At 32.7% G+C, this 122,882-nt stretch overlaps 12 protein-coding genes and 1 pseudogene across 13 annotated transcripts in view; 10 read left to right on the top strand and 3 right to left on the bottom strand.

Moving 5' to 3' along the window:
• Nucleotides 1-1,237: 1,237 nt before the first annotated feature.
• Nucleotides 1,238-9,686, bottom strand: LOC108223733 (phosphoglucan phosphatase DSP4, amyloplastic). Its single transcript, XM_017398126.2, has 14 exons — nt 9,484-9,686; nt 9,317-9,392; nt 9,169-9,213; nt 8,613-8,715; nt 8,216-8,292; nt 8,049-8,125; nt 7,841-7,921; nt 5,875-6,007; nt 5,219-5,278; nt 4,831-4,887; nt 4,229-4,324; nt 3,272-3,331; nt 2,338-2,445; nt 1,238-1,683 (listed from the first exon to the last, which is right to left on the bottom strand). Exons 1-14 carry the CDS (start codon nt 9,507-9,509, stop codon nt 1,552-1,554), a joined length of 1,131 nt encoding a protein of 376 aa, XP_017253615.1. The 5' UTR covers nt 9,510-9,686; the 3' UTR covers nt 1,238-1,551.
• Nucleotides 9,687-10,905: 1,219 nt separating this feature from the next.
• LOC108222991 (G-type lectin S-receptor-like serine/threonine-protein kinase At4g27290) lies at nt 10,906-19,748 on the top strand (annotated as a pseudogene).
• A 1,143-nt stretch (nt 19,749-20,891) lies between these two features.
• On the top strand, nt 20,892-24,141 carry LOC108222993 (probable phytol kinase 1, chloroplastic). The gene is made up of 6 exons (XM_017397018.2): nt 20,892-21,293; nt 22,589-22,656; nt 22,739-22,870; nt 22,959-23,074; nt 23,152-23,266; nt 23,471-24,141. Exons 1-6 carry the CDS (start codon nt 21,024-21,026, stop codon nt 23,652-23,654), a joined length of 885 nt encoding a protein of 294 aa, XP_017252507.1. The 5' UTR covers nt 20,892-21,023; the 3' UTR covers nt 23,655-24,141.
• Nucleotides 24,142-25,683: 1,542 nt separating this feature from the next.
• LOC108223694 (glucosamine inositolphosphorylceramide transferase 1) lies at nt 25,684-30,183 on the top strand. Its single transcript, XM_017398072.2, has 4 exons — nt 25,684-26,162; nt 27,108-27,230; nt 27,764-27,931; nt 28,295-30,183. Exons 1-4 carry the CDS (start codon nt 25,920-25,922, stop codon nt 29,972-29,974), a joined length of 2,214 nt encoding a protein of 737 aa, XP_017253561.1. The 5' UTR covers nt 25,684-25,919; the 3' UTR covers nt 29,975-30,183.
• A 650-nt stretch (nt 30,184-30,833) lies between these two features.
• Nucleotides 30,834-32,489, bottom strand: LOC108220985 (uncharacterized). The gene is made up of 4 exons (XM_017394888.2): nt 32,246-32,489; nt 32,041-32,160; nt 31,544-31,774; nt 30,834-31,289 (listed from the first exon to the last, which is right to left on the bottom strand). The coding sequence occupies exons 1-4, from the start codon at nt 32,426-32,428 to the stop codon at nt 30,906-30,908; spliced, it is 918 nt and encodes a 305-aa protein (XP_017250377.1). The 5' UTR covers nt 32,429-32,489; the 3' UTR covers nt 30,834-30,905.
• Nucleotides 32,490-33,033: 544 nt separating this feature from the next.
• LOC108220646 (uncharacterized) lies at nt 33,034-36,127 on the top strand. The gene is made up of 2 exons (XM_017394459.2): nt 33,034-33,403; nt 35,853-36,127. Exons 1-2 carry the CDS (start codon nt 33,131-33,133, stop codon nt 35,958-35,960), a joined length of 381 nt encoding a protein of 126 aa, XP_017249948.1. The 5' UTR covers nt 33,034-33,130; the 3' UTR covers nt 35,961-36,127.
• Nucleotides 36,128-37,036: 909 nt separating this feature from the next.
• On the bottom strand, nt 37,037-50,986 carry LOC108223796 (phosphatidylinositol-3-phosphatase myotubularin-1). The gene is made up of 19 exons (XM_017398215.2): nt 50,739-50,986; nt 50,564-50,632; nt 48,181-48,255; nt 47,355-47,426; nt 46,891-46,960; nt 45,988-46,037; nt 44,472-44,761; nt 44,285-44,358; nt 44,138-44,201; nt 43,911-43,976; nt 43,537-43,636; nt 43,319-43,432; nt 42,446-42,615; nt 41,175-41,259; nt 40,679-40,903; nt 39,881-39,940; nt 39,699-39,763; nt 38,125-38,404; nt 37,037-37,977 (listed from the first exon to the last, which is right to left on the bottom strand). Exons 1-19 carry the CDS (start codon nt 50,862-50,864, stop codon nt 37,459-37,461), a joined length of 2,574 nt encoding a protein of 857 aa, XP_017253704.1. The 5' UTR covers nt 50,865-50,986; the 3' UTR covers nt 37,037-37,458.
• Nucleotides 50,987-75,981: 24,995 nt separating this feature from the next.
• Nucleotides 75,982-79,554, top strand: LOC108222906 (glucomannan 4-beta-mannosyltransferase 1). Its single transcript, XM_017396874.2, has 9 exons — nt 75,982-76,419; nt 76,513-76,611; nt 76,993-77,245; nt 77,831-77,941; nt 78,046-78,182; nt 78,296-78,409; nt 78,502-78,701; nt 78,810-79,025; nt 79,132-79,554. Exons 1-9 carry the CDS (start codon nt 76,093-76,095, stop codon nt 79,292-79,294), a joined length of 1,620 nt encoding a protein of 539 aa, XP_017252363.1. The 5' UTR covers nt 75,982-76,092; the 3' UTR covers nt 79,295-79,554.
• A 5,078-nt stretch (nt 79,555-84,632) lies between these two features.
• On the top strand, nt 84,633-87,217 carry LOC108222909 (glucomannan 4-beta-mannosyltransferase 1). The gene is made up of 8 exons (XM_017396879.2): nt 84,633-84,984; nt 85,079-85,430; nt 85,515-85,625; nt 85,771-85,907; nt 85,987-86,100; nt 86,182-86,381; nt 86,473-86,688; nt 86,766-87,217. The coding sequence occupies exons 1-8, from the start codon at nt 84,661-84,663 to the stop codon at nt 86,923-86,925; spliced, it is 1,614 nt and encodes a 537-aa protein (XP_017252368.1). The 5' UTR covers nt 84,633-84,660; the 3' UTR covers nt 86,926-87,217.
• A 7,248-nt stretch (nt 87,218-94,465) lies between these two features.
• On the top strand, nt 94,466-97,814 carry LOC108222908 (glucomannan 4-beta-mannosyltransferase 1). The gene is made up of 9 exons (XM_017396878.2): nt 94,466-94,906; nt 95,015-95,113; nt 95,870-96,122; nt 96,226-96,336; nt 96,425-96,561; nt 96,678-96,791; nt 96,871-97,070; nt 97,165-97,380; nt 97,465-97,814. Exons 1-9 carry the CDS (start codon nt 94,580-94,582, stop codon nt 97,622-97,624), a joined length of 1,617 nt encoding a protein of 538 aa, XP_017252367.1. The 5' UTR covers nt 94,466-94,579; the 3' UTR covers nt 97,625-97,814.
• A 7,482-nt stretch (nt 97,815-105,296) lies between these two features.
• LOC108222907 (glucomannan 4-beta-mannosyltransferase 1) lies at nt 105,297-109,102 on the top strand. Its single transcript, XM_064092938.1, has 9 exons — nt 105,297-105,753; nt 105,854-105,952; nt 106,755-107,007; nt 107,108-107,218; nt 107,307-107,443; nt 107,539-107,652; nt 107,773-107,972; nt 108,089-108,304; nt 108,604-109,102. The coding sequence occupies exons 1-9, from the start codon at nt 105,427-105,429 to the stop codon at nt 108,761-108,763; spliced, it is 1,617 nt and encodes a 538-aa protein (XP_063949008.1). The 5' UTR covers nt 105,297-105,426; the 3' UTR covers nt 108,764-109,102.
• A 5,430-nt stretch (nt 109,103-114,532) lies between these two features.
• Nucleotides 114,533-117,422, top strand: LOC108221101 (glucomannan 4-beta-mannosyltransferase 9). Of its 2 annotated transcripts, none has more exons than XM_017395002.2 (9): nt 114,533-114,928; nt 115,086-115,184; nt 115,348-115,600; nt 115,787-115,897; nt 115,978-116,114; nt 116,201-116,314; nt 116,454-116,653; nt 116,779-116,994; nt 117,093-117,422. In XM_017395002.2, exons 1-9 carry the CDS (start codon nt 114,605-114,607, stop codon nt 117,250-117,252), a joined length of 1,614 nt encoding a protein of 537 aa, XP_017250491.1. In that variant the 5' UTR covers nt 114,533-114,604; the 3' UTR covers nt 117,253-117,422. The 2 variants fall into 2 exon arrangements, with proteins under 2 accessions (XP_017250491.1, XP_063950623.1); XM_064094553.1 differs by having other exon boundaries at nt 114,880-114,928; nt 115,086-115,176.
• A 1,981-nt stretch (nt 117,423-119,403) lies between these two features.
• The window catches only part of LOC108222254 (glucomannan 4-beta-mannosyltransferase 9), a 3,542-nt gene continuing 63 nt past the window's right edge, over nt 119,404-122,882 (top strand). Inside the window, exons 1-9 of the mRNA XM_017396181.2 lie at nt 119,404-120,105; nt 120,211-120,309; nt 120,417-120,669; nt 121,279-121,389; nt 121,488-121,624; nt 121,732-121,845; nt 121,935-122,134; nt 122,251-122,475; nt 122,593-122,882. The exon at nt 122,593-122,882 is cut by the window's right edge and continues 63 nt beyond it. Coding sequence (XP_017251670.1) covers nt 119,782-120,105; nt 120,211-120,309; nt 120,417-120,669; nt 121,279-121,389; nt 121,488-121,624; nt 121,732-121,845; nt 121,935-122,134; nt 122,251-122,475; nt 122,593-122,752 — 1,623 coding nt within the window. The 5' untranslated portion in view covers nt 119,404-119,781 and the 3' untranslated portion in view covers nt 122,753-122,882. The remainder of the gene's footprint in view (nt 120,106-120,210; nt 120,310-120,416; nt 120,670-121,278; nt 121,390-121,487; nt 121,625-121,731; nt 121,846-121,934; nt 122,135-122,250; nt 122,476-122,592) is intronic.

Genomic DNA, 122,882 nt, shown 5'->3' with positions numbered 1-122,882 from the left:
CTATTATTTGATCTTTAATTAATATAAAATATAATATAATATAAAACAAATTAATATATACTATACTATACTATAATAAGCCAACATGGGTATAATTTGTAGTCCAAGGTTTTAGTTATATTTTTTGGTTTGGTACTCTCCTTTTGGTACTACAAAAGTTTACAAACGTGGAGTCTATTAATTTTTGGTGGTACTCTCCTTTTGGTACTACAAGTCTATAAATGTGGAGTCTATTAATATTATATTGTTAAACAGTTTCAAATACTAAAAACACTCATAACAATTCATTATCATATAATATTTCATTAAAAAAATTATAATGATGTTATAAATAAAATTATAAATACACAATTTTGAATATCTTTCGTTTAACAAGAACCTTCATATAACTATTTCTAACCTTAACGTGTTCTATTTCAATACAAGCACGAATCATTACATAACATTTTCTAACTCTAATCTTAAAAGTTATTGTTATAAAAAAAGCCAAGATTACATGTTCGTAAGCAAGCTAATAGGGTAGCTCATTATTTAGCTCGAGTTCCCTGTCCGTTGAATAGCTTTATTATGTTTACATCTTCCCCTGCTCTTTTGGTGGAGATTATTTTGGATGATTCTAAGAAGTAATGATTATCTTTGTTTTAAAAAAAAAAAAAGAAAGCCAAGATTACAAAATTATGTTGAAATTCGATTGATTAGATTACTGAATCTTTTCAAAGGTATTATACGATCGGCTATGTTTGGAAAAGATTTGAATTTTCTGATTTTTTTATTTTTAAATCTATGTGTACTAAATTCAGATTAAATGTACTAAAATCCTGACACGCGCGCGCGCACACACACATATATATATTAGGGTTTGTCCATTTTCAAGTAATCGGGAGAAAATATAGTCAGTTGAATAATATAATTTAATTAAAATTCAATCTATTAATACTGAAATACTAAAATACTAATAAATAATGTTAAAATTTAAATTATAAATAATAAATTACGAACTATATACCCGCCCGTGCGAAGCACGGGTTAAAGGCTAGTATACACAAGACAGATAAGTGAGATCTCAAATAAGTTGGACTTGGATTCGCCTCGGAGGAAGTTAGGCAATTTTTTTTAATAAAACTAGCTTTTATTTTCTTGATATGTAAAGAGAGAGAAAATTAGACTTGAACTTTTACGCTGGAGATGTTCTTATAGTCAAGACCTGTTTTATCAGACATTTTCTACTGAAAAGTACTACAGCTCAGAAAAGTATTTTTATTACTTGTTACAACTTCCACTGTTAAAATTTTACAGCTCGTATTCATAACTCGAATACAAGTATACAGTTCGGATGTTTTACATCCCTTCGGAGCTTTGATACTTCATTCCCCCCTCATACAACCTTTAACATCTATCATACAACTTCCTCTATAATATTTTATCTGTTTTTCATGATGTTAGCCTACTACATAATATCTAAGTTTACACATTCTTTAAGTTGATACAATCATCATTTTAACAAGTAAATATACAGTTTCATATATAATTGACTAGTGTACACCTAGCAATTCATTCATCATCTGGACAAGCTTCAAGAAATTGGCGTATTACGAGTCGCTCATTCTTCGTGAGATCAGGTTCATCAGCCATCAACCTTTCCCGCAACTTGGCAGTAATGCTATCTGGATTATCATCTGACACCTGCACACGGAACACAATTAAAGTTTAACTCTCCTGTTTCGCAATTGGAGATGCATGTAAGAACTTACATATAATGCCTAAATTTGTTTTGTGTGACAAAAGTTGCTATAATAACTCAATACTTCGCCTATATTAGTAAAAATAGTTATGGATGATACAGAATTTTTGTGACTTTGTAATCTAGAATTTATATGTGTCGCCTACTTTTGGCCACAGAATATATCTATAAACTGATTAGCATCGTATGTCAGTAACTTGCATAATTTGTTGCAAACTCTCCAGGAGAGATGGACTGTTCTTGACAGTCAAGTTCTTAGGAGCATCACCAAACAAATGATGTTGGCTTATTAGACAGTCAATGGAGGAGAAGAAAACCCCCCTTTTTAGATCACTAATGAAATCAAGTACTTGACCATAAAAGTTGGAAAGATATTTAGAGTAAAAGAATATTAACTCTTTAATTTTTAAATCACAAACCAAATCATCAACTACTATCCGCTCTAAATTATTTTGTAGGTCCTAAAGCCCTTTATTTGAATCAAGTACTACATATGGAGCTGATAGATATATCATGTAAATAGTTATCAGTAACACTTGCATAAACACCTTGAGAAGTTCTCATTGCTAATATTTCTTAACAGGATTGAAACATACTTGGACATAGTTGTTGATGTGGCCATCCTTGTTGATTTCAGTGACAGGTTCATCTTTATTGTACAACCATTCGCCATCAATGACATATTTGTACTCATAGCGTCCTTCCTGTATTATCAAGACTCAATATCATTAGAATATACTGATTTTTGTTCCAACATGGATTTGGGACTATTCTTTTATTTTTTGTACTACAATACTACAATGTGTCATTTCATCTCTGCATAGACTGTTTTCATCTCTTGTTTGTTCACATGAGGACTCCATATTTACACACTCTCATGAATTAATCCTGCATCAACAGGTAACACATATCCGATTCGGAAAATCTAAAAACCTAGCCTAGGATTAATAGTCCGTTTAATGTAAAATTAGAGAAACTATTAGAGTCATATCCCAAACATATTTTTGCATATAAACCTACCTTAGACAGACCATTGTTACAGCATCTGGGTAGCTAAAAACACTTTCTTCATATATAAAGACAAAAGTGAACTATCCCAACCCTGCATCAGCTTTATTGACAGCTTAGGGGTAAGGGTTCATACTTCATACTATCTAGAAGGTAGAGATGCCTGCCTTTTTCAAGTTCAAGGGTCACTGCTCATGATAAACATTTACATTAACATCTAAATTTATTCTCAGTTCATAAAATGTCCTAAAATCCATTATTTAAAGTAACGGCTGGCTATTACTGAATTTTAAACATTTATATGGCAAAATGCCAAGAGGTGTAGAATTAAGTTTCAAGGGATGTAACTAAGCACAAAATTCCTTATTCCTGCTTACATTACCTCCCAAATACTGTGAGTAATATATTGATGCGAAAGGGAAAAATAAGTGATTCTCAGTAACAAATGACAGGACAATCTTTGCCAGGGATCAATTTTCAGTATATAAGCATATGCACTTTTAGACTACAGAAAAAACTTACAGGCAATTCCCTTTGAAGAACCCACAATCCTTGCTCCTGATCATAATTTAGAGGTATTTTCTGAAAAATATGGCAACAACCAGTGTTAATTATCTGGAATAATTTACCAACACTGATATGTAATCAAGTAATTCTCAAAATTTGAGCAATGCTCTTAATTTTTTTTTCAGAAGCATATATACCAGGTCAAAATACAAGCACACATTCCATTCTAATAATTCACTAACAATAATAGAGATGGAAGAGAAGTATGTAAACAGAAGAGTGTGCAAATTTGTATGATGAGGTTTGTAGAGGAAGTAGAGAGAAACAGAAATGAGCATTCATCCCTGGCTTGCTGAATTGAACTTTAGTTTAAATATATGAATGGTTCTTTTTATATATATTAATATATTAATATTCAACCATTAAATAGTACCAATTCTCATTACATTTTGCCCAAATTTCATCCATATCAGACCAAAGCAAACGTATCAAGTAAGTCCCACCAGGAAGTAGGGTTCAAGGAGAGTAACATGTACCATCCAATCAGATGGAGCCTGGAGGTAATATTCTAATCCTAAGAATAAGAGATGTATACACATTGTCCATACAAAAGATCATCTAAGAAACATTCTCTTGTACAAAGGATTACGATTATGCAACTAGCTCCAAGAAATTTGCTGTAGAGAAGACAAACCAACACCTCATAAATGCGAAATCATATCAGATATTTGGACTAAAATTGACCACATAATAATTATATTACCTAATAACTTCTACGAAAATTTCAAAATTTCACATGTATATTTAGGGCAGGTACTGTGCCATAAGTAAAAAGTAGTCAAAGTACAGCTTTCAATTCTTTGAAACTATAGAAACCTCCAGCAAGTAAAGCTAATTCCTTATTTAAAATGTAAAATAGGTACTTCAAGATTGAGTGCATGATAAGCTTGAAAGTTGAAAGTATCATTATACCGGACCCCATCCTATATCAAGCCCAGAGATTTCAACCGTCGAACAATTGGCACCATTCCATGTTAAGGTGACAGGCTTCTTTTTACGACCTGTAAGCTTTAGAAACACAAAAATCTAACTTAGCACTCCAAGAAAAACATTCAAGATATGGGGAAATTGTATTATTAGGAACTAAGTGATATACTAATCTGATTAAGATATTCGTATAACTAGACTGTATCTTCCATAAGATCCATAGGTAAATGTTTAAATTTGATTATGCATTTGAAAACCAAGAAAACAGCACCATGTTGCTTTTATGCCATAAAACAAAATGATTCGTTCTTTTCGACAATGTTTGTGAATCTTTCATAGGAGAAAAGGAAATACTTATGTTCTGCATCAATGTAACACAGACTTGAATACTGAAACAGTTGTCCAAAAGTGCTACGCTATTTATCTATGAATTTTTACTTCCAAGTTCGTAGGTCCACTACAGTCTCTGCTCAGTCAAGTCTTTTAGTAAAGCATTTCCAAACCAATACAGATAGCGTTCAAAAACATAATACAACATATCATATAGTTGGCTTATAAAAATTTCTTGTTTGAAAGAAAATACTCACTATGTCAGCAGTCGCACTCTTAATAGCTTCAAGTTTTGGGAAGCAAAAACGCTTGCCCTGCAAGACCACATAAAGAAATTAATAAGTGGCTACTTCACAAATAAATACATTTTAAATTACTATATATAGTCAGACATGACAGTTGAGCTGGGACTGCTATACTTCCAGCATAATCCCCTGTATCCATCTATTTACATACAAGACTCTCGGTCCACAGGTATAGGATTACGCTGAGAAACCAAAGTTCCAAACCCTTGAAAAACTGTTTATCGCTTCAACAGGTAAACTGTTTTTGATCAATTTCCATATGAAGTACAAATTTATACATACTATTTGCATTACAGACTTGCAACAAGAAAATCCATTAGTAGATAGTGACAGGAATTACCAGTAGTATGTCGAGGGCTTCCTTGAGATTATAGCCTTGAACCCAGAACATATATGCCAACTGCAAGTCATAGCAAGTATCAGGGTAAGAGTGACACAGGCTAAGACACGACTACTAAAACTTCCTCTCTTTTTTTAAGATACTACATCTGAATTGGAGAAGGCAGACAGTGCACTCTCTTTACATCATTCTTCACTTGCCTACACTAGAAGATTCTGGCACGTTTTCAACACACTGCACAATTTGATTATTATAATTCTGCAAGTCCTAACAGTTAACTTGCATCTTGTAAAAGTTCACAATATCAAAAATTGTACTGATAGCAGCATATATAACATCTTCTGATCATACAGCCTATTCTCAACCTTTTCAATGCGACAGAATTTCAGTCACAAGGCACAGGCAGAAGATTCATAGAGAATTAACGATTCTTCTGCCATTTGAAGTCTCCTGTGTGCCAACTAGCTTTGTTCTCTTATATCTTACCCTGTATGTCTGCATGTACATATGCTTAAATTGGGCGTGTGGACACTTCTCTGTGTTACCCTCGTAACCTCTCTAATCAGATACCAAGTTCCATCTAAGAGCTAGAGCCCATAGGCTCAGTGGTGAAATGAATTAAAATTCAAATATGACACTAATTTTAACATGCTTACTGCAGTGGCAGGCGCTCTTCCAAGTCCAGCTGTGCAATGTATATAAGTTACACCCCCGTTTTGATTAACTGCTTTATGTAGTTTGCTGACAACAGCTGGAAGCCGTAACCTCAAATCAAATGCATCAAAGTCCCTGTTCCATTAGATATTAGTTTGTAGTATTTTAAAGAGTGCATGGTTTAATCTACATATACAATTGCCAGTTCAGAAAGACTAAACAGGTGTATCAAAGCAACACCATTGCAATTACGGATTATATTAATACAGCTATACACGGTATTAGAAAGCCTACGAAAGTAGTGACTTTATATCATAGTTTAATAAAGAGTGATTGACACTTTGCACCCCTTATGTTTAGGCGCTTTTTCGATTTGGTCTCAAACAATTTTTTTTGGCAGTATGCACCCTAAAGTTTGAAAAGCGCTTCGCTTTGCACCCTTTTGACCACTCTCCGTTAATTGACCGTTAAAGTTAACAGATTTCAGGTTTTCACTTTGCACCCCGACAGTTTTAATTTTTTTTCATGAGTATTTTTGAAATATATTTTTTTCAAAAAAAAAATATTTTCCTGAAGACTCTTATATTTTATAAGTGGTGCTGGATCCAGTTGAGTACTCGAGGATAGAATTTCCAGACATCAATGTAGTTAGAGAGAATCAGCAGATGGTGACTCAGTATTTCAGTTTAGAAGGACATGGTTCTGTGTCGAGACATGATCTGGTTAATTCTGGTTCATTTCTTCGCCTTGGTGCACCGCATCAACCTGTAGATGACTACGAGATGACTGCTAACTCATTTGATGACAACGGGTATGTATCTCTATCTCCCAACGGCAGTGTTCAGAATTCAGGTTTCTTGAGTTCTACGATGACAAGCTTGAGTGATGACCGCAACTCTGGTGACTCCATGAAAAAGAAGAGTCATCCTCTTGTTGGTCTGCTGAATTCTCCAAATCAGTTGATCACTAAAGAGGCATTAAGGCCTACGGCTTGTCCAGACACTGCAACATCAAGAAAAGGACTTGAAATCCTATACGCGAATATACCTAGTTCCAAAGACAATGTTCAAGAAAGCAGCAATGCCAAATTTGTTACTCAGGCACTGTCAGCTCCGATTGGGAATATAAACCTGGAAGCTGAACAATCCGCTATGCAGCAACAAATTGTTGACATGTACATGAGGAGCATGCAGCAAATCTCCGAATCCCTGGAGAAAATGAAACTCCCAATGGATCTCAACAAGCCGCAAACTGACAACCAAGGTAATGTGATCCAAAACCTTAACAGCAGTGTAGAAGTTGAGAAGAAAAAAGACGCTGCAAGGGTATTTTACGGCAGCAGGGCATTTTTATGAATCATCCTTAATGCAGCAGCAGACATAAACTCTATGAACAAATTTGCTAATGGTGATTCCTATATGAAAGTTAATGTATCATGTATATGGTGCGATTAAAACGGTGGGGTGCAAAGTGAAAACCTGAAATCTGTTAACTTTAACGGTCAATTAACGGAGAGTGGTCAAAAGGGTGCAAAGCGAAGCACTTTTCAAACTTTTGGGTGCATATTGCCAAAAAAAATTGTTTGAGACCAAATCGAAAAAGCACCTAAATATAAGGGGTGCAAAGTGTCAATCACTCTTTTAAAATTACTCTCTTACACTCCCAGAACTTAAGCTCACATAAAAGACAAGCTATTAGAGATGTTCTACAAGATACAGATCATGTGTACTGAAAAATGACAGAGCTATGTGACATAGATGTTAACAAGATCTTCATCCTTAAGCTATTTGTATACCAAACCACCATGAAGACAAAATTAGTGTAGTTTTTTTGATATGACATAATGTCAAAACACAATACCAGTTCCTGAACCTAGCTTCTGATTTAGAGTAAGGAATTGAGTGTAAACTGTATAAGAACGCGGCTAAGAAAGAGAACAGTGGAAATCCATCTATTAATTTAACCAACCTTATTTCAGCACGCAAGTGCTGAATGTCATCGCATGTGCTTGCATATTCCCTAATGGCATTGATGTCAACATCAAAATATCTGGAGATTGAGTTAAAGGGTCATTGCATTATTACTATCACAAACTAATAATTTACTAGAGGCCTGTCTTCTATGTCACCCTTAAATAATCTCCTGTCAAATAAGATTCAACTGCTATAAAGGATACTCAAGATCAGAATCTTTCTGCAAGCAAAAAATGGTTCTCACACCAATGGCACGAAGCTTGTCTACATCCTTTGGAGTCTGCATTCAGGAGAAAAAGAGAAGTCATAAGATTCTGGAGTCGAAACAATAACATGTGCTCTCAACCTTAAGAATATAAGAGAGTATTACCTGAAGGCATGACCCAACAATTAAGTCTGGACGAATGAAGTTGTAGTTCATTCCCAATTCATGCCTATATGTCAACACTGTACAAATTACATCAGGAAAAATGTTATATAACGATACAGTCATTATATAGATGCCTGATAATACTTAGGAAAAAAGAGTCTTTATAAGAAAGCTTTAAAGTCTATGCAGACAAGTGTTTAGCATCTTTAGAATAAGACATAGGTAGAGACCCTCAGATAGCTAGCTCACTTATATAGTAGCCTTAAATTTTCAGTCTAAGAATATTATTAGCAAAGAATTTTGAACCTAGATAATAATCTGAATAATCCAGTATCAGACCAATGTATCATAAGATATACCCTCAAAATGCCAAACATATAGCGCAAGATATGCTTACCGGCACCCATAGCTTCAGTCATGTTATTACTGTATTCATCAGATTTCTCCTCCTCCACTTTGGCACCTTCCACATTGGTAACTGGTGCAGAACCATTCGTTGCCTAAATGAGAAATGCATTACTTAATTACTAAAAGTAACCCCTGGGTCCACCATCAGTACAGGCTGATAACAAATAAGCAAAGATTCTAACCATTTTATATATTCTCTTGTAAGGCCAAATAAATTCATGGAATTCAGTTCCCTTCTAAGCTAATGTCACATAGCCGATATTACAACTAAATAATGCAACAGCCTAAAAACTTCATTTACATTGTTCATATCTATAAAGAGCGGTCGGCAATAAGCAACCAGACAATTACCACATACATGTAGTCACTAAACATGTTCATGAAAACTCGACTAGAAAAAGGTATCCCCGAAACATCAAAATTTAAATAAATAAATAATCAACACAAACTTCACATAACAATATAAAATTAGACAGTGGATCACAAAAAACTTCAATTAAACAAGAAGTAACTAGTTCACACTAATTTAACAAAGATCAGATCACCTTCATCGAAATGTTTCGACGCCGATCAACAGCTTTAATAACTCCCTACATATAAACACAAATTCATACATGTAACTGATGTAAGTTCAAATAAACAATAATACTGTGAGAGTAAAATATACAAATTCACTTAAAATGAAAGCATTACCGTGCGATTGATAACGCAGGGAGATGTGTTAGCGCAACATTTAGTGTCTTGGAGTGGCAAAAAAGAGGATCTGAATCTGTAATATATCGAGAAATCTCAGTTTAATTTCAATTAAATGGAGTATATTGTATATGTAAAAGTTGACTGGATACTAATGAGTAGCAAACCTGGGGAGATTGTGTAGGCAGTTCATGAGAGAGAGAGAGAGAGAGAGAGAGAGAGGGAGAGGGAGAGGGAGAGAGAGATGCAGCAGTAGTAGTGAAGCAACAGTGTGTGATTTGTATGGAAGATTGTGTAAGAAATGAAAGGTACCAAAGTAGCTTTACACTGATTTTGCAAAATGCTACTTACCTTTTCTTGGTTGTTTCCTGATTAATAATCCCAGGCCTAGATTATTATATCAAGGGAAGTTTAAAATATCGCCGAGAAATTGACAAAATATGAACAAGACTGAATAGATATATTGTTCAAAAAAAAAACTGAATAGATATTACGTAATAAATTGTAATTATTATATTTGAATAGAAAATTATAATTATTTTGTATAAAACTATTCTAATATTTTATAAGAAAATTATAATTATTTTGTAAAGTATTTTATAATGCAGAGATGCGTGATCCTATTAAAAAGCTTCACATGTCAGACACTGTCGCATGCTCTGCTGACTGCTTTGTTCATGAAGCTCTCTTTTAACACAGTTCGTCCGGAACATGTTGTGGGTGTTTGGCGGGGCTTTTAAGCCCCGCTTCTGGACTTTTAAGTTGGAAGCACTTATTCGTACCGTTTGTGTAAAAAGTCGAGAAACACTTAAAAAAAGCTACGATTCCTAGCTTTTGTTTCATGACTTCTACTTTTTTGCCAAACACTTTAATCACTTATAAGTCTTAACTAACTTATAACTTCTACTTCACTTTTTTATTTTAAGCAAGAAGCACTTATTTTAAGCTCAGCCAAACGGCCCCAACTTATATCCTGCCGAGAAGATCGGAATGAAAAATTATACTCTCTCTGTTTTAATAAATTACATACGTTATTTTTCGACATAATTTTTAAAAAAATTTAAATATAATTTTATAATATTTTTTTAATTTTTTTTCTGAATAAGAACATTATAAAATTATATTTTATTAGAACCTCGAAATGCATGCAAACATATGCGGAGAGAGTAGAATGATATAAATTTTTATTGAAATATACTATAACATCTCTTATATCATATATAGTATATGGTGATGTTTCAGAGAGAATCATTAGGAACATCCTTAAAACCATTAGTTAGAAATTATTTTTGAACACACAGCGATAAAAAAAAATATGTATTTCGATTTAGATCATGATAATCTATGAAAAATATAGAGCTCTCAACGGTATTTTAGTGGTCATCTGTGGTTATATTTTAAATATTGGTTCTCTTAGAAGTTTCAAAAAATTACTATTAAATTGTTCTGCGCTTTTCTTCTCTGTGTACCGGACCCATCTTTTTATTTGATCATGTTGCACAGCCTCTTTTGAACTTTATGATATTTTTTTACCCAACACCCCTTTTTTAATCTAATAATCTTATTATTATAAGCGAAATAATTCATCAACTAATTCATCAACAGCCACCAACTTTGAATCATTGGCCACTTTAACTTACTCTGATCAGTGTGATGCTCATCTGCACTCTTAGATTCAAGATTGAAATCTATCATCTGTTGCTGTATACAAATACATATCCATCTGCTTAAGCCACTATATTCTTGGGCAAGCTCCCTATAAAACCAACCGAACACGAGAGTAAAATGTACGCAGACTTTATTTCATAAGCGAGATTGTTTTCGTAAAGTCTATTATATCAAGACCTGGGCAAGGAATTGTATAGCTCCTTCAGAAAGCAGTGAAGCAATTTGTATTGAGCAAACCAATGCAATGCATCACCATCATTCTGTATTGTTTTATGATTTTTTCATATGTAAACACATCTTTTGCAATAGATGCAATCAGAGCAAACCAGACCATTACAGATGGAAACACAATTGTATCAGCAGGTGGGAATTTCGAACTTGGTTTCTTTAGTCCAGGAAGTTCCAAGAACAGGTACCTTGGTATATGGTACATGATGTCGAAATCGACATTAGTATGGATTGCTAATAGAGAGACACCACTTACCAACACTTCAGGTGTTGTTAGGTTCAATAATAAAGGATCTATAGTGGTTACTAGTGATGGTGGTAATATAGTCTGGACATCAATTTCAAAAAAAGCTCCGATAAAGAATCCTGCGGTACAGCTATTGGACAATGGGAATCTTGTTTTAAGAGATGCAGCTGATAGTGATTTAGAGAATTATATGTGGGAGAGTTTTGATTATCCTGTAGATACTCAATTACCTGGGATGAAGTTTGGAGTAGACTTGGTACATGGTATTGATAGGTGCTTGACACCGTGGAGAGGCGTAGATGATCCAGCTCCAGGAAATTTTACTCACAGGATGGATACTAATGGTTTTCCGCAGTTGCTTCTGTGGAAAGGTTCCGTGTTGTGGGCTAGAGCTGGACCGTGGGTTGGTTTATGGTTTAGTGGTAATTCCAAGACTAAAATGTTTGGATTTTATGCAGATGAATTTGTTTTTAATGAGAAGGAAATTTATTTTAGGTATGAACTTGCTGATGATAATACTCCTATATCAAGGTATGTGTTGAATCCAGATGGTGAATCAAGTATTATGATATGGAGTCATAGGAATCAAGATTGGGTAGTTTATACTACTCTACATATGGGCAAATGTGATCGTTATGGATTTTGTGGTCCGTATGGAGGTTGTAATCCTAATAACTATCCTAGATGTGAATGTTTGAAAGGATTTGTTCCGAAACTTAGTGAGAAGTGGAAAGCAGGGAATTGGTCTGATGGGTGTGTCCGTGAAAGTCCAATGACTTGTGGGAGTGGAGAGTTTTATGAAGTATTCAGGTGTGAAATTGCCAGATACGCGAAGTTCATGGTACAACATGAGCTTAAACCTTGAGGATTGTGAGAGTTTGTGCTTGAAGAATTGCTCTTGTACAGCTTATACGAATGCTGATATCAGAAAAGGCGGAAGTGGATGCATCTTGTGGTTTGGTGAGCTGATGGATATCAAATACTACACAGATGGGGAAGATATGTATGTAAAGATGTCCTCTGACTTTGGTGAGATAACACACTTATATACACTCTGAACTAAGTACCAGATGTTTCACATTTCGCTACCTGAAATCCTTACCTCTCTGGACTAACTTCATTTGCTCCTAATTTTAGATTATAAACTGGGAAGTAAGAGGTCCAGATTTATGAATGCAATTGTGATAGTACTTCTCATATCAGCAACCGCTTTACTTTTCCTACTGTTGCATTTACTGAGGATGAGAATTCAGAAGAGAAGAGGTATATGTGTATAAATCTATTGGCTAGAAAACTGTACTGGCATTTCTGTTGTCGAACATGCTAACAAAGAACTTAAGTTGCAATTTTTTATTTGCAGGGAGAATGAAATTCACTTCAGAAATGGTGGCCTTGAACAAGATTGAGGGGGAAGACTTTGAAGTGCCATTATTTGACTTCACAGAAATTGCAAATGCTACAAACAACTTCTCCGACCATAATAAGCTGGGGGAAGGTGGATTTGGACCTGTTTACAAGGTGATTACTAGCCACTATTATGCATACTATGATCTCATTAAACCTGTTCAGATTGTCTGCTCCAGACCCCATATATCCAAGAGGTTCTGGCATATGTTATTATTAAATCATGACGATGCATAAATTAGAATCCACTACTGCAGAATCTGGAACCTCCACTAGATAATCTTTCATGTCACAGGGTTTGTTGACTAATGGACAAGAAGTAGCTGTAAAGAGGCTGGCAAAGGATTCAAGACAAGGAATAGATGAATTTATGAATGAAGTTTCATGTATTGCTAAGCTGCAACATAGAAATCTAGTGGCACTTCTTGGATGCTGCATTGACAAAGGAGAAAGGATGTTGATATATGAATACTTGCCCAACAAGTGTTTAAATTCCTGCATCTTCGGTATGGTCCTATATATCTACACATTAAAAAGTAACTTTATGATTAATCATCCTACCTCACAAGGGGCAGTATAGTATTTTTTCTGCAAGATCATCGTATCAGAAACATATATTTCTGGGGACAAGTACCAGGTTTCCATTACATGGCTAGTAGCTACTCTATTGCACATATGCAAAGAAGTTGAGTTGGTTTATCTCTACATGATTCATATGTAAAGATATATGAATTGACATGAAATCGATGAACAGATGAAGAAAATGGCAAAGCATTGGATTGGTCAAAGCGCTGCAACATAGTAAATGGCATTGCCAGAGGACTTCTCTATCTTCACCAAGACTCTAAACTGCGAATAATTCACAGAGATCTCAAAACAAGTAATGTCTTACTCGATCACGAGATGAATCCAAAAATTTCAGATTTTGGCATGGCAAGAAGTTTTGGAGGAAATCAAATGCAAGCAAATACGACAAGGGTCGTTGGGACATAGTATGAACCTATGAATTAATAAAAACTAGCACTACCATAATTCTATATCCCCTGTGCAAGACTGATATAAATTTCTGATTTTGTCTCTCGGCTCTTGCAGTGGTTACATGCCCCCGGAGTATGCTATAGACGGAATATTCTCAACCAAATCTGATGTCTATAGCTTCGGAGTTTTGGTGATAGAAATAATAAGCGGAAAGAAGAACAGATCATTCGTTCACCCTGATCATAGCCTAAACCTTCTCGGACATGTAAGTAGCTGTAACAAATATTTATCATACTTGTACCCAGGGGCACACTTTTTTAAAATAGTGAAAAATGTCAAAACTAATAATTTAGGGGGGACACATGTCCTCCGTGACTCTTACTAGATCCGCCTGTGCTTATACCTCGGTCATCAGTGACATGTAATCTCTTTCAGGCATGGACAAGTTACAAAGAAGACAAGCTTTCGGGACTTGTGGATGAGGCAATATCAGAGTCATGCAATCATGCTGAAGTGTTTCGAGTTATTCAGATTGGATTATTGTGCGTTCAACAACATCCAGCTGATAGGCCTAGTATGTCTCATGTGGTTCTGATGTTGAGCAGTAACATTGCTCTGCCTCATCCTAAACAACCTGGATTCTTTATGGAAAGAACATTTCATGATCCAGATTCTTCGTCTAACCAATTGACTATCACGGTCCTTGAACCTCGATAATGTATGTGTGTCGTGTACGTAAATTTGGAGGTGTAAGCAGGAACAGATGTACAGTGAAGAAATTTTGTGTGTAGTTTGTCCTCGACCGAAGTCTGAAATAGACGGATGATTACGTAGATTAGACTCACGTCATTACACAAAACTGTGTACAGGATCATACACAAAATGAGTATGCGTTGAGTATTGATTGATAGATTGTGTTTCATCTGTGGATTATAATGAATTGTACGAGATTTTGATTTTATGCAAATTTTTGATAAAATGTCGCAGAGTTGATAGGATTTAAGCACAATGCTCTAAATCTCGTGAATTTTGATAGGATTTCAAAAAATTTAAAATACACAAAATCCATCATTTTGTGAAATCCAAAAAAATCAATCAACATTTAAATACAATCAGGTTTTAATGGATTTTAAACAATCACAATTGAATACTATCAAATTTTAAAATATAATTTAAAATCCTAATTGAATACTATCAGATTTTGTAGCATAATTTATAATCTCAATTAAATACCCCAATATTTTAATAGATTTCAAGCAATCTCAATCGAATATCCTCGGATTTCATAATGAAAGGAAAAAAAATGTTTTAAAATTCCAATCCAATACACCCCTGTAAAACGTATATTAATAGTACCAATTAATAAATTACACATCAATTATCATGTTATTTTGTGCAAAATTTTGTATTTATTTTTGTGGATGTAGCACTACTCGGCCTCCTGTATATGTATTAATACCATTGATTAAAACATCTCGACTCAATCATCATGTTATTTTATGCAAAAATTTGTATCCAAATTTGTGGATGTAGCACTATTCTAGTCGTCCCCTTATGTATTAATAACACTAATTAAAACATCTCTCAATTATCATCTCAATTATCATGTCATTTTGTGTAAAATTTTGTATCTACTTTTGTGGATGTAACATTATTCTGTCGGCCTTTTATATATACATTAATAACTTAATAGCATGAATTAAAACATTTATATTACTGTCATTATATTATTTCGTACAAAATTTTGTACTCATTGATGAATGTAACACTTGCTTCAACTACTCCAAAATAAGTGATCAAACTACTCTAAAATAACTGAGACAAGATCGAAAATGAGCACTACTAGTACTCCAAAATAAACGAGACAGGATTGAAAATGAGTACTGTCCTTGAATATTAAGGTACTCCTATGTTGACGTACCCTGCGTGTTTCACTCCAGACGGTCATCTTTAACGATAAATAGACCACACAGTCTCTCCTGTTGTGCATCCGTATAACACAAAGCAGATAAGCAGCAGATGGCCATAATTACCATATTACCCCTGCCGTCTCCGCTCTCAAACACCAGCTTCTCAGTTCTCAACCGCCGCTTTTCTTCTACTTTTCTATCTCCCGCCGTGAATCTCCGCCGCATTACGAATGCGTACTTTAATGTCTACTGTGAACTTTATATTCTCTTTCTGTTTTATTCTGTGTTTCGAAAAATTAGCTAGTGATTTTTTTTAAAAATATAATGTGAGACTGTGAGTATGTGATATTTAATTACTTGGATGCACAAATGTGGGTGAGTGTGGCACACTTAAATGTTGTTGTAACTGTATTTGATTTGTTTTTTTGCGCAACGAATTTTATTTAGGAGCATGTTTATACATCTCGGTTGGCGACTATCGTTTTGATTGTAGAAAATAGATCTTGGTGTGGGAAATCAAGAGCTTAGAACAACTATTTTGTTTCAAATAGCATGTGTAGTTTCCGATTTTAATAAATTTGTTGCTGATAGAGTATTACGACATGTTTAATCTGATATGCCACATAAATTGGGGAGAGATGAAAGAACGAATAAGGCTGGTTTTTGGACAGTAGGTCACTGTTTGGATCTGCCAAAGTATAAAAAGACACTGATGAAACTGTGGCCAAAAAAGGCGCATAGTGAAACTTAAAACGATAATTTCAGATTTAGAAAAGAATATTGTACTTATATTAGTTTGTAACAGGATCATTTAACATACACTGTGTATGTGCTGAGATTATGTTGCACAATCTTCTTCTGATATTGCGCTGTTGCAGCGACCTCATATATGTGCTAAATTTTGCTGTTACATCATTAATTGTTTTATCTTTTAATGGCTCAAATTATTAAAAACATGTTCGCCGCTATAGTATTCATTGCAGATCTTGATTCTTTGTAGTTCCTATTAACAGTTAACCATATAGTTTGGGCAGAGAATTGATATTTGTCTCATATGGACTGGTATAATTGGGAGACTGTTTCTGAAAACTTGTTCAATGAGAAGTATGTCCTCACAACTGCTTAGTGCTTACGGTCTTTGTATAACCCTTCAAATCTTCTTTGGAGATTAGAGAGGTGGTTATATGATTGGAGTTGAAAATATTTTTAAGTAATATTCACCCGTTTCTGGTGTGTGAGTGATCAGTAGACATATATTTTACCGAGCTAACATGTAATGATATAGGAAAATTTATCAGATTAATTACTTTTAACCTGTTTAGTGGGCAAACTTATGCTAGCCATATAAGACTTTTTAAATGAAAGGCTCATAATGCGGGCGGGGTAGAGCTCGGCAGTATCTCTTAAGCTCCTACGTTATTTACCTTGATTTAGTGGTACAACATTGTTTTTCTTCTTCTTTTTTTTTTTTTCCATATGTATATAAAAGAGTTTGTGAATTGGAGTATGATTTTGTGGTCCGTATGGAGGTTGTAATCCTAATAACTATCCTAGATGTGAATGTTTGAAAGGATTTGTTCCGAAACTTAGTGAAAAGTGGAAAGCAGGAAATTGGTCTGATGGGTGTGTCCGTGGAAGTCCAATGAGTTGTGGGAGTGGAGAGAGTTTTATGAAGTATTCAGGTGTGAAATGGCCAGATACGCGAAGTTCATGGTACAACATGAGCTTAAACCTTGAGGATTGTGAGAGTTTGTGCTTGAAGAATTGCTCTTGTACAGCTTATATGGATGCTGATATCAGAAAAGGCGGAAGTGGATGCATCTTGTGGTTTGGTGAGCTGATGGATATCAAATACTACACAGATGGGGAAGATATGTATGTAAAGATGTCCTCTGACTTTGGTGAGATAACACACATATATACACTCTGAACTAAGTACAAGATTATTCACATTTCACTACACTACCTGAAATCCTTACCTTTCTGGACTAACTCCATTTCCTCCTAATTTTAGATTATAAACTGGGAAGTAAGAGGTCCAGATTTATGAAGGCAATTGTGATAGTACTTCTCACATCAGCAACCGCTCTACTTTTCCTACTGTTGCATTTACTGAGGATGAGAATTCAGAAGAGAAGAGGTATATGTGTATAAATCTATTGGCAAGAAAACTATACTGGCATTTCTGTTGTCGAACGTGCTAACAAAGAACTTAAGTTGCAATTTTTTATTTACAGGGAGAATGACATTCACTTCAGAAATGGTGGCCTTGAACAAAATTGAGGGGGAAGACTTTGAAGTGCCATTATTTGACTTCACAGAAATTGCAAATGCTACAAAGAACTTCTCCGACCATAATAAGCTGGGGGAAGGTGGATTTGGACCTGTGTACAAGGTGATTACTAGCCACAATTGTGCATACTATGATCTCATTAAACCTGTTCAGATTTTCTGCTCCAGACCCCAAATATCAAAGAGGTTCTAGCATATGTTATAATTATATAATGACGATGCATAAATTAGAATCCACTACTGCAGAATCTGGAACCTCCACTAGATAATCTTTCATGTCACAGGGTTTGTTGACTAATGGACAAGAAGTAGCTGTAAAGAGGCTGGCAAAGGATTCAAGACAAGGAATAGATGAATTTATGAATGAAGTTTCATGTATTGCTAAGCTGCAACATAGAAATCTAGTGGCACTTCTTGGATGCTGCATTGACAAAGGAGAAAGGATGTTGATATATGAATACTTGCCCAACAAGTGTTTAGATTCCTGCATCTTCGGTATGGTCCTATATATCTACACATTAAAAAGTAACTTTATGATTAATCATCCTACCTCACAAGGGGCAGTATAGTACTCTATTTTTTCTGCAAGATCATAGTATCAGAAACATATATTTCTGGGGACAAGTACCAGGTTTCCATTACATGGCTAGTAGCTACTCTATTGCATATATGCAAAGAAGTTGAGTTGGTTTATCTCTACATGATTCATATGTAAAGATGTATGAATTGACATGAAATCGATGAACAGATGATGAAAATGGCAAAGCATTGGATTGGTCAAAGCGCTGCAACATAGTAAATGGCATTGCCAGAGGACTTCTCTATCTTCACCAAGACTCTAAACTGCGAATAATTCACAGAGATCTCAAAACAAGTAATGTCTTACTTGATCACGAGATGAATCCAAAAATTTCAGATTTTGGCATGGCAAGAAGTTTTGGAGGTAATCAAATGCAAGCAAATACGACAAGGGTCGTTGGGACATAGTATGAACCTATGAATTAATAAAAACTAGCACTACCATAATTCTATATCCCCTGTGCAAGACTGATATAAATTTCTGATTTTGTCTCTCGGCTCTTGCAGTGGTTACATGCCCCCGGAGTATGCTATAGACGGAATATTCTCAACTAAATCTGATGTCTATAGCTTCGGAGTTTTGGTGATAGAAATAATAAGCGGAAAGAAGAACAGATCATACGTTCACCGTGATCATAGCCTAAACCTTCTCGGACATGTAAGCAGCTGTAACAAATATTTATCATACTTGTCCCCAGGGGCACACTTCTTTAAAATGGCGAAAAATGTCAAAAATAATAATTTAGGGGGACACGTGTCCTCCGTGCCTCTTACTAGATCCGTCTGTGCTTATACTTTGCCTTAGGCTCATCCTCGGTCATCAGTGACATGTTATCTCTTTCAGGCATGGACAAGTTACAAAGAAGACAAGCTTTTGGGACTTGTGGATGAGGCAATATCGGAGTCATGCAACCATGCTGAAGTGTTTCGAGTTATTCAGATTGGATTATTGTGCGTTCAACAACATCCAGCTGATAGACCTAGTATGTCTCATGTGGTTCTGATGTTGAGCAGTAGCATTGCTCTGCCTCATCCTAAACAACCTGGATTCTTTATGGAAAGAACATTTCATGATCCAGATTCTTCGTCTAACCAATTGACTATCACGGTCCTTGAACCTCGATAATGTATGTGTGTCGTGTACATAAATTTGTAGGTGCAAGCAGGAACAGATGTACAGTGAAGAAATTTTGTGTGTAGTTTGTCATCGACTAAGTCTGAAATAGACGGATGATTACATAGATTAGACTCACATCATTACACAAACTGTGTACATGATCATGGATTGTTTTTAATCTATAAATTTAATTGAATTGTACGTAATTTTGATTTTATGCGGATTTTTAATAAAATATCGTAGAGTTGATAAGATTTAAGCACAATGCTTCATAATTTCATTGGATATTGATAAGATTTCAAATAACTTAATATATACTCAAGAATGCCACAAAATTCATTATTTTGTGAAATCGAAAAAAAATCATCAACATTTGAATACCATCAGGTTTTAATAGATTTTAAACAATCACAATTAAATATCATCGAATTTTAAAGTATAATTTAAAATTTTGATTGAATACTATTAGATTTTGTAACATAATTTAAAATCCCAATTAAATACCCGAAGATTTTAATAGATTTCAAGCAATCCCAATCGAATACGCTCGGATTTTATGAATGAAAAAAAATGCTTTAAAATCCCAATCCAATACACCCTTGTATATATATTAATAGCACCAATTAATAAATTACATATCAATTATCATGTCATTTTGTGCAAATTTTTGTATTTATTTTTGTGGATGTACCACTACTCGCCCTGTATATGTATTAATAGCATTGATTATTAAAACATCTCAATTCAATTATTATGTTATTTTATGCAAAAAAATTGTATCCAAATTTGTGGATGTACCACTATTCTATTCGTCCTCTGTATGTATTAATAACACCAATTAAAACATCTACATCTCTACATCTCTCAATTATCATGTAATTTTGTGTAAAATTTTGTATCTAATTTTGTGGATATAACATTATTCTAGTCCGTCTTTTATATATACATTAATAATTTAATAGCATGAATTAAAACATTTATTTATATTAGTCATTATATTATTTCGTACAAAATTTTGTACTCATTCAACTACTCTAAAATAAGTGATCAAACTACTCTAAAATAACCGAGACAAGATCGAAAATGAGCACTACTAGAACTCCAAAATAAACGAGACAAGATTGAAAATAAGTAGTAGTACTACTAATAGGCTTACCCCGCTGTCCTTGAATATTAAGGTACGTACCCTGCGTGTTTCACTCCAGACGGTCATCTTTAACGATAAATAGACCACACAGTCTCTCCTGTTGTGCATCCGTATAACACAAAGCAGATAAGCAGCAGATGGCCATAATTACCATATTACCCCTGCCGTCTCCGCACTCAAACGCCAGCTTCTCACTTCTCAACCGCCGCTTTTCTTCTCCTTTTCTATCTCCCGCCGTGAATCTCCGCCGCATTACGCCGCTGCCTTGCGGCTTCCGAGTTGCGGCTGTTCCCGACGCCGGCGCGGCGGTTCTGCATGACGCCGGCGCGGCGGTGGCTGTGATGACCGGAGCGTATGCGCTTGTCGCAACTTTCGATACTCTCACTCAGCGCAATATTATTCAGCAGGTCAATACCGAATGCGTGCTTCAATCTCTACTGTGAACTTAATATTCTCTTTCTGTTTTATTCCGTGTTTCGAAATATTAGCTAGTGATTTTTAAAAAAGATATAATGTGTGTATGTGATACTTTAATTACTTGGATGCACAAATGTGGGTGAGTGTGGCACACTTAAATGTTGTTGTAATTGTATTTGATTTGTTTTTTGGGCAACGAATTTTATTTAGGAGCATGTTTATATATCTCGGTTGGCGATTATCTTTTTGATTGTAGAAAATAGATCTCGGTGTGGGAAATCAAGAGCATAGTACAACTATTTTGTTTCAAATAGCATTTCTTAATAAATTCATTGCTGATAGAGTATTACTACATGTTTAATCTATATCGCATAAATTGGGGAGAGATGAAAGAACGAATGAGGCTGGTTTTTGCACAGTAGGTCACTGTTTGGATCTGCCAAAGTATAAAAAGACACTGATGAAACTGTGGCCAAAAAAGGCGCATAGTGAAACTTAAAACGATAATTTCAGATTTAGAAAAGAATATTGTACTTATATTAGTTTGTAACAGGATCATTTAACATACACTGTGTATGTGCTGAGATTATGTTGCACAATCTTCTTCTGATATTGCGCTGTTGCAGCGACCTCATATATGTGCTAAATTTTGCTGTTACATCATTAATTGTTTTATCTTTTTATGGCTCAAATTATTAAAAACATGTTCGCCGCTATAGTATTCATTGCAGATCTTGATTCTTTGTAGTTCCTATTAACAGTTAACCATATAGTTTGGGCAGAGAATTGATATTTGTCTCATATGGACTGGTATAATTGGGAGACTGTATCTGAAAACTTGTTCAATGAGAAGTATGTCCTCACAACTGCTTAGTGCTTACGGTTTTTGTATAACCCTTCAAATCTTCTTTGGAGATTAGAGAGGTGGTTATATGATTGGAGTTGAAAATATTTTTAAGTAATATTCACCCGTTTCTGGTGTGTGAGTGATCAGTAGACATATATTTTACCGAGCTAACATGTAATGATATAGGAAAATTTATCAGATTAATTACTCTTAACCTGTTTAGTGGGCAAACTTATGCCAGCCATATAAGACTTTTTAAATGAAAGGCTCATAATGCGGGCGGGGTAGAGCTCGGCAGTATCTCTTAAGCTCCTACGTTATTTACCTTGATTTAGTGGTACAACATTGTTTTTCTTCTTCTTTTTTTTTTTTCCATATGTATATAAAAGAGTTTGTGAATTGGAGTATGATTATTTTTTATCTACAACTCTTTGTCAGAAATTCAGCAGAAAATTGGTACATATACTCTCTGGCTTTCTTTTCATGGCCTCGTGGCCAATTTTCAGGTATCCGATCAGCCTCATACTTTAGCTTGATTTATTTGAGTTTTTTTAATTACTTTGACTGATCCTTTATATCCTAGATTAGCACCTCAACAGAAGCACGATATTTTGCTTCTATAGTTCCTCTTGTAAATCTGTCAAGGCTTGTGGTTAACGGCCTCTCATATGCTAAGGATGAAGGACTTATAAAATCTGTTACTCGAGAAGGAAAGCCAGAGTAAATTCGTAACTTTATCTTTTTTCCAGCAACTTTCTTAAGCTATTTTAAGGCATCAGTTAAATTATTTACTGATTTCTCTTTGTAGGGAATTGTTGAAAGGCCCTCTATGTTATGTCTTGATTTTGATTATTTGTGCTGTTGTTTTCTGGCGTGAATCACCTGTTGGAGTGATTTCACTGGCAATGATGTGTGGTGGGGATGGTAAATATATTATCATCAATCCAACATTAATAGCTTTATCGTACTTTTGAATTCATTCTAACATGGTAATTTTATAGGTATTGCTGATATCATGGGTAGAAGATTTGGGAACTTGAAAATTCCTTACAATCAGCAAAAGAGTTGGGCTGGTAGCATATCCATGTTTGTTTTTGGTTTCTTGATGTCTATTGGGTGAGTTTCCCATTTTTTATTTTATTAAATGCTTGTCTTCCCAAAATGAGTATCCATTTGATATCCTACTCGGGTGTATAGTAAAAGTTCAGGTTTATGAAATAGTCAATTCATTCCTTGTCTGAAGGGTAGATTTGTCACTTGTGTTGAACCATTGTTCGTTTCATTACTTGTAATAAATGCATCTCTTTGGTTGAAATGCAGGATGCTGTACTACTTTTCTGCCCGAGGTTACTTCCAGTTGGATTGGATCTGGACTATCGAAAGAGTTGCTTTTATTTCATTGTTGGCAACTGCAGTTGAGTCCTTGCCTACTACTGGGATAGTGGATGACAACTTATCTGTTCCTTTAGTAAGCATGATTGCGGCATATTTAAGTTTTCAGTAGTCGCCTTCTTCAACAGAGAAACTGCGGAGTCATAGTAACATTTGTTTGTACTGCGAGATTACCTACACAACTAGATGTCTGTATCAAAGCCCAGATTTAGGCTATTCTATGTACTGATGTTCATTCTTGGGGGAACTTGTGTCGCTATATCATGCGTGGTGTCGGCTTTATCATTGCTTCCATAACAAGACAGGATGACAGAAAAGAGAACCATGAACTACAAAAATGAAATTCGAGGTAATGTTCTGTTTTTCTAAGTTAGAAGTGCAGCTGTAAAATGAGTGGAGGGAGAAAAAAAATGTGGCGGAGCATATGGAAGTGCAAGTCTGCAACTGCAAGTCATCTGTAATACTTCTAAACTACACACAGATGATGGATAGCTTAAATTTACATTTACATTTACATTTTAGGATTCTATGATTTTGGAGCAAACATTATTTGTGTTGCTTATTGCAAACATCTATATATAGCATTTGTTTATCGGAAATCGCTTTCGAATGCAGTAAGCTTTTAAGTAAATACGGGGATCCGGTGAGAGGCATGAGACAGATGCTCTCCTACTTTTTTTTTGTTGACATTTTCTGACTATTTTAAATTTTAGAAAATGAAAAAAAAAATCATAAAATTTGAAAGTATACAATTACTTTTCAAAAAATTGTTTGATGTTACAGAAAATTTGATATATTTCTCTGACATTTTTTGGCCGTCCTAAATTTTAGAAGATTATAGAAAATTTTAAAATATACAAATATTTTTTTAAAAAATTATTTGGTATACCCGGAAAATATCACCCTAGATCCGTGCTTGCACTATGTTAGATTTTGCAATATATTTTAAAGTGTTACGCAATTATTTTAATATGAGATAAGTTTTCTTTCTTTTTTTTTTACTTTGAACTTTGAATGTCGTTACATGAAATCTTGAAATTGATTATAATTCTTTAGTCGGAAATTATTGGATAGGTAAAAAGACTTGTATAGTGCCTGTGACCTGTGTGACGAGTGTGCACTTGTCATGTAAAAAAGAAGAAAACCCCATGAGATTTCGCGACAGTGGCGCAGCCGGACACGTATACTGGCTACTAGGGAGTCATCATGAGTTGGTGACCCTTATTTTAACAATATTTTCTCTAATTTAACGTTATCTTTGTTGAGATCATATCATATAAAAACTTAATAATATCTCTGAAATCGGTGACTTGAAAACTAATAATCTCATTAATGTTACAAGCTATTATACTGATATAATATTTTAAACTGACAGACTATAACATATTTTTTTTCAAGAAATAAGATGATAGATTTGATATTATATAGTACTCCTTTCGTCCCGTTGGATTAACGTTACTTTTTAACACACTTTTTAGGATTTTTTTAAAATATAATTCCCTAATATTTTTTAATTTTTTTATTCTGAATAAAAGTTTGATTTTTAAATTTTCATCAAGAAAATGAATATAAAAATATTATAGAACTATAAAATTATACTTTATATGAGTCTCAAAATGTACGCAAACAGTGAACGTTAAGACGGATGGAGTATAATTTTAAGATATCTGCTTAAAGACATTAATTTTCAATTATATGATTAATCATTAAACGGTAGCTCCACTGATTAATTTCGATTTTCATTTCCTACGACTCTGTTTGTAAATAATTAATATGATGATTTTTATTATTATAAAATGACTATTTAATATAAAGTATTATTGTACAAGGCCCCATGACCTACCCAATATTCACATTTCACGGTTCCTTTGAATAAAAATAAACAAATAAAAAGAATTCCACAAATTGAATACATGCACCTCAAGAATTTTCACAGTCTAGAAGAGTCGAACACACGGCGGCCAAGACACAAATCAAAACATGATAAACATATGTACTTGCATTTACACGCATATATACATGTACAAAACATAACATAGTTCTGCTGAGCTGTCATCACAATCTTAACACCCATTCTGCCACCTTTGTGTTCAATTTTTAGCATTGAGATAAACTCAAAACAATTTATTCGAGATTTCCCTACACACAAATATATTAAATATACAGACACATCATATTCTAGTTGGGGTAGTCTGTGTAATTCAAGGCTTAAGTCCCAAAAATCCAATATTTACTACTAATACAATTTCACCCAATATAGCGCCAGAGACTCGTATATAGTAACGCGATTTTTTCGGGGGTTCTTTTATGCCTTGTCTTTAATTCGAGTGAAAAAAATTAAATTAAAGAATCTTGATTTTCCGGTGGCCGGAGAAAAATGAGGAGGTGGGGTTGGTGGCAATTGTGTAAATATTATATGGTGAAGTCTTCAAGTTTTAGATTTTTGGTTGCCTGGGGAATTGTGCTGGTTACAGTGAGTAGTGTTTATGCATGGTTGAGTTTGAGTCCTGATGTGCACAAGGGTTTATCATCTAATGGCTGTCAAGTGGACAGTGAGGGTTCTTGGTCGATTGGTGTTTTTTATGGTGATTCTCCTTTTCATCTTAAGCCCATTGAATCTGTAAGTCCCCTTTAATCTTTACTCATATTGGTCATGATTTGTGTGTTTTCTTTATAAACATCAGAATTTTTTTTCCTGCTTCTTGATCTTGGTTGATATGGAATTTTGAAGTGGTTTCGATTTCGAAAGATGTTTGGTTTTTTGATTTTTGGTGTTGGGATGAGTTCTTTTGCATGCATATGGTTGTTTATGTTTTATTAAGGTATGTAGGTTTGATGCTGATTCTGATACTTGGGGCTGGTTGTACAACTATTGTCGGATAGGCCATAGGAGCTTATTAGCCTAATTCCTTCCAAGTTCCAACCCGATTTTACACCATTTATGAGTAGGGTGAATGTCTGAGATTAGAGAGGTGTAACTTATGTTAAAGCTAATTTTCTGGTGGAAGCACTTACCTTGTGTTACATTATGTAGCGGAAGGTGGTGTAAGAAATAGGGGTTCATTACACTATGATTTGTAGATATAGGTGAATATTTTTGCAACGTTTTCTAGCAAACTGCTACGTTTTTTAGCACAAGTCTGCTATATTTTCTGCACCGGAAAGCAAGATATGTCCTAGTTGTAACCCTTTCTCTAACTGTTCATCGGTTTAAAATGATCAACTTATAATTAGTCTCTGTCCTACTGTGGCCCGCGAGCAGTTTCCTAATTGTATATAGATTTTTTGATATTTTTTTATTGTGAATTTGTGTATGTTCTGATCAGTGGTCTATTGAAGATTTGATTTGGGAGTTCTTTTAATTTCTTCGATCCTAATAAACTATTTGTTGAATAAATGCGCAATTGTATTAATTGTATATCTTAGTTCGGGAGTTGGCTAGGATTCTGTCTTTGTTGCTTATTTAAAGAAACCGGGGTTGAGCATCAAGGACAAGGCCGGTATAATTGTGATGTAGTGTTTAGAGACTTATATCAATACAAGTGAACTGGGAATGTGGTTGCAGATGAATGTGTGGAACAATGAGAGTTCAGCGTGGCCAGTGGCTAACCCAGTTGTTACCTGTGCTTCTGTCTCGAATGCTGGTTTTCCGAGTAATTTTGTTGCCGACCCTTTTCTCTATGTTCAGGTAATAATGACCCTTCTCAGTTTGTGCTTCGTGTACGATGCATATTATGGTATTCTCTTTAGATAAATATGACGATGCTATATTTCTGTCTCTGCTGTCAATGTCAGACAATTGATCCCCGGAATTCTCGTTTTTTATTACTATGATTTGTTTTCAGTAAATCTGCCGGGCAACCTTTGCTTTGTGGTGGTCTTTTCAAGCTAAGTTCTAAATAATGCTTATGCAAATTAAATCCTTTGGAGAGCTTTTGCTTTGTATGGTAGCAATCCTAATTGTGTTTTAATGATCTGGCAATGAAATTATTAACTTTTTAGGCGGGAAGGAAAATTATAACTGCGCGAGTATTTCCTCTTCAGAAAAGGAGAGAGAGAATGAATTTGTTAGTGTTAGAAAACATTTATGCCCTTGTTTGGCATAAAGAAAGGACAGTAGTTACATTTTTAATATTCTGTACATGTATAATGTATTCTTTCCAACATACCTATATGCCAAGTAAGGAACAAAAGATACGATTGAAATTGCGTTTATTTCAGGAAAACACCCTGTTTCTGTTTTTCGAAACTAAGAATTCGATCACAATGCAAGGAGATATAGCTGTAGCGAGAAGTACGGACAAGGGAGCAACATGGCAACAATTGGGCATTGCATTAGATGAGGACTGGCACCTCTCTTATCCGTATGTATTCAACTACAACGGTCAAGTAAGAATGCCGCATCCCAAACATTAATTGATAATCTAATGTATTTTGTCAGTGTGCTAAATATTTAACTGCTCGTTATTATAAAACTGGATCCCAGCTCAGAGTTTTTCTGTCATTGTTATTGTTCAGTAAATTTATTGTCTTGGATGATACATAGGAGAATCCAGTATATTGTGAAGTAGCCATGGACATATTATTATTGCAGTATATTTCAGATGATCAAAGTCATTTCTAGTGGTAGCCTACTTAAATAAGAGTTTCAAAATATTACAACGTAGGCTTCACAACTCCTAACATATTGTAGACTACCTTTTTTGTGTCAGTTCTGTATGTGAATTTCCTTTATTATGTTGGGCCTTGCAGATCTACATGATGCCTGAGAGCAGTAAAAACGGAGAGCTTTGTCTTTATCGTGCAGAACATTTTCCTCTTGAATGGACACTGGAGAAGGTTATGTTGAGAAGACCCCTTGTTGATTCTGTCCTCTTTGTGCATGATGGGAAGTATTGGATTCTTGGTTCTGCCATTGGAGGAATTGGCTCAAAACATAATGGACGACTTGAAATCTGGTATAGTAGTTCACCTCTTGGTCCCTGGAAACAACATAGAAAGAACCCTTCCTATGACACCAAATTTCTCATGGGGGCTCGGAATGGAGGAAGACCTTTCATATACAATGGAAGTCTGTACCGCGTTGGTCAAGACAGTGGTGGGACATATGGGAAACGGCTACGTCTGTTCAGAATAGATAAACTCACGCCCACTGACTTTATAGAAGTAGAAGTCCCCCTAGGTTTTGAAGAGCAAAGTAAAGGCAGAAATGCTTGGAATGGTGCCCGTCACCATCACCTTGATGTCCAGCAGTTAAGTTCTGGAGAATGGGTTGGCATAATGGATGGAGACCGAGTTCCGTCAGGAGATTCAACGTATCGTTTTCTTCTTGGATTGACATCAGTTCTGGCTGTTATTGCACTTGTCACGCTAATTGGGACACTTATTGGTGCTTTGAAGTGCAAAATACCCATAAGCTGGTGTCCTCAAAATTTGGAAAAGAGAAATGATGCCTTCCCTCGGGTCAAGTCAACCTTGCATTCCTTTAAGCTGAGGCAACTATACTGCCGCTTTAACAGATTAAGCTTGTATCTCCATGGAAAGATGAAACCAAACACCTTACTCAGAAAAGTTGTTCTTGCTCTCATATCTGTGTTAGCAATTACACTAATGTGCACCGGGGTTCAGTATATATTTGGAGGAAATGGTGCACAAGAGCCTTATCCTGTAAATGGCCACTATTCTCAGTTCACATTATTAACGATGACCTATGAAGCTCGGTTGTGGAACTTAAAACTTTACATCTGGCATTACTCTAGATGTTCCTCTGTTCGTGAGATTGTGGTAGTTTGGAACAAAGGGACTCCTCCTGATCTTTCTGATTTCAACTCAGCCGTACCAGTAAGGATTAGAATCGAGGCAAACAACTCATTAAACAATCGGTTTAAAATGGACCCGCTGATAAAAACGCGAGCAGTTCTTGAACTTGATGATGATATACTTATGAAATGTAACGATTTGGAACGAGGCTTCCAGGTTTGGCGTGAACACCCCGACCGTATCGTGGGGTTCTACCCCCGACTTGTTGATGGTAAGGATTTTAAGTATCAAGGTGAAAAACATGCCAGAAGTCACAAAGGTTACAACATGATTCTTACAGGTGCAGCTTTCATTGACACTGAGTTGGCATTTAACATGTATTGGAGTGAAAAAGCCAAGGCTGGGAGGGAGATTGTAGACAAGTACTTGAATTGCGAAGACGTGCTGCTGAATTACTTGTATGCAAATGCAAGTGCTTTCGATACTGTGGAGTATGTTAGGCCGGCTATGACTCTTGATACATCAAAACTTTCCAGTGTTGCCATCAGCAAAGACACACAGGCTCATTACAAGGTGAGAAGCAATTGCCTTGAGAAATTTGAGGCAATGTATGGGAGTTTAAGAAACCGGAAATCGCATTTCAACCGACGGATCGATGGTTGGGACAAGTAACAAGAAAAGGCTTCCAACAGATTAGTTAAAATGTATGTAGCATGTGTTGTATGCTAAACTTGCAAATACAAGTGTGGCATCATCTCTGTAAGATTCGATATTCACCGTAACTGTTGTGAGTTTTTGTTTAGGGGATAAATTCTTGTGTTGTGAAGATTGTTTTATTTATGTAAAATTAGGCTTTGGCCTATGAATTTGTTTTCTTTGTATTCTTTGGTTGTAAGGTTCAGGAAATGTCCCAGTAAAAATAGCATCATATTTGGGAAACAAAATATAGCATCAGACCTAATTTGGTAGCAATGGTAGGTGAATTCACCAAGGGACTCTGGCATAATTGTCGAGATCAGAGAGAGCATCATCTATTGATGTACCGGACTACCGACTCCAGATTTATAAACTCGAAAATTTTTAATCAGTCGATAAATTGATGAATTTTTTTAAAATATAATCAGATATTTTAAGAATAATGAGTATTGGCCATTTTTTTTAACACACTTGTTTAATTTGATAGGACTTGCTTTTGCAAAAACTGATTTTAATATAAAAAAATATAGTTCATGTGTTTAAGAAAACATAATTTACGTGTCATCCATTTTTACTAGGGGTTTTGTTCTAAATTTTGCATCATTAACATATTTACAAGGAGCTGCAAATAAAATTTTAAAATTCACGTGATAGACCATTTTTCATTAATATTATTATCTGCTTATCTGAATTTTATACCTATATATATTTGGCCTAACGACCGGAAATTCAGTAAATACGATTATTTTTTATCTACATATATTTGACATGATGACTGGAAATTTAGGTGTAACTGGAGCTTCTAGATAAAGATTTATAGAGACTAATTGCAGTATGAAATTAAGAGAAACTTCTATAAAAGCTCACCAACTAGAGACCAGTAATCATAAGAACATCGTGCAATTTGTTATTCTATACTAACATCCTTAACGGCAAGGGGCTCATACCAATGAGGGCCAAAACCTGCAGCTTTCCTTGCTGCCTCGTTAAAAGGCGGCTTCAGCGGCCCTCTAAAATATGTCCTCACAGTCTCGTGGAATTTCTTAATCACTTCATTTTCTTCAATATTATTATCAGTCTCTTGCACGCCACTTTCTGCAGAGACTGTTAAGTCACCAACAGAATCTAAAATAGTTGACCTCATGCAGATATACTTGAACCATTTCACGCCGGCAGCACAATGCGAGATCTCTTCAGGGTAAACCACCTTCTCTAGTAAATCAGCAGTCTGGTCATCACCTCCTTTACGGAAACGAGAGATAGTTGTTGGTAGCACATCTAGACCTCTAGCCTGCACAATAACTCTATAAGTGAGTTAGCTAAATTCCTACATTTACAGAAGATATTAGATACAGGAGCCCAAGGATAAGTTGTTCTTGTCAAAACATGATCTGATGATAGTGTAGTTCTACTTGTTTGTTACCAACATAGGCCAGACATGAAACTCGTGAAAATTACACTTTTTATCTGAAACCTAAGCATAAGTCCAGTCAATTCATGGAGAGGTTATTCTATACTAAAATAATTATATATGACTGATTTCACCTCATGAACACAATGCTCAATGGCAAGACGCGCCAGCAAGTCTTTAGAAGTAGCCATTGCAGAGTCCCAGAGTCCATCATGTGCTGGCATTGCTCCATAGAAAGAACCTAGTTCTTCAAGACGCGCAGCAAGAAGAGTGAAGTGCCGACCTTCGTCCTGTGCCACCTTCACAAAGTCCGTAAAGAATTCTCTTGGCATGGATTCTTGCTTACCAAAGCGAGCAATTATATCCTAAAATAAACCACACATCAACATTATCCACCAATGACAAAGAAAATTACAGTTTTTACACATCCAAACTACCAACCATATAACAAAAATAAAAAATCAAGACCCTGACATCAATACAAATCGACAAGTAGATATATAAGCTCAACCGCATAATGTAGCTACTTCTAACATACAACTCTCAATTCCCTTCTCATATATATTTATTTCAAAATCACCAACTAGATAAATCAGCGTGCGTGACTGTGTGAGTGGGATTAAAAGAGTACCCAAGACAAATCAATAGCCCAGCTTTCAGTATGAACAAGACTATGCACAATAGCCTGTCTACTCTTCAAGTTACCAGCTTTCCCAAGCTTAGGTACAAGTCCAGAAGCTACTAGCTTCACCTAAAATATTTAAAACAACCAAATGTAAGTTTGAATTTCAGTGAGACATAACATCAAACAGGTAGTGTGTACAACTAAAACGCACTTTGTCCGGCCTCGCGGGACGATCTGGGATAGTTAAATCTTGTGAATGTGGATTATAAGTATGAATGATGAGACCCTCGAGCCATTTTGTAGCAACTTCGTCACCAAGCTTTGCCTTTTCAACTGGGTCTGCTGTGTTCAACACACGGAGAGCTGCTTCTACTAGCGTCTCTTTCTCGCTCATCTTTTCTCTGTCTAAATAAAATTTATTAAAGTCAGATATTATTACTTCTCATGACTAGTCATGAGATCTAATTGATATAATAAATTTATATTATTATTATTATTGAATTCTTATTTATGACTTATGAGCATGTAGTCATAATCGTTAGAAATCAGATCGTTGATTTATCAATAGAGGATTTTTAGAATTTTTTGACAAATGAAGATATAAGTGATAAATTGATGAATAAAGTAATTGAGAATTTTATAACACTAATTACAAATAAGTTATGGAATTTTGATTATTAAAGAAAAATAATTTTGCATAATATAAATATTTTTATTATTTTTTTATACTAAATAGTAAATACTAATCCTCGGACCCTGGTCAAAACTCATGATAATTATAAACAAAATTTGTTGAGCGTTTAATTTTTTTTTACATTATTTTACTACAGCAAACACAATTTATAATTTTATATGACTTACATCAAAAACAATCATCTCATAATGCTAATTTTCTAATAAAAAATAAATCATCCTAATTCTCATCAAAATGGTATACATCCAAAACCTAATTATTGTATTGTTATATAAAACAAAAACCAACCAAATATTATATACAAATAAAAATTGCACATATACATAGACACATGACACAGTCTAGAGTTTTATACACACAAACACTCTGAAGCACATCTTGTTGTTGTCTAGAAACACAATCATGGGAGATAGCAATGCCATCATCGTCAATAACAAAGAGAACCAAGAAACGCCCACGAATCCTAACCCCTTTGTATCTCTATTGACCAATTTTACCAAGTTTTTCAACTTCCCTCAGCCCAAATCAGCTGCTCCTAATCCCGAGGCTAAGCCTGAAAATCCCAAGTCCAAGGCGCCGGTTGTGGTTGCGTATCCTAGTAAGCAGACTGCTGCTCCTTTGAAGCTTGAAGCTGAGGATCTTGAGAAGAACACCAACCCTGTTGTTCTTTGGCAGGTAAAATTCTCTCTCTCTCCCCTCCCTCCCTCTCTCTCTCTCTCTCTCTCCCTACACATATTTTTTTATGTTAATATTGATTGTTGTAGTTTTGGATTAGTTGGAAATTAGCTATGTGATTAAGCTTTTCTTGGTATAGTTTTGTTTGTGTTTTAGTTCAAGGAGATGTATTATCTAGAAATTGTATATGATGGAAATGGACCAATTTTCTTTCTTTGGTGTTAGGAGATGTTGGTCCCAGTCCCTCAGTGTCTCTAAGTTTGGTCTTTAGGCTTTTGTGCACTTTATAATGGATTGAACCTTCTTTTCCAAATATACCCATGTGATACGGAGATGAGGAAAGTGAGAATATATAATAAGAGCAATTCTTGATTGAAAAGCATGGTTGTTTATTGTTTTTTTTTGATATATTTGCTTGCTTACTTGGCATCACAGAATCTACAGGTAGACAATAATACCAGGCTAATTAGATATTTGTGATTCATTGTACTAGCCTAAAACACAACAATTTGATCAGCAGTTTTATAAACTAATCAAATCTTGAAGTCCTTGTCATCATTGTCCACCATTGTAGCTTTAATCCTTGTTCAAATCTCTTCTTCCATCTTCTTTAGCACCACTTCATAATTCAGAGGCGCTTTTCCACTTTCTCATAGTGTTGTGGTATATAATACTTTTCAGTTGACTACTATCTACCACCGAAAGCACACCTATACTAATGTCACGCTAATGACCAAAGTCACGGCCCTTCTATACAATATACCCTGAAAATATATAATCATTATCTGAAATCTTAAGAAAGAAAGATAAAAAAGTATATGTTAATGATTATACTTCTTCGTGAATATTAAAGTCTAACAATACAATCTCACTTGTCATACATCTTAAAGTTCTCACCTATCTTTCCATCAACTTGTGTAAATATTTTTAATTTCTTGGCTACTTCCGTTTTACTAAACACATTACTAATCCGTTTTCACCTATCTGTACATAAATATACTTCTATAGAGATTTTGCTATTACTGACTACTCCTTTCTGTAGAGATTTTGTTTCTTATAAAACCGAGTGCATCTTGATTATCGCTAACTAAGCTTTTATGGGACACTTACTCCTGTACCGGAACATTATTGACCTTGTAAGAGCATCCCCAATCCAACACCAAAACTCTAAAATGGTGTAACTTTTGGTGTAAAAATACTCCAACCCAACTCCAAAATGGCGTAATAATGTACCAAATGAATAGTGTGACACAAATTCGGTGTCAAATGCTCATTTGGTGTAATTTTTACACCATTCTATAGTTTTTCGAAATACCAAAAATATCCTTATGTTTGTTAAACAAAACAAATTTGTTCCATCTATTTCCCATTTATATCCTACTATATCACAACAAAACAAAAACTTTTGAAAAGTGTTGAAGGAATATATATAGTTATAGACAAAAGATTCTTTTTGGTGTAATTTATAGTGCAATGTGAATGGTGTAATTTTTACACCAAAATGGTGTCATGGGTTGGAGATGGTCTAATATATCTATATAATATAGCTGTTGAAATAAATATATAGTTGTTAAAACAGATGTGTCAGTTGCGACTTCAACGGTAGTTTTTACTTGAGTAGGATGTTGGCTTACTCATAAAGGTTCAAATACAGATTTCAGTTTTACTGTGAGTTTTGATATTTGATGAGATTTTAAGTCACAGCAATCTTGTTCAAGAATGTAAACCAATGGCCTTGCGTCACCGATATTATCTTTGATTGTAATGGAATCATATATCAAGAGGTGAATATAAATAAAGAAAATGACCAAAGGGACAGTTCAGTAGTAGTTTGTACTGCAGAGATATCTCACGAATCTTATTTATGTCTGTCCAGATAGTTATGCTTTGCTATTTAATTTGTGAAAATCAGATGCCATGAATGTTAACAACTACTAGACTTCTTTGTGAAGAAATTGCTTTTTGTATCTTTTTGTTTTGATAATTGAAACATATAAATTGTTTATGCTTTAGTTTTTGAAATTGAAATAGCGCTGTTCACTAAAATGTTCTGACCTCTATGTATTCTCCATGATACTGTATGTTAGAATTTTCACCTGCTGGGGAATTATGGTAATGCTTTGCACAATTTCTGTCTGTATGTTTACTTGTCATTCACGAAAGTGGCCTGTGCGCCTGGGTTGTATGGATTGAAAGATTGATAGGTTAATGCTTCAGGGTCAGGGACATATGATCTTATATTTTCAGGGCCTCGTTCATTATTTGGTTTTGTCACTATATATAGCTTATGCCTCTTTGAATTTGATGTATCTTGCAGACTATTTGCTATTTAATTTCCATGTGCTTGTTGCATCAGTGTAGAAAAATAGGCATAAAACATTAAGAGGAATCAATTTAATGTTTTGTGATTTTACTGCAATGTTTGAAAGTGTTTTGCCTCTGCAATCAGGTGTATGCAATTGGAGGTTTCTTTGTTTTAAAGTGGGCTTGGGCAAGATATAACGAACGCAGGGCCAAGAAGAAAACCAATGATGATCCACCTCCAGCTGATGATTAGTCTTTACATTGAAACAAAGAAATCATAAAATTACTGGAAATAGTTTGCTTTCACTTTGCATATTCTGGTTCCTTGTATAAACCTGTTAAGTTATGGTAAACGAATCAGGAATATTTGCATTAAAGCATATTGTTAACTATTGTTATAAAATTCTATCATTACACTGGCCCAGGGTCTTCATGCAGACTGCATATCTAATCCTTGGAGTATGGATAAAGGTTGCCTGTTTTTTACTCCTGCCTGACCCTCAGTAGGAAATACTCATATTCCTATGCTCTACTTCCGAGTGGGACATGAGTGGCATGTTTAGTTTGTTGGTTTGTCATATGCATGCTCTGCCTGGTTCACAGTTTGTTTGTTTTTTTTTTCGAAGATGGGCGGAAGTTGGTTCTTGGTATGTTTGTAGTAAATATGGGCATAGTTTCTGGGAAAATTGTTTAAAAGACCTGCGGTTCAATCTAAATACTGTTGAATGAACACATGCCTGTTAGAAAATGCCTGTTAAAAAGTTTGGCAAATTCGTTTCACAACTAACAAGTCGTATGATTTTTAAGTAATCGTGATTTCACTACCTATTGATTTCATGTTCTGGGGACACTCACTGTATGACTACATCTGAAATTAACATCGACGAGATTATTTGAGATCATCGATGACAAACATTTGGCCCCAGTGTATTGTTTATATTGTGATCTGGTTGAGGTAGGGATATCTTGACCTTGCTTAAAAATATGATACAAAATTGTTTATATTGTGATCTGGTTGAGGTAGGGATATCTTGACCTTGCTTATAATTATGATACAAAATCCCAGAAAATAGTAATGACGAAACTTAATATATAGGACAACCTTCTCGCCAACAAAATAGCATTAATTTATTCCAACAGTCCTCAATCCAACTTTTTTTACTATCTTGCTAACAAGGGTTCAGACCTCCGCATATGTTTCTTGTCAAAATTAAATATCTGCAAGTGAATACTTTTCAAGTAAAACTACCAAAGAAATAGAACTTATTGCACCTGTCCAAAATTTCTTATTTCTGTTACTATATGGAAAAGTTCATTCAATAGCTGAAATACTCACAGGAATCTGACTTGAGATACAACAAATGACCACTTAAGAATCTGTACAAAACTTGACTTGTCACAATTAAATGGCAATCTGCATGTCACGAACACATTTGAAGAAAGAACCTAGGAGTATATGCAAATATAGACCATCTTACAGGCACCTTACAACAGATTGCAAAATCTGACTTCCGAAGTTAGTTTCCTCACTGAAAAAATCTCAAAGGTCCCACTGCTAAGTCTATTCCTTTATACATACTGTCCAGAAGTCCCTTATGTCAATTGTCTGAATCCAAATTAATCTCCCTTTCTACATTTTTACAGTATTCTAGTTCAACTCTTGTACCTGTACAAGTTAAAAAACCAAAGACCTACAAAAATTTGTATTTAAATTTTCCTGCGCAAATTAGCTACATGTTAGGGTTAAACTGTCATCCTGACTGAAAGTAACCATCATATATAGAAAGTCTATCAAATGCGTCAAAGTTGGCCTTTAGTCCAACAAACTGACTTCCATTTTGAGCGCATCCAGCATCAGGCCATCTGCAACCACCATCACGAGTGCGTAATGGGCAAAGAGATTCACAAACCCGATCAACTGGACTGCTGGTAGGATCATCATCGTCCATTAGTGTAATTGAAACTGACATGTCTGACTTTTCAACATGCTGGGCCATCCCATCTGATTCCCTCAAAGGCGTTTGAACTGATCTTTGACGAAATTCCGCTGGGTTGCTTTCGATGTCAACAATACACTCACCACTGTCTGAGAACTGAACTGTGCACCCTAGCGATTGTATTGCTCTCTTCATGGCAATATTTTCCTTCATCTCTCTCCTGGCCTTGTTCATAGCTGAGCTACTGATATGTTTTTCATTTTGCAACTCAGCAGTCAATGAATCCATTCTACTGCTGATTTCATCTGCTTTCCTTTCGGCAACTTCTTTTGCCTGTTAGATTTATAGAGGAGCAATATCTTATAACAATTTTGAAAAATAATAATTTTAACTATGCGGTCAAAGAACATAAAATTACGTGCTAAAAAGTCAAACGACCTATATTTCAAAACAGAGGGAGTAACAGTTACCAATATTTACCTTCTTTAGTTCAGAGAACGTGTTAATCAAATCCCTACAATGTGTTTCAACGTCTCCTAGTTGAGCTTCAGAAGGGCAAGCCCACCGCAGATGGAATTGGGGCCAAATTGTTGGTGCTAAAGCTGCTGCTGGTGGTAAGATTGGACCTCCATGTTTTGATGGATCATAAAAGAGGTTGTAGTGTACATGAGAACTTCCTTCTGATGCTCGCAGATCAGTCAAATACATCCATAAGCACCCACAAGAGTCAGATATGCCGCATTGCTGCCTTTCCCTCTCACTGAAAATTATCAAGCACAACATGTAGATAGTGAAACAAAAGGAATTCGAGATCTGTTAAATAAAGGTCTAAAAAGTAGAGCCTAAAGTTAACTATAAAACTTCCCTATAGAGAAGAAGAATCTTTTTTAGTCGCAACACCTTTTTCCAACATACCATAAAAGATTATTAAATGTGAACAGACAATAATAACATAAATAGGGACTAGGACAAAGAACTGGGGGGGAAAGGATTGACATACAGGGTCTGTGTCTAAGAAGACAACAGTCCATAATTACAATCATTTTATTTTATTATTTAAACATATTGATGATGCATTGATGCAAGACAAAATCTACAAACAAGGGCCTGGAGCAAAGATGATGAAAACAGGTAACATGATAGATATAGACAAAAAGAAAAAGAAAAAGAAAGAAATCTAGCATGAGTGGAAGTGCAACTATCACAACCTCAATGGATTCTCAACCATGGAAAAGAGGAACTAGTACTAGTGGCGGCCCAATATGAAAGAACAAAATGATAACCTAACCTATATTGGAACATAAGAGGCCGCTTGGCTAAATGAAGTAAGGAATTTTTCACTTTTAAGTTAAAAAGGTGTTTTGTGTAGCAAGTAAAAATTTACTTTAAAGTTGAGAAAAACAGCTTAAAGATATTTTTGTTTTAATAAAGGTTAAAATTATCATCCCAATATATTACTTATATATTTAATTTTTTTTCATTCTTTATGACTAATAAGTTACAAAATTACACGAAATTATCCAAATAAATAATAACTTAAAGTTTATATTTCAACCTTTTCTCTTAGATAACTTAAAAAGTAATTTTTATTTTTTTTAAGGTCTAGCCAAACGGGCTCTAAGACAACAAAATCTTCCTTATTACGTTCATAAATGATAATAAGAAGAAACTCTATATATGATACTTTTCTTAATTCCCAGATCGCGCAAAATCAAATCTTTCCTAATAAATAAAATAAAAAACTATTAATTAATATTAAAAACAACTTTCTTGATTTTTGTGCTACCCATCAAATAAAAACTGAAGTCTAAAATATAATCATACAGGAGCATAAAAATCTAATTTATTAGTTTCTTGGTCCCCTCCCCTGCAAAATTAAATAGCTTCTGTGAAATCAAGAAAAGGAGCAAGTGCAAATGGGACATGCAAATTTAAATGCATACTACTTACTACATATATTGAACTCATTCAGCAAAACAATTATATGACCAGAAAGGAGAGAAAGGAGAAATAAGAAAAACATTTATCTAAGAGAAGTCTGTGAAAATGCATACCTATTGCACAAGAAATTGCCAAAGCGACATGAGAGCACACAGTCCAAAAAATCTACCAAAAAAGACTGCAGTTTGAAAAGTGTCATAGATCTATTACATATAGCTTGATATTATCTAATTAAATCTTTCAAAAGAATTTTAATAATCTAAAAATTAAATATGTGAATCAAAAAAGAACCTACCGATGAGAATTCAAATGCGAAAGGGTACATCCGCAACAATTGTGACACACAATCGAGCCACTGGCAATGTATAAGACAAGTACAACTTAGATGACCACTAAACATCAGAAGAAAATTTGCAACACTAATAAATCCACAAGTTGAACAAGTAAGCAAGTGAAATATAATCAAATATTTGACACTTTGAGTAGATAACATTACTGTGTTGTTTACTGATGGGGTCACCAACTGTTAAAAATTAAAATGGATTGTGTTTACTGTTGGAGTTGCCTATATTTAATGTTAGCAACTAGAGATAAAGATGGGTAGTGGATAGATACAAGGCAAGTGTTGACAACGCAGAAAGCATACAAGGCCACAGCAAGAGACAATGATTTACAATTGGACAATGCTTTTTAATGTATATACTGAATATATCATTTAGCAAACAATGCTATGCTAATAAATGTATATGATCTCATTGCAGCCCATTAATGACATATTTAAAATGTGTTATTACTCTCATTTGTAATTACCTCACAATACCATTTAATATACAATGATATCGTTTAATGATGTTAATACTAATAAGTGAATTTAATTCTTCTTTGTGGTAAAAAATACAAATCTGATGAACAGTTTCACAGAATTGCTAGCTCAGAATGAAATTCATTAGTTATTCAGGATAAGAGCAGATTAAATTATTAATTTAATAGTATCAACATGGACAGTATTTGAACTAAGGAATACTGGGGATATTCAACCAGCAACTGAAATTAACATGACACACAGATACTTATTTCTCTGATGTACACGGACCTGAAGAAAAATCGGTGAACTGTGGTTTGAAGCTTGTGTATGCGCAGAGTTCGAAGCTTGAGATGGTAATGATCCAGGCGCTTGACGTATAGGAGATGATGAAAAGCTTCCAGTTGAAGATTGCCTAGTCAACTCAAAGGGCATGTTAACTCCTGTTAGTGTTGGCATCCCCAAGCGATCTGAAAAGGGATGACCAAATGAAAGCCAGTCCTTCTCCACAAGAGCCTGTACCATATAACACAGTCACAGGAACACATATTACAAGCTAAAACCAAAAAAGCAGTCATGGTCTCAAATTTGAGGCTTCACATTTATAATGTTATTTCAATGAGTTTTGAAAGAACATTAATTAAGCCAGCTCTAATTAAGAAACCTCGGGAGATATAACTCAAGCCATCTCACAAAAACCAAAGATGATTTATGCTTCGGCAAATAAAGATAAAATATGTAAAATGAAAAGGTAAACTAAAGCAGATCACCAGTGTTCTATCACTACCTGAAATCCTTTGAATGTTCTGTAATATGGATCAAGCAATAGACTAGCAAGGGAGACTAGTTGAGTAGTTCTGTCCCATCCATCACTGCACATAACAAAAGTAGAGTTGGCACACGAGAAAGAAATCTCTAGTTTATGAACATTACCGGTAAGACAAACAGACCTGTAAACATTAATCAATTTAATATTCTGTCTCAAACACTGTCCCCTTTCCTCATTTGCATTTTCTGATAACATCCAACCGATTGCTACTTTCTAGAGACTTTTCCTCCAGTAGTTTGTATTTATTATGTCATGTCATGTTAAGTTTAATTTTGAATTATCCCCAAATATGTAATTTCGTTCTCTCCCACCCTCTCCCAGTAACAGTTTTAACTGGTTATATTGTGGGGGGGGGGGGGGGGGGGGGGGGGGGGGTAATTAAGAGGTCATCAGTAGATGTAATGCTTTTGACTGATTATATGAGATTTGTTTTTGTTTTTTTTTTGGGAGGGGGGAGGTAATTATATTTTAACTGATGTAAATGCCACATGTTGAGTGTGGCATAAATGCATAATATATATACCTTGTCATTATTTAATGGTGACTGCCATTAACTTAGCATCTTCTTATGTGGGTGAGGATCTGATGGTGATGGAGCTTCAGCATATTCAGTTTTGCTTTGCTTATTACAAATTTTCATGCTACATCAAGCCCATTCCCAATTATTACCAGCATGTAAGAGGTTGTAGCCTTAAAATTTAAAGGGAAATCTCTAATTTATATGTAAAATATTTCACAAATCAGACAACAGAAAGGTAGAGTTTATTCATTAATAGATTCCCAAACTCTAATTCAACCAGTCAGCAATCAACCATAGAGTTTATGTACAACTTAAGTATATATTATGCATTTATACCACACTCACCATGTGATATTATTATTGTCTTTTGCCAACTACAATTAAATTCCATTGTATACTTCCAAACAGAATATATGAATTGTATGCATGGGCAAGTTGGCTTAGACCTCGGGTCCTCGACACATGTTTCACATATACTTTACCAAGTATATTAATGTTTTGATAAATTTCTCCTCACATGTGTGTGCAACTCTGGAAATCACGATTTGTCAATGCCATGCAATTATTGATTTTCAAAAACTACACACTATAGAAAAAATTTATTATCAACTCCAATAATATTCAAAAATTAATCCGGTTCTGATTTTATTTCCTCATGGCACCAATATATCACAGGTCAACATAATGAAGTTAAATCCAGAGTTTTGACCTGCAATGAACAAGCACTGATGCAGAGTCCAAAGCAACACGTGCAGCAATCCAAGCTGAGCCAGCCAAGACATTCTGAACATGTATTAACCAGCCACTGTCCCCAAGGGTTGCTACAGAAGCAGACATGCTACTGAGATTACCTCCTCCCCAAGTTGATCCCCCATGTCTCTGCAGTGCATCAACATGAGAAATAACACAGGCAAAAATTAGAAGCATAACTTTATAATTATGTGAGAGGAAAAGAGACATGAATTACAGGTGAGGAGAGTAATATTACTTTATAAAGTCAGATTCTGAACTTCAATTCACTAAATGACTCGACTAAAAAGTCAGTTTTAAGTTATGAGTAGAAATTTCACAGATGGACCAAACAATACTTTTCACTAATTTTTAATTTTAAATACTTGAAAGGTCAAATACACAGGGCCCATATCTCATAGGGGTGCTGGGGTTAACTGACACTAATCAGTATAAACCAGCAATAAGAGAAACACGAAAGCTGTGCTACCATAGTTATTCATAGTAACCAAATCAATCAATTTGTTGACATTTATACAAAAGCCCACAACTGATTTACAGTACATTGAGACTTAAGGTACTAGTTCAAACTTTGAAGGGATTGGCAACTTTTCACCAATATACTAATAGCACGTGTAGAGATTAAGCTAAGAGAAATTGCGTCAATGTTCTAAAGGTAGCTTCCTTACTATATAAAAAGACTTCTTTAAATTAAATATTCCGATACACTTAATCCACACATAATTTAGGCATAGCAGACCTATCATGTTCACGATCTGTGCATGTTTTGGTAAGTAAAGCACTGCAGAAGTAATTATCTTTTCTAAAAAACAGCAAGGTTTGCAGAAATTACCAAAAATGATAAAATTCCATCAGATGATGCTGTACCATGAGTATCTACGTAGTCTCTAAGGCGAGCCAGACTATCCCTCATAGCATGTATGTTGTCTATCCCAAGAAATACTATCTGAATATATAAAAAATACACACAAATATATAAATTAACACCTGGAAAATAAGAAACAACACTCTAACCAAAAGCAATTTGTTATTACATATTCAAAATCCAACCTCAGATTGAAAATAATTGGAAGATGATTCTGAACCACCACCCATTGCCCCATTTGCCAAAGCATTTTTTCTAGGCCGCGCATCAGTAATACACAGTTTCCTAGAGGAACAGGTCGTCAGTAATACAAAACTAGGAGAAAAATAATATGCGGCTACTTAAAATGGAACACACTGTCAGCTTTTTATGCGACTGGGAGTACTCGGACATATTAAGTAAAGAAGGAAACTGAACTACAAATACAAGGATAATTTGTAGGAATAAAAAGTAAGGAACATATATAAGAGGAAGCAGAAAAGTAAGACAATAAAAGGAATCAGAACCAATGTTTCGAATTAATTAGTAGGTAGATTATTCAAGAGGAGGGAAGCTATACCTCCTTGCACCCTTTGATCCACTATTTGGTGTGCAGATTGCCGCAACTAACTTCTCATCAGCATTGCTGCCAGAGAATAAAGAAGAGGATGCCGATTATTCACTACGGTTTATATTTTTACAGATACTACAGAGTGAACAGTACATATATTGCATATAATTATACATTCATTAAACAAACCATTTATCCAAAGAGCATCTGGTGACCTATGACAAAAACGAGATTACCTTCGCATATTCATCATGAGACCAACTAATGGTTGAGATGACCTTGCAAGCACAGCTCCAGTTTCTACAATCAATCAAACTAATCAAGTAACTGGCACGTGTGTTGGGTCAATTTAAAGCATGCAAAAATAGAATTAAAAAAAATACCTGGATTACACCACGAAATTACAGGCAATCGACATCGTGCACGAAAACTAGAAGCTTGCAGCACTTCTTCATCACTTCAGTACCCAGACAAAGTTGTTAGGGTGCACTGTGACATGCTATTTATTTTGCAATGACATATTAAAACCATTGGCAATTGAGAAAGAAGCACCGGTATCAAATTGCTTACCTAATTGATTTGGGAACGAGCAACGCAAATGGATAGGTTGGGCACATTGTGTAATTAAAATTTACATCACTTATCCTCCAAGAATCGTTAGACACCGTGAATGACCTCTCTTCAATTAAAGAAAGCGATGCATTGTATGGACCCACACCAAGAAGCCGAAAGTACTCATTGAGTAACCGCACCTTGGGGTTGGTGTTAGAGAATCTGGATGTACCAGATCCAAAAGCATAAAGATCCCATAGTCTAGCTGGTCTTGTCCACCTCACTAGTGCATCAAAGACAGCACGCCTCTGCAAGTTCATGTCTTTAATTAACAACACCAGTTGGTACGAGGAAAAGAAAATATTGAAGTTGCAACATAGAAAAACTACCAAAAAGGTGCAAATGCCATCATAAGTTCTATACTCAGATAGTGTCAGGCTGCGTTATGAAACATGTCAGTATGAATTATTATGTAATCTGCTTTATTAAACAGTTAATACATCCATTCTATTTAATATGCCAGCATTATAATTAATAATAGTTAGCCAATACTAACGGATTATTCACCACAAACTCTCAACAGCAGTACAAGTAGCATCGATATAACACTCTGGCATTTGCTTCCCCTCCCAAACTTGCCATGTCCTCATTTAGGCAATTAGAAGTCTACATTTGAAGCTTAATTAGGTCTTCATCCTCCTCATGTGTTTAATGCTACAGCTTAGTTACATCTCCTGTAGATCCTCTTTATTTCAAAGACCTCGTTGAATATACCAAAGTGATCGCGGAGGAACAATATCACTGTTTTTGTTCAATAAGATACCAAAGTATGGAAAATAAAATTCAATGAGGGTTTAGTTCATCCGACACGTACACGTCATGGACCTTTCGAAACCTAGCAAACCATATTATGGAAATGGTTATTCTCTTTCTGTATTAACTTTCACTATTCAATCAATAGAAACTCCTAAGCCTGGATTTTAAATTCAAGGAGGAGTTGTGTAGAAATTCTGATGAGGCTACTATGAAATATTTACTCATGGGTGTAGAATAGAATAACCCGGTTGAAGGGTAATGATCATAGTCTAATCTAAGAAGGGAGTTTGTGGCACTTGTCGGGGTAAATCGACAAAGCCCAGAGTGATGTCTCTTTCACACTTTCAGTGGGCAGCTAATTTTTACCCTTTAAAAGCTTATTTCTTATTTTAAATTATAGTTTTATTCAACCTTGCAGGAACCATCTGATATGAGCAAGAAGGGCTTTTGCAGAGCATTCTATTAGTAGTGTATATAGATCCTTGATTCTTCATAATAGTCTCCAGACTCTCCACAAATATAAAGAAAATTTTTCCAAAAGTAAAAAACTTTCTTTAGAATCAACTTCGAATCATTTTATATGTATTTTTCTAATTCATTTAGTTTTGATTAAATGCATAGGGTGGTCAATATTTGATAGGAGTTTAGGTGTGTGTACTTCAAACATCTTTCTGCCTTGTAAAAGTTGGCCCAACTTATTGCAACAAATTTAACAGACCTGTTTTGTTCGAGGACGAAAACCAAAGACGATAATTCTCATATCTTTCCCTGAAAAGTATTTAAAAAAAATTCATCAAAACAGTGTCGACTTCCAGACAATTCTATGCTAGTAACCCAAAAATAAAATGTTTATGAATAACTTCTGTAAAATGGCTTCAAAGTGTTTAAACTCCAGAAGCAACTATATCACACAAAAACCTCTGCCTCAAAGAAAAATAGATGCATCACCAAATAATTAAATCTTCATACAAATGAGAAATTAATTCTTTATGCAATTGAGAAGAACTATGCATCTTCCTGTTGCACTCTATTACAGACATGTTTGTACATTATGATACGTTGAGACAAGGTGGGAATTATATTATATCCTATATATAATTAGCTTAACGGACTTGAGGCAGTTGGTCGTCACTGGGTCCCACAAGGTAAAAAACAAGGATATATTAAATAGTAATATAAGCTACTTTTATTTAATAAAAATTTCAATAGAAATATTCTAGTATGTTGATAACATGCATGTATTTAAAATAATATTAGTGAACAAAGTATTCAAATATTTTTATAATACGTATGTATCTAAAATAAAAATACTAAGCAAGCATTAATAAAAGCAAATAAATGTTGGAAGACAATATGCACCTTTTTATCATTTAATACATCAAAAAGCTAGTTATAATTAGTTTCCAAATATGCAAATAGGGCCAGTAAGATGGCCAACCCCAATAACAATAAAGCGACTTTATACATATAATTTGCTTGACAGACAAAGTGAAGCAACTACCAATTTTTCTTTCTTCATCGTTGTCAACTTAAGCTAATAATTATATGTATGCGTGCACACACATAATCTATACCAAAAACATATCATATAAACTATAGAATGCTGTAGTTAGTAGGATACCAAAAACTTGAAGGAGACGTTGAGGGGGAGTTCTGTCCAACTGCCGAGGGTTTGATGGAAGCTTCAGGGCCTATATCCTCAAAAATACTAAATGTTATTAGCTTAAACACAGAGAATATAAAGCTAAAATGAGATATTGCGCTAAAAAAATTTAACAAAAGATATCGACATTATCAAATATTAACTCGAAGAAGTAAAATAGCTTGCTCAAAACATTATTTTCTGATAATTAAGAAGAAAAATCAATGAGAGGGGCGGTTTATCTATTAGATTCTCTTGTTACTTAAAATAAAAGTTTAAGAACAAAAGACATTCATCAAGATCGCATAATTTCCTCAAAATCCATCATTATCACTGAGATTTTCATAACCCAATACCACATTGTTTAGCAAAAGAACCAGGACAACATTAATCACTGGATTGAATCATGCACCAATTTAGACAAGCTGACAAGCAAAACTTACAATTTTATTGAACTTTTCAATTGTCGCCAGTGGTATAGTGCCGAGTGCAAGAATGTTCCTGGATGCTTCACTCTTTTAACCATAAATCAAAACCGAAAAAAATGAGATGGAAACAAAACTCACCAATACATGGGCTATAAATAGTTGCACGAATATATAATATATTAACAAAAAAGTAAACCATACACAGCTAAAATAGATAATATTTTAAGAATAAAGACAAAACATAGCTCGACTGATATAACAGATTCTCGAATCATATCATATGTCAACAAAATAATTAAAAACAAAAAAAAATTAACATCATGATCAGCCAAGACTCCGGCATGGTGGTTCAAGCTTTGTACTAAACTTATAATATTGTTTAACTGGATTGCGTCAACAGAATTCTAGCACCCATATTCATAGTTCTTGGGGGCTTAGAAATTCACCATTAGTACAATTTTGCTGATAATTGAGATTAACTTTTTTTTTGTGGGTGCAAGGTGCAAACAAAATAAATTCTACATCATTGTGTAACTAACATGCCCAGAGTATTAATCATCTTCTTGCAAAAAACACTTAGCATCCTGTATGGTCTGTGACATGATAGCATAAGAAATAGAAACATTGGGAAAATAAATTATGTTCACAACATCATAAAGAAAGTAGTGAATTGTAATTTTTGTATTAGCATGCAACTTCGTTTTGGTTCAAAGGCTCAAAGCCCTGCAAAACTATACACACTTAAATCTGAATAGTCTTAAAGGTATCCAGCCAGTAGTATACACAGGATGTGTACTACTGAATATATCAAGTACTTTACTGAATATATTTTATTGCTTACCAGAAAGAGAAGGCGAAAGTTTGTTACAAACAGTGTCCCTGCCTTGTTAGCATTTACAAGAAATACACCATACCCCTGGGAGCAAATAGCAACACAAAAAAAAATAAAAAATCAATAAACCTTATCATGACTTTGAATATAATTATAAGAATAAGTTAAAGCTTAGTGTCGACAAAACAAGAAAAGATCAGAATTGATATTAAATTGAAATATCAAAGTTCATAAGCTCTAAAGTCACTGAAGGATCAGATTGCAGCATAGCATTGAAGGTTCAGAGGTGCACAACGTCTGCTTAGATCAGAGTACTTGGTTTATATTCATACTGAAAATCAGCATCAAAACCCAACTCTTCTGTTCTTCACGTAATATCTGTGGGGTGTGTTCTTTAACCTCCACCAGCTACTTTGGAATGACAAATATGTTCTTAAGTTGACTAGAGTGAAGATTGTAGGGTTATGCTTGTCTGAAGGATTAGGTTAGGGAACAGTTCTGGAAATTATTCATGGTTCTTGGCATATGATAATCTCTACAATATTTAGCACATATCTGATCTCAACAAAACAAACTAATTTTATTTTTTGTAAGGAAAAACAGTCAAATATGAGACTATGGTCCATGAGAGTATAATATTGGTGGTTATATTAGACTTGTAAACTTTTGCTAAATTAGAAGCAACATTGTAATCTTTTAACAGAAATAACTCCCTTTATGACAATTATGCTGTGTTGCAGAGTTTCTTTTATGATAGAAAAGAAAAGAAAGAGAAAGATTTAATAGTGATATTTTGAGAAGTAAAGGAAAAGAAAACTAAAAATTTAGAGAGAAATCTCCTAATATTTGTCCAACAAATTTTATTCCCACTTTGGTAAGATTTGGAGAGAGAGAAAGTTAATCAAATTTCGGTTCTTTTCTTTTCTTTCTTAAACTCGAGAACACTGTGTTAGTCTATAAGCTTTTTAACAACCACAAATACTTTCAAATTATCAGCTCAAATAAATTAATATACAATCAAAATAACAAGTAGGAACACAATAATGAAGGCATATTTAAAAGTGGGTCATAGCTCATAAGAGTGTAGAAGAGCATTGTAAGAAATTCCTTTATCTATCGGCTTAGTGGCACAGACTCGCCCAATTAGGTTGTGGCCCGACTCAGTGATCGTATGGGTGTCCGATTAAACGCACTTGGCAACTCAGCACCAAATCAGCTTATTACGTCTCCAACTCGCCATGTGACATGTCAACACGCAAATGCATTGGACTTGCCACCGACAGGGAGGTGACACAAGCGACTTGACTCAACAACACGTGAACACGGCCCAACCCTTAATATTTTTATATTAATTTCAAAGCAAAACTTCTCTTTATATAGATACACACATCACTCATATAGATAAACAATATAAAAACCCTTTACATTGCACACACCGATTCACTACTTGTTATGATGTATGAATAAAATTGTTAAGTGTTTTGCATATAGAAATCTTGTCATAAAAAGAAATCCTCCTACCTGCCATCGAAGTTTCTATTTTAATAATTTATTATTTTTAAATTTTAAGCTATCCCACTCAAGAGAAGTCACACTCCAACACGAATCCTGCCAAATTTTGGAAAATTTTCTAAGTTTTGTCCTATATATAATAAGGCTATAGCACTTGATCTAGTTTGGCGTGGTCAGTCACGGGGTCCCATATAGCTAAAAACTAGAGTAGTTACCTTACACACTTACTTTTTACTTATAAATCATTCTGCAATACTGGATAGTTGATACAGTCCCAATCTATTGTATCTATACACATAAGTAGTTACATGTCTTCACTCTTTACTTAAAAATTAAATATGCACCAACACACATATTTACTTTGTACTTATAAATGAATCATTCTGCAATCATTGATAAAGTCTCAACCAATGGTATTGAAATATTCACGTCTCTTCAGTAAAGAACAAATTCTATATGCACCAAAAAAATCATTCAAATTACGCACACAAAATTCTACACCCTAGCCTTTTGGAAAAAGCACGCTGCTATCCAACTCATTGCCACTTAGCCCCAAAAAAAGTTATCACAAATTTCAAACATAAGTTACAAATTCAATTTCGAAACATATGTTGCAAATCCTACTTTACGATTACTAAAGTATTCTGCAAACCTAACCAATACTAGTTGACAAAACACAAATTTGTCGTCCCAGTCGATTGTATATATACAGGCACACGTATAATCATCTAAACCACACATACAAATTACAAACCCTAGCTGTACTCAAGTTTGCTAAGTTTTCTAATTCATCACCACATATTACTTTCAACAAAAACTATTCCAAATTACAACACATATACATATAAATTGCGACAATCGACATTAATTCGCAACTTACCTCGACAATTACTTGTTCATCTTCCAGCAAATATTCCAAAACTGCGTGCGGAACCGACCTCGAAACGGGCTGTCAAAACAACAAAATCACAATCAAAACAAAATTCAAAATCAATAAAAAGTGAAAAAATAATGAGAACCTAATGCTTATAGTGAATTGAATAGAGATAGATTACTTCAACTTTCGTCCATTCGAGGGCGTCCCAGCTTCCTGCACCGTCGATACGTTCGGACTCAGTGAGTCGAGTATCCGAGTCACGGAACGAAGCGGATCGGCCGGAGCGAGTTCGAGATGTGGCCATCGGCCACCGGCGGTTAACAACACGGTGAATAAACGAGAGGGGGAGGGCGAGAGAGAGCGAGCGAGAGAGAGATTAGTTTTGAATACTGCTCCGACAAGTAAGATTTTATACTCTTCGATTAAAAGAAAAAATTCAATTCGATTAATTAGAAAGAGTTATGCTACCTTCTAACGTAATTTATATCGGTCACCAATACCATATATAATCGGGTATTAATAGTACTAGCCTTTAACCCGTGCAAAGCACGGGCGCGTATATAATTCTTAAATTATTAATTATTAATTATAATTTAAATCGTAACGCCATTTTATCAGTATTTTAGTATTAATGAATTGAATTCTAGTTAAATTATATTAACCAACTGATTATATCCTCTAACGGAAATTTAGCTTTCACAATTTATTATCTATCTATAAATATTTTTCTGATATTGATATGTGACAGTTTATTATTCAATTAATTTTAAATCAAAATTTTCATATATCATATATCTTCATATGTTATGTAATGGTTCATATTTGTAATAAAATATAACATATTAGAGTTAAATTTCGAGTAGAATATGTTATAATTAAAAAGTAGCGTTTTCAATTATTTATATGTATTTTAGACAAAAGATATTCAAAATTGTATATTTATAATTAGTTATACATTTATTTATAAGTATTTTTTTAATATTAATATATGTTATTAACAATAGTTTCACTTTTTTTCAACTAATTATAAATTATATTTAAAAGATATTAATATACATCAGGAGTGTTTTTAGTATATGAAACTGTTTAATAGATATTTACATGTTGCAGAATTTTAGTTTTAGAGAAGTGTACCAAACCAAAATTTTGTACGACTACAAATTATACCCATGTTGGCTTTTTATAGTATAGTAAGTATAGATGTTGTGTAATTTAGTTCTTACTTAGTTTTTAACCCGGTATATAATTCATAATTTATTATTTATAATTTAAATCTTAACACCATTTTATTACTATTTTAGTATTAATGAATTGGATTGTATTTTAGACAAAAGATATTCAAAATTTTATAGAGTATCTCCAGCAGAGTCCTAACATGTTCCCTAAATATATAATAAAATATTCATTTTTTAGGGGATTACTACATTTTATTGAATCGGAACTCCAACAACATTCCCTATTTCTGTTCCCTATTACTATCATATATTATATTCAACTTGTAAACTTGTAAGTAAGAGAGAGAAAGGAGGGAAAGAGGGAGAAAAGAGAGAAGTGAATATTTTATTCTTCAATATAGTATATGAGGAACGGTTTCACAATCCTTATAAATGAGGAATGAAGTGGGTATCCTAACTTTTTAAGGGATGGCTAGGATTCTACTGGATATATGTTTTATGTCATATCCCTTATATTAATAGCTTAGGACACCATATAGGGAAGCTGCTGGAGATGCTCTTATACATTTATCTATAAGTATTTTTTAATATTAATATATGTTATTAACAGTAGTTTCACCTTTTTCCAACTAATTATAAATTATATTTAAAAAGATATTAATATACACAAGGAGTGTTTTTAGTATATGAAACTGTCTAATAGATATCTATAGGAGAGTACCAAATCAAGAGAGATACCAAACCAAAATTTTGTACGACTACAAATAATTATACCCATGTTGGCTTTTTATAGTATAGTATAGATATTATAGATTTCATTAATACTTCTTAAGAACTCGTGCTGATAGTTGTTTTTGTTATTCTAACATTTTTATTTATATATTTATTAGAAGAATATTTTTATTATAATATTATATATGAATCGATCTTGTATTGAAAATATAAGACATATGGATTATATGTTACAAAGACTACATGTCTTCAAATATTATTATTATTAAAACAACAAATAATGTATATGATGAAAGTAGAAAAACTTGCCAATTTTTTCCTAAGAATTCGCCGGGACAATTAGTTATGTATCTCACTTTCATTCAAATTTCAAATTATTTATTATAATGATGAGCGAACAATTGAAAATTTGCTAACTTGTGATTTAAATTGATAATTCCATTAACAATTATTTCATTAGTAATGTGTTAGTACATTTTAAATTTTACGATGATCTATAAGAAATACGTAGCGTCAGCTATATATTATACTAGCTTATAATCCGTGCAATGCACGGTCGGTTATAATATTTGCTATTTTATCGTATATATTATAACTTAAATTAATATTATTGTGTGTGAATAAAATTATTATAAAATTGGTTAAATAAATTTTTTATTTAACAGATGATAAATTTTTAATAGTTAGTTTCGTCAAACGGCTAATTAAAAATTAGGTCGAACATGTATATTTTACTGAAAATGTTAAAATATGTTTTTCTTCATGTTATAATTTTAGGAGATCTATAAAATTAGATATAAATCAATCAATCAATCTTTTAATATTTCGCTATTGATAACTAATAATATAGTATGTAACATATTAAGTTAAAGAAAACGTGTAAAATCAAATATCGACCCATCATACTAACTTAATGTTTTGGTTTAATTGATAATAAAGACTATATTATAACATGTTATAAATTAAGGAGATTTGTGGGTCGAATACCAACCGGATCACCGAACTCGACTGACTTACCGACTAAGTGAATTTTTCATGTTTTGGATTTAATAGTATATAATATTACTTTTAAAGTGAGTCCATTAGTGTATTTAAAAATAATGTTAATGTAATTTGGTTGAAAAATATCACAGATTATTTATTAAATTATATATAATAATATTACACTTTTATATATGTAGCTCCTATTAATTGTAGATGATCCGTTTTTTAGTTAGAAAATATAAAAAAAGATAGTGTCTTTTAGTTAAAAAGGTAAATACTATGTTTCTCGATGTTATTTTAAATGATGGAGTTTTTTTAGTTGGAAAATATTAAAAAAAATAACATATTTTAATTAAAAAGAATAATTGGTGTATAAATAGACCCGTATTTTGGTCCAAGTATCGACTAACCAAACTTTCAATGTTTCGGCGTTAATAGTATAAAATAAAATAATAATATAGATATATAATATCTTTGTTATATGAATGTTGCATGTGTTATTTTTGGAAAATCGATTTTTTGTTATGATTCTGGAAAAGATAATGTATTTTAGTTAAAAAAAGTAGTTGCTATGTTGTCCAATATTATTTTTGGTTAAATGAGTTTTGTTAGTTAGAATATATAAAAAAAGATAATAAATTTAGTTAAAAAGATAATTGATTATATAAGTAGGCCCATAATTTGACCTACTTATAGATGCGTATATATATTTTTTAAGGTTTAACTTTAGTTTTTAGTTTTTGGTATAGTCAAATAGGTCTTATATTTGTTTTATATTTTGATTTGTTTATATTTTGTTTGAAACCCACTAAATTTGTTTGAAGCCCGCTAATTATAAAAGTCCGTATAAAAGCCCGCATACTGATCGATCAAATTTTTAATGTTTCGGCTTTAATAGTATAGTATTTTTTAAGGTTTGACTTTAGTTTTGGTATAGTCAAATAGGTTTTATATTTGTTTTATGTTTTGATCTTATATTTGTTTTATATTTGATTTGTTTATATTTTGTTTAAAGCCCGCTAACTTTTTTTATAGACCGCTAACTATTAAAGTCAATAAAAAAGCCCGTGTACCGACCGATTAAACTTTTTGTTTGAAGCCCAATAATTTTGTTTGAAGCCCGCTAATTATAAAAGTTCATATAAAAACCCGTGTACCGACCGATCAAACTTTTTATTCGAAGCCTACTAATTTTGTTTGAAACCCGCTAATTATAAAAGTTCATATAAAAGCCCGTGTACCGACCGATCAAACTTTTTGTTTAGAGGCCACTAATTTTGTTTAAAGCCTGCTAATTATAAAAGTCCATATAAAAGCCCGCGTACCGACCGACCAAACTTTTAATCTTTCAGCTTTAATAGTACTAGCTTATAGCCCGTGCAAGGCACCGAGCTTTTTAATTATTTATAAATTTTTTAAATATATTTTAAATGGTGTGAAAAAATTTAATTTATAAATAATAAATTAAAATTTTCAATAAAATAAAATTCGAAATTATGATTTGTTTGTAAGTTAGAATTTTGGTAAATACATCATCACAGCCATTAATGGTTTCAAATAAATTATTTTAATCAAGCAATTCCTTTTCTCGTATGTATCATGCCAAAGTATTAAATTTTATCTATTAAATTATAATATATTTTGAGTGGAATACGTTATGCCAACTCCTATTAGATTATATTAATAAATGTATTTTATATTAAAATTATTATAATGTGATTTAAATATTTTTCAAAAAATTATTATCTGTTCCTCACATAAATCTGGCTTATTAATTTTAAAATTTATTATAAAAAAATTGTGACGGTGAGATTTATATGATTCTACGAATAAAACTGGTAGGAAATATTTATATAGGATTAAAAAAAATCATATACATGTGAAAGACAGAATTTGTTTTGGATTCAGAAAAGGAATTATAAACATGCAAGTGGATATCAGTTGCCTTCTAGAACAGAATTTAATTTTGTTCCAATCTAACGGTGCTTATTTGTTCAATATAAGATCCAACGGATGTTTTGGACCAGAGGATCATGCGACCAAATTATCTCCCTTACGCTTATTATATAATACTAGCTTATAACCCGTGCAAGGCACGGGAGCTTTTTAATTATTTATAAACTTTTTAAATATATTTTAAATGGTGTGAAAAAATTTAATTTATAGATAATAAATTAAAATTGTATGTATCATGCCAATGTATTAAATTCTTTCTATCAAATTTTAAATTATTTTAAGTAGAATATGTGACGCCAACTCCTATTAGATTATATTTATAAATTTATTTTATAATAGAATTATTATAATGTGATTTAAATAATTTTCTAAAATTTTTTATGGCTCGAGATTAAAATTGATAAACACAATTTGTTTTGAATTAAGAAGATGAATCATAAACATGCAATAAGATGGTAGAATTTGCTTTGGATTAAGAAATAGTTTTTGTATTCGTTCCTCACATAAATCGGGCTTATTAATTTTGAAATATATTAGATAAAAATAATTTTGTGACGGTGCGATTTATATGATTCTACAAATAAAATTGGTAGAAATTATTTATTTTGGAATTAAAAAAAATCATAAACACGTGAAATACAGAATTTGTTTTGGATTTAGAAAAGGAATTATAAACATGTAAGTAGATATCAGTTGTCTTATGGAACATAAGTTAATTTTGTTATAATCTAACGGTGCTTATTTGTTCAATATAGGATCCGATGGATAAAAATAATTTTTTGACGGTGTGATTTATACGATTCTATAATTAAAATTTGTAGGAAATATTTATTTTGGATTAAAAAAATCAAAAACACATCAGAATTTGTTTTGGATTCGGAAAAAGAATTATAAACATGCAAGTAGATGTCAGTTTCCTTATAGAACAGAATTTAATTTTATTCTAATCTAACGGTGTTTATTTGTTCAATATACGATCCAACGGATGATAAGCTTTTGGACCATAGGACCATGCGACCAAATTATCTCCCTTACGCTTATTATATATAAGTATATAATAAGTATATAATAGTATAGAAGTATAGATATCTTCTCTCTCTTTTTTTTTTTTAAACCTCTCTCATCTATACTGTTAAATACATGAATCACATACGCACCAATTAAGATAATTTTTTTTTAAAGGGTCTTTTCATTATTCTATACATCATTGAATAAACCATTCATACTTGCGAGTTGACCTGTTTTTCATTTGCTGCATAAATCATACAGGGTTTCACCTTTTGATTTATATCTGGTGATCTCTCCCGTGACCTGTGCAGGTCATCCAAATCCAAAATTATTGGACCTGTTTGAAAGTTAGAGGTTTAGAATAAAATTAAGGGCTTGGGGTGATTTAAAAGTTTGACCATTTCAATCCGCTAATGCTAGTACTTGGTAGTTACCGGATTGAAATAGAGGTTTTGGCTCAAAAAGCCATTTGAGGAGTTTTTTGGGTTAGAAATTTTGATATGTGTCACAAAAAACTAATCAAACAGCTATTTTCTAAATTGTTTTGCAATAAACCGCCATAGTCAAAACATCTATTTCTATTAGCTAGTCAAAACATTTAACTCAATCCACTAACAACTACTCCCTCCGTCCCAGTCAATAGTATACATTGGGGGACAGAGGCGCGGCACGGACTTTAATGCTTCAATATAGTATAGTTCTGTAAATTATTTTTAAGATTTTCCTTTTTTGTATAAAAGTATAACATTTATATTTTTATACAAAAAAATTTTTAAATATAAGTTGTAGAACTATGTTTTATAAAAGTTTTAAAAAGTGTGTCGAACAATGAAAAAGAATCGTATACAATTGATTGGGACAGAGGGAGTAATTTCCAAACATGGCTAATTTAGCCTTTTAGTGTAATGGAAAGCTTAAACCATAAGAGAAATGCAGTGAATCAAGTTATAAACAACTTTTTATAAGTTACGATTTGTTAAGATCGTCATACAAAGATTTTTCTTTTCAATAATTTATTTAGTATATTAAACTCGTCTGTAAAATAACTTCTTTTGTTATTGCATACAATAAATTAAATTAGTAATTCAAAATGTTAACTAATTAACAAGTACCGTGTGCTGAGCACGGACTATATTGCTTGTTTTAAAAAAAATGCGTAAATCAATCTTTAAAACAAAGAGATATATTCCAAAAAGATGTGCTGAGAGAAATATATACCAAGCTGGGCTGAGGAAAAGCAACTGACATGGGCCAACACAACACTTGCAAAAAGATAAAAACATAAACATTAGCCCAACTCAGCGAAATAGCCCACACTAAGAAACATCATCCTACACGGACGGCCAGTGTCAGGATATTATAATATGCTAGCTTTTTAACCCGTGCAAAGCCGGCTGTTTTAAATTATTTTTTTATATTTCATCTTTTTAAATTGAGATTATTTATATTGTACATTAATTTATATTTAAAATCATATTATATTGATATCTATATGTACACATATCCTCACTATGATATTTATTAAAATATAAACCCAAAAATATACACTATTTACAATTTTATTATATAATTAAATTACCACCCACCTAAAATTATTGAAAATTTGATATAAGAAATGAGATTTTTGCCGAATCAGAGTCATTGTCATATAGTTATATATTATATTTATAATTATTCTAATATGTACATATATAATTTTTTTTAAAATAACAATAATTAAATATTCTAAAAATCGGTTAGTTGACTAATTAATCGATAATCAGAAGGATTTTTAATCCGATTTGGTAAAATTCGGTTAAATCGATGATTATTTGGTCAAAACTTGATCAATTAGACGAAAATCAGGTTGAATATTAAATTTTACAAAATTTGTGGGGCAAATTTAAAATTTTAAAAATGATTAGATATATATTATTATATAAAATATTAAATTATTTTCAAATAATGATCATGTTGATATTTATACTGAGTAAGGGCAGATTGGACAAAAATTCGGTTAAAATCGATGGCTAATTGGACAAAAATTAGATTAATTGGTTGAAAATCAGGCCGAATATTAGAATTTACAAAATTTGTGGGGGATAATTTAAAATTTTAAGAATCATTATATATATATTTATTATTTTTACATATATAAAATAAAACTAATTCAGAATAATGATCCTATTATTTTGATTAATCATCGATTTCCGGATTCCCACCTTTTATAACACGGGATATTTATAACATATATGTATTGGAGTTTTAAATATGAAATAATTTAATGTATATTAATGATTAGATATTAGTGTCTAATTCCTTAAAAAAAACATTAATGTCTAATAATGACCTTTATATTAAAAAAAAAAAAATTTTGAGCAAAAGGTAGTATGGTCACTTTGAATTAAATTACTCGAGGTTGTTGTATTAGATAGATTACTTAATCAAGTCACTTTTTCTTATGCCCTGCCCTGATGCTTCACATAATTAACAAATAATTCAATTTTACAAGGATAAAACAATGAAATATTTATCATACTATAAAAATAAAAAAAGAATTATTCACACTAAAAGTTCCATACATCATATACAATATATTAATCATTAATTTTTGAGAAACTCTTGTTACACAAAATCTAATAACAAAAACTCTGTGTAGATTATCATATTATAAAAACAAAAATAAAATTATTCACTCTAGAAATTTTATACATCATGATCTATAGTCCAGCCCTTTATGTTTAATTGCGATGAGTTGCTTGTTTGATTCCTTGAATTGTGCGAGGAAGCAATCCGGCTACACATGAAGAGTCTCCCCCATTCATCACTACATTCATTGATGGCATGTCAACAGCTGCAGAGACTATTAATGATCCAAATGCATCACTGGATGTTTCTTGTAGTCTCAGCAACTCTGATTTGAATTATCACATGAAGCAATTTTATGAACCAAACATTTTATAAAGAGTAGACAATGAAGAGAAACCATCTATATTTTTTTTAAAACTGATCAAACATTATTCATATAATTAACTCTTTTTTAAAAAATAGCTAAGTATAAGAATTTGAATTAAAGATTCTAGAACGGTGCAAACATGTGAAATATACACTTGTTGAGGTTGGGCCTGTTGATGACCCACGAAATAATTGATGCAGGACCTTGACCATACAATGGTGGATTATAGGTCACTTGAGGCCCATGAAAGGAGAAACCTGGGTTTGGAATTTGGTACTCATGTGCCTGATATGGAGGGTTGATGTAACTGTAGTTAAAAAAGGCCTGAAGTTGCTGAAAGCATTCCTGGATACATTTTTCTTTCTCGGTCTTTCAAGCTTGATGTATATGTCTCGATCTTTTTCGAATTCTTGACTAATGTCCTACTTATAATAACAAGGATTCTGTTTAAGTAGTATATCACGTACAAACAAATTCTTGTTATATACACAACAATTTCAATCCAGCCAGACAATTTTGCATATTTACGATACATAATTCAATTATTACAAAATTTTAATAAGAATAGAAGATATATTACCTGTGGGTGATGTTGAAAGAGATCTGGAGCATTTTCTTCATCATTTACTACAATTATTGAAATAAAAAATATTAGAATAATAATACACGCTAATTAATTTTTAGAACAATTTTTTTACGAAACACAAAATAAATTTTCATAAATTGACATATGCAATATGAGAGAAAAATGAAATTGATTTTGGAAACTTACCTTATCAATTGGAATCGAGAGAAAAGTCACGACGATATTAAGACTTTCAAAACTTGTACAAATTTCGGAAAATATTACAAAAATTTGGTAAGTGGGTCGACAAATCATTTTAAAATCGCGATTTCATAAAAACATAACATGTGTTTTATCAAATCATTATACCTAGATGGTAGACTATAGACAGAAGAAACCGGAAAATTCTAGTTTTAGTCGGAAAAGGAAAATATTTTGAAGGGCGCGTTTATGAATTGGGAGAGAGTGATGAACTAATAAGTGGCGGAGTTGGGTATGAAAACCTAAGGTAAACATCGTGCATTATTTATAAGCAAGAGATCATATCTCATGGTCCATATCTTCTGAAGTTTATCATCCAACGGTTGTTAATCACCTAAAATTAGCAAGATTATTCTTTTAACCAAATGGGTCCAAGGGTTGAAATATGGGCTTGGATTATATCCAGGCCCGGTTCTGAGGGTAGTCTGGAGAGGCAACGGTCTAGGGCCCATAATAAGAAGGAGCCCAAAATTTTTAAATTATATAATTATAGTATATTTTTTTTATCAGGCCGGGTAGAAAATATTAAAATTGATCGATAGAAATTAAATTATTAATAATAAAAAAAAGCAATTGAGAGGTATAAGAAGTTTTAGATAGAATAGATTAAAAATGGATACATAAGAAATATTAGAAAAGTAAATCAATCCAACACACCCAATTTTATTTTATCACATTAACTTAGCACGCCTCTAGCTTCTCTTTTTGCCTCCATCGTTCTGGTTTCCACCCGCCATTAAGTGTGAATTACCTTCCAAAAACAAACCGCTGTAATCATTAAATTTCTTAAAACTCTGAAAACTCTGACTATGATAATTATTTCTTTCTATCATTTGTAAGCTTTAGCATCCACGAATTGATGTTATTCAAAGATTTTACACTTGATAATTCAACAGTTTTTTTTTCTCGAAAATCTAATTATTGGCGTCGCTTTATCAAAAGTGGTTGATTGATTGATTATTGTTCTATTGGACAATTTCAACTATTCAAACATCTTCAATCTTGCATCTTGCAATCTGTTGCTTCTTGTCTAAGGTTTTATCATTTCATTACTTAATTTTTGTGTTATTTTATTTAAATGTTTAATTTACTTTTTTATACTATATTTTCTAAAAGCATTTACATGGAAGTGCAAAAGGGAAAAGAGGTAACTTTAGGAAAATTAAATTGAGAAAACCTAGATGGGGCACACTGAGCGTGGGTGGGATTTAGTGGAACAGAGTGGAGTCAAGTATTGGTTCTATAACTTGTCTAGAGCACCTCTTTGGTCATTACGGAGTACGGAGTCTTGGTGAGACTTTAGAGGATCCGAAATGAATTGAGTGAGATCGAGAGTAAATTCCAGAAAAACGACGGTGGAAGATAACATTAGGGGGTGGGTGATGTCATATAAAACTCGGATCTCTTGTTTGTATTTGATCATATAATTTGTTAGCCGTATATATCATATATTTGGACACTATTTCTATCACTGATTCAAATATTTACAATATATTACAAATGATGGAATAGTAAAATAAATTATCATATAAAAAATTGATAATATCATGTCTTTTGATAAAAGGAAGACTTGAGATATCACATCAAACTAGAGTAAAGTCTATGCCCCAAAAGATAAAGGGAAAGGAAAGAGAAGGCCATGAGACCCGAGATACTCGATCACTGTTAACTAATAATGTGGTGACATAAATATAATTTAAGGTCGGACCAGATTTACATAACTTTCAGAAGATTATTATATGAAAATTATTTATGTGTCTTTTTTTAATACACTAGCCTTAAACCTGGGCAAAGCACGGGCGGCTATATAATTTTAAATTTATTATATATAATTTAAATTTTAAAATCATTTTATTAGTGTTTTAGTATTAATGAATTGAAATCTTATTAAGAGCATCCCTAAGAGGGATATGTATAATGGTTGGTTATATTGATTGACTAAATTGATTATATGCTCCAATGGAGTAGAAGACATTAGAACAAATGTATTTATAAGTTATGCATCTATTAATAATTATTATATAATATTAATATATATTAATGATAATTATAAATTATATTTAAAAGAATAATGGTGGGGTTTTTATCTTGTAGTATATCAAACTGTTTAGAGATGTAAGACTATGGGAACTGTAAGACTATGACTCTACGTGTAGCAGAATTTTAGTTATAAAGTGAATCACCAAACCAACATGACCAAACTAAAATTTTGTACGACTACGAATTATACTCATGTTGGGTTATTATACATTACTAGCCTTTAACCCGTGCAAAGCACGGGCGGGAATATAATTCGTAATTTATTAATTATAATTTAAATTTTAACACCATTTCATTAGTATTTTAGTATTAATGAATTGGATTTTAGTTAAATTATATTAACCAACTGATTATATCTTCTAACGGAAATTTAGCTTTCACAATTAATATTATTCAATTAATTTTAAATCAAATTTTTCATATTTCATATATCTTCATATGTTACGTAATGGTTCGTGTTTGTAACGAAATAGAACACGTTAGAGTTAAATTTCGAGTAAAATACGTTATAATTAAAAAGTAGCGTCTCTAATTATTTATATGTATTTTAGACAAAAGATATTAAAAATTATATATTTATAATTACTTATACATTTGTCTATAAGTATTTTTTAATATTAATATATGTTATTAACAGTAGTTTCACCTTTTTCAACTAATTATAAATTATATTTAATAAGATATTAATATACATAAGGAGTGTTTTTAGTATATAAAACTGTTTAATAGATATCTACATGTTGTAGAGTTTTAGTTTTAGAGGAGAGTACCAAACCAAAATTTTGTACGACTACAAATTATACCCATGTTGGCTTTTTATAGTACTAGCCTTTAACCCGTGCGAAGCACGGGCGGGTATAGAATTCATAATTTTTTAATTATAATTTAAATTTTAACATCATTTTATTAGTATTTTAGTATTAATGAATTAGATTTTAACCAGATTATATTTACTAACTGATTGCATTTTTTGGACGACTACGAATTATATCAATATCGGTTTATTATTATATAGTATATAAATAATATATAAATTATATTTAAAAGAATAATGATGGAGTTTTTTATCTTGTATTACATCACAAGTGTTTGTAATTTGAACGGTATAAAACTCTTTAATATAGTAAGAGTAAGAGAAGTTTACATGTGACCCACTTGTAGTTATAAGAGTAAGAGAAGTCTACATGTGACCCACTAGTTATAAAGGAGGTGACCAAACCAAAATTTTGTACGACTACAAATTAAACCTATGTTGGCTTATTATATTATAGTATAGATATTATATCTATAATATTTAATAATAATAAAAATATATTATTTTTAAAATATAATCATTAACATAAATTAAAATATCCTACGGATTTGGCGAATTTTACTCTTGCATCATCAGTTGAGAAACAAAAGCATACAAAAAGACCAAACATGAACAGTTGGCCCAACTAAGCAAGCTCAAATAAAATGAACAGCCGGGCCAAATTAAATAAACAAAAATAGGCTTGTTAGAACTTGATAATTATTTTTCTAGAACTAAACTAAACAAACCAGAGTTTACATGACTAGTTTTCATGGTTTATTGATGTTTAACGTTTTCATAAATTTTTGTCACAAAAAAAATGTTATCATAAATTCCAATATGAACTCATTACTTAATTCTTGAAAATGAAGAGAAAATCAAATTTAATCTCACCGACATTTTTTTTTGTGGATAAGCTTAAGACGATAATTTAATGTGACCAAACTTATTATACAACTACACAACCTACCGAGCACAATTAGCATAATTTGGGTAAAGAGAAGCCTACCCATGTTTATGCTAAAGGAAGAAAATATGGAGGCTCATTAGTCTGATCCTTAGATGGTGCCAAAAGTTAAATAGATTGCGAGCCGAGAGATACGGGCCTTGTTGCCTTAGATGTACCATTTCTTTATACAGTACTAAAGCGAAAGCCCACCAGTTTATAAATGGGACCATTATGATTGTTCTTTCACCATAACAGTAATACTACATATGTGATTACATTTACATCAACTGTCTAATTTTGTAACGAATTGAATTTGATTGTTATTTTATCATGGAAATTTATCCGGTTAGCGGAATTCAAAATTTCGATTTATTTATGCATTAGTGTTCATTTAAATCTTCCGACGAATAACTCGACCATCGACAATCCAAACGTCCCCCGGAAGTGGCACCAATTCTTAGTTGTCCTTGAACAAGTCTACTTGGAACAATGTGGTTGCTGTTATTAATCCAAAATGTAAGAGAGAATATAAATTTCTGTTTGTGGCCAGTAAAGGAGGCTATTCCTTGATCACATAAACTCACAAACATGAACTGTCAGCCTGGAAATTGATGTCAGGCTTCTATTAGTTGGTCCTGCAAGTGAAAGGTGAGTGTGAGTGTGAGGGCATGGTCAGGGGCGGAACCAGGGGGTGGCGAAGGGGGGCTGGAGCCCCGGCTAGAAAAAAAAAAATACCAGTAGAATTTTTTTTTTCCAGCCCTGAATGTTCTCTAAAAATGATATAAAGAAATTTTTTGAGCCCCGGGTAAGTTTCAAAAATCTTTGTATTAATTGATATTTTTTCTTCAATCAAATGTTGTTAAATATTTGAGTCGCGAATATTTTTTGAGCCCCGGGTGATTTGATCTCCTAGTTCCGCCACTGGGCATGGTCATGGAATTTCATGCGTTTCATACTCAAAAACTACTATAGTCTACTATAAGTCAAATAGTGCGTAAATTCTTAGATGTTGTATTAACAAGGGCATATTAGACAAACATGATGGGCCGGACCATTTTCTAGCCATGTCGCTTGTATCGTAGCAATAATTGGTTGTAATAATTGACATGATACGTTGAAAGCAGGCTGGGAAAGGTGAGCTTTTAAAAGTAGCCTGTAAATGTGAACACTTCTGCTCTGCAATTTACAGTTACATATATACACTCACTCAACTCAAGTGCCACTGTGCCAGTAACAAATTCTGTTTTGTTCGTGAAGTATTATAGTGCGTGTTTGGCTGTGTGACTTCTGGGCTTAAAAGCCTCAGAAGCTCACTTCAGCTTTTACACGGACCGTTTGGCAACAAAAGAAGCTGGTGGATTAAGCGGAAATAAGCCCAGCAAAATAAGCTTTGAAACCTAGCTTATTTTTCACCCCCGACTTCTGCTTCTTTCTAGATGGTGTTTAGGTGTTGGGAATTTAGGAGTTGGTCTGATTGTTGCTAAGTGTAAGGAGATGCAGAGTTTGTATCTGTCTTGCTTGCCGGTAATAAATTATTTATGTTCCTAGCTGATAATATTGCTCTTGATCTAGAATTTAGTGGATTAAATTTAGTCCAATTTTTTTTAATTTTAATGCGGTTATTAATTTTTTAATTTTAATGCAACGTTTAAAATTTGGTACTTGTAAAATATTTCATGTATTAACAATAAAAGATATTTTGTAATTATAATTGATTTTTTAGAAGAAACAAATTATTTATATTACAAAATTACCAAACTAATACCAACTTATAAGTTAAGTTATCCAAACACTTAAAAAACTTCTGGTAGCTTATAAATCACGGTATCCAAACACTTCTGGTAGCTTATAAGTCCAAACCAACTTATCACTTTTAATCTACTTCTTTATTTTAAGTAATAAGTCACTTTTTTTAAACTCAGCCAAACGGTCCCGTATATCCGACTGAGAACTTGTCATGATATCCATAGTCCATAGAGTTGGATAGATAGTAGAGTCCAATTAAAATTTTAATATTATAGACCAGTTTCCGGTGAGAGAAAGCATGACGATTTTATCTGATTCACTTCATTGTTGAGTAGCTAACTCGACTAGAATTTTAAATTATTTGAAGGCTTCTCCGATTATTGAGTTCTAACAGCTTTTATAGCAACTCAAGGCATAATCATATATATTAAACCAGATCCGATTCAATAACCCATCATATTTTAGTACAAAAATGCATTCAATTTGGTATGCGTTATTTATTTATTTATATTTATAAAGGATTCAGATGTTCTTTGTCTAACCAGATGTTATAAACAGTGCATACTGGATCAGATTAAAGAACCCACCACATGTGAGTTCAAAAATGCTACTAACAAATTGATGTACATTAATTATTAAGGACACATATATTTTTTAAATGGGATGTTACACATCCCTCTTTATATGGTCGACGTCTTCATCACACCTATAATCAAGCTTACGAAATTCGAGCAATGTTTTTACACTTCCCGTCGAACGGAGTTTTTATATTATTTATAGCAATCCAAGGTCACGACTATATGCAGACAATACCAAATATCCATTATATATTCGTCCGAATATACTAGCAAATTGATACTTACTGGGGTGTATTCGATTGGGATTTTAATGCATTGTTTTTAGTTTATAGATTTTAATGGATTGTATGGGATTTTGATTTTGTGCGGATTCTTGACGAAATGTCGCAGAGTTGATAAGATTTAGGTACAATGCTTCAAAATCCCATTGAATTTGGTGGGATTTCAAAAAAATTAAAATACACTGAAGAATGCCACAAAATCCATCATTTTATGAAATGAAAAAAAATCCGTCAGCATTTGAATACCATCAGATTTTAATGGATTTCAAACAATCCCAATCGAATACCCTCGGATTTTAAAGCATAATTTAAAATCCCAATTGAAGATTTTGTAGCATAATTTAAAATCCCAATTGAATACCTCAAGATTTTAATGGATTTCAAACAATCCCAATCGAATACACTCGGATTTCATGAATGCAAAAAAATGCTTTAAAATCTCAATCCAATACACCCCTCTTAATATATTAATTATTTGTTTGTAGGCGGAACTACTCTTTCTCTAACCACACAGGATGTTACCCCAAAAATTATTTTTGAATAAATCTTATTTTCGTCATTTGGTACCCTTAGTAGAATTTTGCAAACAGAGCAAGTAAATTCCGAGGAAAGTCTATGCGTGCAAACCGTGCAACTGCTGTAACAATCACAACAACTACCGATATAATAATAGCTTTGTAAGAAGTTAACTACCAATTATAACATACTTCCAAGTAATAAAATATAACCACGAGATTGGTTTATTAGTACTTCAAGTTGGAACACGAAAATTGTTAAGACGTCCGGTTTCATACGAAACATAAATAAACTCCAACCATATTTTAAAGGTGTCGTGAGGATGTACTAACAGTACCAACTCGAAACATGAGTAGTTCTATTAGTGACAAAGATCTTTCCAAATAGAGAATCTCCACTACGATGAGTCGACGACAATCAAATTTGTAAAATTTAGCACGTTAATCGTGAAACACGATGGCTTTGGCCATGAGCTGCAGTGAAGACATAAAAACTTTTCTAGAAAGAAAATTAAAGTAATAAAAAATATAAAACCTGACGGCTTACACAATAGCCTCGTAGCACCGAGATAAGTTCACACAGAGACTTTGATAAGACATAAGCCTGAACTACTTTAAATAATTATTCCATCAAAATTATATTAATATTTTATTTGGCCTCAGAAAGTATTTTGTGAGTGTGTCGATCGCTTCTTTGTTCTTAATTTTTCTAAAGAAAAATATTGATTGATATGCCGCCACTACTAAAAAAATTAGAGTTAGCAAAGTCACCGTGTTTAATTTTATTCACATTATTTTATAATTTATTCACACTGTTTATTTGAGAAACTAAAATATGTCAGTTAAATTAATTTAAATTCTATTTAGTAGCCCCAATTATATATGTCAAGACAAGATGCCGTATCTTTGTTATGTACCATGCATGTACATAAATATTTACAACAAACCTGGGATATATAGGTGCAACTATAAATGCACAGATAAGAATGTACAAAATTTATTACGAAAACAACCTATAATGAATTTCTCTGGCTTGTTAGAATGAATCTTCCTTGAGGTACTTTACTTTGACATGGCTCGAATCTCCTTGAAAGAGAGGCTGCAGAAAGCTGCAACACATCTGAGTGAACCTACCATGAAATAAATAACATAATCTTCATTATTCATATTAATTCCCAGCTACTTCCTCATCGAAAATAAATATAACTCATGTTAGTTAATTAATATGAATAAAAGATTATATTTACATTCTTATTTAGTGCTAATTATCTAGTATGTGAATAGCTGCCCTAGTATAGCAGTGCATTATACCCATAACAAATAGTACTCCTGGTAATAATTTTAAGAGATCTTATTTTTTAATTTGAATTTATTTTTATAAGTTATATAAATAATTAATATATTATATAAATAAACATATGCACATATAGGGGCCGTTTGGATAAGGTTAAAATAAGCCCTTCTTGCTTAAAGTAAAAAAAATGAAGTAGAAGTTAGATACTATTAGTTAAGACTCATAAGTGATTAAAGTGTTTCACAAAAAAGTGCAGGTTACGAAACAAAAGTTAGGATTCGTAGATTTTACAAGTGCTTCTCGACTTTTTATACACACAGTATGAACATGTACTTCTAACTTATAACTCCAGAGTGGGACTTAAAAACTCCACCCAAACATCCATGTCATAACACATATTCGAAAACTTATTATCGAAGATCTGATGAACTTAGTTGATTGAGAATCGAAGGGAACACAAAATAAAATAATGATGGGGGATCACATGCTTTTATATACATGGGGAATATCACATGGCATAATGCTAAACAACGGCATGGCCGGATGATAAAAGTATGAAGTTTCATCGCCAACTGTGGGAAATCAAGTCCTGTACTGGAATATCATACAAAATGTCAAAAATACTCAATTATTTTATAAGTCTTGTGGGGATTATTTCTATCGCTAAGTAAATAATTTCGATCTGGAATTATGATCGGCTTTTGGAATTTAATGAGCACAAGTAGTACTAGTAATTATTTAACATTCCATTGGTAGCTTTATCCAAGTACATCCTTGACTAATTTAATATTTAAGTTTACCTTTGAAGAAATTCAGAAAATAATCAGCTTATAATTTTAGTTAAACTTTTAGAGTGAACTAAAATTATATTCAAGTATACACTCAACACAAAATTTATATATCACCGACAATAGAGTAGTTTCCGGTACGTTGCTGTACAATTTTCCCGTACTTACCTGTAAATTAGACCGAGTCTACTTTCACGACCGGACTGACATGTCTAGTCTCCAGCCTTTCCTCTAATGTTGTGTTTGGTTGAGGTGAATGGAATGGAATGAGTAAAATTATTTGGAACTAATAGAGATAGGAGGGAAGTTTTGGAATAAATGTAAGTGAGGCAAAATTATTAGATTTGAGAAGAAATTGGGGGTAGAAGAGAATGGAGCATTCCATCTCAAATTGAAGGTATGATCTCTAGCACATAATGTAAGGAATGGAATGGAGGAAGGAATGAAATTTGTTAACAACTGTCCATTATATAGTTCATTTTTCATTTCATTCCTTCCGGAATCATTCACCCCAACCAAACACAACATAAAAGAATATATGATCAAGGTTCTCCTCATTATTTAAAATTTTTGTGTCATTTTCCATGGTTAAATTCAAAATAAAAAAAATATTAATTTTTTGTGTCATTTTTCATCTATAAAATTGTTGGTCCTTTTCATTAGCCAATGGAGTCCTTTATTTTCACCTCCAAAATGACTTTTATTTAGAAAGTTAAAAAAAATGTACATAATTGAAGATGTTTTTAGTATCCTGTTATTATTTTATACATATTGAAATTGCTAATAACTTAGCTTTTAAAAATTAATTACTACGTAAAGTTGAACATGAGAATCGACAAAATTATTTTAAATAATAGTTAATAATTGTATAAGTTAAAATAAAATGGCCCAAAACACAGGTTCCAAACTTCCAATGCATTAGATCGCTCCCAAATCTGTGGAACAGCTAAAGCAACTTAAAAGATATTTTTTACATGACACTTCCTTACAGAATTGACATGTAACAAAGTAAAAAAAAATCTTTCTGATAGTTCAAGATTTCACTTTAATATTTTCTGGAAGATACTAATTCGTGTGGTGATAAGCCGTGTCTATATTTAGGCATATACTCTCTCCGTCCAAATAATTTGTTTATGTATGGTTTGGACACAGGAATAATGAAATATGTACTCCCTTCGTTTCATTACATTTTTCTTTTAGTTTTCAAGAGGTTAAATTGACCAATTTTTAGTCATACATCATACTTATTTATTATTTTAGGAAGAGCGATTGACACTTTGCACCCTTTATGTGTAGACATTTTTTTGATTTGATCTCAAACAATTTTTTTGACAGTATGCAACCTAAAGTTCGAAAAGCGCTTCACTTTATATCCTTTTGACCACTCTCCATTTAATTGACCGTTAACGTTAACAAATGCGGGGTTTATACTTTGCACCCCATAATTTTAATTTTTTTTCATGAGTATTTTGAAATATTTCTAGTAAGTTTTGAAATCCAAAAAATTAGTCAAAACGTTAAAAAGAGAAATTGTGAGAAATGATTGGGACGAGCGAGTATTATTTATTCGGTTTTTTTATAGTGTGTCTATGAGCACACAATAAGCACCAAATTTGATAGTTTTTTCATATTTTGATTGGCTTACCCCTTCTAATAATGAAGGCTCCTGCATTCACATCAAATTTATGAGTTTCTGTGCTTAGCATGTGCACATAGACTCACTATGCAAATCCATGTGCACATAGACTCACTATGCAAATCTTTATTCATTTATTTATAATTTTACACATGTAAGTGAAATGACAGGTAATCTGTGTTCCAGAAAACACATGTTTGCAGGAGCCTAGTAGGAAAAAGTTTTTGGTTTTTGGTTGGTGTGGAAAAGGGGTCCCAGAGACTGTCAGAGTAATAATGTAAACCTTGTCTTTGTCTACTCCAATTTCGTACTCTCAATCGAACTAATTGAAGAGAGAAGAGGAGGAGAAGGACAATGATGCGTAGGTCTTTCTCAATACATGCATCATTTTCCATTCTTCCCCACATATTTTAGTATTTTGCAGCATCTACAATAAAAGGGTCAAAAAGTTGGGTCCTTCACATAGCATCCTAATCAGTGTGATAAGCACTGTAGCAGAAGGTTGGCCAGGTAGACTTCAGGATTATTAGTGATTTGAACTTTGATCTACATACATGACTATCACATGAAAGAGGATAAAAAATACTTCTGATGAATTCAAATTACGCTAGCGATATTTCATGCTCTCCCTACTTGGAAATTTTATTTTTATATTTGAGGAACAATCACAACATCCAGTTTTAAATATAGATTACTTTTCATATATATTTTTCAGACATAAATCTGTTTTACTTATACTTATCGAAATTGATATATAGTCGAACTTGAATATTCATTTTACAAGAAATGTCATGCTGGAATATTAGTGAGGTAATATATCGGATGAACAATATTAATAACGGTGCTTTACAAAATATCGAGAAAATCTCACTAAAAATTTAAATTAACATCCGATTCTCTCAAAAGTTAGGTAGGATGTTATCACATGCCAAGATTCATGCGAAGATTTTTGTGAATAGCACCAATATACGGAACCAAACAAGCTTACAGCGTGTCTGTACCTAGCACGGCCAATGAGAAGTTGGCATACATATACGGAGAGATGCTACAGCAGCATATACCAACAACTTTGTTCCCGTCATATGGGTTTTTAATAATGCGGTTTTTTTTCTTTGAAGAGAATAATGCGGTTTTTAATAATGCACTGATGAAATAATTTACATTTATCATTTTTAATGCGGCAAACTAATTATACAATTTGTTTAAACGAGGTATCACTGAGACCCCCTTATTTATTGTCACTGAAAAATTTAATGTTTTTTGGAGTAGCATGGAGTCGTTGACGTCTTAGGTACTTACATGGGAATATCCTGATTACTAGCCCTCTGGCGGCTTTATGATCAAGTCTAGGTAGATTGTAGATATATAATCCCTCAATCCCTGGATTGTTTATTACGGGAGTTTTCATGTATTCTAAATTAATTTCTGAACTAATTAAATATTTAAATAAAGTGAAATTTTTAAAATAAATTATGAAATCATTGTTATATGAATCTTAAAATACGTGTCAAATAATATAAAAAAATCGTAAAAAATTGAGAGACGACAAAAGTATGTCATATGTTAAAATATAACAATTATTTAGTATAATAAAATTTCTATATGAATTCACTGAGTTAAATATTATAATTAATTAAATAAAATTATATATATTCAATAAATAATAAGTGACTATATTTTGTTAAACTGAGTAATAGCTTGAGTACTATATAATTCTTACCAATTCTCTAAAATTTGTGTCCATGTGAATACTGTAGCCTCCACACTGAGACGCTCATTATTCAAAAGTTAAAACATATTTTGCACCACAGTTGTGATGATCTATACTGCATTGTTAGAGCGAAATATATATCGAAAAGTTCATCTAATTCTAATTATCTAATTATCAAGTCTTGATTACAAAGTGAGAACGAGGTTTAGCTTCTCATATATAAGCAAAAAGGCCACTGACGATCTACAGAATAAATATGAAACACACCCTCACGGCAAGCTGCCACAAAGCCTTTTGATTACATGACAAAACAAAGTACTATAAAAAACTTTTGTAAATATATGATAATTAATGGGACAGCCAGGCCACCAATAATACAAGAACGTTCTATCATACTCTATAGTATAATCCGATATAATATATATTCCATGATGCTTTTTTTAAAACTAGCAGTCTAAATGGAAACAAGGGAACCTTCATTCTTATAAATAGTAATCCTAAACAGTTACGAGTAAAACATAAGAAACACAACATTTCCGTGACTGTCGGTAAAGATAGATATCTGCATGCTGCTCTTAAGTACCAGGACTACAGTTACAGCATATATAATGACAACTTTATGTCAGTTCAGCTCATTATGGTCAGCTGATATATATAGTTGCATGAGTACTTCTGCATGTTCAAGAGCGTCTATAAAGTTGTACTGCGTCGTTCTGTAATAAATTTTAGCTAGACAGACATGAACGGCATGATCGATTCAGTTTCACAGGTTAGGAATCGCAGGGAGGGTCAGTGCAAACTGCAAACAATATATATATGATTTGGATTGTGCTCTTGTCAAATTTCAAAATTCTTTTAGGATTTCTGATCGATATTGTTTTACTTAACTTGGTATATGTGTGCTCGATTTGCCCAGGCAAGAACAAGTCATAAATTTTTAATTTTCTGGAGAAATAAATTCTTGTTTTGAAGTGGTTTTCTTTACCAACGGAATGAAACTTGAAATATTTTATTGACATATTATTATAATTTTCATTCCTTCCAAGTTCCACCATTTCATTCCTTATACCATATAATAGAGCTCACATCCCTAATTTTGAAGGAATGCTCCATTTCTTCTTTTACTCGTTTTCTTCTCACATCACATCATAACTATCCCTACATATTTTTTTAAAAGTTTTCCTCCTACACAATTAGTTTATCCTTAGTTGTTCCATTCCATCTCCTCAACAAAATGTTGAAACTAGATGTTAATGGTATTGAACCACGGTATAATTGGAAATTTATTATTCTTAATATCATTTTAACTATGTTTTATTATTAGTGAATTGAATTTGATTAATATTAACCGACTAATTATATTTTTTTTCTTTTGAAAATTTAATTTTTACAATCTTTTATATAATTTAAATAAAAAAATATTTTTTATCCATCTATAACTATTTTTCTAATATTAATATGTGAAAATGTGTTTTTGAATTAACTTTAAATCATATTTTTCATATTTTATATATCTTTTTATTAAGAAAAAAAGGATATTAGGCACGGTTTTTGATGATCCATTTTCTATAAAGTTTATCATTTTGAACATCTTCTCAATTGTATTCATTTCAAAAATAACAAAAATTTATTATATCAAAATTTAGTTATATCCATCATTTTCTTCCTCTACACTCATTTTATTACTCTCTCGGTCGAGCCAGATTGTTCACGTACACTGTTGGCACTCTTTTGAGTTTCTCGTAAAGTATAGTTCAATAAGGTATTTTTAGTTTTTTGAATAAAAATTTAAACGACAAACTTTTTTTCAGAATTTTTTTAAAAATATATATATAATGTAAGTATACTTTATAGGAGTTTTAAATGCGTGCCAAAAATAACTTAAAAATTCTGGTAAGACGGAGGAAGTAGTTAAATAAGTAATATGTTTAATATTTAGAATAAATATTTTGAGACAAATTTACTGTCTAGCATTTTGGTAAGATTTACTCCCTCCGTCCCACCCAATTCTTTACATTGGGTTTGGGCACGGAGGTTAAGAAATATGTATAAAGTAGTGGAAAAGGGAAGGAAAAGTGGGTGAAGTGGTGGGACCCATTGATTTTTAATATATAAAAGGGAGTTGGTGGAGTAAAAGTAGTGTGAAAAGGAAGAAAAAGTGAGAAAGTGGTGGGACCCATTAACTATTTTAGGAAAGTTTTGTGATGTAAAGAAATGGGTGGGACGGCCAAATAAGGAAACTGTAAAGAATCTGGTGGGACGGAGGGAGTAACATTTTGTTACCAAAACATGAAATTCGACTTTTAGACATAAATGTTTACTATGTGTTCCACTGGTTTTGGAAACTCATTATACTTCTCCATGAAAAATTGGAGCAAATGATGCAAGACTGGTACGAATTGCGAAACACGAATTGGACCACTGTCATTCTGGGAATACAATAATATATATACATGCATGTGCGTGAAAATGAATATGTTTCCCTGTATAGTCTGAAAGCTCAACTGTGTTCATTTTTGAGCCTTAGATTCACTCTCTTTTTGCAGTAGATTAGGTTGTACATGCTGCCACTTTGTTATTGGCCAGAGTATTATTTGTGGATTTGATTTTTCTTTCACATTTTTTAATTAGAAAATATCAAGTACCTACATGAAATTTATTTCCCTAGAATCATTTATTATTTATTTATTTTGTGGTAAATCAATTTTGGTTGCATGACAAGATGACTTGTTTGGTTGCAATTTTTTCGTATTACATAGTATATGTTTTCACATGAAACTAAAACTGAAGCATCTTTATTAATCAAATGTGATTTTTTTGAATTTTTTCCTTTCTAGGACAAGCCTGCTGTTCACATCCGTGATAACATAAAATCAAAAAAGTTGAAGTAGACTTAATCAAACGACTTAGCGCTCATTTGTTGATATCATATATAATTAATATTAGATTATAAAATAAATATTTTATTATATTATAATATATATATTTAAATAAAAATTATATTATTTAATTATAAAGTTAAAATACAAATGATTATAAGAAAAACACAAGTTAAAAGATCCCTTGTGTGTATAATATTATTTTATTATTTAAAAATAAGTAAGAAAAGTTCTTAAAGACTAAGCTACCATGAATTTTAAAACTTAAAATAAAATTCAAATAAACATTAATACCTGACACAATAAGTTATAGCTGGGGCACCTGGCACAAACATGCAGTCATATCTTTTGTTGACCGTTATATATAAGTCTTGTACAATAATTACAGATTATCGGATGCTTGAAAATCATTTATTTCACTGAATCTTAATATTAATTTGGTCTTCTCCTAAAGAAAAAAAAAAAAAAATTGGTTTGGTTATCATCATAGACATAAATCATAGTTTATGTGCTCCAAAACAGGATTAGCTAGCCTACTGAAATCACTTCCAAAAAAACTAGCACATGGTAAAAACATTCCAATAAACAAACAAATCTTCTTTGAATTACAAAATGTGTCAATGATAAAAAGAATAAAGTAGCTTTGTTTGTTGTAGATATTAGAATATATATAAGTGGGAGGTGCAGAGGCATTGAGCAGCAAGAAATGGTGAGGGGAGAGTTGGAAACAGTGGTGCTTCAGAGCATTACACTGAATGGCATCTTAGACCAAGTTTTGATGCTGTGGGACTTGATCAAAGAGCCACTAATTGTGCCATTGTTAAAATTAATGGTGAATATTTGTTTAGTGATGTCAGTTCTGTTGTTCATTGAGAGAGTCTACATGGCAATTGTCAAGGTTTTCATCAAATTGCTACGACGAAAACCCGAAAAGAATTACAAGTGGGAGGCCATGCAAGGTGAAGATCTTGAGCTGGGGAGTTCAGCTTATCCTATGGTGTTAGTTCAGATACCAATGTACAATGAAAGAGAGGTACAAAACTACAAATGTACAGTTAGATTATACTTTATTGTGTTCTGTTTACATTCTGTTGATGTCCTAATTTTTTTTTGTTGTTTTGAGCAGGTGTATCAGTTCTCAATTGGTGCAGCATGTGTTCTGTCATGGCCTTCGGACAGAATTATAGTTCAAGTTCTCGATGATTCGACAGATTTAGCCATTAAGGTGAATTTTACTCTGCAGACTCAGTCTCTTAACATGTTAAGCTTAAATGGCCTTGAAATTCTGTACTTATTGAAGCATTTACACATTACAAATTTTGCACCTTACAAGATCTATCTTGAAGAAGAAGACCCATGACTTTACAACTGGCAGAGTTGAAAGAATATGTACATGTATCTTACAACTTTTAGCTACAGGCTATTAAAATCCATGGCACCTTTTTCTTTTGCTGAGTGTCCATGATATCTTTACAGTAAGGCAGCCATAAGTTCCATTTACTGAAATACCCTTGCTAAGCTGATCCGAGCTGAAGAAGAGTTTGAGTGAGATAGTTTAGCTGATTTGTGTTGATTTTTTGTTGCTAAACCAATTTTTCAAAAACAGGATATGGTGGAGATGGAATGTATGAAGTGGGCAAGCAAAGGTATTAACATTAAGTACGAGATCAGAGACAATAGAAATGGGTATAAAGCAGGAGCCCTCAAACAAGGATTGAAGCACAGCTATGTGAGCCAATGCGACTTTGTTGCCATCTTTGATGCTGATTTCCAGCCCGAGCCTGATTTCTTAATGCGCACCATTCCTTTCTTCGTGCACAATCATGATATTGGCCTTGTTCAGGCTCGTTGGAAATTCGGTAAAAACACATTCACCTTCACTTGATCTTTGGATCCTCTTGGCTTTATTATGTGAAGTATCTTTAACTCCAAAAAAAAATCCCATGTTTAGATATTTTTGATCCAACTTGTTCCAAAACATGGACTACTTAAGTGTGCAAGATATGCAAATAAACCTTTTTGCGAAAAGTTCTACTTAAAAAACTTAGTGGGCAGTCCTACATTCCTACACCTTCAAGGCCACTAATTTTGTGGACCTCTAATTGTTTCCTTTTGTTGTAATAATTTTGGTTGCATTATTGATTTTCTCTCTGGAGTCCATATAGGTGCAGATCTAGCTAACTCAATAACAAGCTTGTGAATTTCTATCCTTTTGTGCGCTCTCTTGTATTCATTTAGATAGTGACAGACAATTTTTTAGAATAAAAAATATGGACTGGATTCGTCGCAATGTAGTAGTATGGGCATCATGTTTAGTCATTATTATGAGTCTTTTCACGGATTTGCAGATATTGCAGTTTAAGTGTTATAAATGGATTCTGATAGCAGAAGAGAAATTAAGTTGAAGAATGAGTGAACTGACAAAAATGACTGATGCAATGCAGATAATGCAGACGAGTGCTTGATGACAAGAATGCAAGAGATGTCTTTGAATTATCACTTTATTGTGGAGCAAGAAGTGGGTTCCCAGACATATGCATTTTTTGGCTTCAATGGTACTAATAGTTATAAATGCATAAGAATAAACGAATGAAAAATATATAATTGTAATAATCAACGACCAGCCAGTGACTAATTACTTAAGCATAATGCAATGCAGGAACTGCAGGTGTCTGGAGAATTAAAGCCCTTAATGAAGCAGGAGGATGGAAGGACAGAACTACTGTTGAGGACATGGATTTGGCTGTCCGAGCTACCCTCCAAGGATGGAAGTTTGTTTTTGTCGATGACATTAGGGTACGTCAAAATTTTTGCTCATCTTATTCATCCGAAACAAAACTGACTGGAGAAATGGCACAGCATTAAGATAGTTATCCTAATCATATATGATTTGTTATCGTGCAACATAGGTAAGAAGTGAACTTCCAAGTACTTTCAAAGCCTTCCGCTATCAACAACATCGATGGTCGTGTGGACCTTCTAACCTCTTCAAAAAAATGGCTGCAGAAATTGCAACAAACAAGGTAAACTGTGTTAACTCAAGTAAATGTATGAAGTCAAAAAAAGGAGTTGGCCTTTAAGGCACTCTCTAACTAAATCCTATTGTTTGGTGCAGAAAGTGACTTTGTGGAAGAAGTTATACGTGCTATATAGTTTCTTCTTTGTAAGAAAGGTTGTGGCCCATATCGTCACATTCGCCTTCTACTGTGTGGTTTTGCCATTGTCTTGTTTAGTTTCTGGAGTTGATGTTCCTAAATGGGGTGTTATTTACATTCCTACCACTATAACCCTTCTCAACGCGGTTGGAACTCCAAGGTCTTCTTCGCTTGCTTTAAAACTAATTATATGAAATTTATAAATCCGTAAAATGATTGAACTTTCCTGCTTGTCTGGATCAGTATGAGAATAATTATCATTTTTCAGGTCACTGCACCTAGTGATTTTTTGGGTCGTTTTTGAAAACGTTATGGCAATGCACCGGACAAAAGCAACAATAATCGGGCTACTGGAGATAGGGAGAGTCAATGAGTGGGTTGTCACGGAAAAGCTAGGAGATGCTTCCAAAACTAAACCTTCCAGTAGTGTCCCTCTGCTTACTAAAGCCCCTGCCAAGAAATCAAGCTCCAGAATTTTGGGGAGGTAAATTTTCTACAATCTATTAGCCTGCAGAAAAGTCTAGTGAGTTGGTTTTAAAATTCACACGAACAAATTATTTTACTACTAAAAATGCTTTCTGATGCATCAGATTCAACGGGCTAGAGCTGATATTTGGAGTTTTTATGCTCTTCTGCGCCTGGTATGATTTCAATTACGGAAAGTACCATTATTACATCTACCTCTTCCTTCAATCAATCGCATTCTTTGTTGTCGGGGTTGGATATGTTGGCACAATTGTTCCAAGCAAATAGAGAGCGATCACCAAAGCACATGAAGTGACATTGAGATCAGCTCTCTGTAGGAACAGAAGAATTGTTTAGAAGAATATGTCAATAGTTAAAGTTAGATTCTTTTTGGCTAGTGCAGTGTATAAGAAACTCTAGTCATTATTTTTTGTGCATAAGCACTTAATAAGCTTGTTAGGCAATAAAATCTTCATGTCCTTGATCAAGCTGTATGCATAAAAATTAAGGAACGACGATGCCTTAAATTTTAGGTAAACGTTTTTCTACTTGATATGTCTTCGAACTTGAATGCACGAGTTGTTGGTCAAGGATTTTGAACCAAAATGATCGTTGTGGAATAAGAATTCATACCATAAGTGCCACATAATCCAGTACCCGAAGAACAGAGTTACCTAAGAAAGTGATCACCCGTCATGGCACAGTAAGCGAAATTTCAAGCAGATCACAGAAGGCAAATCAGTCTGACAGGCTCATTCGACTCATCAAACTGAAAACAAGTACAATCTGTTAGATGTGCAGTTATCTGAATGATTCGGGTTTGTTCTGGAGCTTACCATTCCCTGTCCATCTCGGAGTGAATAGTCATTCTCATTTCTGAATTTTCTGATCTCCAGAAACAGAACAAGAAAAGTGCGAAGATACAACTGATACCTATTAGGACACGGGTACGAGAACACACATGATTTAATAATATACGAGTATATTTAACATAAAATTTATTAGCAAACTTAACCATAGAATTTGGCAACTTCCTCTATTTTCTTCATCTCTCCAAATGTTTTCCTCCTTTTTAGTTCATCTCATATGCGGTTATCAGCATATTAAAGTGTCCCCGTTCCATAAAAAGAGTTCAATGCAGTATTAAATAAGTGTCGTATCCTAGTGTCCGGATCACCGAATCACGAGTCCTACCAAAATCAAGCAGTTGGTAGCTCAGCCAAGTTGTTTACACTGCTACAACATTGCATTCACATCTTAATCCAACACAAACCATTCAACTCTCATACAACCAGAAACAATGTTGGTCCCATACAACTGCAGAAGTGGGCTTAAATATGGGAAATTGTGTATCGGAATGTATCGAGGACAAAGACGAGCAAAGGAGTGGTTAAAGAAGATTTGTTTCAGGAATATGGAAAGAATAATTTAGAATTTGTTCTCAGTGTCAAATTCGATTATTCCTTCACACGGACACTTTCAATATTTAAATACACGTTCATTCAAATTTGCATGAACTAAATATTTTTACTCTCCAATTTGTGAGAGTGCTTTGAAGTCCGTAACATATCTTTTCTGTAATACAATAATATTAACTACAGGTTCACCAAAAACATGCGTTAACCATCAGAATGATGAATACGAAAATATAATGAGTATTCTTTTGAAAATTATTATAAAATTAAAATACGAGAGATTTGAAAACATTTTAAATTTCTAAACATATTTACGAGTATCACGTGTTGCTCAAAATAATGGTAAATGAAACAGCGTGGACGTCATATTGTTGCCCCCTTCACTCTTCTTCGCTGTTTGTCATATTGTGCGCAAGTGCAATATAATCAGGAATATGCCAAGATACTATTTATGGCAAGGGAGATAGAAACTGTGTTGCCACCTTGTTTCTTTTTGTATTCTAGGAGTATTGTTTCTCTCTGCAATGAAAGGAAAAGTAAATGGAGAAAGAATAGTATCAGCAACGCATCCCTCATCCCTGCCATGCAAATATGGTAGAGGATTTTTTTTATAGGACAAATTGAATAGGGCAAACATATCTAATATAAAATGATTTATTAAAATAATACAAATAAATTATTATTTAATATTTCTTGATTTTGTAAGATATTATTTTTGTATGATAATGATTATATTTTAAGAATAGTATATACTATAATTTTGAGTTTGTAAATATAAAATATTATTTTACTATAATAATAAATATTGAATATTGTTGTCAACGCAGGCTAGTGTTATGCCTGACATGTGTTAAATATCCAACTGATCTCTGACAAATAATCAGAGGATATCTATTCTTGTTATACATTGAATTTAACATGTCAAGGGTCTCTATGCCTCTCTAATAATCCATCTAATAGTCTAGGTTAATTACAATAATTATTATTTAAATGTTTAATTTATATATCTTATTTAAATAATATGTCACCTGATGAATTATTTGAGAATTATCATTTTCTCCGTCACAAAAAAAATAATTATCATTTTTTATTTATAATTTAAACCAATAATATACAACATTAGAGGATATGTGTAACTTATATTTTTGGGTAATACATACTTTCTATTATTCTTATATATTGTAATAATTATAAATTTTAACTCAAACTGAAAACATTTTAATTTTTTTTAGCAGGGGTCTAATTATTGATTTCCATCAATAACATAATATAATTAAAATTTATAATTTCAACTTTAAAGATATAGATAATTGTAAAATTTTAACATATTCTATTTAATATATTAAAAAAATAATTAAGAATATAAAAGACTGTAACTTATTTTAACTAACAAATATTGAGAAATAACACCATTATGAATTATAAGCTAAGCATAAACCAAAATTTATCATAAAAGTAAGAAGGTAAAAAATTCAACCAACTTTTCAATTTAACATCAAAATAATTTAAATCCTATGCATTATATCAGTGTAAAATTCTCCATGTTATAATATTAAAAAATTAATACTTCAAAATTTATTCTAATATTAGTCATCAAACATTTCTTTCAAATATTATACGTGCACAAGTGGATTCGATGATATTGTAAATGTTGGGGAATTTTTCGTTGGAAATGGATAAGATCATAAGATCTCTGACTAGGGCTGTTTAACGAACCGAGCTGTTCGCGAACAAGCTCGAGCTCGGCTCGTTAAGAGCTCGTTCGGCTCGGCTCGTTAAGTTAACGAGCTCGAGCTCGAACACAAAAAATTGTTCGTTAAGTAAACGAGCTCGAGCCGAGCTTTTAGTATGTTCGGCTCGAGCTCGGCTCGAGCTCGACTCGAGCTCGCTCGGCTCTAGCTCGGCTCGTTAAAGCTCGAAAAAATGTAAAATTTTTGGGTTTTTTTTATAATTTATATATGTTATTGAACTCAGAATTCAACATATAATTAATATATATATATATATATATAGGGTTGCACTCCACACAGAACAACTTAAAAAAAGAACAACACAGAACACTATCATAACACTTCATTTTTCATAAAAAATGATTTGTTAAGGTTATAATTACATAGTTAAGTAGTAATTAAACTTGATATATGAATTATAACATCTAAACTCATCCAAGTTATTAATATGAAATATTATAGAATCCAGACTAGAATCAAGAATAGAATCCAGAATAGAATCATATAGATATATCTTTTGCATGATTATCTTACATAGAATCATGTTATTTTTAATTTATATTTATTGTTAAACATGGTGGATACCGTTTTTATTCATAATAAAACATTGTTCACCTTAAAATTTGAATTTAATTCAAGTTTTAGATGAGATTCTACATTTGATTCTAAAGTGTTCTGTGTTGTTCTTTTTTTAACAGTGTTCTGTTTTGAGCAATGGCCTATATATATATATATATATATATATATATTTTAGTGATGTAACCAAAATTTCGGAAAATAATAATTTTATATGGTTTGCTATTTTAACAGTCAAGTAGAAGGTTAACTAGTACCGCTAACTAGTGTTTAATCCTAATATAGTGTTTCAATATTTTAAAAAATATTTTTTACCGATCCAACCGTATGGATGTTAACATATATACATTTTAGTGATATAAACAAAGTTTCAAAAAAATTAAAATTATTTGGTTAGCTATTTTAAGAGTCAACTAGCGGTTTGTCTTTAATTTTTTCTGGCTCGGCTCGACTCGACTCGGCTCGGCTTGTATTTGTTCGCGAACAAGCTCGTGTTCGGCTCGTTAGTTAACGAGCCGAGCTTGAACACAATTTTTGTTCGATAAAAAAGCTCGGCTCGGCTCGACTCTTCAGAAAAAAAATTAAAGCTCGGCTCGGTTCGGTCAAAACTCGGCTCGGCTCGGTTCGTGAACAGCCCTATCTCTGACTACAACTCTACAAAGCAAGTTCACAGAGTTGACTTTTATTTAATTTTAGTAAGAAAAAGAAATAAATATAATATATATATCTTCCAGCAACGCAATCTAATTGGCACACCCTTTTTTACAGTCAAAAGGAGCAGTGGGCTGAGTTCCTTTGTGAGAACCTATCAACCTAACTAGAGATGCACAAAAGATCTGTTCGGGCCAGATCCAGACCGGGCCAAAAAAATCCGGATTTTTTTCAAACCAGATCGGGCCGGGCTTTTTTAAAAATCGGGCCGGGCCGGGCCGGGCTTTTCCAAAAATACTAGGCCCGGTTTAGTTATAAAAAGCCCGGATTTTTCAAAAATCCGGATTTTATCCGGGTTTTTTTGAAAATATTAGGCCTGTTTTAGGCCCTCGGGCCGGGCCGGGTCAGACCGGGTTTTTTTTGGATCGGATTTTTCAGATTTTTTTCCAGATCGGATCAGATCGGATTTCAGATTTCGGATTTTTTTGAACATCTCTAAACCTAACCCCTAGACCGAATGCAATTTGGTTATATTTATATATCATGTTCATCCAACATTTATATGTGTTTTTCATGAAAAAATATAATACTTATGATTCATATTCATGATTATAGAAATCAGAATAAACATTTATTACTTTCATCTTCGCTAATGTAAATATTTAATCTAATATTATGATTGTACAAAATGAGAACACGTAAACACTTCCATATATCCGGTCCTTTTTTTCTGCTTCACAAACCTTTGTTCCGATGTGGCAGTTCCTAATTGGCGCTTGAGATTTGTTATGTGATCCACGAGAGAATTATTGCCAAATTCAGTACTCCCACCGTCGCTTTCATTTCTATACACTTTCTTTTTCGAGATCTCCCATTCAATTCTATACATTTCAAAACTTTCTCAAAATAGTAAATTTTTATGATATAAAAATCTCACCCACCCACTAACTTCATCTATTTTATCAAATCTATCACTTAAATATTTGTGGGTCCCACCACTTTACCTACTTTTATTTCTCTTTACTTTATACACTTTTCTTAATCTCCGTGTCCAATACAAACGTATATAACCCATAGGGACGGAGGGAGTAATTAGTATAAATAATGGAGGAACACAGAGTAGTACGCACGTGCTGAAAAGAATTCAGTATACAAACAAAAAATTTTGTATTATCAAATGTGAAAATAATAAATAATAAAAATAATCTAAATATCTTTGATAAAATAAAAAAATAAATATAAGTAGGGGTACGGTAGAGCAGAGTTTGTGAAGCAAGAAACAATGAAAAGAGTTAATGAGACAGTGGTGCTTCAGAGCATTACAGTAAATAGCATCATAGACCAAATTTTGATGCTTTGGAAGTTTATAAAGCCACCATTAGTAGTGCCATTGTTGAGACTAATGGTAATTATTTGTTTGGTGATGTCTGTTATGTTGTTTGTGGAGAGAGTGTACATGGGAATTGTCAAGCTTTTTATCATGCTGTTGCGGCGAAAGCCGGAAAAGAATTACAAGTGGGAGGCCATGCAAGCTGAAGATCTTGAGCTGGGGAGTTCAGCTTATCCTATGGTGTTGGTGCAGATACCAATGTACAATGAAAAAGAGGTGCATTGATTTTTACACATAATTAAAACATGATATGGAGCTAGCACACATTTATTTTTAGTTTTATATGTAATTTTTTTTTTATTTTGAATAGGTGTATCAGTTGTCAATTGGAGCAGCATGTGGGCTTTCTTGGCCGTCTGATAGAATAATTGTTCAAGTTCTTGATGATTCGACTGATCTAGCTATTAAGGACATGGTGGAGGTGGAATGCGCGAAGTGGGCTAACAAAGGCGTAAACATAAAGTATGAGATCAGAGACAATAGGAATGGGTATAAAGCAGGAGCGCTGAAAGAGGGATTGAAGCACAGCTATGTGAGCCAATGTGACTTTGTTGCCATCTTTGATGCTGATTTCCAGCCTGAGCCTGATTTTTTGATGCGTACCGTCCCGTTTTTTGTTCACAATCATGATATTGGCCTTGTTCAAGCTCGTTGGAAATTCGGTATGCAATTTTTCTAAATCAGAAAATTAGTACTGCTTGTTCACAAGTGAATTGACAAGAATCAGTTCTGTGAATAAAATGCAGCCAATGCAGATGAGTGCTTGATGACAAGAATGCAAGAGATGTCGCTGAACTACCATTTCAGTGTGGAGCAAGAAGTGGGTTCCCAGACATGTGCATTTTTTGGCTTCAACGGTAATAATGACATAATAATACTACTTGTTTTGATTTTTTGCACATAATTTGAGGTGTAAAGAAAACATACTTCGACACATTATTTTTCACGTATATGATATAATAATAAAAAATTGAACTAACAATTAATGTAACTGTAATGCAGGAACGGCAGGTGTGTGGAGATTGAAGACACTTAATGAAGCAGGAGGATGGAAAGATAGAACCACCGTCGAAGATATGGATCTGGCAGTCCGTGCTTCCCTTAAAGGATGGAAATTTGTTTTTGTCAGAGATATTGAGGTATATCATGATAAACAAGAATGCTAAATGCATCAAGAAGATTTTATATATTTACAACTGGTAAATTTTTGTGACTCAGGTAATCAGTGAACTTCCTAGTACTTTCAAAGCCTTCCGATATCAGCAACATCGATGGTCTTGTGGTCCTTCTAATCTCTTCAAAAAAATGGCTTTTGAGATTGCAACAAGCAAGGTAAATTGTGTTATGTAACTTCAAGAATATATCAGCTCAAAAACGAAGCTGGCTTCTGATACTATATCTTGTTTTTGACAGAAAGTAACTTTGTGGAAGAGGTTATATGTGCTTTATAGTTTCTTCTTGGTACGAAAGGTCGTGGCCCATATTGTCACATTCGCCTTCTACTGTGTCGTTTTGCCATTGACTGTTTTGGTGCCTGAGGTCGAAGTTCCACTGTGGGGAGTTGTTTACATTCCTTCCGTTATAACCATTCTCAATGCCATTGAAACTCCAAGGTATTCTTTTCTCCGATAGAAGAAGTAAACTGTACCTTAATCTTGAGGATCCATAAGGATATGATTTTAGTTTTGCATAACTATGTTGCAGGTCACTCCACCTAGTAGTTTTCTGGGTCGTATTTGAGAACGTCATGGCGATGCACAGAACAAAAGCAACAATCATTGGCTTACTGGAGATAGGGAGAGTCAATGAGTGGGTTGTCACTGAAAAATTAGGAGATGCTTTGAAGCCTAAAGCTTCTAATACTGTCCCTCTTCTGAGCAGTGCCCCTGTAAAAAAATCTGGCTGGACAATCTGGGAAAGGTATATTTTATATAGAACAAGAATTAAAATAAGACAAATTTTCTGACTTCTAAGAGTGAACTATTTTTTATGTGCAGACTTAACGGGCTAGAGATGATCGCTGGGGTGTTCTTATTGTTCTGTGGATCCTATGATTTTTTTTATGGGAAGAACTATTTTTTCATCTACATTTTGCTTCAGGCTATCGCGTTCTTTGTGGTCGGGTTGGGATATGTTGGCACATTCGTTCCTAAATAATCAGATCGATAACCAAGGCATGTAAGTTATGTAGGGATCAACTATCTTGAGAAACAGAAGATAGTTTAGGAGATGAAGACTGATCATCGACATTGAGGCACATTGCAGACAAATTATTTGCACAGAGAAGAAAAGACGAAAGTTTTTTTAATTTTGGCTCAAAGCAGAAAACCGAAAGCAGGGAACACTTGTTTGTATATTTCAGCGTAAATTGAAAATATTTTTTAATTTCAGCCGAAAGCCAAAAATGGAGAACACTATGTATGAATGTTGAGCTGAATTTATACTTTGATGTATTTGTGAGTACCTTCAAATTGGTCAAGTATCATACCCAGTGTTCTAAAAATCCCCGATTTAACCGATTAATCCCCTGCAAGATCGGCCGCCGATTCGATTAATCCTTCCGATTAATTCCCGATTTCCGATTAATCCTTGAATCGGTAACTGAACCGATTAGATCTGATTCCCGATTTCTGTAACACTGATCATACCCAGTTAATAAAATAAGAAAACAACACTTTATACAAAATTATTAGGCAAGAAGATAAAAAAGAGCAAGCTGAAAAGCTTTAACAATTGTGTTTTGTGATAGGCCAATTAGAGCCACGCAAGCGTGCAAGACATCGAGAAAAAGCCCAAAAGAGGATAATGACCATACAAGCAACCGAAAAGAAGAGCATAAACAAGAAGAAAAGAGACTAGAGTTAGGCCCATGAAGCCCCAGCAGGCGGATCCAGCACCAGCTAGCCTTTTAACCTCTTCATCCCATGCACACTGAATCACAGAGAACAGAATTAGCCTCTGCACATGCATGCACTTGGCCAATAGCTTGTTAAAATAACCAAGGCAGCTCCGACCGTGGAGTCATAGCTCGTTTAGCATGTCCAACATGGTCAACCCGTCATTTCTGATCGGTCCTAAATGACAGGCAATTTTATGCTGCCGGTTTTTTACCCGTGTTTTCTACGCGTTTAGTCCAGCTGTGAGGGTTTAAAATTTAAAATGATGGGACAATGTAATTGGTTTAAAACAATTACTCAAATACATATCACAAAAATATAACTAAATATAAATATAAAAAATCGCCTATTTTAACCTCTCTTTTATATGTCGTCAAGACATTAGACAAGTCTTGAATATGCGCTAGACAGCATTAAAAGCCAAAAGTCTCACCCCAGTATTATCAAACTAAGCTTCATCTCGAGTCTCGGTCTTTCAACACCTCCCACTTAGACCCCGTCGAAACCCAACTCGAAGTCTATCTCCAGCCAAAATTCTTTTCATTTTACTTAATTAAATTATTACATTGATTATATCTTAGTGATATGCGAATAGAACTCATTATTTCTATAGGCTTAGAAAATTAAACCCTAGTTAAAATGGTGCAGATGAGAATGGACAATAAATATAAACATTAATCACTAAAAGTAAAAATGACATTTTGCGTCGGTTAAGCTGACAACTGACGCCGTTAATATGTATAGGTGTCTGTTCACCGACGCTAAAGGTGCGACGCGGAAAGGTAGAAAAATTCAAAGAAAAATAGTACTTTTCAGAATAGAATTTTCAGGAACAAATGCGTACAAATTGCATGCGTCATGTACACCTGGAGGAGAAAATGGCTACTTTTCCCTGAAAACAAAACTTGGCTTTGGACCATTTGCTCCTCATTTCGTGGACTATAACAAGACAGTACTTAAACCCACATGCACCCATTTCTACCCACTCGTTGTCAAACCAAACAAGATTTTGTTTTCAAAATCCTCAACTAAACACAAACTAATTAATTCCAACTAGAATCCTGTCCTGCTCAAAGTAGAATGCGAAATGAAGAAATGAACAAGCAACGTGAACATCATATATATAGTCTCATAGAGCACCTATATATTTATTTCTGCAAATTAGGATGTAAACACAAGTGATCCCAGCTTTCTGGTGAATAGATACAAGCCAATTAATCTCCAGCTAATGTTCTTGTCTTTTTTGGGTATCCATTATTATTTTCTTTCTCCATCGGTTGTATCTTCACCGTTCTTTCTTCACTTTCTATTTTGTTTTGGTGGCATGCAAATTTGGATGCACAAAGTATCTATCGATCAGTTCGCTTTCCGTCTGTGGACAAAATTAAATTTTTGCCCCCACAAGCATGTGTTACATGCCTAGATATGCATATTTGCATGCTAATATATATATATATATATATATATATATATATATATATATATATATATATATATATATATATATATATATGGGCCTTCTCCTTGAGGATCGACACATGCTCTTTTCAAACCTAATGAAGTTCGGTAAATATTTACAAGTTCTGTAAAAACCTACTAGAAAAAAATATTATGATCTTAAAGAAAATAAGGAATTGAATAATAAAAACTATAGAATACCACAAATACTATGTTCTGTATTTTTTTTATATATTTGTTCTTTTTCATTTTTTAGCATGTCCTGTATTTTTATTATACTACAGTTTCTCACATGTTCTGTATTTTAATTTATATAAAAATTTCTTTTTCTTTTTGATTGTTTTTCATTTTTAGCATATCATGTATTTTTATTTGTGTAAATATTTTATTTTATATTTTTTCCCGCATGTTCTGTATTTTATTAGTTATATATTTTATTCTTTTAAGTTTTGTTATTGTAAATATGTTGTAAGTTTTTAAATACAGAACATATTCTTTTTTATCTTACAAATATTATAATTTAAATAAACTCTTAAAATTATGTAAAATACAGAACATAAATTTTCGAAAAATGAATGATAAGAATAAATGCATACCATTTTTAAACAGATATAAATAATAACTTTTAAATATGTTCAGTATAATTTTTGAAGTATTTGAATATATGTAGTGTAATTTAAGAACGCACCCAAAAATTAAAAATATGGATTATAAAAAATATGATATCAAAATAAAAATAAAACACATTATTAATATGAAGTATAAACTCAAAATAGAATAGTATAAGTGGCTACGTGTTTCTGCACAAAATGGATGCGTGTATACAGTTACATTAGGTAGCAGTGTTTATACTTATACTAAAACATGTGTTGGATGGCTGAGATGAAAAGTTCCTAAGTTACCCGGATACTTGAGTTCCTCGCTGATCCCTCACCTATATATATATATATATATATATATATATATATATATATATATATATATATATATATATATATATATATATATATATATATATATATATATATATATATATATATATATATATATATATATATGGCATTGCTCAAAATAGAACACCCTTAAAAAGAAGAACAAAGAAAACACTTTGGAATCAAACATAGAATCTCATTTAAAACTTGAATTAAATTCTAAATTTAAGCTAATTAACCATTTATTATGAATAATAATAGTATGGGAAATCTACAAAACTACCTACCTTTTCTTTAATTATTTACAAAAATACTACCTTCCAGAATTATTTTTAAAAATACCTTTTCATAAAATTGTTTTTTCAAAAATACTGTTTGCAACTTTTGCAACCTCATTTGCAACTAGCCAGCCGTGTTGCAACCTCTTTTGCAACTTCATCTGCAACTGAATTTCTGATTTCAAGTTCCAGTTTTCAAATGTCTGCAACATTTGAAAACTGGAACTTGAAATCAGGATTTGTAATTGCATATATGGTTGCATATGGTTGTATTCAGTTGCATATGGTTGCATTCAGTTGATTCTATTGTAATCTAATGGCCCCGCCAGGGGCACACCATACATCTGTTGTTACTTACAGTTTTCAGTTGCATTTAGTTGCAACTGAGGTTGCAAAAGTTGCAACTGCAGTTGCAACCTCATTTGCAACTTTTGCAACCTCATTTGCAACTTACAGTTTTCAGTTGAACTAGTTGCAATTGCAGTTGCAACAGTTGCAACAGTTGCAACTTTCCATTTTTATTTGCAACTTTTGCAACCTCATTTGCAACTTTTACGGCTGCGCCGCCCAAGGTTGCAACATTTGCAACAGTTGCAACTTTCCATTTTTATTTGCAACTTTTGCAACCTCATTTGCAACTTTTACGGCTGCGCCGCCCAAGGTTGCAAATGAGGTTGCAAAAATTGCAAATCGTATTTTTGAAATTTTTTTTTTATGAAAAGGTATTTTTAAAAACAATGAAAAAGATGGTAGTATTTTTAAAAAAATGATTTTACAGATGGGTATTTTTAAAAAGATCCCTAATAGTATCTAGCATGTTTAACAACAATTATGAATTAAAAATAACATGATTCTATGTGATATTGATCATGTAAAGAATATATACATGATTCTATTCTGGATTCTGTTTTGGATTCTCTTCTGGATTCTATAATATTTCATATTAATAATTTGGATAGATTTGGATGTTAGATTTCATATATTAAATTAAGTTACTGCTTAACTATGTAATTATAATCATAACAAATCATTTTTTATGAAAGAAAAAAGTGTTATGATAGTGTTCTGTGTTGTTCTTTTTTTAAAGTGTTCTGTGTGTAGTGCAACCCTATATATATATATATATATATATATATATATATATATATATATATATATATATATATATATATATATATATATATATATATATATATATATATATATATATATATATATATATATAAATAAGATTATATATCTTAATTAGCGGGAAATATGTTAAAGAATCGAAAATTGTTAGAATTCAAATTTTTTTAATAACTATGTGTCACGATAACTTTTTCCTAGCTTACTATATTATTACTGCGTGTATATTTTTTTCATAAATTCACATTGGTTTTGTGTCACGATATTTTTAGAAATAAATATAAAATATAAGTTTTAGGAAAAAATTGATGACAAACAAAATAAGAGGGTAGATATTGAATGGATATTAAAAAAAATAATATGAGTGAGATTAAATAATTAACAATATTAATTAATAAATAAGAGAAATTATTGATTAAATGAATTTTGGAAAGCAGGAAAAGCGAGGTTCTATATAAATAAAGAACAAAGAAATAAAAATAAATAATAGTGGAGATTAGTTTAATGTCTGACAAACTTTACACATATATAACACAGCTCGTTCAAGGGTAGATTAAGTTAGTGGCATACAAGTTTTACACATCACTGGCCGGCCGCTCATTCTGTGCATAGTTTTGTATCTATTTCCGTGAACATAGCATTTCTCTTAAGTTATAACTGGAGAATAGTAACTATATATTCATTGTTATACCTACATTTTCTGGAGAATTTTGGGGTGTGTTAGAATATATAATCGCAAAGTAATCTTGAGATATTTTATTTGAGCATTTTATTAGAAATATTTTCTAAAGAAGAAAACTAGAGTTTTTAAAATTAACCTAAATTTTTCGGGATAAATGGGTAATATTTCAAATAATATAATTCCTACATGTGCACAAATTAATATTGCCATTTTATTTAGAATTGTTTTTTTGAAAGATACTTTTATATTACATTACATAAACGCTATTTTTTTGTAGAATAATTGTGGGACAACCTCTTCATAAATTTGGGATATTCATCTCATCGTAAAGGTAATTAAAATATCTATTTCTTAAAGATCAATCATGAACATATTTTGGAACCTTTTCCGGAACTTTTGTAACTCTTTTCCCGAAGACTATTCAGGAAGAATCTATGAATAGTCGTTCGAGGTTGAAGACCTCCCAATATTATTTTGTGATTGAAGCATATGTTATTCTATAGGAATTTGTGGTGACCATATATCTAAATTATTTAATTAAATAATTGAGAGATTTTTCTTTTATCTCGGAGAGTTATTATTTGTGAAAAAATATTAGGTCTCGACATTCTTTTATGCGTTGACCTTCGTCACGAACACCAATCTATTGAGATAAGAAATTTTCTTACCGCTCAAAATACAATTATGTACAGTATACAAGTACGTGTGATTCTTCTGATAATAAGGCGCTCATCACAAAACTAAACAAATAGCTAGATGCTAGACAGGTAAGTATGGGTTATGCGTTCATAGCTCTTGATATATTCAGAGATTTTTATATTGATCAAACCCTACAAAGAAAACAGATTCACTGCGCTCCGGTCACTAAAAAAGTCAGCCTTTTAATGAAAGATTTTTAAGCCTTTCATTGAGTTTGGACCAAGTGAGTAACGAACCAATAGAAGCCAGCTTATAATTATCTTGGGGATAACCCTAGATAGGTAGCCTTACATTTTTACCTACATCACCCAGGTATATATAAGAGGAAGTTTCCTCTGGGGCTCGTTGTTAAATATTTTTCAATTATTACATATGTCGATTTGCATACTTCTTTAATTACTTTGGTGCGATGCTTAGAATTTTTCTTCATAAATTATTTAGTAGGTATTGTTTATTGTAAACTTATTCCTGGACATTTATTAATTATTAAGGATAAAGATAACCAAAAAATATTAATATATAATTAATTTTATTATTGGAGAGGAACATGTCGTGAAGAGTCTACAATATTATAATGGTTCTGAAACTTCTGTAATGGTATAAAATGTTTCTAAAAATTTACGACAACATCTTAATGTTGAGTCTTCGACATGCACGAGAAATGTTGTATCACAGTACTGTCGCTGCGGATTTCCGTGTACGTTTAAAAAACAAAAGTAGAAAGTATTTTTTAGTACCTTTTGTTAAATTTAATTGCTAGCAGGTATTTGACAAGTATAGTTTTTTCAAACCAATCTCTAAAAATTCAATAAAACACATATACATTTTAACTTTTGATGTGAAAACGATTTCATTAATGTATTCAAAATCCCAATTTTTTAAGGATAATTTTATCTTTTAAAATAACAATATTTTTCAAATTACAATCAAACATTTTGTAACTTTCCAAAATCTGTTCATTTCTTTGCAGACCCAATTTTAATTGGTATGGCAAGTGTAATTAAGGCTAGGTTATTCATAAGATGAATGAATTGATTTAACATTTTAGTACGAAATCGACTCCTTAAGAGCTGATTAGTTCATGTATTGATTATATCATTTCAAGGATACCTTAAAGTAAAGAATGGCAGGTAATGTCAGATTGTCAGTCCCAGATATACTCCTATACAATAAAAGCACTCCGTCTAAACAACTCTCTCTATGTATACCCAATCAGCCGTCTTACGTTTTCCCTTTACACCCGTTTGTACATACTTGGCAGTTCTTCATTGGTGTCACGGATTTGTTATGTGATTCACGATGAGTAAATAATCTGACTAGCCAGTACTCCCTGGGTTTTCTCACCACCAGGCTCAGCGCATATTTTAACACTATTAAAAAGCACAGTTTAATGAATTATTCTGGATATTTTCCTCTCAATAAAAATTTAGTACGGTTTATATTTTTATATAAAAAGAATATTTTAAAAAATATAATAAAATAATACTTTTATATATATTTTAAAATGTGTATTACATAATGAAATTTTTGTAAAAAAGATAAGAGGAAGAAGTGAGTGTAAATTAGTAATATACACGTGCTAGAAACATCTCGGTACACAGAACACACCTACGTGCTAGTTTAATTTGAAGTGTCAAAATGATTTTGAAAAGTGAGTTTATTTCTTTATAAATAATAGAATATGTAGAAGCATGGATACTGTGTAGCAAAGAAAGAGAGTTTATAAAGCAAGAAATAATGGAGAGGATTGAGTTGAACACGCTGCTGATTTTTCAAAGCATTACACTGAATGGCATCTTAGACCAAATTGTGATGCTTTGGAACATTATCAAACTACCATTTGTGGTGCCAACATTACAAGTCATGGTGAATGTTTGTTTGGTCATGTCTGTTATGCTCTTCATGGAGAGAGTTTGCATGGGAATTTTCAAGCTTTTCATCATATTGTTGCGACGCAAGCCTGAAACGAACTATAAATGGGAGGCCATGCAAGATGATGTTGAATTCGGAACTTCGAATTATCCCATGGTGCTTGTGCAGATACCAATGTACAACGAAAAAGAGGTACCATACATTTAGTTCTTGGTAAAGCGCGATTAGTACAAAATTGTTACCTATCATCCTCATTCATAAACCATTTTCTAATTGTATATTGTTAATTATTTTGAGTAGGTGTATCAGTTGTCGATTGAAGCAGCATGTGAACTTTCATGGCCATCTGATAAAATAATTGTTCAAGTTCTTGATGATTCATCCGATCAAGCTATCAAGGTAGTCTGCCGGTGGCAATAAAAAGTTTTACTGTTAAATCACCCGGGATCAAAACACAAAAATTTTAAATTGTATTAAAAGCCTGGCTTTGTAAAACATGACTAATCCATTGATTTTTATAGGAGCTAGGTTATCCATCAGGCGTCACAATTTTAAATGAGACGCAACTTTATACTCTACCTCCGAATATTCTTTCATACTTAAAAAAAAAATTATGATAATTTATATATATTTTATGAAATTATTATAGTTTAGTTAGATAGGAAATGATATTTATAAAGTAACTATGATATAATTACAATATGTTTTGGATATAATTTAAATAATAGAGTATATATTTTATGACATTTGAAACTTTATACTTCAGTTTCCGTCAAAGAAGTAATCGTCTGATATATTATGATATATGATAACATGATTAACTAAAATATATCACATGAATTTTTCTTTATTCTAAAAGTCATTAATTTCACAAACATGATCATAATATTTAATAATTTGATGATATACACATATATATATATATATATATATATATGTGTGTGTGTATATATATGTATGTATGTGTGTATATACATATATCATATTAATTTATTTTTGACCTAAAATTTATCAATTTTTGATTAACAGAAAAAATATAATTGAAATTATTCCAGATGATGAAAGCCGTACTCCAACATTTCCATCCATTAACAACTTTTGAAAATAATCACTTCAAATGTTTAACATCCTTGTAATCTCGACTAAAAATATAAGGAGCTGGTGGAAGTGGAATGTATGAAGTGGAAAGGCAAAGGCATAAACATAAAGTATGAGATCAGAGACAATAGGAATGGGTATAAAGCTGGAGCCCTGAAAGAGGGATTGAAGCACAGCTACGTGAGCCAATGTGACTTTGTTGCCATCTTTGATGCTGATTTCCAGCCTGAGTCTGATTTCTTAAAGCGCACCATCCCGTTCTTTGTTCACAATCATGACATCGGCCTTGTTCAAACTCGTTGGAAATTCGGTATGCAAAAATATTCAAATGTAGAGAGGAACAAGGGAGTTCAATCTAGCTATCTTTGAAGTGAATTCAATTGACAAGAACTAGTTATATGACTGTCCTGCAGTTAACGCAAATGAGTGCTTGATGACACGAATGCAAGAGATGTCGCTGAATTATCATTTTAGTGTTGAGCAAGAAGTGGGTTCACAAACATGTGCATTTTTTGGCTTCAATGGTACGTAATATTATTACTCTGCAAAATGACAAATGATTGTTATAAACTTATAATATATAATGATAATAATATTGTAATTGTAATGCAGGTACTGCTGGTGTGTGGAGAATTGAAGCACTTAATGAAGCAGGAGGGTGGAAGGATAGAACAACTGTGGAGGATATGGATTTGGCCGTCCGAGCTTCCCTCAAAGGATGGAAATTTGTTTTTGTCAATGATATCAAGGTATGTTATAAACAATGAAATATCAATTTCATCAAAAAATTAAATAAATAACTTGAGAAATGCCGAATGCATTAAGATGTATATGAATGTACATGACTTGTAGTTGTGTAACATAGGTAAAAAGTGAACTTCCTAGTACTTTCAAAGCCTTCCGATATCAACAACATCGCTGGTCTTGTGGTCCTTCTAATCTCTTCAAGAAAATGGCCTTTGAAATTGCAACAAACAAGGTAAAATTATGTTTATTACGGACAAGTGTTATGCGAAGTAGTAGTACTCTCTAATAATAATTTTTGCCATTTTTAACAGAAAGTATCTTTTTGGAAGAAGTTACATATGCTTTATAGTTTCTTTTTGGTACGGAAGGTAGTGGCCCATATTGTCACATTTGCATTCTACTGCATCGTTTTGCCATTGACTGTTTTGGTTCCTGAAGTCCAAGTTCCTATATGGGGAATTGCTTACATTCCTACTGTCATAACCATTCTCAATGCCATTGAAACTCCGAGGTAAGTAAAGTCTAATGTCGTGTAACAATTCAAGGCGCGTGATCTTTTGGAACAGTAAGGATATGATATTGATTTGTGTAATTACGTTGTGCAGATCGCTTCACCTTATAATTTTCTGGGTTGTTTTTGAGAACGTGATGTCGATGCACCGAACAAAAGCAGCTATTGTTGGCCTCCTGGAGATCGGGAACGTCAATGAGTGGGTTGTTACAGATAAATTAGGAGATGCTTCGAAAATTAAAGCTTCTAGCAATGTCCCTCTTCTTTGTACTGCTCCTAAGAAAAAATCTGGCCCGACAATTTGGGGAAGGTATATCTTTTCTTGCTGATATAAAACAAGTGCCAATTCACAAGAATTATTTTCTTTAATTCTTTTTTTTTCCTTTTGTACCAGACTTAATAAATTAGAGATGGTTGCGGCGATGTTTCTTTTCTTGTGTGGATGGTATGATTTTGTTCATGGAAAGAACTATCTTTTCATCTACATCTTCCTTCAGTGTATCGCATTCCTTGTTGTTGGGTTCGGATATGTTGGTACATTCATTCCCAAGTAAACAGTTCCTTCTTCTGAGAAATAAAAGATTTGTTGAGGGGAAGAAGATTGTTGTGCCATTGAGGCGCATTGAGGGGAAGAGACAAAGGTGTTTCAAGCTTTTAGTGAATATTTTGTATCTAATGGGTATTCAATAATATAAAACTAAAAGCGTACGTACAACACTTGATAAGGCTATCAGTTGTTCTGTACTTCTGTTGTTTAAGCAATACTCCGTATTGGATATCACCTGCTGAAACAGACGGGAAACATTATTTAACAAAGATAACAGAACTTATTAGCCAAATTAACATACATTATGGGACCGTTTGGGTGAGTTTAAAATAAGTGTTTCTTGCTTAAAATAAAAAAGTGGAGTAGAAGTTAGAACCCTTATAAGTGATTAAAGTATTTGAGAAATAAGCAGAATCCTTGAAACAAAAACTACCATTCCTAACTTTTTATAAGTGATTCTTGACTTTTTACGCAAACGGTACAAATAAGTGTTTCCAACTTATAAATCAGAAGCCATTTAGCAAAAAAAAAAAAGAAAAAAAAAAAACCTTATAAATCAGAAGCCCGACTTTTAAGCCGGAAACAAACACCCCCTATATTTCGACAAATGCAGTTTTTGAGTATAATGGACTTCATTCATCAAATCTAATCCTCCACTGGTTGGAGTGAAGACCAGGAATAGGGGTCGATATCCCAAAAAGCAAGGTGTGGGGAAGAACAAGATGCTCTAGCAATAATAAAACTAAAATAAAAAATTAAATTTTAATCATCTATTTTCGACCGTCAAAAACGGCTATTTTCGACCGTCAAAATCTGGTCGAAAATAGCTATTTTCGACCGTTTACGGTCGAAAATAGTTATTTTCGACCGGAAAAATGCGGTCGAATATAAGCTAGTCGAAATTAAAAAACCGGTCGAAAATATATATTTTCGACCAGATACGGTCGAAATTAATTTCGACCCTATTTGGTCGAAAATATAAATTCGACCGAAATTCTAAAATTCTAAATTTCAAAATTTTGGCCAAAAAATTTGAAAAATTTAAATTTGGCGCCCAAAATATTCGAAAAATTCAAAATTCTAAATTCGACCAAATCCGGTCGAAAATAATATAGCAAAATTTTTAAAAAAAAAACTCAAATTGACCCTCATTTTCTGGGCACTAAACGTGAATTGATCAATTTTTAACTTTCGCCACATGATGTATTTGATTCCAATTTTACAGAATTAATCTAAGCATATCTGCATGCATCCTACCATGCTACCAACAACAACAGGAGCCATAGCCCCGGTCATCAGTCTCCGATTCCGAAAGCAAGAACATGTACTCCACTTCTACCGGAAAAATCAAACCCAAAAAGAATAAAATACAAATCAGAACAGCCCCCTGCAACCCCACCAATAGTCCCTTCGGAAAACGTCCCAATTCAAACCCCTGATTCTCTGAGACAAATCATCGAACATGTTGCGTGGGCCACCAGGGCCGTCTATAAATTCCTCTTCAAAAACGATTTATGGCTGCACCCATCAAAGTCTCAAACCCTACCTCTAGAATGTAAAATCTCAGCCGCGGCGGATTTGTTGAAAACGGTGCGGTCAGTTTTGGGGATGACGATGTTTGGTGAGTGTTAACGGCGGAGGAGCAGAAGGAGAGAGAGAAGAGTTCGGATTAAGAGAGGTGGCGGAGGACGATGGTGAGTATTGATTCAGAGGGGAGGGGGGCGTAGGTGATGTCTGCAGGGGCCATAGGCGGGTGGGAGAATGTGTTTTTGTGTGAGAGATTTGGAGACATAGAGGCAGAGATTATCTCTTCGTGAGGGAGGGCAGTTATTTAAATAGATAGACGTGGGTCTGATTTTGACCCTTTGTCTCTCCTTCGTTTGCGATGCATTTATATTTTCAAAATACTGTATTAATATTTTATTTTCTTTATTTCTGGAAAAATTATTATTGCATGTTTATGTTACTTTTGCTAGTCAAATATTTGATTAATAAGTATGAATCTGATATTTATAATTTATATCAACGATACGTATTGAAATATTTTATAATTTTATAAATTATTTTAGTAAAATATTTATAACAATATTTTAATATTTAAATCTTTTTTTATAAGTTAAAAAATTAAAAATAAGATACAAAGTTATTTATTAAAAAAATTTAATATGTAGGTCAATACAAAAAAACTGAATAGTATCTATTTAGATATTTTAAAGCGGAATCGAAGTTCCAACGTCCGGGAATACAAATGGTGTGTACTCCTCATTTGGTAGTTTGATTTTTTTTTAAATTGACTATCAATAATCCAACCTTATAGATGTTAGGATGTATATATTGTAGTTATATTCTTAAAATTTTAAAAAATATTATTTATATGATTTGATGAGATTTTAACACTCAACTGATAATTTGGCTATTACACGATGGTGGTATACTTCTGGTTTGGTAGTTCGAATTATTCTAAATTAATTATTGATGATCCAACCTTATGGATGTTAAAGTGTATATATTTTAATCATATTCCTAAAATTACAATAGATAATAAATTTATATGGTTTGAGATTTTAACAGTTAACTGATAATTTGACTATTACATCTAAATGGTGTATACTCCTGATTTGGTAGTTTGATTTTTTTGTTTTGAATAATAATTGATGATCCAACCTTATAGATGTTAAGATGTATATATTTCAGTCATATTCCTAAAATTTCAATAAATACTAAATTTTTATGAATTGATATTTTAACAGTTAAATGATAATTTGACTATTACACCTAAATGGTGTATACTCCTGGTTTACTGTTTATGATATTAAGATGTATATATTTTGGTCAAATTCCTAAAATTTCAATAAATATCAAGTTTATATGATATGAAATATCATCACTCAACTCATAATTTGACTAGTAAATCTGAATAATGTATACTCTTGGTTTGGTAGTTTGATTTAAAAAATAATAATTATCAATGATCCAATCGCTGAAATGTAATATCAATATATATTTGTAATATTCCTAAAATTTGATGAAAATATTAATTTTATTCGATATGAGATTTTAATAGTCAACTAGTATTTTTGAAAATTCAATTTCAACACATAAAATAAATTTTATTTTAACACATAATAAGTGATATTCTTGTTTAAGCTTTTCTGGATATTCCTCAATGTCCCGGCTATTCACGGAACATGAAAATCAGGTGATTAAGCATCTTTTAATTTTTATGTTGGTATACAAGTATTTAAATTAAACTAGCAACGTTTTTAACTTAATAAAAAAATATAAATTCGACCATCTTTGGTCGAATTTAATAATTTCGACCAATTCTGGTGGAAATTGTTAAATTCGACCAGATATGGTCGAAAATATTAATTTCGACCAGAAACGGTCGAAATTATTAAATTCGACCAAATATGGTCGAAATTAGTTCAAATTTTTTTGACCAGAATTGGGCGGTAATTTTCCCGCTCAAAAATTTTGGGCGGGAACTTTGCCCCCTCATTTTATGGCCAAAATAAATTCGACCAAATATGGCCGAAATTATTAAATTCGACCAAAAATGGTCGAAATTATTAATTTCGACCAAAAATGGTCGAAATTCTTTCAAAATTTTTTGGGCGGGAACTTTCCCCCCTTTATTTTCCCCTCAAAATTTTCGTCCGGCAAAAAAAAGGTCGAATTTATTTATATTTTCGACCAACTAAATTCGACCGGAATGTTAATGGCAAATTCTGGAACCGTGCAAAACTAAAATAAAAACCAAAACCTCAGTCATCTTGTAGTAGTAGCAGTCCGTTTTAGAGAATTGCAGTCTATTTTAGAGAATACTGATGACAAACTCTGGAGCTATTCGATACAAAATAAAAATAAAAACAAAACCTTAGTCATATGTTCGAAAATTAAATGTGATTAGTTTGAAGTGCTTGTTCTCGTGTACAAGTCGAGGACAAGAATTATGTTATCAAAATGTTAATCCAACGTTAAGATTAAAATTCATGATTTATTGAAAAATAGTATAAATAAATCACCACTATTTTACCAAAAATAGATATAGTTAAATTTATTAATTAGATATTATAATTATAACTTCTAAGAAATGTCACATCAAAATTTACAAATATAAAACATATTCATATTTGAAAGTAATTAATATTAAAAGATACAAAATTTGTAGATCCAAAAAAATTCATTCTAAAAGCCTCTCATTTACTCAAGATAATTATCTAGATTAAGTCACCAAACTTAAGTGATCAAAAGAAACCTCACTCTTAAAAGGCACAACAAGATTCCAGGAGATGGAAAAAGAAGGAACCGAAAATTACTTATTTTTCTGTCAGCAGGAAAGACAATATATTTTATTATTATTTGTTATTGCTTGATTTATGAATAAGAAAAAAAACGGTTGGTGTGCACCGGAGGGACAATGGTGTTACTTTTCTCTGAAAACAAAAACCAGGGTTTGGACCATTTCATTCCATGATTGATGCCCACGCACTTCCTTTCCAAATGGACTACAAGTCCATAACAAGACAGTTCTTTTTTAACACTTTGACACTGAAATAACAAGACACAATATCTCACATATATGAATTTCTACAATCCCTTGGTTGTAAAACCAAACAAGATATATATTGTCTTCAAAATACACTACTATCTACCTGCCAGTCAACCAATTTTATACCCTCACTTAATATATGTGTATACAAACATTTTTCCAAGGGAAGTCATTATATGTGGGGGAAAATGAGAATCCTGTCTTGCTCAAAATTATAATGAGAAACGGAGAAATGAACAAGCAACGTGAACATCATAATCTCACAGACCACCTACATAAATATTTTTTTCGTTCCCGCTTTAATTAATTTTGTTTGCAGTGCAAATTAGGGTATACAAACAAGTAATCCCTTTGTGGTGGAGATACAAGCCAATTGATCTCCAGCTAAGGTTTTTGTCTCTTTACCCATCGATTAGTTTCTTTCTCAATCAACCTGCAGGAAATAAGAGTGGAAAAAGGATCGGAGAAGGAATAGTCGTTGTATATCTCTACTTTTCGTTCTTCACATTGTAATTTGTTTTGGTGGCCATGCAAATTAATTTGGATGCACAAAGTATCTATCGATAACTGCATGTTCGCTTTCCGTTGATGGACAAAACTAAAAATTTTGCCCCCACAAACATGTGTTGCATGCTTTCATTTGTCTGTGTATCGAAATATTATAAATTGAACCTTTTCAAGTTTCAACCAGAACTCAATTACCATATTACATTTAACCAGTACAACCGGAAGTGCTTCCATGATATTTTAGTTTGAGGTTTACCCCAATTTATTCGATCATTTGTATTTTAAGTAGAAGCATAGCAACTAAACACTCAAACCTAGAGTTTCACAATAATACATATTACTTATAGTAATAATAAAATGTGTAAAGTTTTTTTCTTTACAAAAAAAGGTTGTAAAATTTTAGTAATTGAAAATAAAATTATAAGAAAATATTTCATAAATTATTATAAATTATCCAATTTAGTCCGCAATAGAATCATAATTAAACCCTGGAATGATTCTATAGTATTTCCAGAAGGCGAATTTTTTTTTAATTTAAATTTTATATGTTAAATTATTTGATATATATATATATATATATCTTAATATTTTACATTAAAATCACATTTTATTATTTATATTTTATATGAATTGTAAATAATATCATTAATTATAATGAAATGCTGGAAACTATATAAAAGATATCTTTTTATAATGTAATAGTATGCTTCAAATCAAAACAAGTACTTTCTATCATTTTTTTTCTATGAGATTTATTATTACTGTGTTTTTATTTATTCAAATTTATTAAAATTCATACATGTTACATGTGATTAATTTTATTTTTATCTTCTTCGTCTATTAAAATTATCGATTCATAAATAAAAATAACAAATTTTAATTATTTATTCTATCGAGTTTATAAAATTTATGTATATGTATCGTAAGACAAAACCACACCTAAAAGAGGACACTGAAAAGTTTATTATTAAATTTAAAGATGAAGAAAAGATGAAAATAATTGAAAAGGCGGAAAGTTTTTACATAGAGCTGTAAAACCTACTAATTTTATGATTCAATTAATTCAAATTATAGATAATTGATTCACATCATGTGAAGGAGATCAGGGACTCTTGCTTTACAAATTTGTCATCAACATTTGTATAATACTCATGTTACTTGTTTGTGTATTGTAATTTTCTCTTTATACATAATCACATACATGTAAGATCTTTACAGACTCTTCATTTTTGGGAATCCTACATGAGATATTGGGATATATCACTTTAAGTTTGATTTGATTTTGTAACAATCCCACCTGATTGTTATTCTTAAATGTTTTGATGTATTAAAGATTTATGTTTCAACATAAACGGTAAACATGTTTGAGCACAAGAAATTACCCGACCAGCATATATACTTGCATCCCCGTGTTTGATTGAGCTGCTTTGGCAATTGACAAATACAAGCACTTTTTCACTTTAAAATGGACCATACAATTGTAAATTGTGCTTGAAAATAACGTTCTGTCAGTTACTACCGATGAAACAAATCACGTAAGTTCCAACGTCTTATAAATTGTAAATGGCTCAGGTTATACAACAACGACCCCCTTTAACAACCTTTTTTACGATATCATAAACAATGTTTAAGCATGCTCTAGGCACTCTATATGTGTTAAGAGCCCAAATTAATATAGTAAATCTGCACATATACCAAACAGCTTAAAGTGTATATGTTTGCGAATATTAGAATAACATAATCATGGCATTCCTTTCGAAATAATGTAGAACTAAAAATTTTCGGGAAAATATATGACAATAAGTGCATGGAATTGTTATAACATCAAATTTCGTCGGCAGACACTTTCAGGAATCAGGAACCTTTCAGAAGAGCAGTTTGGAAGCAGGTGAGCAGCCAATAGAAGCCTTACAGTAATCATCTTGGGGATAAATCTAGGATTGAAGGTAGCCTTACATTTGCTCGTCCCCTGGATATGATGTTCTATCAGATGCTTCTTCTGCTGGTTTGTTATTATATATGTATTTCGACTAGTATATATATTTGTTGATTTTGGATTCAAAATTTTAATATATTAACCATACTTTTTCAGCATCTCATAATTATCACACTTTAAATTTGTCTTCCGACATTTTTGTATGAAATTATAATTGCTAGAATATATATATATATATATATTAGTATATTGCTACTATCTTAAAGATGTAAATGGAAATCGATACAATTCATCCATTTTAACCCCGAAGATGCTCAAACCTGAAAGTAGTGATGCATCTTTTCTTGGAAAGATAAGCGAAAAGGTGATGTCGTATGATATAGAATTTCTTCGTATTTCGGTGATTAAAAGCAAAAGTTAAATTATTTTCAGCATTTCTAAAATTATTAAGGTGCTTGACGAATATTTTTTTCTGAATTCTTTTTTTAGAAAATAAGATGAACATTTTCACTTAAGTATCTAATCAGCAGTCTTATTTTTTTCTTTGCACCTGTTTGTACAAACGTGGCAGTTCTTCATTATTGGTGGCACAGATTTGTCTGTGATCCATGAGTAAATAATCTGACTAGTATAAATGGAAGTAAATAATCACCAATACACACGTGCCAGAAACATTCTACTGTGCAGTTTTGAAGTGTCAAAATGATTTAAAAAAGAATAAAACTGAGTTTTTCTTTTTATATATAAACAATAGAATATGTAGAAGCAGGTATACTGTGTAGCAGAGAGTTTGTGAAGCAAGAAATTAACAATGGAGAGGGTTGAGTTGAACAAACTGCTGATTTTTCAAAGCATTACACTGAATGGCATCTTAGACCAAATTGTGATGCTTTGGAACATTATCAAACTACCATTTGTGGTGCCAACATTACAAGTCATGGTGAATATTTGTTTGGTCATGTCTGTTATGCTGTTCATGGAGAGAGTTTGCATGGGAATTTTCAAGGTTTTCATAAAATTATCGCGACGAAAACCCGAAACGAACTACGAATGGGAGGCCATGCAAGAAGATGTTGAGTTCGGAACTTCAAATTATCCCATGGTGCTTGTGCAGATACCAATGTACAATGAAAAAGAGGTACCATTCATTCCTGGTGTTCTGCGTTACATTCTTATATGTAACCTAGCTAGCTAGCTTCATGTATTTAACTAGAGGTTAATATAATTTGAGTATGTAGGTGTATCAGTTGTCAATCGGAGCAGCATGCGCACTTTCATGGCCATATGATAGAATCATTGTTCAAGTTCTTGATGATTCCACCGATCCGGCTATTAAGGTAATACGTACAGCATATCATTAACCAATGATGTAATAAGGAATTTGGAATATTTACTGGTCCTAAAGAAGTCCGTTAAGTATTAAAGATCACAGGGTCTCAGAAGTTAAAATTTTATGAACAAAACTGAAAGCTGGACTTTGTAAAAGACGCTTATCTATTGATGAATTTTATGTGTAAGCATGAGCCTAGGCCCTAGCTACTAGCTAGGTTATCCTTTGATTCCGACGATACTGTTATTAGTCTACCAATGACGCAGAGACACTGAACTTTGCCCGATACTGTGATATAACAAAGTAGTGGAGCATTGGGTTGATTCGGTCCAGAACCGGACCCAACTCAATATACCGTGAACTGAAATTTCTTTGTGCGGTCTGGCCAAAAGAACCCAAATTGTTTAAAAAAAATTTATATTATAAAAAAAATAAATTCCTGATTTATAAAATATTATTTAATAATCACCATCACTAAAGATAGGTATAAATAAATTTACAAATTAAATATTATATTATAACTTATAAGATATATATTAAATATATTTGTTCGGCATGCATTTTAAGGCTATTATAAAATAATGTACAATAAATTACTTTAATTATTTTTCTGGATAAAAATCTAATGTTGAAATTTTTATTTAAAAACAAAATTTTCTAAATTAAATTATTAAATTATATTTTTTAGATAAACAAAAATTTTAGTAGTTCAAAATCCTCTCTACCGCGTTTGCTTAGTTTGTCCTCAAATGTACTGTATTAATTAATTTTTTGATTTTAACCTTTTTTTTCTAAACTGAAAATTTAAGGAGCTGGTGGAAGTGGAATGTATGAAGTGGAGAGGCAAAGGCATAAACATTAAGTACGAGATCAGAGACAATAGAAATGGTTATAAAGCAGGAGCTCTAAAAGAGGGATTGAAGCACAGCTATGTGAGCCAATGTGACTTTGTTGCCATCTTTGATGCTGATTTCCAGCCTGAGCCTGATTTTTTGACGCGTACCATCCCGTTTTTTGTTCACAATCATGATATCGGCCTTGTTCAAGCTCGTTGGAAATTCGGTATGCAAAACCATTTAAATTTATAGGACTAATGGAGACTTGAATTTATCTTTGAAGCAAAATTCAGTTGACAAGAATTGTTTCTATGAATAAAATGCAGACAATGCAGATGAGTGCTTGATGACAAGAATGCAAGAGATGTCTCTGAACTATCATTTCAGTGTAGAGCAAGAAGTTGGTTCCCAAACATGTGCATTTTTTGGCTTCAATGGTATTACTATATAACACTCGATCGGGTAAATGATGAATAATTGGAATAAATATATAATGAATAAATAACGAATTTAAGTGTAATGCAGGAACTGCTGGTGTGTGGAGATTCAAGGCGCTTAATGAAGCAGGAGGATGGAAGGATAGAACGACTGTGGAGGATATGGATTTGGCTGTCCGAGCTTCCCTCAAAGGATGGAAATTTGTGTTTGTCGGAGACATTGAGGTGTGTTATAACAATCAAATGTCAATTTCACCGTATGACAAAAATAACCAGAGAAATGCATTTTGTAATTGTGCAACTGTAAGTGTGTAACTCAGGTAAAAAGTGAACTTCCAAGTACTTTCAAAGCCTTCCGATATCAACAACATCGATGGTCGTGTGGTCCTTCTAATCTCTTCAAGAAAATGGCCTTTGAAATTGCAACAAACAAGGTGAATTACCAAGTTATGTTTTTATAGACAGGTTCTGCATTATTTACAGAAGATATGGACTCGAATAAGAATATAGTACACAAGGTACTCTCTAATTGTGGATTTGTTGTTTTTTTACAGAAAGTGTCTTTTTGGAAGAAGTTATATGTGCTATATAGTTTCTTCTTGGTACGAAAGGTAGTGGCCCATATTGTCACATTTGCCTTCTACTGTGTTGTTTTGCCATTGACTGTTTTGGTTCCTGAAGTCCAAGTTCCTATATGGGGAATTGCTTACATTCCTACTGTTATAACCATTCTCAATGCCATTGAAACTCCAAGGTCTCTTTTTCTCCCTAGAGAACAAATCAACTTAATGTATAATAGCAATTTAAGCTGCATGATCTTTTGGATTGTAACGATATGATTTTGATTTTACATATATAATTCTGTTGCAGGTCACTTCACCTAGTAATTTTCTGGGTCGTATTTGAGAATGTTATGGCGATGCACCGAACAAAAGCAACCATCATTGGCCTGCTGGAGATTGGGAACGTCAATGAGTGGATTGTTACGGAAAAATTAGGAGATGCCTCGAAAATTAAAGATTCTCATAGTGTCCCTCTTCTTTGTAATGCTCCTGTGAAAAAATCTGGCCCAACAATTTGGGAAAGGTATAATTATTTCTTGTTAGTATAGAACAAGTGTTGAATCACAATATTTAATTTGACTAAGTTGGTTTATAAGCTTAGGAGACCAGTTAGGGTCGTTTGGTTCGGAAAGTGGTATGGGGTTTGAGGCATGGGTTTGAAATTTTGTTTCTTGCGACCAAACACCAGATATGGTTTGGAAGGGACAAAACTCATACCTGATTCCAGATTCCCATGAACCAAAGGACTTTACATACATGAAACTAAAGTAGATTTCCTTGGAGAACATGATTCCCACATAACAATTTTCTTTTTGGTACCAGAATTAATGGATTAGAGATGGTTGCGGCGATGTTTCTTTTCCTGTGTGGATGGTATGATTTTGTTTATGGAAAGAACTATTTTTTCATCTACATCTTTCTCCAGTGCTTAGCCTTCCTTGTTGTTGGGTTCGGATATGTGGGTACATTTGTTCCCAAGTAGACAATTCTACAAGTGAACATATAACTTCTGCTGGCATTGACTATCTTCTGAGAAACAAAAGATTTGTTGAGGGATTGAAGATTGACTATTGACATTAGAGCGCATTGCAGGCACAAACTTGGAAGCATTAAAAACAAGAGACGGAAGTGTTTCAAGCTTTTAGTGAATCTTTTGTATCAAATTTGTAATCAAAAGTAAAAAACCTGAAAGCTTAGAATACTTGTTCATAGATATTGATGGGAGTGGGACTATCAGTTGTTACACTACTTCTGTACTTGTGTTGTTTAAAGAATATTGGATATGATCACTTACAACAATAGACGAGAAACATTATTCCAGGAAAAGAGAATAGAAGTTATCAGTCAGATTAGTTTGTGTTTAGAATTGGACTTGCTGCTAGTTCTGTTTCCAACTTGTCATTCTCCCACCACACTCTGAAACACCGGCCGTGCCCAAAGGCCAGCACTGAAGAAGTTGTTTGTGTAATGATAGGCACTCCTTTGCAAGCATTAGTGAACACCTACAGCCCCCTTGAATTTGCAGGCTTCCCTTTACTAAACTGACACTCATGCTGAGTTTTCACGAAATATTTTTGGAAGCTTTTGTTTAAACAGAGCAGAAGGTTTTTTTGATTTTCACGATTTTTTTTTATGCTAGCTACCCAAAAATTAATCCCAAATTCTTTTCCCAAATAACATGTGAAATTTTGATCGGCTGTATAGGCCTGATGAGAATTTGGCCAAACTTTGTCTCCGTGTTTTAAAAGCGTGACTCCGTTAAATATCACTAACGGATTAGCGGGGTAAAAATGAGTTCCAAATTCTCATAATGGTGGTCAAATTTTGACTCCGGTTTTAAAAGTGTGGCTCCCATTAAGTTTAACGGCTTTTGTTTGTTTGATGTCCCGAAAAATAAAAATATGTTTCAAAAGACGAATTTTAGAAAAAATAACATCTCATCTCAAAAAACGGAAAGCATTTTCAAAATGAAAATTTATTATCTTTTATTTCATGATGAAGACATAAGGGAATTGTTTTTAAGAAACAATTTTTTTTAAAAGATTTTTTCGGTATAATTTTTTCGCTCGAATTCCTTTTATGATACGAATTTGTCGGGAAAGGAAAAGGGGAAATTTCTTTTTGAGAAAACATTCTAGTATAAAGTAACCAAAAAATTCTCAGAAACTTCTTGAAAAAATTTCAAAACAATTCTCCCGAATTTGCAGAAACTTTCAATAATGTTTTCTCGATTTCTTGAGGGAAGAAATATTACATGTTTGGTTTTTATTCGAAAATTAGATGACAGATTATGTGATTAATTTTGTATCTAATTCTCAATATTATGTAATTAAAAAAATCAAATATATTATATTTATAATAATATAATATATTAACATTTTTAAAATTAATATAATTTTTTCTTTTTTCTTTAAAAATGTCTTTATTTTTAAAATAAATTAAATATATAAATAATATTTTTTTTTCTAGTTTCTAAAACTAAATTAACTTTTTAGATATTTAAAAATTTACTTATCATCTTTATATTTTAATAATTTCCTACATAAATTATAAATAAAAAAGAAGAAATGAAAAAGAAATGAACAAAAAGGATATGGAATGAATCTAAAATTCAAAAAATAAGGTGTGTTGTGACTGGTTTCGGGAAAATGGGATGGAATTAATAAAGGAAACGATGAAAAAATATATGAGATAATTGTGAATTGTCTTTCTTTTTCGATTTTGATGTGAAAAAGAATGAAATATTATATGACAAGTTTTATATATAATTTTTATGATATTATTTAGTTTCAAAATAGTCAAATATTTTATGTTAACAATATAATTTTGAGAATTTATCAAAATTACCATTTTTTTCAAATTTGTTTGCGATTTACTATCTTATGAAAATATTTGTAAATATACTAATTTTTTAGAAAATATTTATAAATATATTAATATTTTAGAAAATATTTATAAAAATACGATATGCGCAACCAGATTTAACTTCAGTTAAGTGCCCCGATAGTTGTAGGTATGCCCGACAGTTGTAGGTATGATTGCGGCCCAACAACTGTAACTATGGTTAGGGATGAACATGGGTTGGGTTGGGCGGGTTTTTGGAAAAAAACGACCCAACCCAATTAGTTCGGGTTAATAAAAACTTAACCCGTTAACTGAAAAAAATTTATCTAACCCAACCCTACCCAACCCAATTAATTCGGGTTGGGTCGGATTGGTTTGGGTTAAACTTGCGAAAATCATAATAAATAAAAATGTAATCATTCATCGCGACAGGGAAAAAAATATACTCACTCGCACACCGGTAGCTAGTAACAGTCGGCATACATATTTATAGTTACTCAGTTTCTATGAATCATTCACCAATATCAGTCGATGCGTAAGTTTTTGATCGAAGAGGGAAGCCTATTACATTGGTGAAACATTTGAACAATGGTGAAATAAGAGGAAATTGTTGTATACACACTCAGTTATGAACTCTTATTTATAAGGTGTATATCAGTTCATTAACAAATTATTAACCATGTTCAAATTCCAAAAGTCATCATTTACATTTTATAGTTATCGAGATACTTAAAATTATTCATATTGCTGTTGTAAATGTATAGACACACTCTAGATAAATCAAATTTAGGTTAAAGATTGATTGAGATAAACTAAAAAATATAAAATAGATATGTAAATATTATTATATATATATATATATATATATATATATATATATATATATATAATCGGGTTGGGTTGGGTTAGTTCAGGGTTAAAATCTGTAAAACCCTGACCCAACCCAACTTAATCGGGTTTTTTAAAAATTAACCCATCTATTTTTCGGTTTTGAACGGGTCGGGTTAATCGGCCTAAAAAAGGGTCGGTTTGGGTTGTGTTAGCGGGTTGAACGGGTTTATGTTCACCCCTAACTATGGTTGCAACATGTGATTTTTACAAATGTTTTCAAAAATTTGGTAATTAAAAGCCCATATATATCTCGGATTGCAACTTTTAAGAAAAAATAAAACAGATAATTTCGTGATCGGTTACTCCTGACTCTGAGCATTGTCAAATGGTTGGCTCCATTCCTTCGGAATATCAAATCTCATATATTCTTTATTTTTTAAAGTATTATCTCAGATGTTCTTAATTGATCGGATATATCATGCCCTATGAGAGAGAGGATTACAAATAATTGCTGAAATTCCGACTCCACTACTTCATGATCGAAACTAATTTTGTATTCAGAACCCTTATTCACTAGTGTTATGGACAAAAGAACCCTTAACAGAAATTTTTATAATGTTACCTTCTTGATAGAATAATTGGTTATCGGAAATACTAATCGAAATTATTTTTTCTGACAAAAACTAATCGAAATTATTATTTTCTTAAAAAAAGGTACTAATTGAAATCAAGCAAGATTACAAACTAGGAATCGTTAGCCGAAAATACATAAGACTACATGAGATGCATTTTTAAATGTCCACTACATTGGTGTAGACTAAGATCGGATCTATTTATTAATTAATCCAGCTAACAAACGGTAATCAATCACGTGAAAGAAACATAACATGCAATGCTCTTCTTCTTTGACAAAAAACCTACCTAATTTTACCAAACTCAAAAGCTCACTTATCAGATCTGATTTGTAATAATGTATGGGAAAAAAAATATACCAAGTGAAACACACGAATAAGAAATGCATTTTAAATAGATACATAACCAATATATTACATATACATGTGACAATGATTGAAAGATTCAAAGTAAATGTATAGCACGCTTAAAAATATAATACTAATCAAATCAGGGATATAAAAGAGTTAAAAGATAATATATTTTTTATAGATAAAAGTCCTGAGAATATATTATCTTCTCATATTTAGTAAGATATATAGGATATATACTTTACTGGACTCTAAGTTATATTTGTGAAATAATTATTTGTGAAAATTATAATTTCAATTTTTTAATTAAGATTGCGTTTTTAGAAAACAAATTTGATTTCAAATTTCAAATTTCAGATAACATGATTTGATTTATTATGTCTTTTTAAATTATAGATAGTATTTGAGTGTCATAAATTTTGAATAATTCAGATTCAATTTTATGTATATTTAAATATGATATTAATCAAATCCGGGATTACAAATAAATCCAAACCAGCATATAAGTAATTCGATCACACATCACAGCTGCCTCAATACCAAGGGAAAGAAATTGCTGAGGTACCAAGCAGACGGAAACTTACAAAATATACACAAATTAAGGAGTTAGATCTCTTGTGTGAACTTGATCTGTATAGAATTCTGTGGTTAAGGATTTTAATAATTTTAAAATTATTTTCAAATATTTTAATCAAATAAAAAATAATTAAATGCATATTAAATATATATATATATATATATATATATATATATATATATATTAAAAATCAAACAAAATCTCATACATATATACAACACAAATTAAATAATATCATAAAATTTAGAAATTATTTCAGAAGCAAGTTAATTTTTAGAAGCTTATAATTTGCGGTGAATGTCTTATTTTGGTAGGTTGATTGAGGTATTGTCTTGTTTTTTTTTTTTTTTTTTAAACCAAGGTATTGTCTCGTGGATAACTCTTTAAACTAGGATCAATATTACAGTATGCTGGTATAATATTAGGCTATTATATAACACAATGCAATACCGTGGCTAATAAGCCCGTCAGATACCATCAAATAAGTTGCAATGATCGGTGATGTTTGCCTAGCTAATTATCTGCCCGGGACACAGCAAGCTTATATTAAAAGTTTAAGAGTATATTATTCTTGTTACTCAAGTTGACTTATTTATCTTTTTATAATTAATAACTAATAATAATGATAAAGGATTTTATATTTCATACTTATAAATCTAAATCAAGTAACCATTTATTAAAGGCGTTTTATTAAAATATTATATAAATAATTTGTATAACATATTATTTTAAGGAAATATTAAAAAACTAAAGCTTATAAAGTATAAAAGTAAAATTAATTTAACTAAAAATATAATTTATTCGTAAATTCGTGCCTGAAAATATTATCAGTCTTACCTATATTTATCGAATCTTTACTCAGAAAGATTCCACATCATCAAGCATAATAGAAAAAAGAATATATTTTTATTATAACAACATAAAATAATAATAATATAGAGATTTTAAAATATTATCAATTATTATAATCATTATAATCATTATCATCAAAATACAACGAGTTAAGCAAATTCTAAATAATTGATATTTTGATATTCTATATTATTTTAACCAACATTTTTGAAAATGTCTTCAATGTGTTGTTTTGTAAAAGAAAAAAAAATCTTGCAAATTGTACTTTATATCGTTTAGCCAATGTCCATATGCTCTCAATGATGAAGAGTATATTATGGACGCGCTTCCTCTTATTTTTCAGAATTAAGTCTAAGAAAGTATGGTAATTTTGTAAATAAATAATTTATTTGTATATATAAAAAATGTTACACCGGCTACATATTACATAATGATATTATATAAATACTATTTTTTTTTTTCAAAATAAATTCGTATTCTCTATTAAAAAGAATATAAGTCAGACATGCCCGGTAATTGACTCGGTTTTGCGTCTGATTCTACCTATCTAATTTTAATCCCCGATCAAATACCATTTCACTTCTTAAAATTGAATCAAAAATACCATCGACTTTAAAAAAATTCCATGCAAGTATATTATCTCTATAAATACTATTCCTTCAATGCACCAGCTTTTTTATTCAGAAGCACAACTCAACACATTGCCAATCAAAAGCAAGCTTCCATTCTTTGCTAAATGGAGAGGGAAGAGCTTGAGACAGTGATGTTTCAGAACATTACACTAAATGGCATCTTGGACCAGCTTCTGATGCTTTGGCACTTGATCAAAGCACCACTCATCGTGCCATTGTTAACACTATTTGTGAATATTTGTTTGGTAATGTCTATCATGTTGTTTATTGAGAGAGTGTACATGGCAATTGTCAAGCTTTTCATCAAACTGTTAGGACGAAAACCCGAAAAAATTTACAAATGGGAGGCCATGAAGGATGATATCGAGCTGGGAAGTTCAGCTTATCCTGTGGTGTTAGTTCAAGTGCCAATGTACAATGAAAAAGAGGTACCATCGACGATTCTTGATCATATAGCTAGCTTACACATTCTCTGTGTTTTTGAACATTTATGTTCTTTTTATTTATTTGTTATCAATAGTTTGCCATAATTCTGTTTGGATTCATTGTAATTGATTTCTTTTCTTTTTTGGTTGATTTGTGTAGGTGTATCAATTGTCGATTGGAGCAGCATGTGGGCTTTCTTGGCCATCTGATAGAATTATAATTCAAGTTCTTGATGATTCAACAGATGCAGGTATTAAGGTGATTGATCAGTTTTTTAATCAACTGCAACTTTAATTGAAATTTCAATTGTTCAAAAGACTTCAATGTAGTGACCCCTGCTCCAAAAATTTGATACTCATGACGATTTATTGTATAATTTATTGGTATTAATTTTGTTGTCTGAATTGAAAACCAAAAACAGGATATGGTAGAAATGGAATGTATGAAGTGGGCAAGCAAAGGCATTAACATAAAGTATGAGATCAGAGGCAACAGAAACGGCTATAAAGCGGGAGCCCTCAAACAAGGATTGAAGCACAGCTATGTGAGCCAATGTGACTTCGTAGTCATCTTTGATGCAGATTTCCAGCCTGAGCCTGATTTCTTGAGGCGAACCATTCCATTCTTCATTCACAACCCTGAAATCGGCCTTGTTCAAGCTCGTTGGAAATTTGGTAAGAAAAATTCATTCTGTAGGGGAAAAGGAGTGTGTTTAATTGATTGTCTCATATCGTAAAAAGGATCACCTGTTTAGGACCACTTCATATATATTTTGTAGTTATCACTACTGATAAATACTAGCAGATCGTAAAAGAGCAAGTCCAATAACGAGTATTACTTCTTCAATGAATGCAATGCAGCGAATGCAGATGAATGCTTGATGACAAGGATGCAAGAGATGTCATTGAATTATCATTTCATTGTGGAGCAGGAAGTGGGTTCCCAGACATATGCTTTTTTTGGTTTTAATGGTAATAATAATAACAAATAATAAATATATCTGCATTCGAACCATACTGTATATAGATTGATAATGTAATTTTAATTGCAGGAACTGCTGGTGTGTGGAGAATTTCAGCACTTAATGAGGCAGGAGGATGGAAGGATAGGACTACTGTCGAGGATATGGATTTGGCTGTCCGCGCAACCCTCAAAGGATGGAAATACGTTTTTGTTGAAGATATTCAGGTACTTATTTTAGATTGTATTCAAATTTCAACAACAAAGAAATTAACAAGAGAAATGCTTAATGCATAGAGTTATTGGTAACTCAGGTAAAAAGTGAGCTTCCGAGTACTTTCAAAGCCTTCCGGTATCAACAACATAGATGGTCTTGTGGTCCAGCTAATCTCTTCAAAAAAATGGCCGTCGAAATTGCAACAAACAAGGTAGAATATTCTATGCAGACATGTTATCAACTTATCATTTATTCTTTTTGGAGTTTGTATATTCTAAAAATAGTTGAAAAATCAAAAAAGCAGGCAGACATTTAGGCACTCTGTAATTCGAAATTTTGTTCTGTTACAGAAAGTGACTTTGTGGAAGAAGCTATATGTGCTTTACAGTTTCTTCTTTGTAAGAAAAGTTGTGGCCCATGTTGTCACTTTTATGCTCTACTGCGTCGCATTGCCATTGACCTGTCTGGTTTCTGAAGTTGAAGTTCCTAAATGGGCAGTCATTTACATTCCATGTACTATAACTATCCTCAATGCTGTTGGAACTCCAAGGTCTTCTGCTCTTCTCATAAAATTTGATCATATTGATGATGATTTACGATCCATACAATACTTCAATTGGTTGGATGATTGGATCAGTAAAAATGTAATTCTCATTTTGCTTAATTTTGTTGCAGATCACTACACCTGGTGATTTTCTGGGTCGTTTTTGAAAATGTTATGTCGATGCACCGGACTAAAGCAACTTTTATTGGCCTACTGGAGATAGGGAGAGTCAATGAGTGGGTTGTCACCGAAAAATTAGGGGATGCTTTGAAGCCTAAAGCTTCTAATACTGTCCCTCTTCTTAGTAGTGCCCCTGTAAAAAAACCTAGCTCGAAAATATGGGCAAGGTACTTCTTCTCTTTTTCTGATTACAAGTCTGTTAAATAAGCTTTTTGCAAAGAAATTATATATAGCAAACTATAACAACAATTTTTTTGTGATGCAGAGTTAACGGGCTAGAGTTGATTATGGGGATGTTTCTTCTATACTGTGGATGGTATGATTTTTTCTTCGGAAAGAACCATTACTACGTCTACCTCTTCCTTCAGTGCATAACATTCTTTATCGTCGGGTTTGGATATGTTGGCACATTCGTTCCCAGCTAATCAGATCGATCACCAGGCACATAAGTTATGTTGGGATAAACTATTTGTAGAAACAAAAGAATGTCTAGAAGAATATGTTGATACTTAAAGTTTGATTAGTATTTTGCTGAGTTAGAGTTCGATTGCCTCTGGTTACTGCAATGTATAAGAAACTATGGTCATTCTTTTTAGTGCAAAAGCAGTCGAGAGGCCTGTGATGTAAAAAATTTATTATGTTCTTGATAGAGCCTGTATGAACGGAAAGAAGACAAATGTATAAAAGTGCTTATGAATTCGCATACAGCTATCAAAAAATTTGTTATATCTTTTTCCTGTACCAGAAAGCACGCTATAAATCTCAGTTAATATATCTGAAAAGAAACCAGACAGTTAGTCCAGCAAAGAGAAGGTGTTTGTGCAGTGATCGTCGAACCAGATTGCTGAATGATATCCCAGAGGTAAAGTTCTGTGTCATGGAATCTTGACTGAATGTCTGACACGGGTATCCAAGGCAAAACGTAGAGTAACTAAAAAATGGACTAATTTATGCATCTCCCAGTCTTAACTGCCCCAAGAAGACATCAGCATCATATGCGAAAGACAAGAAGTTTAAAGTAGTAGTCTAAACTACTCTCTGTGTGTTGTGCATTGATCAAACCATTAGAAGTTCCATCTAACATGAAAATAGAATTTTTTTTGTCTATTGACAAAACCCAAAGTTGTATAATGATGATGATTAACAACACATAAGCAACTGGCTATACGAGTTCGACGACAAAATCTGAGTTATGATGATCATTCATTAGAAGAAAATACGGAAGTGAGCTGCAGAATCAATAGATCGCAACTAAAAGTGATCGAAAATGACTACTTTTAACCTCAACTTTTTTAAGTCTCCGATTGAGTAAAAAATTCAACCCAAATTTCATTACTTTTAACAAACCTTTTGTAGTGTTCTATTGTCCTGCTCTTTGTGAATAGATAGGCCTTAATAATCTACTTCAACTAGTATAAATATACAAATACAAGTCCGTTAACATGCATGTTCATTGTCTAACAACTTGAAATCGTCATTAAGAAGAATATATATTATGATCGTGCAGTAGAATGATCATCTAATCTTGATTAGTGACTGAGATCGGATCTCTATTCATAAATCCAGCTTTTGTTTTGACAAATGGTAATCAACCACATGAATGATGCACAATTTCAGCTCTCAAACAAGTATTTAGAAGAAAACACGAGATAAATGAATAGACCAAGTGTTTCAGCATGTGTATTTAGTCGTCCAACATTCTTAATATATGATGATGACCTCAGTTTTGACAGTTGTATCAAACGGTTAGGCAATGCCATAGTTGATCTAAATAATAAATTTTACGAGACGTTATAATCACCACGACTGTTTCAGCTTATTGATTTGAGAGATCCCAGTCTTTACGGATTTTCACTCCCTACTTAACGACATTGCTGTTGTCTATGTTTTTTTAGTCCCTCGTGGATCTAGAGCCCTCATACCGTCGTTTCAGTGACTCGTAAGCCTTTCCTCAGCTCAGAAGGATGCAAGCAGAATTCATCATAAGTTAAACGCAAGATCAGTCGAAAGGCATTGTGTTACAGAGGTATGAACACAAAAGATGGATTAAATAAGTACTCCCTCCATCTCTCCCGTTTGTTTACAAATGAGTCAGACACGAAGAATAAGAAAAATTCATAAAGTAGTTGAAAATAGAAAGAGAAGTAAATAAAGTATTATGACCGGTTGATATTTAATGTATAAAGTGAGTATGACGGAGGAAAGTAGTGGATGTAGTTAATTTTTATATTATAAAATTTTACTGTTTTCGTAAGTTTTGAAATGTAAAGAATTGGAGTAACATCCTAAAAAGGAAATTACAAAGAAATGGTCGGGACAGACAGAGTAAATAGCAGTGCCACAGCAGGCTTGATGATATTTTTTCCATCAATTAAACAAACAGAGCTACTTTAAAATTTGTTATCTGACATTGTTAGAGAATAAAAGTACTTGAGGAGTTAAAAGCCAAATAGAATAAACGTCAGTGATGATAATCAAAGAATCACTGTCTGTAAAACTTGCTTTGCATTCAAATTAAAAACTAGCCACCTGCTTTGCATTCAACTTAAAAACTAGCCACCCTCAATAGTCATTAGCCAAGCCCAGCTTCTTCTATATATACATTGTTTGCTTTAGTTCTAAATTACATTCTCAAGAAAGATCAAAGCGTCTCCGCTGATTACTAGCTTGTTTTTTTATGTTCTAAATCTTCTTTCAATTCCTCACCATTTTCTAAGTCTGATCGAGTAATGTACAATAGATTCCTAATGTTGAGCACCACATGCACAAACTACAGCTAGCATTTTCTCTACCGTAAATCAGAAGCAAAAATTTATACAAATTTCAGAAGTCAAAGCAAAACTACAAATCACCAATTCATATATTATTCAAGTTCTCTTAGCAAGCCTTTCTTTTATCTACATATAAAGAGTCGTATAAAGAGTCTGCATTGTAGTGCAGCTGTGAAGCAAGTAATGGAGAGTGTTGATTTAGAGGCATTAGTTTATCGAGGCATTACTCTAAATAGTATTTTAGACCAGTTAGGGATGCCTTGGGATTTAGGTAAATGGCCATTGGTCGTGCCATTGTTGAAACTAATGGTGAATGTGTGTTTGGTAATGTCTGTTATGTTGTTTCTGGATAGAGTGTATATGGGAGTTGTCAAGCTTTTTATTAAATTATTGGGGCGAAAACCTGAGAAGAATTACAAATGGGAGGCCATGAAGGATGATATTGAGTTGGGAAGTTCCAGTTATCCGATGGTGTTAGTTCAAATACCAATGTACAACGAAAAAGAGGTAACAGTGATTCTCATAGTACATAAATATCAGACATCCTCTGTGTTTATTGCTTAAATTCTTACAGGCTTCTCGTTCTTTTTTTGGGGGGTTTATTTTGAGTAGGTGTATCAGTTGTCAATTGGAGCAGCATGTGACCTTTCATGGCCGTCAGATAGAATAATCATTCAAGTTCTTGACGATTCAACAGATTTAGCTGTTAAGGTAACTGCTTTTTTCCCTCTGCATTTATCATATATAGAATAATCAGTCTACTGGTGATTTAAATCATTTAGCATATCGGTCATTTAATTTTTTATTTAAAAAAACAGAAAATGGTGGAGGCAGAATGTAAGAAGTGGAAAGGCAAAGGCAAAAACATAAAGTATGAGATCAGAGACAACAGAAATGGCTATAAAGCAGGAGCGCTCAAACAAGGATTGAAGCACAGCTATGTGAGCCAATGTGACTTTGTTGCCATCTTTGATGCTGATTTCCAGCCTGAGTCTGATTTCTTAAAGCGCACCATCCCTTTCTTTGTTCATAACCCTGAAATTGGCCTTGTTCAAGCTCGTTGGAAATTCGGTAAACAAAATTTTTCATTTTAATAGTATAAAGGAGTCTGCAGTTGATATTTGGAGCCGTTTTGCTAGCCTTTCAAGTATGAAAAAAATGTTCATGTTTAGATATTCTTATACAACTTGTTCCAAGTCAACGGACTACTGAAAGTGTCCAGTTTAAGTATCAGTATGTGTTTTCTCCTTGTGTACAGTGTCAGTTGGGGAGTGTTTAGTACTCTACAGAGATTTAAAAAATTAATTAGTGGACAGGCCTACGGATTTCAGGCCGTAAAAACTGAAGACTGCTAATTGTTTCTGTGTTTTTGTAAGAATAATGCAAGTTGCATTATATATTTGAGTGTGAGCAATAGTATCATCTTGAGTTAAAAAATTTTACATCTGGTTGCAGACTTTCAGATAGTACATGTTTGAGTGTTCGTTAAAAACAATGTCCAACTCAAGGTCTGACTGCTTTTATGGTGTCGAGGTGTAAGTCTTTAGGATTAGTCGTTATGTGTTTGAGTTATATGAACATGTTCATCATATTCTGCAAATCATGACGCGGATTTGAATACTGCAATTAAATTTCAGTAAAAGAATGTATGAACTGACAAGAATCGCTTTTTAAATGCAGCAAATGCAGATGAGTGCTTGATGACGAGAATGCAAGAGATGTCACTAAATTATCACTTCATTGTGGAGCAAGAAGTGGGCTCCCAGACATATGCATTTTTTGGCTTCAATGGTAATAATAAATATAACTACATAAGATTAACAAATAAATATTCTATAATCATAATAATCAATGACTAATTAATGACTGATAAACATAATGCAATGCAGGAACTGCAGGTGTCTGGAGAATTAAAGCCCTTGATGAAGCAGGAGGATGGAAGGACAGAACAACTGTTGAGGACATGGATTTGGCTGTCCGAGCTACCCTCCAAGGATGGAAATTCGTTTTTGTCAATGATATCAAGGTACATCGCAGTGATCTATCGAAGAACGACTTGACAAATGACAAATGCCAGATTAATCAATTGAGATGGTCATAAAACTATGCATGACTAATTACTGTGTAATATAGGTAGCAAATGAACTTCCGAGTACTTTCAAAGCCTTCCGATATCAGCAGCACCGATGGTCTTGTGGTCCTGCTAATCTCTTTAAGAAAATGGCTGCTGAAATCATCACAAACAAGGTAAGTACACTCTTTATTTTATTTGCCTTCACACTGATACTTAGGACTGAGAATGTTTATTTATATATATATTTTTTTGTTTGAAACAGAAAGTGACTTTGTGGAAGAAGTTATATGTGCTCTATAGTTTCTTCTTTGTGAGAAAAGTGGTGGCTCATATTGTCACATTCACCTTCTACTGTGTCGTTTTGCCATTGACCGTCTTAGTTCCTGAAGTTGAAGTTCCCAAATGGGCAGTTGTTTACATTCCTACTACTATTACCATCCTCAATGCTGTTGGAACTCCAAGGTATCTCTCGTCTACCATCATGAATAGTCAGAATCCGTACATTAATAATCCAAGTTGCATGTTTTTTCCTGGATCAGCAAGGAAATTATTTTACTTTGCCATAATTATGTTCTCAGATCACTGCACCTAGTCATTTTCTGGGTCGTTTTTGAAAATGTTATGGCAATGCACCGGACAAAAGCAACCATCATCGGGCTACTAGAGATAGGCAGAGTCAACGAGTGGGTTGTCACTGAAAAACTAGGAGACGCTTTGAAACCTAAAGCTTCTGCTACTTCTACTTCCCCTGTTAGCAGTGCGCCTGTGAAGAAACCTAAGGCCTTCGCGAGCATATGGGCAAGGTATATTTTTTCTCAGCTGCAAGACTTAAAATTACCGTACTTGCAACTTCCAAATTATGCATAGCTTAAAATATCCGCAAAAACAAATAATTTGAAAAAATGATTTTTGTATTGCAGGCTTCGTTGGCTGGAGATTAGTGTTGGAATGTTCATCTTCTTGTGCGGATGGTATGATTTTTGTTACGGAAAGAACCATTATTTCATTTACCTCTTCCTGCAAGCGATATCATTCTTCGTTGTAGGGTTAGGATATGTTGGCACTTTCGTTTCCAACTGATCAAGATCTATGTCTGAGGCCTACATGAGTTGTGTTACTGTCATTACAGACAGAAGAATTGTTTAGGACAATATGTTGGTAGTTAAATTTTTATTCTTTTCGTTAGTTGCAATGTGCCGATGTGTAAGAA

The sequence above is a fragment of the Daucus carota genome, chromosome 5 (assembly GCF_001625215.2).
Source record: "Daucus carota subsp. sativus chromosome 5, DH1 v3.0, whole genome shotgun sequence".
Lineage (NCBI taxonomy): Eukaryota > Viridiplantae > Streptophyta > Magnoliopsida > Apiales > Apiaceae > Daucus > Daucus carota.
The sequence above is the reverse complement of the archived record's forward strand: the minus strand, read 5'-3'. Positions and strand labels throughout refer to the sequence as shown.

Coding starts and splice junctions, on each gene's coding strand:
- LOC108223733 (XM_017398126.2), bottom strand. CDS start 9,509: ATGAACTGCCTACACAATCTCCCCAG. Junction 8,716..9,168: donor GTCGAAACATTTCGATGAAG/GTGATCTGATCT, acceptor TTTCTCATTTAG/GCAACGAATGGTTCTGCACC. Junction 8,126..8,215: donor TTGTTGGGTCATGCCTTCAG/GTAATACTCTCT, acceptor TCCTGAATGCAG/ACTCCAAAGGATGTAGACAA.
- LOC108222993 (XM_017397018.2), top strand. CDS start 21,024: ATGGCCATAATTACCATATTACCCCTGCCGTCTCCGCACTCAAACGCC. Junction 21,294..22,588: donor AGCGCAATATTATTCAGCAG/GTCAATACCGAA, acceptor ACTCTTTGTCAG/AAATTCAGCAGAAAATTGGT. Junction 23,267..23,470: donor GGTTTCTTGATGTCTATTGG/GTGAGTTTCCCA, acceptor GTTGAAATGCAG/GATGCTGTACTACTTTTCTG.
- LOC108223694 (XM_017398072.2), top strand. CDS start 25,920: ATGAGGAGGTGGGGTTGGTGGCAATTGTGTAAATATTATATGGTGAAG. Junction 26,163..27,107: donor ATCTTAAGCCCATTGAATCT/GTAAGTCCCCTT, acceptor ATGTGGTTGCAG/ATGAATGTGTGGAACAATGA. Junction 27,932..28,294: donor TATTCAACTACAACGGTCAA/GTAAGAATGCCG, acceptor TGGGCCTTGCAG/ATCTACATGATGCCTGAGAG.
- LOC108220985 (XM_017394888.2), bottom strand. CDS start 32,428: ATGAGCGAGAAAGAGACGCTAGTAGAAGCAGCTCTCCGTGTGTTGAAC. Junction 31,775..32,040: donor GGGCTATTGATTTGTCTTGG/GTACTCTTTTAA, acceptor GGTTTATTTTAG/GATATAATTGCTCGCTTTGG. Junction 31,290..31,543: donor TTGAGCATTGTGTTCATGAG/GTGAAATCAGTC, acceptor GTTATTGTGCAG/GCTAGAGGTCTAGATGTGCT.
- LOC108220646 (XM_017394459.2), top strand. CDS start 33,131: ATGGGAGATAGCAATGCCATCATCGTCAATAACAAAGAGAACCAAGAA. Junction 33,404..35,852: donor ACCCTGTTGTTCTTTGGCAG/GTAAAATTCTCT, acceptor CTCTGCAATCAG/GTGTATGCAATTGGAGGTTT.
- LOC108223796 (XM_017398215.2), bottom strand. CDS start 50,864: ATGGCCACATCTCGAACTCGCTCCGGCCGATCCGCTTCGTTCCGTGAC. Junction 46,961..47,354: donor TTGAAAAGTTCAATAAAATT/GTAAGTTTTGCT, acceptor TTGAGGATATAG/GCCCTGAAGCTTCCATCAAA. Junction 44,762..45,987: donor TTCGTCCTCGAACAAAACAG/GTCTGTTAAATT, acceptor ATGAACTTGCAG/AGGCGTGCTGTCTTTGATGC.
- LOC108222906 (XM_017396874.2), top strand. CDS start 76,093: ATGGTGAGGGGAGAGTTGGAAACAGTGGTGCTTCAGAGCATTACACTG. Junction 78,702..78,809: donor AACGCGGTTGGAACTCCAAG/GTCTTCTTCGCT, acceptor ATCATTTTTCAG/GTCACTGCACCTAGTGATTT. Junction 79,026..79,131: donor AGCTCCAGAATTTTGGGGAG/GTAAATTTTCTA, acceptor CTGATGCATCAG/ATTCAACGGGCTAGAGCTGA.
- LOC108222909 (XM_017396879.2), top strand. CDS start 84,661: ATGAAAAGAGTTAATGAGACAGTGGTGCTTCAGAGCATTACAGTAAAT. Junction 85,908..85,986: donor TTTTTGTCAGAGATATTGAG/GTATATCATGAT, acceptor TTTGTGACTCAG/GTAATCAGTGAACTTCCTAG. Junction 86,689..86,765: donor GGCTGGACAATCTGGGAAAG/GTATATTTTATA, acceptor TTTTATGTGCAG/ACTTAACGGGCTAGAGATGA.
- LOC108222908 (XM_017396878.2), top strand. CDS start 94,580: ATGGAGAGGATTGAGTTGAACACGCTGCTGATTTTTCAAAGCATTACA. Junction 96,337..96,424: donor TGCATTTTTTGGCTTCAATG/GTACGTAATATT, acceptor ATTGTAATGCAG/GTACTGCTGGTGTGTGGAGA. Junction 96,792..96,870: donor TTGAAATTGCAACAAACAAG/GTAAAATTATGT, acceptor CATTTTTAACAG/AAAGTATCTTTTTGGAAGAA.
- LOC108222907 (XM_064092938.1), top strand. CDS start 105,427: ATGGAGAGGGTTGAGTTGAACAAACTGCTGATTTTTCAAAGCATTACA. Junction 107,219..107,306: donor TGCATTTTTTGGCTTCAATG/GTATTACTATAT, acceptor AGTGTAATGCAG/GAACTGCTGGTGTGTGGAGA. Junction 108,305..108,603: donor GGCCCAACAATTTGGGAAAG/GTATAATTATTT, acceptor TTTTGGTACCAG/AATTAATGGATTAGAGATGG.
- LOC108221101 (XM_017395002.2), top strand. CDS start 114,605: ATGGAGAGGGAAGAGCTTGAGACAGTGATGTTTCAGAACATTACACTA. Junction 116,115..116,200: donor TTTTTGTTGAAGATATTCAG/GTACTTATTTTA, acceptor TTGGTAACTCAG/GTAAAAAGTGAGCTTCCGAG. Junction 116,995..117,092: donor AGCTCGAAAATATGGGCAAG/GTACTTCTTCTC, acceptor TTTGTGATGCAG/AGTTAACGGGCTAGAGTTGA.